General features: G+C 37.3%; 1 protein-coding gene across 3 annotated transcripts; it reads left to right on the top strand.

Moving 5' to 3' along the window:
• Positions 1–9,838: 9,838 nt before the first annotated feature.
• LOC131074121 (protein MAEA homolog) lies at positions 9,839–110,110 on the top strand. 3 transcript variants are annotated; one of them, XM_058010677.2, is made up of 9 exons: positions 9,839–10,042; positions 29,363–29,429; positions 29,529–29,851; positions 30,830–31,024; positions 55,005–55,127; positions 64,532–64,717; positions 109,084–109,217; positions 109,352–109,538; positions 109,809–110,110. In XM_058010677.2, the coding sequence occupies exons 3-9, from the start codon at positions 29,561–29,563 to the stop codon at positions 109,908–109,910; spliced, it is 1,218 nt and encodes a 405-aa protein (XP_057866660.2). In that variant the 5' UTR covers positions 9,839–10,042; positions 29,363–29,429; positions 29,529–29,560; the 3' UTR covers positions 109,911–110,110. The 3 variants fall into 3 exon arrangements, with proteins under 3 accessions (XP_057866660.2, XP_057866662.2, XP_057866659.2); XM_058010679.2 differs by having other exon boundaries at positions 29,374–29,429; XM_058010676.2 differs by lacking the exon at positions 29,363–29,429 and having other exon boundaries at positions 9,840–10,042; positions 29,447–29,851.
• Positions 110,111–144,179: the final 34,069 nt, after the last annotated feature.

A 144,179-nucleotide genomic window follows, 5' to 3' on the forward strand; every position in this document is an offset into this window, starting at 1 on the left:
GTAAGACCCTCTAATACTTACAAATTCAATGGAAAATGCTTTAACTGTAATAAATATGGTCATAGGGAAAATGAATGTAGATCTAGGAATTATCAGAACATCAATCCTCCCACTGCTCAATGCACCAAATGCAACAAAATTGGTCATAACTCTGAAAATTGCAAAATGAATGTAAGATGTTATGTTTGTGGAAGATTTGGTCATTTATCAAATAAATGTAGAACACAAACCGGCATAGGTTATGGGAAAGCTATTCAGAAAAATAATGTAACTTGTTATGCATGTAACAAGATTGGTCGTATTGCTAAATTCTGTAGAAGTAAAGGTACACCGGTAGATAACAAAAGTACTGGCTTGAAAGGTAAAGAAAAGGTTGAAGAGGTTAAGCAAGAATTTTCAAAGCAATGGATTAGAAAAGGTGATCTAAATATTGGGGTTACTCCTCCACCGGTAGAACCAACAAATGCTTCGCCGACAGGACAATATGATGCTCCACCGGCAGGACAGAGCAATGCTCCACCGACAGGATGTTCTTCATCAAATTGAAGAAAATTATCTTGAGGGTTTGGCAATTTAAATGACACATGTGCTATTATTCCCTCGGTTAGAGAAAAGAAGTTGAAAATCCTTCATTACCGGTAAATAAAGTTGAGTTAATACATTGCTGACAAGAAATTAATGTGGTAGGTAGCAGAAAAGACTTTATAAAATAAGGTTTTTGGCTCCATTTCATTTCACCATGAATTCAAACTTTCAGAGAGCGCGAAGATTTCCGAGCTAAGGCATTCCGAGCAAAGAGGCAAAGCACTTCAATAATCAATCCATCCAAAGGCAGAAAAAGGTATTTATCATCATGGCATCCTCCTCTGCACCTGAATTCATAGCAAACCCTACAGTAGTCGAGGTTATAAAACGACCTAGGCCCGTGTTTCAGCTAGTTCTCGAGGTAGCTAAGAAAGATGACAACATAGGTGCTTTTTCCCAAATTCCAAAGGGTGTTGTTTATGCAGAAGACCCTAGAATGTATGTTCATTGCAACATAGAGGAATTAGGTGATGAAGAAATCAAAAACATGTATAAATCTGTTATATGTGACAATGTCGAAAATGTGAAACCTGAACATAAAATTGTTGAAACCCTAGGATTCACTGAAATCCTCTGCATTCCTGAATTTCCCCAGGAAGTGGTTACGATAGTTCTTAGCAGGGTACATGGCTCATTCTTTTGGCTTGACTTAGTGCATAAAATTACAAAGGTAGCTGTGAAAGCAGTAACAGGGTTACCTTCCACCGGTACCAGACTCGACAAAACCAAGAAGGTCTCCAATGACCTAGTAATGAAATTAACTGGTGCAACATCTGACAAAAGATGATTGAGGGTTAATGATGTGACCGATACAAATGTGAGATTCATTAGCATGATTCTAGGTTACAAAGCAACTCATGCAAATAGGCTTAACTCTGTTTCCAGTTTATGCATAAAAAGTGCTTATGACATGGTTAAGGACAATGTAAAAATTGATATCTGTGAATGGTTAAAAGATGAGTTAATTGGCAATTTGGCAAAAATCAAGAAGGATAAGAAAGGAACCTTTAGATTTGGAAATTTGCTTGTATGCTTAATGTTACATATAAACAAACAAGCTCCCGGTATAGGCTATAAGGAGTTTGGATTCGACATACCGATAGGAAGACAATTGTTTGACTTATTCAACAACATGGGTGAAAACAGAGAAAAGAATATCAATGAGTATTTTCAAGCACTAAAGGTTAGAATGAATAAAAGAATCAGACTATCACAAGAAATTATCAACAAATACAAGGATGATACATGCTTTGTAATAAAAAAGGATGAGATCTGGATGGAAGCAGTCATCCCAAGAACAATCTGGGTTACAGAGATGGGGCATGAAACAGATGACCACATAGTGGAAACTTATGCCAAAACGCTTCTGGAAGCCCCCAATGAACCAAAGGAAGAAGTATTTGGTAGTGCTGAGACCATCGAAAGTCAAATTCAATCTAAAAAGAGAGTAAAGAAAGTTGAGGAATTTGTGAGGAAAGGAACCAGGCAAGCAAAAGCCGTAAAAGATGATGTATTAAAGAAAACCGGCATAATAGAAGAAGAGTTGGCAGCCCAATAGCCTGAAACTCATCTATCACCGGTAGATACCTCCTCAGAAGGAGATATGCCAACAACTTTCAAAAGAGTTGTTAGGAAAAGAGACCCCTCATCGGTATCCACTCCTTCACCTAGAAGGACAAGACAGAAGCAACAAGCTGTAAGGTCTCTAGTCAAGAAAGCCACACCTAAGAAAAAGCTGACCCCCAAAAAGAAGAAGAAGACAAACACTGACTTGGCCCCTTTTGACATATTATTGAGTGAGATCACAGAGGAAGGTAAATTGAAAAACATAGGGAAAATCTATGACACCCTATGAGATGATGAGAAATGACAAGTCGAGGAAAGTGTTATATTACACATGGACATGTATAAAAAGTTTTTGATGCAATTCCTAAATGAAATTCTTGATGAATTATATAAAAGACTTGAGGCCAGAAGGCAAGGAATAGTTGAGTTGGATAAGAAAATTAAAATAGAAAAATTACTTGCAGTATACCTGGTTAACTCACCTAAGGCAATTGATGATTTGATAGCTCAGGCCAACCGGACAGTTTTTTCCACTGCACACCGGCAAATATCTCTAATGGCAGGTAGAGTTACTGAAGTTTCAAATGAAACAAAAGATGGTTGGGATACATTCTTGGTTGAAAAAGAAAAACAAGAAGAATATAGGAATCCCAAGCTCATTTTGGTATATCAAAAGGACAAAGGGAAAGGTAAAGTTGGTGGACCACCAAGTATCAAGATTAGAGACAACTTACCCCCATCTCCTTTAAATACTCCACTGGTAAAAACAACAACTGCAGAAGATCAACCGACAGCTGAGAGCATGGACACAGAGGATAATAATCCTAATCCTGAAGTCCTATATACTGTGAATGTTGATACTCAAAAAATCAACATAGTGGTAGATAAGGATACCACAGATAAATCTGATAACAAAGAGCAACCGGTAATAGTAAACAAAGAGCAACTGGCAACAGATTCAGAGAAAAAGATGGAATCTGGAACACAAACAGAGCAACCAAAAGAGCTAAAGGCTCTAGAACAGATGCCACCGGTAAGAAATGATGCAGGAAAAACTGTGCTTAAAGAGATGGAGACATAAACAGACCTACCAGAGGTCAATACCAGCATGGTCACTTCCACCGTCACTCAGTTTATTGGGTCACCATCAAATGTAACAGAGGTATTACTCGAATCTATCAAGAAAATAACTAATCATAGCTCACAAGCCTATAAAGCGATAGATGATTCAATTCCAGTTTTGAAATCAATAGCTCCCAATTGTAATATAGCCAACAAAGATTCTTTAGGCCAATTGGATACACTTTGTAAATATATTTCTGAAAATTTTGAGCAAACAAAGGTAGAAACTGTAAAGGAAAGTATAGAAAAAGAGAAACATAAATTCTTTGAGGAAGGAATAAAGAAGTGTAATAGGGAATTTGACACACTTCTACCGGAACTATGCAATTTATTGAAAGAGTACAAAACTCTGTACAAAGACACCTGTAAGATAAAATTTTTGACCACGGATGTAGACAAAAAGATGAGCAAGGTACGGGAAGAGATCAATAAACTTGCTGATAATTTTGTTAACTCACCTGATACATTATCAGTTTTTGAGGAAAAGATAACAAATTTTGAGGAAGAACTGCTCAAATTAGAAAGAGAAAAAGAGAAAATAATAAACAAGGCAAAATTTTTGAGATCTAAACTAAGTCCAAGATTGGACTATTTAGCATCTCTGCACAAGGAAATCTCAGAGGCATTAACACAGGGTAGCAAAACACTGGCAGAGCACTTGCGACATCTCACCGGTACAGTATATAGAACTGAGTTAGCAATAAAGGAGAGCAAGAAGTTTATGGATGGCATAAACTTAATTTTTGGAGATATTCTTCAGATAATAACTACCCAACTACAAGGTTGAGGTTATGAATTGGTACAACTACAAAATCTACTAACCTTTGTCATTGATGCCAAAGGTGGAGTAGTAGATGAGAAAATTCAAAACACATGGATCACATGCTCAGGGGGAGCTCTCACATTTTTGGTAACATTTTTTGGTCTACACATTTTTGGATATCTTTTTGAAATTTCTCATGAGTGTTGCCATCAATGCCAAAGGGGGAGATTGTTGGCATATGGACACTCCAATGAGACATTGTGTGTGATTGAAGGTTTTGTCATTGATGGCAACCTTGCAATCCTATGACACCGACAAGACATTATACCGACAAAGCATTACTCAAACAAAACAGTGCTCCGACATCAACAAAATCAATCTACACCGGCACCAGCACAGAAGGTGTGCACCGACACAGAAGGAAATATGTATACCGGCACAAAGACCGACAAGATTTTTGATATGTAATATTTTGTTTATCATTGTAAGCCGACTTGGCAAATTGTAAAATGACTCTTGTGTATAAAAGAGATCATTGTAGGCATTTGTAGGATATGGATAGAAAGCAATAAATAAATTATAAGGCAGACCTAATGTGCGAATTGTAGGTTAAGGGTATATGTAAAGAACAGAGCAAGAACCGGTACTGAATCTGACATTGAAGATGCTATTGTAAAGCAGTACAGAATATTGGATTTGTGTAAATCCTCATTGTAAGCTAGTGTGACTTCTTATTGAGCAGTGAGCTCTAGGCAGTTGGCCTTCCTACATGTGCAGGCCCCTATTGTAAGTAATATTCTCTTATTGGCCAGTAAGTGAATATTGTGGGTCACAAATCCCACTGAGGTTTTTCCCACACCAGGTTTCCTCGTTAAACATCTTGTGTTATGGTGTTCTTTTCATGTGGATGCTTTTGATTCTGTTATTTGCATTAATTCTTGCATACCAGTATATTGTTACTTTATATTCTGCATATTTAGTTTTAAGAAAATTTCATTACCGGTCAGATACTGATTCACTGCCCCCCTCTCAGTATCTGTGGGAACCCTAACACTCCATTCCACGAGTCTCTCCAAAACCTTGCCTTTTTACCATTGCCAATTTTCCAAGTCAAATGCTCTGTAATAATTCTCCTACTTTCCCAAATAAAACGCCAAACAGGGGAACCTCCATCTGAATTTGCCAAAGTGAAAATTCTTTCCAGGTCTGGGGAATCAAGATACTTTCTGGATAATATTTTGCACCAAATTTTCTGAGGGCGCATGTACATTTTCCATGCCAACTTGGAGCCAAGTGCCAAATTATGCAGATTCATTTTCCTTAGACCAACCCCTCCATCATCTTTGATTAAGCAAGCTTTATCCCAATTAATCAAAGGGATTTTCTTCTTATCTTTACACCCTTCCCACAATTTTTTTTTAAGTAATCCATCTAGATCATTTGCTGTTTTGGAGGATAATCTGAAACATGACATATAGTAAATAGGTACAACCAACAATACCGACTTGATCATTTTGTTCTTTCCAGCCTGTGTAAGCCATTTGTTTTTCCACATTGCCACTTTGGAGTGACATTTATTGAAAACCTCCTCCCAAATCTTGTTTTGGGATCTCCCTGTAGATAGTTGCACTCTAAAATATCTGATGGGGAACTCACCAATCTGAAAACCAAAAATGTTTGCGATTTTCAATTGGGCTCTCTTGCTAATATTGATGAAGTAGACCACAGATTTAGTTTTGTTCATTCTTAATCTCATATTCCTCCATGACTTTGATTGTCTTTGCTTCCCTCTTCGTGGCTTCTCCAAAAAGAATAGTGTCATCAGCAAATTGGGAATAAGATATAGGATTTAGATCTTCATGAATTGAAATGCCTCTCCATCTACCTAAAGCTACCAGCTTTTTTATATTTCTACCAAGAGCTTCTGCCATCAGAACAAACAGGAAGGGTGACAAGGGGTCTCCTTGTCTTAACCCGTTAGTAGCACAGAAAAATCCGCACACCGAGCCATTAACAATGATCAAATAACATATGGAAGAAACACAGTGTTTAATACAATTTATCCAACCTCTCTCAAAACCAAATTTCTCTAGAATAGAAAACAAAAAGGGCCAAATTACCTCGTCATAAGCTTTGCTAACATCAAGCTTCACAATCATTCTGTGCTTCATGACTCTACTCATGGTATGGATGGTCTCTGCTGTAGTCATAATGCTATCTACATTCTCCCTCCCCAGGGTGAAGCCATGTTGTTCGGAAGAAATCAATTTATCTAGTATAATCTTCAATCTATTGACCATAGTCTTGGATATGATTTTGTACAAAGAATTGCACAACGAAATTGGTTTGTAATCGGGCGTAGACTCACAAGTCTTCTTTTTGGGAATTAATGCTATCATGGTATTGTTGATTTATTTGACAAACTTACCTTTCTTGCAAAATTCTTCAACAACCTTCCAGATGTCTTCTCCCATGAAACACTAGCACTTCTGAAAAAATTTCATGGTCACCCCGTCTGGGCCTGATGCCTTGTGGGGATGAAGCGCAAAAGTGGCGTCCTCGATTTCCTTGATCAAGAAAGGGCTCATCATATATTTGTTGTCCTCTAGAGTTACCTCTCTATCGATAACCTCCAATAGGTTTGAGAAACCACCATGTGTCTGACCATCCACCAATCCCAGAATCTGTTTAAAATATTCAACTGCAACTTCCTCAATCTCCTCTTTCTTTGAGGTTTGCATCCCATTCGAATTCTTGATGTAATCAATTTTGTTTTTACCACGTTTGGCCTTTACTGATGCATGAAAGAACTTGGTGTTTGCATCTCCCGCACTAATCCAGAGTTCCCTTGATTTTTCTCAGCAATAGATTTCCTCTCGAAGCAGAATTTCAACAAGATCATTTTTTAGCTATTTTTCTGTTAAGAAATCATCTTCCGACATGCCATTAAAAATAATTGAACTATTCAGGCTGTCAAGCTCCTCCTCTATTATTATTTTCTCATAAAATATGTTTTTGAAAGAGGCCACATTCCAAAGTTTTATTTTATCTTTGATAAACTTCATCCACTGAGAGAAACAAAAGCTGGGTGTGCTGACAAAAATATTTCTCTCCATCCACCACTTCTCCAGATTATTGTGAAAATTAGGATCCCTCCACCACATGCTTAAAAACTTGAAATTACTTTTGACCTTGGCTTGAGAGACGTTAGAAAAAATTTGAACCGGAAAATGACCAGAGAGGGAAAAAGGCAAGATGCTTGATTCCAAGATAAAAGAAGATTCAACCCAGAACGGTCCTACAAAGAATCTATCAAGCCTCTCTGAAATGCTTGCAAACTTTGCTCTTCTGTTGATCCAAGTAAAACATTCATTTTTCGGGACTAAATAAAAAAGATGATTGTTGGAAACAAAGTCCCTGAAATCTTGCATGATTCAATTGGACATTCTTAAGCCACCCTTTTTTTCATCAATATCAAGCAATGCATTGAAATCCCCCGCCACCATCACTTTCTCCCAATCTGTAGTTTTGATTCGCTCCGTAATTTCAGTCCATACTTTGAGTTTGTCCTCTATTTTGGTAGGCCCATACACATTAAACAATGGAAACTTGATGTCTTCTATTAAAAATTTGACCCAACATAAGATCTAGTTTTTCAGATTTCTGAATCAATTTAATTAAAACTTTATCAGGGTCCCATAAAGTTGCCAATCCACCCGCAAAACCATTGGATTCTTGAAAAAAACCATCCCAATTTTTACAAGAAAAAAAAATCTTGAAGCTTTGTCCATGTTTAGCTTGGTCTCCTGTAACAGAATAACTTCACTTGATATTCTAGCCAAAGCGCGTTTGACCAAGCGACTTTTGTCAGGGGTCGAAAGTCCCCTGACATTCCAAGTAGTTATTCTCATTTCGCACCAAGGGAGAATCCATCTCCCTTAGCTTTTTTCATGAAATCCAATACACTAATAATCCCTTTCTCATTGGCCTTGTCTTCTCTCTTCTGGCGATTGCTTTTCCTACCTTTGCCACCTTTAGCCTTACCCAGCAAAATGTTTGTTGGTTGACTAATGCTTCTGGGATCGATGTTGTCCAATTCGTCATCCAAATGAAACTCATCTTCTAATTCCAAGTCATAGTTGATTTCATTATCTGTAAAACCTTTGTGATTGATAGGATCCGGTCTGGAAGGAGACAATCTAACATCGTCCTCTTTTACATCTCCCGAGCGTGCTCCAGTGCACTTTGGGGATGGCATTTTAGATGCCAAAATTGGAATTTTATCAACTTCACTGTCTTTGTTTGCATTTGTAACCGTTAATTGCCTGTTCAACTTTGTACTTTGCGAGTTTGACAAAGACTCTGCAATTTGCACTTTGGTGGTTCTTTAAACCGCATCTCCCACAAGTCGAAAGGTATGCTTCAACTTCCACTTGCTGCATCCAAACATTGCTCCCTGACAAAAGTGATAGATTAGAAGGAATCTTTTTCACAACCACTATCTTAAGCCTTGCATACAAGTATGAATCATTTTCCATAATTTCACTATCAATATCAATCAACATGCCCAACGATCTTCCAATTTTTTAAGGCATGAATCATTCCAATATTCTAAAGGAAGATTGTACAGACGAATCCATACAGGATGATTGTATACCGCCAAGGGTAAGGGATTAAAATTGGGTTGCCAAGGCTGCAAATATAACAAACTCTCCTCCATAAACCAATTCTGTTGAATCAAAATTTTGTTTCCCACTTCTTCATTCGTAAAGATTACAATGAAAAAACCTTTAGGCATGAATTTGATAACAACATTGGAATCCCAATTGCTATACACTCATTCTTTAATTTTGTTGCTGTTGAATCTGAGACCAATGAATTTGCCGATAACTGCATGTTTTGTCCACAGATCCAACTCTTCTTCTACTTTGTTTGAGATGTCTATTTCCACATCTACCGCTTCCGCCTTTCGTGGTAGTTCTTTTTTACCTGTATTGCCCGGATTCGAAGGTTCTCTCCAGCAATCCTTGTTTGATTTTCCGCCATTCTGAAACTGACGTTGAAACCCTCAAACCCCGCTCCTCACCATCTCTCCTAAAATCCAATCCTTTATTTATTTATATTTTTTTATTTGTCATGGTAGCTACCTGGTAACATATATCAAATAAAAAAAAAGTTTAGATTTATTATCAAATTTTTATATTATCAAAATTGTCTGAGGATAACTAAAATAATGCTTTAAAAGATTTAAAGATTTAGATACAAATGCTAAATAATTTGAAAAAAAAAAAAAACATACTAAATGTTATTTTAATGTACCTAAAAATTTGCCTAAAAAAATTCATACAAAGTGGATCCAGAAAATATGGTAATAAGATGCAAATTATTTGAGCCAATTAGATTTGAAGAAAAACAATTTCTACAATTTGAAAACTTAAAAATCATGCATCTTAACTATTTAAAAATTGAAAAAACATCGAAAGTAAAAAAATCATAAATATAATTGATGGAAAAACAATTGAATAATAACAAGTTAATGAAAATTGAGTGCAATAATACAAACCTAACAAATACTAATAAATCACATTTCTTCCCTTTTTTTTTTTATTAAAATAAATTAGATAATTGTGTATTCCCTCCACAATAATGTGGGTTCCCTACGCCACAAAACCACTATTTCTATAATAATAACATAGTAATAATAATAATAATAAGAAGAAGATTAGATTAGAACAACATTTGAAGGTTAGATCAAAACGTTGGGAATCCGTTGAGCCAGAGTCATATGCCCCGCGGACTGTGGTTACGTTGCGTGTGAATAAAACAAAGTTAAGCCCATTTCACGTGACCGTGAAGCAAATTAAAGCCCCGTAAAATACTTCATCCGCATTCCTCATCTTTCTATCAATCGATTTAGTTCAGACGTAAATTCGTTGATGCCACAGCAGTACTGCAACATTTTTCTGGAGGTCTCAGAAGTCCAACACAGCGTCAAATTTAGAAGTGGTATTCTCCTCTTTCGCTAGAAACCCTTTATTTCCAGCTAAAGGTCACCAAATTTGGTTACAGAATATTTAAATTAGCTAGAATTTTTTCATTTTTGTAATGCTATCGTTTCCAAATTTCATAGCAAATTAGGTACATGAAAATGTAGCCGAGACAAATGGATATGAGGGTAATTATCTGAATCCACGGGAATCGAACTCTTGATCTTTGATAGGTAGAGTATATTGGAAAGGGGCTCAATTATAGAATATCTGTTTCTTTCAGAGCGTATCTCTTCCTTTTAGTCGATTCACTGGCCTTTAGAATCAGAAAGGAAATATTGCACAGAAAATACACCGGCCCAAGTCCTCGGATAAGATGTTTAAAGTCTTAATTTTAGACTAAACAAAGAAATTAGGTACACCAAGATAAGTTCTATTGTGGAACATGGTTTTCCTTTTTGATAGGATGAAAGGACTCTATATATTATAACTAATGGTCTTGATAAACAATCATCTCGACATTGTATATAGAATAGGCTGTTGGCATCGCTAGGATGGACTATAAGATCCTACAACATCTTTTCCTTATAAAGGCATTTCAATGCTTTTGTGGAACAAACAGGGATTCACATGGCCCGATCAGATTTGACACTGCGAACCGTAGTGCATGGATTTGAGCAAGCTTCTACTCCAGTTGCTTTTTTGATTTCTTTTGTATGAATGAGTAGACCAAATAAATTTGTTGGATATGCATGCGTGATAATAGATATTAGTGCACCTTAGGTCAGGCAAGCCATCTTGCCGCGTCGGCAGAGGTGAGACTGTTGACCTTCCACCTTTCTCAGAACTTGGGTGATGTGTATCCCCTGCTGGAGAACTCTAGCTGCTGAGCTCGAACTTGGGTGTCAAACAAGTGCAGGTGTCTGTTTGTGGTCTTAGACTCACCTGCTAAAATAGAAAATGTGCAAGAGCGTTTATTGGTGACAGTTTGAGGACATTTTCTACTGAATTAAAGAACATTCCACCCAAGATTTTTTATTTCATCACCTTTTCAGGTAGATTGTGCACACTTATGGTATTATTTTCATTAATTTCCTATGTTGTCATGTTCTGTGATCCTTTGATAGCATAAGACTGATAATTTTATAAATACACGTGTGGAAGGCTTTCAACTGTCTATATTAAATATTCCTTGGTTTAGCTGTCAAACCCTATGGTTGCTTACACCTCCAGTTTCTGCCAGTTTTTTATTACATCTCACAGCAAATGTATGTGTAAAAGAAACAATAGCTTCAGAATGTAATACTTTGAGAATAACACTGAATAATCTCTTTAAACAACTTACTGTTCAGCACACAAACCCTACTCAGATAAGCAACAAGTTCAGAAATCCTTGAATATATTAACAGATTTAATTCACAATGACATTCAAATTAAAATTCAGTTTTCTGGTCTGGCCATAGACAAATTTAAATGATATCTGCCTTACTGGAAAGTTTGGTGTGCCCGAGCAGATTTCAGGAGAATTTGATTAAGTTCTGTGAAAATACTTGAGGTTGTGGTGCCTAGGAACCTTGTCCTTCTTCTGCACTAGCGCTAATCCTAGGCACTTTACTGTTGTTTACCCAATAATCTCAATTTCTCAAAGTCTCAAGCTGAATTTACAGTATGATAGTCTTAATCTTAATCCAGATCACAAGCAATTCTTGCTGTTTGATTCAAGACTGGTGTTAACTCTTGAAACGCAACCACAGTCACATGATAATAATGGACTTGCATTTTAGGTCAGTGACCTCCATCTGGTCTGAGTGCAACCTGCTACCAGTGCATATTCTTTGATAGATGCTCAAGATGCCACAATACGATAAGGGTTGCTGTGTGTCTTTGACACCATCAACCACCCACATAACCTGCACCACCTGGAAGTATTATTTTGGCATTCAACACATAAGATACAAGGGACCTGCGCTGTGACATACAGATCAAATTCATTTCCAGGTCGAGGGCATAAATTAGATAAACCTGTTGTCGCTGTCACTCACAATGTTTCTTGGCAGCCTATGAAGTCTAAAACTTTCTGTAAAAAACTGATCAGCCACTTGTGGAGCCTTGTATACTGAAGATATAGCATGAAAATGAGCATATTTGGTGAGTCTATCAACAACCTCATATATGTAATCCTTACCTTGCACCCGTGGAAGCCCTGTAATGAAATCCATCGAGATACTCTCCCATTTTTTATTTGGAACGGGTAGGGGCTGCAACAAACCAGCTGAATATACATGGTCCTTTTTGTTTTGTTTTGTTGACAAACCAAACACTCCCTAACATTCCTTAAAACATCACTTTTGAGCCCCTTCCAAGAAAAATGCTCCCTTGCTTGTATGTCTTGTAGTACCTTGGATGGCCAACAAGTGGTGTATCATGACATGTCCTCAAAATTTTGTCTGTCGCCTTTGGTTCTAGTACAAGACACACCGGGTCCTTTTAAAGAATGAGCTTACCAACAACTTTGTATCTTTAATCTTGCAACTAGTTTTGCTGCCTATCATTCAAATCCTTTTGATTGAGGAAGAACTTCAAGCTGTTATGATCCGTTTTTACCACAAACATCCCACAAACAATTGGCTAGTGCATGCATGATGGCTAACATCTCTGTCATAAACTGAGAAACTTCTCTTTGCCTCCTTGAGCTTTCTACTCTCAAATACTATAGGGTGCCTATTTTGCATCGAAATTGTTCCAAACCCTCTCTTGGAGTATCACATTCTAAAACAAAAGGAAGTGAAAAATCTGGAATAGCCAAAACAAGACATGAACTCATAACCACCTTGAGCTTATCAAAAGCTCTTTAAGCTGAATTACTCCATGAGAAGGTTCCCTTTGTCAAATCTGTCAATGGGGCTACAAGCTGTGAAAACCCCTTGACAAACCTCGTATAGTAGCTGCAAAGTCCCACAAATCCCCTCAAATATGACAATGTCTTAGATGTAGGCCACTCCCTTATTGCTTTGATCTTCTTCTCACCCATGCTAATCCCTTGGGTTCTAATCTTATGTCCCAAAAAAAATCTTAGTCAAACCAAATGCACATTTGGATGCTTTGGCATAGAATGAATGCTGCTCTAGTATGCTAAGCACCTCATTTTTGTGTTTCAAGTGATCCTTCCATGTCTTGCTATAAATCAAGATGCCATTTAAGCATAGAAACGAGACTCGGACTTGACGTGGACTCAGCAAGGGTGAGTCGACTAAGGACTTGAGACTCAACAAAAAAACTCGACACAGATTTGATAAGACTTGACAAAGTGAAAAACCCAAGAAATTTAGAGATTTTTAGGGATTTAAAGCTTGTTTCATGCACCCTTTATCAAAAAAACCTTAAAGATACAATAACATCATCAAATAGAAGCTAATTTGATCACATACACAAATATACATTGATCATATAAGTATAAACGCAAATTGTAGCTGAAGGAAATAGCAAACTTAGATATATAAATATTGTCAAATGTATACAAAACTCATGGCATATGAAGTCCATGACATCAAATGTTCCACACAAATATCAAAACAATAACTACAAGTCTATATCTGATAGGAGCTTGCATCCCTTCTACGAAGGTGTCTAAGGTAGGTCCTGGATGATTCAACAACCATAGTCTCTGCCCGTGACTCCACGTCACCCTCACCAACATTAGTTGTGCCTATGTTTGCTTGTGCTCTAACCTCCTCCTTTGCCATAGCTACAACCTCAACCTCTCTATTTGCCTGGTCGACCCAATCAAGGTCCTCGTCACTAAAGACATGATCCATAGACTCAGTGATACATTCAGATTTTGGATTGACCTCCTGTAGCGTGATCGTGATGGAGTCATGGTCCAAAACCTGTTTTTGTCTAAGACGAAGGTTGTAATGAACAAAGACTAGATCATTCAACCTCTTTAGAGACAGTCTATTGCGCCTCTTGGAGTGTATGTGCTCAAGCATACTCCAATTGTGCTCACAACCGGAAGCACTGCATGGTTGGCTCAAAATGCGAATGGATATCAGTTGAAGATTTGGTGTTTTAAGACCAAATGTTTGCCACCATCTATTTGAGATGAGAAAAACAAAGTCTCATTTCCAACTTTAAGAACCTTCTCATCCGCCTTGAAATCAGGGCAGAAATGGAATGTCGGATTGAGGTAATAAGTGGCTGCATGGCTTGTGAAGCTGGAGTTGTCATCTCCTATCAATGATATCCCAAATGGCATGATACTTTGTAATGTCCCCACTTGGGATTTCCCTTAATTTAAACCTGAAACATCCATTCTAACCACAAATTAGAATAGTAATATATTAATAAATACAAATTTATCAGAATTAGATATATTTTACTATAAAATTCTGAGATTACTTCGAATGATGGAACTTATCTTGATCAGCTTTCCAGATTTTGACAATTGAGGATATGTTATGACTGATAGAGTTAATGATACCAGCAGTTCTGAAGGTGTCATTCATTGATATGAGTATGCAATTTGTGTCTATGACTGATTTTGTAATGGAAACTGTACTGTCGTGGTTTGTGTTGTAGTTCTTTGTCACTATGCTATGTATATACTGTCATCCTTGACACCAATCCATGTCTTCATGCGATCTGGTTTACTGACTCCGTGCATATAGAACCACCCAACTGGGCAATGATGGTGGTGTTCTTCCGGTTTTCTATCCATAAGTATATATAACCACTTTATGCCAAAATGTGAATGAACAACTCAGCTCATCCCCATGCATACCACTAAGAACAAAGATGTCACTGCTTGTAACATAATAACAGTTCTGATCATATCAATCCATGGTGATGTTATTGGATGCTTTGATTCCTTTCCTTTATATCTCTCAATGTGAGGGAGAGGTCACACCACTTCATCATGTATACCCTTTGGCAAGAGACACACCCTTTCGCCATTAGCACCCTTTGAAAGAGTGCAACTCTTCATTATTTCTGCCCTTTGAAAGGGACACAACCTCTCATAATCAGATCTGCATTTATTATTTAAATCAGATCTGCACCTCCCATTTTCAAATTATTCCCCCTTTCAAATGAGGTTCTCTTCTCCCTTTTATATCTCATTGTTGAGGGAGTCACAATTTTCTTTTCATCTCTTTTGACTTTTCATTAACTTAATGAATTTTTAATTAATCATATTTAATTATATTATTTTATATTTTAATTTAATTTTAATTATTTAAGTTTTTTTTATCATTTATTATTAAATTTTATCTCAAAGTGGGGACATTACATACTTACTCTCATCTCCTCCATAGATGGATCTGATAGCCTCCTTGGCCCTATCCATGCCCTCATATATGTAGCGCAATGTGGGCTTCTCCCCATCAACAACTCCTAGGAGAACTACCTATTGATGATATAGCATCGGTCTGTCTCCTCCAGGCTGACTCAGCTAATGCAAATGTTTATATGAGCATTTATTCACACCTGCCGATTCTATATTTAATATTATAACTAAATGAAACCACATCTTGCTTAGTGAATGTTCGGATTAATCATAACATAATCGATGATTAATAAGTGACTCTTGGCATTAGTCGGTTCTTAATGAAGACGTGTTAATAAAGAGTTGTCTTGCAAGTCCACCACCCTTAGTGATTGTGTTCAATGCATGTTGTGAAGTCGTGTCACTTGGAAGGGGTGCCGACTCTTGGGTGTAGATCACCTTCATTGAATATAAAGGAAGACCATATTGCTCCTTGTAATTGCAATGCATACACACTTCTGCAGATCGTATTCATTCACTGACATACTTCGGCATTCAGAGAATCTTCTCCAGCAGTTCGTGCTTATCCTACAGCAAACAATATACATAGTGTGCAGTCGACATACAAAGATCAATATTAATATGTGTGCGGAGGCAAATAGTATATCGAGAGAATATACCAGTAGATAGATAGCATACGGTGAACACATGTAATCTGCAGATCGGATATAGAATACATGATATCAGTCAAAACATATACTCAACATATTGAGTAATTGCATCGATTCATGTAACAACTACAACAGATCGTGTTCCTTCAGATTGGCAGATTGAATCACGTATAGCAAGTCGACATAGAGCAAGTTGACATACTTCTGCATATCGTGCAAACACAGACAGAAGATTGATAGTCTATCACAGGTGGAAAAGAGAGGCTGCCGTGGGAGTGACAAAGACTTGTATATGAATTACGTTCACTCTATACATTGCAATCTGCAGTTGATGTAATAAGCAAGAGAAATTAATATTGTGGTGATAACATTCAGCAGTCCTTATCATTGCACATACAGCAGTTGACATCCTTGCTCATTATTATTAAATTATAATTTAAAATTACCTATATATATAAATCTGATCCACTTTAACACTACCAAGGGCTCAATGAATAGCAAATATTGTGGAACATAACAGTTTACTTAAGTTTGAATGAAAATAAGCAAATAAAAGAAAAATATGAATACAAATTAAAACATAATGTAGAATTTATAAATTTTTTACCTTCACATACTTTGCACAAGGGGCCCAAAAGTTTGGCTCATGAAAAATGCAATCTGCCATATCAATCCTTGCAGTGGTTGTAGCATAGGATGGGTAAGTCCTCTCGTCACCAACAAACATTTGCTTCAAAGTTGCCTTACACCGAATCAAGGATTGTAATGTGATGAAATTGGTAGCAAATCTAGTGATTCCAGGACGAGCCAAATCCTTCTGCCCTATGTATTGCCTCATCAGGAAAATGACCCATGAATGATTGTACACAAATTTGTATATATATATATATATATGATTGTACACAAATTTGCATATATATATATATATATGATTGTACACAAATTTGCATATATATATATATTGCCTTATCTACACATGTCCTGATCCATGGAAGCTTGACAATATCCTCCAATATGAGGTCAAAGCAATGGGTGGCACATGGAGACCAAAATATAGATGGTTGCCTGTCCATCAAAAGTCTACCCGCAACAACATAATTTGCTGCATTATCGGTCACCACTTGAACTGCATTCTCCTCACCCACCTCATGTATAACCTCCTCTATAGCCTCACATAGGAATGTGGCATTTTTGGAATGTGTGAAAGCATCAATGGAATTTAGGAACATGGTGCCACCTGAAATTTGAAAATAAAGCAAAATCAATGATAAAAATATTATTCACTAAATCAAATTCAAATTATTCAATGCATTGAGGGAAGTAAAATGATCAATCACTTGCAGAAGAAGCAATAAAATTCAAGAGTGTCCTATTTCTCCTATCAGTGTAACCATCGATCATGATGGTGCAACCCTTCTTGCTCCATATCTCGCGCTTGTCCTCTAATGTCGCTTTTACACCAGCCACCGATTTTGTCAAAATTGGGACACTTAAGTCAGATTCAGAAGGGGGTTTGAACCCCGTCCCACAAATAGTGATGGCATCAACCATGTTCTACCAATAAGGAGACCTCTCACAAATAAATTAAATAAGATAAGTGTTGTGCTCGCACATCACGCCGTGTTCCAAGGGACCCCATGGTTGCAATCTTCCCGTAGGAAGGAGATAGAAGCCCGTGTTTGAAATTGCGTCTACAAAAGCTGACAAAACCCCAAAATTTGCATTTCGTATGAATAGGAGGCACGAACCACAACGAAGTTAGAGTTTGGTGAAATGAGAGGATGTTAGTTCTCAAAGCCCCTGCAATCACTGGTGAAATATTGAATTCCTCACTTAGAAAATCGCAAATTGCAAGGTGAAGAGGGTGTCTATCCAAGTCGATGCCCTTTGTCATTGTCTTCTCAAAATATTGAGAAAAATCTCGAGGGTGACATCACACGAGTTTCATATACCCCCACGACTTTCCTCAGACCCCTTCATATTGCTGATAAAAGTCTAAATGGCGCTCAAGTTTGGTGAATGAAAGCAAAATGAGAGAAATCTCCTCTCAAATCGCCTTGCTAAGCCGAAAATGCTCCAAAATATAAGTTGCACGATTTGTAGAAAATGCTTGAATTCTCAAGTTTTAGAGGGCAAAGAGGAATCTCGCATTTCCTCAAAAATGGCCTATTTTCTTCCAAAAGGTGAAGGGTGAAAAGGAAGCAAAACTCAATATTTTCGCGAGTTTTGTAAAAGAAGACATCACCTCAAGCAGAAATTCACACATTTTTACTGAGAAGGCTGATTTTCAATTAAAAGAGGTGTTAAAATCGTGATAGAAGGAAAGGGGGCACATTTCATAAAATAAAGGTAAAGTCGGACTTTTCTTTATGAAAATCGAATTCACTTGGCAAAGTTTTAAAGGGCAATAGGTTTGACATTTTTTTTGGTTTTGAGAGAAGTTTAAATCGCATGATCTTTCCTAAAAGATCGACCTTCCCCTTTGTTGAGACATGGACCAGCTAGGACTCAAACCTAGGACCTTCCATACGCTGTTGGAGTACTCTACCACTGAGCTACTGGCCCCTCTTAGACCAGTCCATCGTCGGTCCAGGTGTGGCTTATTTCCAACACCAACGCCCCTCCTTAAGCCACACCTCTCGTGTGCTTGGGGCTCCTAGCCTGGACCTAACTCTGATACCATGTTGAGACATGGACCAGCTAGGACTCGAACCTAGGACCTTCCATACATTGTTGGAGTGGTCTACCACTGAGCTACTTGCCCCTCTTAGACTAGTCCATCGTCGGTCCGGGTGGCTTATTTCCAACACCAACACCCTTGAAAAGCAAGTGATAAATGAAGTGAAGCACCAAAACGTAGAAGTTCAGCATCTCCGATAAATTTGCAAGGTTAGGTGATTGGAGTATTTTCTCGCATCTCTCTCTACAGGGCTGAATTTCTCCCTTTAAATGACTAAGTGGCAACGTTAAAAAGTATAGAGAAGAGGGCTTTTGATAAAGTTGCACATTTATAACAAAATGGCTGAATTTTGTGACAAGTGAAAAGGGCATCTAAAACTTTAAAGCAAAATTGCCCAAGACAATTAAAATGGCCAAAGTTTTAAAGGGCAAGACATTTTAACTCACAAAAAGAGCAAATCGCCCGAAATTTGAAGCATGGGTTTAGGCATTTTAAACCAAGTTAAAATCGCCCAAAATTATCAAATAGCCCGAATTGGCAAAAGGCGTTCAAAATACAAAAAGAAAAAATCGCACATATCAATCGAAAATCGCACTAAAACAAATCTTGGTGTATTTGTTTAAAAGTTGTATTTTAAAACCATAATTTTACAAAGGGGGGAGTTATATTGTTTTAAAAGCAAACGTCTTCCATTTTCACCAAAACAAAGCCCGATCATCGCCTAAAAATTTAATATTTGTTAAATTAATTTATTTAATTTTTTAAAGTGATTAATTCAGGATTGAACTCGCTTTTGCAGATCTATGACGTCGGGAAAGCTAAGGCGTCGACCTGAAGCTCAAATCGAAGACCTGATCGCAATCAAAGCCTAAAGAGAAAGGATGCAAAAGCTCAGGGTCAAAACGACAGTCCCAGGCGCTGCCGATGAAGAACACACCACAGAGTGTAAAATGAAGCACGAAGAAATGCATCATCACTTGAATCGCAAAGTTGAAGTCCCAGCAAGATCGAAGACAAAAAGAACACTCAAAATGTACAAGTCTATGCATTCTCAGAAATGCACAACTGGAATTAATTCCATAAAATCAGTTGCAAAACTGAATTGTTTAATGTAAAGGACTACCTGTGGACCCCGCCTAATGTATTTAAAATTAAGGGACACAGGTCAATTATGCTTTAGTTATTTCCAGCTACCAGATTGACCTGAATTGATGTCAAATAGTGGTTGGTAGTTGAGAAAGTGGTTGGGAGGATAACTGAGGATTAACTAGGCATGGGTTAAAGCTGCCAAGTTCTAGAAGGCAGATCAAGATTGTTGGATGCAATCAATCTTGGCCTCTGGTTCAATTTGTAAAATCTATAAAAGACAGGATGCCTCTCATTGTAAAGGGTTAGAGTTTTTGTAGAAGGTTAGATTTTAGTAGTTAGACTATTAGGAGTAGAATAGAATTGTAGAAATTGTTGTAATGATAGCTGAAGCAAATATATGAACATTGAATATGGTGTTTGTTGTCTTTGTTTTCTTTTGTTTGCATGGTTTCCCCTTAGTTGATTAGTTAGAGTTCAATGATTTCAATGGCAAAATGTGGAGGGTATTTGATGCATTTCAGGTTCATACCATTGGGGACCTGCTGATTGTAGGTCACCGTGCATGGTTAGTCTAAACCTTACCTGTGCTTAGTTCAATCATATGTATTCATCTTAGGTTGTGCCGGAATTGGGTGCCTAGATGAGTATCTCCGGTTTAAAAATTCTTGATCCGTTTGGAGCTTGCACCGTTCTTGTTGAGTTGTGAGGGTGTCTCTGGCGAAACAAGAATTGTTTTATGGAAATCTGTCTACCCGCAACACTAATCATTCCTATCATTGCACTTAAGGATCCCTAAACCCTTCCCTTTTGATTTTATTTCCTAGCTTGAGAATCAGAATCGTTGGATGTAGACCAACTTGTTGCAAACGTAAGGCCCTTTGTGTTACCAGCAAAACACATCAAACCGTTGAGTTATCCCGTAGTTATGACTTGACATTTGGAACCTTGAGGTTGTCCCCTTTGATCAACTAAAACAACATTAGGGATTCCTTACACAAGAGAGGATAGGGGATACTCAACAACATTCTATTCTACGTTGATCGGACGGAGTTGGTTATACGACTTTAGACACGTCAACAATAAGTATGTCCAATAAAAATTCATTAGACAAAGCAAACTATAAATTTTAAAACAATCAAATAAAAAAGAATTACATGGCTGCAAAGAATGGAATGGTGCAATAGTACCAAAATTGGCCAATGTCACGTCTAGCTGCATCATGTACTTTCTTGTTCCAACCCATGCTCTCAAGCAATGGTTGGGCACCTAGAGTAGTGCGTGGCCCAAAATATGAATCCATCCTAGATTCACGAATTCTAGGATCGATGCTAATACTCCCACTCCCACTACCATCGGCATAAGCACTAGCACTAGCACTAGCACTAGCACTAGGATGATATAGGCATAGTAGAAGCTTCTCCAACACAACCAATGCTAACCAACTTCCTTTGCCTCTGTTTCATTTCTTTTTGTGCTTCAAATGTTTCTAGTTGCACTTGGCACTCACAAATAGCCTCAACAGGTGCTTCGGTGCAAGGGTCAACATCATGGCCACATATGTTGGCAAGGTGGTATTTCAATCGATTTATGCCTCCATGAAAAAGTGTTTTACAATATTTACATTTGACCTCTCCTTTTTTTTGGCCTGGGAAAAATTTCAGTGTGTTTCCAAGCTAGATTTTTTCTACCCGCGGTTGTTCTAGGACTAGACATTGTGAAAAATTTGATTTCCAAAAGTTGAAGGCTGCTGCAATAAGGCATAATTACAAAAAAAATGAACATTTGTGCATTGTCATTTATAAACTAATACAAGAAAAACAATGTAATAGAAATGTTTTAAAAAAAACCAAATGTAATAGAAATGTTTTTAAAAAAAAACAATGTACATTGTAGGGTTTGCTTTTTCTTTGAAAGTAATTGAATAGAAATGCTTTTAAAAGGAAAACAATGTAATTTTGGCTTAGAAAACACAAAAAAACCAAAAAATTTCAATCTTACCTCTTAGAACAAAGTTGAAATGAAATGCAACCTCTTTCTAATCCTTTGGTGTAGTAGCCTTGAATCTTGGATTTCTAGAGGATTCAAGATAATTGCGAAATTTCCTCCTCTTCATTGCTCTATCGTGATGTTGTGAGTCCTCGATTGCATCATTGTGAAGTCCTCTCCATGCTATCCTCGAGGGTTGATTTCCTTGACATGATGTTGTCCTCTCCTTTGTTTCTTGTGAAGTTCTCTCTTCTAGCTGCATCTCTTGAGGTTGTGATGATGCTGATTCTTTATCTTATCATTGACATATTTGTCTTGTGTATGGCTTGGAATGTAATCCTTGTTGAATATTCGATCCTTTTGTTACTTAGAATGTTCATTCTTCCTAGCATGACTTGAACCTTGACCTTTCTTTGTGTTAGTTTTAGGATCAGAAGTGAAATAAGCAGAAGTACAGAAATGATAAACATTTGAACAAAACAAATACCCTGGGGAAACCCTCCTTCTTGAGGGAGAAAAAACCAGCCAATACTATCTCTTGTATTATTGAATAATACAGAAAATTTGCCTTTACAACTTGGCCAATTTCAAGGTCGATACAATGATGAAGTGAAGGCACCTCAGTAGGCGTGAATTTACAACAAAAATAACATCTCCTTAATAGGTATTGATCTGAAGCAATATGCCAATATGCTGAAGATATCGAACTTCTTCCTCAAGCACTAGTTTTTCTACAATGTGTTGGATCACCAATGAACGAAGATTGCATGAGTATATATATGCAAATCGAGGTGCCCTTTCAAGAATAGTCGGCCCCAAGAGAGACGTCTTTACAAACATGAAATAGGACGACTTCTCATCAAGTCGGCTATAATTTAATTGGAGGCGTCTCACACTTGAGTTGGCCTCATACACAAATCATTTAATTATTTGAATTTGATAGGAGAAAGAATCTCCCGCTGCTACAATAACATCGACACTCCCTCTTAGCTAGGGAGATATCTTTCGAGGTATCCATGTCATGGAGTCTCTCAACATGACACTCACAATGGCTACACGCATTCGAGGAAAAGAGTTTATCATAGAGTCTCTCAATGTGATAACATCATGGAGTCACTCAACATGACATCCACCATGGCTACTCCCATGTGTGGAAAGAAACACAAGTACAAGGATACATCACGGAGTCTCTCAACATGATGTCGTCATGGAGTCTCTCAACGTGATGTCGCCATGGAGTCTCTCAACATGACGTCTCATCTCAGTCTCAGAGATGAACAAGGGCTCACACCTCATATTTCTCCGTCTCAGAGAAATATACACTACAAGGGCTTTCACCTCATATTTCTCCGTCTCAAAGAAATATACACTACAATGGCTTTCACCTTATATTTCTCCGTCTCAAAGAAATATACACTACAAGGGCTTTCACCTCATATTTCTCCGTCTCAGAGAAATATACATTACAACGGATCTTCATGATGAAGTGACTCCCTCTAAAGTTCCGAGTACTTGCATCAACATCCCGATCACCTCGTCCAAGGTTGCCTTTGTTGGTTTGTCAGACTCCCTCTGAATGTTAATTCCTCCTCTTTGAAGAAACTGATCACAATGACAATCTGAATAGGTTCTTCCTCTTTGAGAGATGTCTCCAGTTATGTGCCACCAACTCAGCCCCATGGTAGCAAGTTGTGTCTCCATTCTTCAACTTGCGTGACTTCTGCACAGGATGCATCAAGCTCTTCGTCCCTTGAATGCAATCTCTCATCATCCTTATGCTCCTCGATCCGTCTTGCAAGCATCTTTAGAGAGATTACTAATAGTTCATAGAATCAACCTATCCCGAAGAGAAATACTAATGCTAGAAGCATACATGATTCACTATTCCAAATAACTACATAAAAGATTCATGAACATTATTCAAGGGTATGAAATACTTATCTCTTTATTGTCTAGTCTTTCTCTCAATCCACCAATTGTTCTTTCCTAATCTTTGCACCTAAAGCTTTAGATTGGCCAAGTTGTAAAGGCAAATTTTCTGTATAAAGTTGAGAAAGTTGTGGATTCCTCTTTGTCATGGATAAATTGTGACACCTTTGAGGCCGTGGATTTCAGAGGTCCAAGGATAAAATCATGAATTGCATCATACTTCTCCCATTTTCCTTTCATTCCTCAATCATTTCTCACCTTCATTCCTTAATCACTTCTCACCCTTCTTCCATGAACTTGCTTCACTTAGGCATTCATTTGCTCAAACATGGGATATTTCACTTATCTCCACAAGGTCGTGGATTTGAGCAATTCATGGATAAACCTTTCCTTATCACCAAAAGTCGTGTATTTACCCAATGAAGGACAAATTTGGAACATCGTTGGAAAATCATGGATTTTGTCATGACATGGAAAAATTGCAAGGATCAACAAAATTTTGTGGATTTTGAGAGGTGAAGGACAAATTGAATGCATTGCCACCCAAAATTCTTGGATTTGCTAAGGTCGTGGATTCTCGCTTCTCATGGACAAATCCCTCATCTCCCCTCAAAGTCGTGGATTTTGGGAAGTGATGGACAAATCTTGCATTTGATCATGAAGTCATGGATAAAATCGTTCACTCACACCTATCTTGATCATTAAAAGCACTTTATTTGCAAATTTTGAAGTCTTAAGGATGAATTTGATTTAGTGCAATTCTCATTCAACATAGCCCTCAAAACCTCCAATGTTAAAATATAGCTAGGTTGCATCCCTTGATTGGGCCAACCTAGCCTTTGAATTTCTAATTGGCCATTGGCCTTAGAAATTTGGTGTATAAGATGGACCCATTTGTAACTTGTAAATCATATGAGGCTGGTCCTATTTGGGCGTATAAGCAATGTGTAACGTGTTTTAGGGCAGGACCCATATTGGGCGGTTGAGCACAACATGTAACTTGTAATAAATAAATCATTATTTGTGTTTTTGGCGGCAAGTGTATTTAGCCGACCTAGCCTATAAGGCAATGTAACCATGTATAAATACAAGGCATAGTGATGCCTTGTCACAAACACTCAAGCAATCATCTCTTCATCAGCAAATATCTCTGCAATATCGGCGAACTTGCCTTAGGTATCAACGAACCTGCATTGGATATCAGCGAATACACATTAGAGACCAACGATCTCATCTTGGAGGCCTGCGATCTTCATCCGAGTCTTAGCTAACATCATCTCTGCTCTATCAAGTTTTGAGTGTATTTCATTTGCCGAATCTACCCTAGAATCTGCCCTACTAGTGATTGAAGGATATTTCAAGTTCAGATCAGAAGTTACAAGTCAGATAAGTCAGTTTTGCCTTTGCCCTAGGAGGGCGAATTGTATTTTATCAATTGCTGATATTAATAAATAAGATCTGAACATTGTTGCTGGGTTTTTCCTCCAAGAGCGAGGTTTTCCTAGGGTATATGTATGTGTATTTTGTCTACATCTATGTTTTATGTTAATCTGATCACTAAAATTAACATCCAAGTCGTGGATTTCCTCTGGGCGTGGATTTCATCTAGCGTGGATTCCATCAAGGTGTGGATTTGTTGACCTCATGGATGAATTGAATCTCTTCCCTCAATTCATGGATTGAGTTGATCACACTAGCCCCTTCTTATCTTTACCATGGAAAGCACTTTATTTGCAAATTTTGAAGTCTTAAGGACAAATTTGATTTAGTGCAATTCTCATTCAACATAGCCCTTAGAAACTCCAAGTTGTGGTTTTTCTTTGGGCATGGATTTCATCCTGGCATGGATAATAGGAGATTGTGGATTTCTTGACCTCATCTCAAGGTCGTGGATTCTAGCAAGTCGTGGATTTCTCCACTTAATGGATTTTTTAGTTTCATCCACACTTTGTCTCATCATGATGTCAATTTTGCCTTTGGTGAGGATTTTATCCTTGAATTTCCTTCCGAAAATCGAAGGAAAACTAGCCCATACTTCACCTGTATTTTTTCCTTCATTCATCTTTCATCTTCACCTCTCATCTTCTTGAAATCCCTCATCATCCACTTAGGCTTAATTGATACTCCCTTCATCATCCCACCTTTAAGATACAGATTTGCTTGAGGATTATTCAATCACCCCGAGCTTTCATCACGGAATTCATGCCTTGACTTAGCCATTTCTTGTCTGAAGGTTGCATTGTGAAGCCTTGCTCAATGAAGCTCTTGACTCCTATCTAACACTTAAGCACTAAGCCGAGAAAACTCAAAACTAGGCCAAAGGGAGACCTGATTTCTGCTAGATTGCCCGAGACGCCTAAGACTACTAGCAAAAGTGGGGTTCCCCATTTGCAATGGGGCGATGTGTGAAAAGGTCACAACACTAACCATCGGATTTGAACTTCAACTCCATAATTTGATAGATATGCATGTATTTGCAAGTGAGTGCAACCATTGCACTCCCAAGACCAAATTCGTCTCACCAGCCAATCACATAGAAGTCTTCTTGCATCTTATGCCCTCCTCGAGTTAACTTCATCTGCTAGACACTTCAATTGCATGGGATAGTAAACCCATCAACTACTGTAACATTAATGAAGAACACAGGTTTACTACTGAGAGGGGGGGGAGGGGGGGGTGAATCAGTTGTAAATAAAACTTAATTACTTATCCAATTAAATCTTTTCACAAACTTAGTCAAAGCTTATAAACTTAATTCTGAAAATGAAAGCACCAAACTGATATCTGAAAGATACACCACAAAGAAACCAATGCACAAAAGTTTACGTGGAAACCCAGGATGGGAAAAATCATGGTGAGAAATGCCGCTAGGATCTACTGTTCTAGTTTAACCTCACAGTTAAAACTTCAATTACAATCTTTTAGGGCACCAACCCAAGGAATCACCCAACCCCTTCTGAGAGCACCAACTCCCTACTCAAATATCGACATAACAAAGTGAGCACCAACTCAGCATTCCTAAAGCATCAACTCTAAGAATGTAATTACAAATAAATCAACGCTGTTTACAAATCTGAAATGTAGACAAGTAGAACATTACAATCTGCACAATGCCACCCTTCTGAGATTTTGAGTTGTCACAACAATAAAAACCTTCATCTGTCTCCTTATAATTCAAATCTGCACCTCTCTTTATAATATAAACTTTATCAGTTACTTTCAAATGCTCTGTCACAACAATAGCTACCTGAATATGTGCAACGTTAAATTCTGTGTGTATAAACTGTTTGAGAACTGAATACTGAACCAAGACCTGAAATATAACTGAAGACTGCCAACTACTGCTTTGTTATATCTATTGCAGATGAACACAGATTATGCTTATTAACAGCACTTTACAAGTTCTTTTCTTCACAACCTTTGCATAGATTTAAAAAAAGAACATGAGATACAGTTATACCTGATCTGAAAAGATTTACCACATCACTGCAGCTGTAATGACACTATTCTTTTTATACCAGCGTATCTTTGTCCTACTTTCACTACTCTGTATTTCCTGCCTTCTTACAAACTTCTGTATCTTACATCAATCACAGGTTAACCACTGAACAACTGTATTCTTCTCACTGAACTTATACACACCAGATTTTATATATAGAAACGATGACTAACTCTCTTTTCATATCGAAAACATTTTATACATGAGTGCTCAGAGATATTTTTTATGTTTATATATATCCATGTAACTCAGACTCTGTTTTATTATCTTATCGCCTCATTCAAAATCAAGAACTTCAATCAGCAAGATATTTTTAAAGTCTGAAGTGGTTGAAGAATGTGTTTGAGGAAGTTATATCTTCCTTATAGTTCTAAGTTTCTAACTACCTTCAACTTCCAAAGTAAGTTAGTTATAAACTTAAACTTTGTTTAAAAACATTGCCAAAAGTTTTCAGAACAAAAATAATGATTAGTTTCGTTACAATTAACAAACAGTTGACTCCCAACTGTTAACTTCTTAACCACTTCCCAAACTACCATTTAACTACAACTTGTCTTTTTTTTAAAAACAATTCATTTCAAGGATTCACATTGCTGTATGACAAAACACGTATCAATGAAGGCAATTTATTAGAAACGTTTTAATTCAAAACTCAAAGTATGCTGGTATCAAATATCTGTTTCAGATATGGTGTAGTCAACAATATAAACACAAGATGGTAATAATGTCGAATTTCATTACACTGTCGCGTATCCATTATATCTCGATTGTTAACAAAAACTATGTTGTTCTTTCTCTACTGAGCCTGCAACCATTTCCAGTCCAATATGTTCTTTCTCTACAAATAACAGAATCTGTAATATTACACAACTATTTCCAGTTCAAAGTAGGAAAACCAGGTGACATCAATGACAAATATGCCAACAATTAAACCCATCAAAATCTTTTGTCCTTAAGCCTAACTTAGCCATCAAATCCTCATCAATGAAGTTGTGGGTTGCCTCACTAGCAATCGAAACTGTCACCCTACGACCTTGTAAGACTCCCTTAACTCAAAGAGGGTAATATCTAGGTGCTCTAGAAAGTACTCCAAGTTTGCCACTTGAAGCATATTCTCCTACCTTCTCCTCATGTTCAATCTCATCTAAGACAATCTCGGCCGCCATTGGATTTTTTTTCGACAATGGAATGTATTGCATCATGTGCTACTATTATTCCATCCATGATGGACCTTCTTTGTACAAAACCACTTTGCTCCTCTGAGATGGTCTTTGGTAATATCAGTTTTATTCAGTTTTCCATGGCTTTGGAGATTATGTTTTATAGGGTGTTACATAGCGAAATAGGTAGGAAATCATCAAATGACTCAACACAACTTTTCTTGGAAACAAGAGTGATGAAGGTGTTATTGATGCTCCTCAACATTGTGCTTTTCTTCCTCGACAGCCTCCCAAATCTCCTTCCCCACAATATGCTAGCATTTTTGATTGAGGCTTTCTAGAAAACCATCCGTGCCAGAGGCTTTATTTAGCATCATTTGCCATTAAGGCAACATTGATTTTCTCTTGGGTGAAAGGCTCTTGAGTATCTTGTTTTGTTCCTCTCCCAGGACTTTCGGGATACAACATAACAAAGCTTTTTGAATGTTCAAATTGGATCCTTCCCAATTATTGGGAAGGTTTTGAAAGAAATTGACAGCTTCATTGCCAATTTTTAAGGGGTTAGAGGTACTTACTTGTATAAGGGGCTTGAAGAATACCATCAATAACGGATCAGTAAAAGATATCAAGATGATATCAATTGACAATTGAATTATTTCCGCCTGCAAAATTAGTGTGTTGAACTTATGCACTTTATAATGTTGATTCTAAATTTATAGACTAAACATTCCTCACAGTTCCACATATGAATATGTCTGAACAAAGGTGCCTATTTAAAATCTTATATTTTATGAGAATATTCATCTAGTAAGAATTGTTGCTATTCATTTGAAAGCATGGCATAGACTGTTCTCTATGGTTAATGACGTTCTCCTATTAGACTGTTTTTTAATGTTGGTCTTAGTGACTTTCTTATTGAGGTAAAGTTAATTAGTAAGTGTTATCGTATTCTATTACTGTCATTGTATGTGCAAGCTGGTTGCAAATTTGCAACTGTTCTTGCATCTTACAAATCACGTTGCATTCTTTTTCTATTTATATGTTTTACTGACTTATTCACAGTTATAACAAAGGCAAAAATATGAAGTTCCTTGCAACTGGATTCAGAAAACTTGGCGTAAATTCTTAGGTAATTTTTTCTTCCAGGAATATTTGGCTTTGGACATTAAAAGATATGGGAAACTTAATGCTGGATTAAAGACTTATCCAATTATTTCCGGCACGGTAGCATCTCTCAGAGGCCTACTTTGTCCTATCAAGATGGAACCTGATGTTTTAGCAAATGGCAATACAACACCAGCAGCTGCCCCTCAATCTTCAATACGTCAAAATGACCATCTTACCGAGTCATTGAAGCTCGAAGATCAACTTATGAGAGTACCATTTGAACATCTAAAGAAATCAATGAGGGCGAGCAGTAGAATGGTTGAGAAAGAGATGAATGCTGTGGTGACTGGGGTTGCAGAAGCTGTGGAAAGGGATATGTCAAAAGAAGAGGCTGTGCAACACCTAACTTCTCTTGTATCTCGACTTCAAGGTCTGAAAAGAAAGGTATGGAGTTTGCTCCATTTCTTGGTAAATTGTTCACATCTAGGCATATTCATTTTTTCCCTTTTCCTGATTTGCACCTTTGATTCTAGTTTGTCATTCCTTAGACTCTAATGTAGGATTATATATCAATTTTGATCCCAAACTGGTCTTTTCCCTCTGGGCAACAGTGGGACAACACATAAAGACCTAATTTTACTCAAAAAACAGATTTCTAGATAATCTCGAGGTTGTGAGTTGTACGTTGAAGTTCAAATGTCAAAATTGAAAATTTCAAACTTCAATCTCTTGCAAGATATAAAATCAATTACAAGCAAGCTGTATTTTGAGTTGTATGTTAATAAATGTAAGGATATAGCTTGTCTTAAGGCCATGACCTAGCTAGACTCCAGTTTGGCATATGAAACTCTCCTTTTGGAAGTCTACAGGTGGATTTTTCTGTGTTTACCTTATCTATTTTTTGAAATTTGTGCCCCAGTTTTTTATTTCATGACCAAGCTAGGGAGAAAATTGGACCTTGCCATATAATATTCTCCTTTATTCCTTTTTTGGTTCCACTTTACAACACCAAAAGAAATATTACAAGTGCACCTATCAGATTGTGAAAAAATGGAATTGCTACTGCAGTTTACTCACTTGATCAATTTTATTTTTTGATTCAGGATATTTTACAGTTGATTGAGTGCATGTAGCATGTAATAGGTTGCTATCATGGTTGTTAAAGATTTTTTATGTTTTTTCATCATATCAGCTATCAAGACTTTGGTGATGCTAAATGTTTTGATATGATTAGCTGCCTTTTCATTCATCCATTTGTTGAATGCACCTGTGATATAATGTAAAATTGGTCTATAAAACACTTACATAGTTTATTTTCATAACTTTGATCTATTTCTTATTTTTGTGTAACATCAGCCTCTTATTGGCTCTGAAACTAATATTGTTTGTCTTTTCTGTTTATTGTCATAATATGTTTTTCAGCTAGATGAGAGCAACAAGAGTGAGCAGTTGAAGGTTCAGAAATGCCGAGTAAGGTTAGACCATTTGAGTATGCTTCAGACAGAAAACCAACATGAATGGAATAGCACACGTGTGAAGAGAATTCTTGTTGACTACATGCTACGCTTATCCTATTATGACACTGCCATGAAGCTTGCCGAAAGCTGTAACATACAGGTGTCCACTGCTTTGCACTCAACTAGAAGTTTTTGATATTTTAGTGTTATGTTTCAAATGTGTTGAAGATTACAACAAACATATTACTGTAAGGTAATCTTTGTATCAGTCAAATTGAAGTGTACAATCTTGTTAAACAATCTAATAACTGAAAATAGGAATGAATGGAGAAGGAAAATTACAAGAATACAGGGAAGACCATGCAAAATATTTCTTCTTACTGTTTTCCATTATTTTTCTGCCTCATGGATTTCATTTCTCTGGTAAACAACTATGCTTTCTATTGTTTGTGTTGGATATTTTGTCATTGTTGTCATAGGATGATGATTCGAGGTTGTATAAATCTCACAGGATTACTCAATGTAATAGATTGAGCTGCCTGTTTGTCTGCTTGAGGTGCTTGAGCTGACTGCTTGGATGGTTGAGGTTCTTGGTTGGTTGGTTCAGCTACTTGGTTGGTTGCTTGCATGAGCTGGTTGGGTGTCTACTTGAGCTGTCTGTTTGTCTACTTCACCTGGTTGGTTGTTTGCATGAGCAAGCTGCTTGTTTGCTGTCTTGTGCCAAGTTAGCTTATTTGCCATGTCATCCTAGGAGGTTTGACTCTTCCAAATATGTCGAGTAGAAAGGGAGGCATGATTATTTTTTTATGGGGTGCAATTATCTTGGTTTTGGTGGCTAAACATGGTATGCCTTCATCCCGAAATTAATGGTTTGCATCAGAAATAAATGAAAGGCATTCTTGAGCTGTCTGTTTGTCTACTTGAGCTGTCTGTTTGTCTACTTCACCTGGTTGGTTGTTTGCATCAGCAAGCTGCTTGTTTGCTGTCTTGTGCCAAGTTAGCTTATTTGCCACGTCATCCTAGGAGGTTTGACTCTTCCAAATATGTCGAGTAAAAAGGGAGGCATGATTATTTTTTATGGGGTGCAATTGTCTTGGTTTTGGTGGCTAAACATGGTATGCCTTCATCCCGAAATTAATGGTTTGCATCAGAAATAAATGAAAGGCATTCTTCTTTGGAACAGATACTTTATCTTATTCACCCTCCTTGGTGCGACGGCTTGTAGAGCTGTTAAGGTCTTTGTGAGTGGGGCGGGGAATCTCTGACTGCATTGCGTTTGGAACATTCTTTTTCTATTTTTAAAACATTTGTTCCTATCGTGCCTTTGACGGGTCATCTCCTTGGTTGGATAAGAAAAGCTTTTGACAGAAAACTTTACGTGAGTAACTATTTTCAGTATCGTGTTGTCTGAAAAAAATCATTGTTGGGCTGTCCCTATCTATTTTGGAAAGAAAACGTTAGTGGATGTTTTGATTTTGAAATATACGTGTGCGTGTCAAAAAGGATATGGTTGAAGTGTTCAGATATTTGAAAAAAAAGTTCATCGTTAAAGTAACGACTACAATGTGAAGATTTTAATAGATACAGCAATGTGAAGTTATTATGTTTTATTATGTGTTTGTACATTTATGAAGTCTTCTGACTGAGCTGGAAAACGTTTTAAGATTGTGGGAGTATTTCCAAAAAGGAAGTGAAGTTTATCAAAGTAGGGGTATGGGGAAGATGGTGGAGCTTATCTGAGATGCGTGAGATGAAAGAATGTTACTGTTTTGGTTTGCTGTGAGCTTGTATTCTTTGATATATCTATTGCTGAAAATAGAGGTGCTGTGTAATTTTGGATTGGGATTATAGTTCTGAGAGGTATTTTGAGTTTAAGTGCTCCATGGAGAGTTGGTGCTCAAACTGTGGTTGGTGCCATAGCTGTTTGGAGTTGGTTCTCCATGGAGAGTTGGTGCTCTCTGGCAATTGGTGTTCTTTTTGTAATCAGGGTTGGTGCCCATTTATGTTAATAAAAGCTATTTGATGCCGTGGTTTTTTTATCCGAAAGGGATTTCCATGAGAAATCTTTGTGTTTGTGTCTTAATGGTTGTTCTCTTTATGCTTTATATGGTTTCATGCATTTATAGTTTTTAAAAAAATTTAAAATACTGATTTACCCCCCCGCCCTCTCAGTATTTCTTGTGTGCTTCTCAGTTTGTACATTACATTCTACTTCACAATATAATTGAGTTCAATATTGGCTTGTGATGCGGTGCATCTGATACCTAACATAGAAAATGAAAATTGCAAGCATACTTTGACTGGATAATGTTGGGATTGTTCAGAAGCTAAGTTAATTGTTTGGGTTTGGGCACAGCAAATATTTTTTGGAGTTGGGTTAATCTGTACAAAAAACATCTCAAAATCATAAATATATATTTTACCCATGCACAAAGATTTAATGTCTCCGGGTTGTGTATATATTAGATAAAGATTTAAATAGGCCAAGGATAAGATAATATTATGAATTTATCCCAGCAAAATTTTTTAACCTATTATAAATATATAGGTATATTTGTCAATTTATAACTGCCCAATGTGGTGGACACTTAAAGGTGTCAAAATGCAAAGAATTTGTTTTTTGATATTAATGTGAAGCCATATTATTGCTATTTACAAAGAAATGGATCAAGTTATATCAACACCACAAAAGCACCATTTTTTCACACATGCTCATCAGGAATTGTTGGATGGAGAAGTAATGGCATTCTGACCACATTCTACTCCTTTCTGTTGGAGATATCACATCATTAGAAGGTGTACATACTAGAATGTTAGTAGAAATGTTAAAAATTAAATAAAGGTTAGTAGGTTTGAAAGTAATAGTTAGTTTTGGTAAGCTACGTAGGTAGTTGTTGTAGAACACAATTCTACTACTGAGAGGGCAGCGAGGTGGGGGGGGGGGGGGGGTGGGGGGTGAATCAGTAGTAGAGCAATTTTTTATCCTTAACAAATTTAAAACTTTGATGAACTTTGTAAAATCTGAAACTGAAACTGAAACTTAAAACTGAGACAAGTGCAACCACACAATAAAGGAAACACACAAGAAATTACATGGAAAACCCAGATTGGGAAAAACTACAGTGAGAAATGCTGCTAGGATCCACTGTCCTAATCCAGCCTCACAAATGTATGATGTGTACAAAATATTTAGGGCTTCAACCCAAAGGAATCACCAAATTCCTTCTGAGAGCACCAACTCAGTATCCTTGAACATCATACAAAAGAAAGTTATATATCAACCACCTTATCCGTATTTTCTGATCTGAATAATTACAATTACCGTACTAAATGTAGATACACAGGTTTTCACAAACTGAATATTAGTTTCATGGAATACTCTTGAACGCCTTTGCACTTGATAATTTTAGTCTTCTGCAAAACAAAATGTGTATGATCTGAAAACTGTTTGTACTTTCTACAACCCTGTCTACAAAATAAGTCACTGCTGTTATTCACACTTCCTGACAATCTTTATTCTGCAAAACAAAATGTGTATGATCTGCAAGCCATCTGTACCTTAAACAACCCTGTCTACAAAAACTTGAATCTTGAATCCAAAGCCATCAATAAAAATGTCAATAAGTCACTGCTGTTATTCACACATCTTGACAATCTGTATCTACAAGCATGTATTATTCAGAATAATTCTTAAACAATTCAGACATGTCTTTTGAAACTATCTCACAAATGAAATATGACTGCAAGATACTTATCAAACATTCATGAATGGTATTACCCTTCTTTATACTGCTGTCATCTACAGAGAAGTTCTATCAAAGCCATTGTATTTGAATCTTTTCAACAAACATTGTCACCTGTTCCATCTATTCGATTCTTCAAAGGCTTGCAATCACAAAAACATCATCTCACCCATATTACTACAAACAATGCCCAGTCAGTTGATAGCTATAAATTAGTTTTGAATGCAGTTTGCAACTGTCTAAACAGTTATGGCAACTCATTGAACCAATTGCTTTTATATGCTTTTCATAAAACAAATGAACAATATTCTTCTTCCATTAATTCTAGAGTAGTTTTCAACGGTTGGTTGGTTGAAAGATACAACCAACTCTTTAACCACTAAAGTCTTCATCGTTGAATACCTTAGAAGCAGCAGTCATAAACTTATCAATTCCACCATAACCCAGATTTATGAAAATGGTTCGAACATCTCGAACAAAACATGGAGAATCAATCTGAAATAATCAGAATATCAGAAAACACAATATTCAGATCTGCATGTACAAAACCATGAGGTATACAAAAATCGATTGCAAACTAATGTCCTTCAAGTTCACACACTAGAAATCGCAGTCTGAAGCAGCCCGATGATATCTACAGAATAACAATCATTCTTATCAGTGATATGAAGAAGAACATCATTCGATGGTACTCATGGGGTATTGAGTGGTAAAACAAATCTCAACCCAAAAACTTTCATATCAGAAATCAATGCAAATTGTGTATGAAGCAATAGATACATTTGTTTGGTCTGCTACTGTTTTGACATCAATGACAAGTTTGCTAACAGTAGTTTGGGTGGTTGAAGGTAAGTGACTTATGGCTTATATAAGCCAATGTATTCCAAAGTATTCATCAATCTTGAATAATATATCTCAGTTATCATTCATGTGCAATCTTGGTATAATTTAATTGGTTTCTGTCCATTTAGTATTTCAATGTGGTATCAGAGCAGAGGCAAATGAATGGAGGATGAAATTTAGAAAAAAAAAATTCATTGAAGAAGCAGTATGAAATGAAGAAGATGAGAGAAAAGTGAAGAACATATGTAGCATGCGATCTTTGAATGGAATGAATCTGGAAAGCAACAAGCCTAATGATCAACTTGCTGGTCAATGTTGATGATTAAGTTAATTCCATGGAAGATTTTGATTTGATATGATTCAAATCAACCCATCAGAGAGGTGCTCTGCATAGACACAACATCCGCCTAGTTGGGTTTTTAGTCTATGCCTTAATATATTTGATCGTTTGATCTGGTGAGCAGCAATATTTTAAAATTTCAGGTGCGCCATGCAAAGCAATGCTGGACGATTGAATGTAAAGATTTTGGTTGATGTTTATTGTTTTTGGTGGATGGAATCTTGATTGACATTTGATGACACTTTTGAACTGGTCAACAGGTCTTCTCTTCATTTTAGTTTAACCAGCTTCCTGCAACTGTTAGTGACTCAGCATATATTCTTTTTATGGTCACAGATAAGTATAGGGAACCTTTTATTATTTAAAGCATGTTGGAAGTAATAAGAACTATTTTAAACGAGTGGCTTCTATTTTGTTTCATTCAAATTTGTTATAATAATTTAAGGTGATTCTGGTGAGAAGCCTGGCATGCATTGACGTCTTAGTAGTGATTTCAATATTGTGTTATAACAGTAAATGTCATTGATATACACTTATTATAAAGGCGTTGAAAATTGATTTTTCAGGAGTTTGTAACACAGTTGGAGAGAAGGGGGATTTGAGATGTTGATGTTACTTGGAGGTCACAAGTTTGAATTGCTCAAAACTATATTTTAGATGTCATGTCGTTCAGTACATCTCTGTGTTCAATGAAATTGCTCAAAACTATATTTCATTGTTCAGTACATCTCTGTGTTCAGTACATCAGAGTCATGTCATTCGGTACTTCTATGTTCAATGAAATTGGGAGAAATAAGAGCTTGTTTTGTTTAAGAAGAAATAGTTGTATGACTGGCAGTTTTATAGGTTTTGGAATCTTCCAGATCTGTTGGTAGTGTTATTTTTCAAATTTGGAGATCTTTTATCATATTTTTTGAATAAATTGTTTGTACTGGATGCATTTTGGGTTGAAATTGACACCCAATGTTTTGTGCTCTCAAAGATTGTAAAGAGAAGAAAGAAAAAGATGACTATTTCTAGATGTTTATTTATTTATGAAAGACAATATCAAATTAGGATTGCTTTGCTCTATTTTGGGCCCCATGTTCACAGAGTTAATACTGACCTTGGCATCTATATTTGTATTCATTTTTTTTAGAATGCTAAAATTTTATATTCTAGCAATTGCAGAATTCGGATTTCAGTTTGGTCGGTCTTGATCGATTTTTGAAGAGGAGAAGGGATCTGTTGTAAACTCAATATCGATTGGTGCCTAGATAGTTCAGGAGTGTGCGGATATTAGGAATTATACCCTTCTGAGAGTCATGAGACAACTTGATGGAGCACCGTGGATGTAGCTCAACATGGATTGTTCTCCAATAATTGGGAGATCAGTGATTTGGGAGTTCAGGGAGGTTGTAATTTGGAAAATTGGGAATTCAATTCAGGAACTACACCTTTACGAGGGTTATGAAGCCACTTGATGGAGTTCTACTTGGTTTAGGGTGTGTTTTTTCAGATAAAAGCTTCTAATGGATATATATTTGTGTGTTTTTTGATCAGCATGTTTTGTTGTGTGTAATGTAGACCTCACGAGAATGCAGTGCTTATATATAAGTATTTGCACAATACTAATTTCTTACCAAAGGACTGATAAAAGTTTTTAATATATTTTGCTGTTCACGTTATGGGTTAGATTGCCAGCAATATATGTGCCTGCCAATTTTCAACAGAAGACAATTTCCATTATGGAAGCAATAATAGCAAACATTATCTATATTACTCAATCCAGATCACATACTTTCATAGCAGATAAATAAGTCCAGCAACAGGGACCCTCAAAACAATTTGCATTTTGGAAGAAATAATAGCAAACATTATCTTTATTAATCAATCAGATTACATACTTTCTTCACAGACTAATAAGTCCAGCACCAGGGACCCTCAAACATCGCTCAGACTCTACACAAAAAATTGTGCAGCCCAGCTACAGGGCATTTGATTCTACTTTCATCAATTCTGCCTGGTATTCACAGACCCAGGCAGCCTGCAAAAGAAAATAAATTGCAGCTACATCTTTTTATCTCTCTCAGCCATCCTCTACTTTCATTTATTTATCTCTGAATCTGTCGAAGGAGGAAGATATTCTGCAAGTTTTCTCTATACTGTCCTTGCTAACTTTCTTCTCATACATGTTTGTTTTATAAAAAACACCCACTTACAATAGCCAGGCTGCTAGCCAACAATATAGCTGCCACCAGCCAAGGTAACTGCCATTGACTTTAAGGACATGATAAGAAATAGGTATTGGATAAATGATCTAGCAGCTGTAGTCGTGGTCTGATAGTTGTGGTCAGGTCAGTCAGCACTGTCAGCTATGATTAGGAATATGGTGATTAAATGTGACACCAGTCTTTATTTGGAAATATTCCTCTGACTCCAGTTCCGCTTCTAATGGTTTTCATTTATGAGTGTTCTGACTGAAATTTATTGGCTGTGACAGTGGGCACCCAAGTAGAAGGGTGCTGTAATGCCTGCTCCTGGTAGATAGTTACCCATATTACTTTGAATTGCTTAGACCGCAAATTCTTAATCGAAGCAGTAATCCTGTTGCTAGCTGCTTTATGTTAACCAGGAACGAATGTTGACATGATGTTGTACCAGTCACTTCTGCTTTGGAACTGTTTTGGAGGATTGGGAATGAAGAATTTTTTTAGGAATTGGAATGTGTGAGAATTTGCCAAGATCAAAGGCACAATGAAAAGTATAAAGAGAGACAAAAGAATGACAAGAACAAACTGTATTCTCATCAATATGCAAATGATCAACTGGATTAACCAATACAATGAATATGAGCCTGCTTATATAGGCAAGGCCATATGGATATGTGAGCACACAATCATGACATGTGGCTCAATGAGAAACAAGGGTAGGTAACAAATATTAGGGGTAGGTAGGAGAAATAATATAATATTCCACAAGAGGTGGATGACCCACCGAATGTGGAGTGTAACAGCAAGATAAGACCACAAAAGGTGAAATTTCTCTTACAAGCTATATCCCTATGTGCACACTTCCCTAAGTGTCTCATATCCAAATTACGAAGAGATGCATTATCCTAAGTTAACTTAAGTAAAGTGTAATAATATCCATGATGAATATTTATTTACACCAACACCCCCCCTTAAGTGCAACTTAGGGGAATGAAGACTCAAGTCAACAATGCAATATGGGTCTCGACTACTAGGCCATGATAGGTACCCATGTACAATATGCAAATGCAAGCAAAACTATGCAATACAATCTCTTACAAACGGAGAAAGGGAGAAAACCCAGTGGGAAAAAACTCCCCCCCCCAAAAAGAGATGAATTTAATAAAGACTCTCAAAGAAGAAGGACAAAACCTCGAAGAGGAAAAAGTCCCCCCCATAAGAGAGGAAGGAGAAGTCTGATGACCCCCTCTAATGAGACATCCCGCACCCCCAAGAGAGCTTGCAACTACTGGAACTTACTTTCGGTGAAAGGTTTGGTAAAGATGTCAGCAACCTGCTCCACCGTAGGACAATACTGCAAATCAATGACCTGGTCCTGAATCAGCTCTCAGATATAGTGCTTATGGATCTCGATGTGTTTGGTCCGCTGATGTTGGACTGGGTTCTTCGAGATTGCAATAGCACTCTGATTGTCGCAATGTAGAACTGTCGGCCGTGGAGTGGTGAACCCAAACTCTGTGAGAATCTGCTGAAGCCAAATGGTCTTAGTCACTACGTTAATAGCTCCTCGATACTCAGCCTTAGTCGAAGAGAGAGCAATAGCATGCTGCTTCTTGCTCTGCCAACAAATGGGGCTTGAACCAAGGTGAAAGTTGTAACCTGAAGTAGACTTACGATCATCAAGATCACCAGCCCAATTGGAGTCTGTGTAACCAACCAAGCGAAGTTCTGTGCCTGCTGCATAGTGAATCCCATAGTGATGTGTACCCTGGATGTAATGAAGGATGCATTTGGCGGCTTTCCAATGAAGCTCATGTGGTTCCCGCATGAAGCGGGAAACCATGCCAACCGTAAATGAAATATCAGGGCGTGTGTGAGTCAAGTAAATGAGACTACCCACAAGCTGATGATACAATGTGGCATCAATTGGTGGAGAAGAACATTGAGCCTCAAGCTTGACTCTTGAAAGAAAGGGATTCGGTGCAGGCTTACAATCAACCATATGAAAGCGTGCAAGAAGATCAAGAGCATACTTGGGTCGCGAAAGAGTGATCCCAGAAGATGACTGTGAAATCTCTATCCCGAGAAAGTAGTGCAAAAGACCCAAGTCAGTCATAGCAAATCTGTCATGCAAAGCAGATTTGACATTGCTAATGATGGATGCGATGCTCCCTATAATGATCAAATCATCAACATAGAGCACAAGTATCTAAGTGTGAGTCATCCTGTCGCAAAATGTAGACATTCGGATCGGAATGACACCTGGTGAACCTTGCTGAGAGAAGAAAAGAATCCATCTTGGCGTACCAAGCCCTGGGGGCCTGCTTAAGGCCATAGAGAGATTTCCTTAGTTTGCAAACCAAGGACGAATCCTGGATGAAACCCCGTGGTTGCTCCATATAAATCTCCTCCTCAAAATCCCCATGAAGAAAAACACTCTTCACATCCATCTGATGTACAACCCAACCATGAGCTGCGGCAATAGCAAGTGTCAAGCGAATGGAGTCCATCTTGGCTACGGGTGCAAAGGTCGGTCTTAGTATAGTCAACACCTGGAACTTGAGAGAAACCTTTCGCAACAAGCCGAGCCTTATACTTATCAACACTACCATCCGCTGCAAACTTGGTCCGATAGATCCACTTACATCAAACCATCTTTCTCCCCTTAGGGAGAGGGACTAACTCCCATGTGTTGTTCCTCATCAAGGAACTATACTCTTCCTCCATAGCTTGGTCCCACTCAGGAACCCCTGATGCTTCCCGGAATGTCTGCGGATCGGAAGCGGTAGCAATGAATGCATGTGGAAGGTCCTAATGCTGTGATCGAGTCCTTCGTGTATCTGAAGGATCCCTAACAAGAGAACCCGCTAACTCAAGTGTTTGTCCAACCCAACGAGGTGGAGGTGGAGGTGGAGAACGAGGCTCCTCAACTGCAAGTGGACCCAGCGGAGGTGTAACCCTGCGAGTCGGAGTTGAAGGAGTCTCATCATCTGAATCACTGGCATCACTATCCACAATGGAGGAAGGTGGAGGAGATAGAGAGGCTAAGCTAGGAGAGCTTTCCTCAAAATGAACACTCCTCTCAATAAACACCTCACGTGTCTCAGGATCCATCAACCAATATGCCTTAACACCCTCAGGATATCCAACAAATATGCAAGACCTACTCTGAGGTTCCAATGCCTTGCGTTTCTGCGGAGGTATGCAAGCCCATGCTGGACACCCAAAGACTCTAAAATGTCTCACAATCGGTTTCCTACCAGCCCAAGCCTGAAAAGGAGTAATACCTTGCAAAGCTTTGTGAGGAACCCGATTTTGGATGTGTGTGGCACAATTGATAGCCTCTTCCCAAAAGGCGGGATCAAGAGAACGTGCATGTATCATACAGCTAGCCATTTCTTTGAGAGTTCTATTCTTGCGCTCTGTAACTCCGTTCTGCTGTGGAGTGTAAGCAACAGAATGCTGAAGATCAATCCCCTCAAATGTACAAAAATCCTCAAGTCTTTTGTTCACATATTCCCTTCCATTATCTGTACGAAGAATCTTGACCACTTTCCTGGATTGTTTCTCCACATGAGCCTTGAAGTCTTGAAATCTGTCAAATACTTCACTCTTATGAATAAGAAAGTAGACCCAAGTGAAGCGGGAGTAGTCATCAATGAAGGTGAGAACATAGCGGGCCTTACTAAATGAAGGTGATGGAAATGGACCTGCTACATCGCTGTGAACAAGTTGAAGAACTTCCAAAGCTCTCCAAGCTTTCCCCTTATCAAACTTCTCCTCGGGATGCTTGCCCATGGAACATCCTGAACATACACCCTCTGAAAACTAATTCGAGGTAGACCTGTGACCATGTCTTTAGTGCTGAGCTGCTGAAGATAGCGGTAGTTGATGTGACCAAACCGCTCATGCCATATCTTACTTTCTGAATTTGAATGAGTAAGCAAGGCCCTAGAAGGAGAACTTGGCACAAAGTGGGAGAATGAATAAAGCCTTGAGTTGTCATTGACTTGTCCCACTGCTACCAAGACATCATTATCAAGTTCCTTTACCACAACTGAATCAGGTGTAAACTCTGCTACCAAGACATCATTATCAAGTTCCTTTACCACAACTGAATCAGGTGTAAACTCAACCTTTTTCCCATTCCCATAGTGAGTGATTTGGTAGATAGAAAGAAGATTGGTAGACAAGTTAGGAACATAGAGAACATTCTCAAATGTTCCATCATCCATGTCAACTGAACCTTTCCCTTCAACCTCAACTTGTGTATCATCGCCTATGTATGTAATGTCCCCTAATTAGGATCTGTGCATAAGCAATTAATAAACAAGTTATAATCTCATTTTTAAGTGAATTCAATCTAAATTAATAACAACTCTAAGGATCAATCCCTGTTCGTCAACTATTCCGTCCCTTTTCCCAGAAGATGTTCTTGCTTACCTAGGGAGCTCGACACCAGTTCTCTCTTAGGTCCCAGATTACTTGACTCAATCCTCTCGTCCTTAGGGCTCGCAACCCAGACTTAGGAGGAGTCTTCACCCTTAGGGCACCCCTTGACTGGATTTACTCTGCCTCTCCCTAGCAGCCCATCTCCCTTGGGGATTTGGAAGAATACGGATTCGGTTGTTGATTTTTGGATTGAATTTAGAGTTTGCTATAGTATTTTGATGTTTAACTTAACATGCACTTCGTGAGTAATTAGCTTTATTGTATCTTTAAATTAATTGTCTAACCATTGTACATTAACGTTGTGTGAGTATTCATTTATTTTATATTTGCTTGTATTACACATTAATTCCGATATTTGGTGTATTTTGAAAATATAGGAGATTAATTCTTTATAGTGATGAATTTATTCAGCTTCCTCAATCCTGGGTATATTGACCCATAGTCATTAATTCCTTAATTAAATTTATATTCATTTAGCCATTTTAGACAAACTTAATTTCATTCATAATAGATGCTTCTCGTGTTGGAATATATATATATATATATATGTATTATTATTATTTAGACTATATGAATTATAATTAAATTGTATGTGTATTACAATATATTGAAGATGCAATATATATTTTAGCCCATTTAAATAATCCAAAATCGCATAGTGAATTGTAATTCATTAAAGTTGCCTTTAAGTTTAATTCGCGTGAATGTATTAAGATGCATTTTCGCCTAATGCTTAACAAATGTAAATACCTTGCAGTATGTTCGAATTTGTATGATAATCGCAGAAGGGCGTGAAATACTTACCTTGGTTCTCGATGACCCTTTTACTGTCGCTGCATACCCTCAGATTTCCCGCAATTATCTTTTGTCACTTCCGCGTGATTCGCCCGTGCTTTCCTTCCTCTTCTTCATTCGCAGTCCAGGGTGTAAATATACATCTAAACGGTTGCGTGTAGGGTTACGATTGTAGGGATTCGGTGCCATGGAGGAGTCCCGTCGATTTGTTCAACTCCTTTCCTCTTGGGCGACGAAAACGAAGAAAACCCTAACCATTTCCGTGGATGCGATATTGTTACATTCTTTTTGAACTTAGAAATCGTGCTTTCGATATTGATATCGTATGCCTGATTCCGCGCGATAAGAGAAATAATATTTACGTTAACATTGGATATTAATAATAGTCATTTGTCACTATTTAAACTTTAATTAGAATTTGTATATTAAAATTTATTACATATTTGGTCGGGCTATCACAATGTAAATGTGAGGTACCTTTGATGGCTCCAATGAAGAAAACTGCTCCTTTGTAGAACCCATGTGATAAGAGGCACCTGAGTCAAGTATCCACTGCTGTGAAGAACTTGTTGTAGCCACAAACGCTTGCCCTTTTCCCTTAGACTGTGAGGAAGAGGAAGGAGATGAATCCTTCTTTGTGTAGGCGGATGGCAAGTTGATGTTATTTTTCTTAAGAAGATTTGTCAACTCATCAACTTGCTTGGTGTGGCATCAATGCTCATCATGACCATACTTTTTGCAATATGCACAAGTTGGTTTATCCTTTTTGGAAGAGGATGAAAAATCTCCTTGTGATGGAGAGGGTGATTGCCCTTTTTCCTGTTGTGGCTTTGACTTAGATTGCTTCTTCTTCTTGTTGGAATCTTTGCCTTGACCTCCTTGATTCGCTTGATTAGCCACCAAAGCCTTGGACTTTGAAGACTTGAGAAGCCCCATGTTCAACAACTTAGATTGTTCCAACATCAACATTTCTGTGAAAGCATCAAATGAAGGCATAGTGTAGGAACTCCCCACTGTCAAACGATGAGTTTGGAAGCTAGAAACAAATGCTGCATGTTCTGGTGCAAGCTTGTCCAACAAGTTGAATATCAACTAAGCATCCTTTTTGTCAATTCCACAATCCTTAAGCTTTGCTCTTAGCTCATTTGCTTTGGTGACATAATCTTGGATTGTATCAAAATTCTTGGGATCCAAGCTGGTGAGCTCATTGTCAATCTTGTAACCTCTGATTTCATCAACTTGACCATACAATTTCTGAAATATATCCCAAACCTCTTTGATTGTAGAGCACTTCTCAATGTGAAAAATGAGGGCATCTGATACATACGCAAAGTTCCAAGAGCCATGCAATTTTTAGTGAGCCATTCTAACTAAGCATTAGGATTAGTTTTAGGATCTGGTGGTGCTGCTATTTTTCCATCTATGTAATGCATGAGACCTTTTTCCATTTATTTGCTCCATTCTTTAATTTTCCAAGATGCATAATTATGTGGAGTTAAAGGTGGAAATTTATGAGGATTCATTGCAACAAAAATGAAAGAGCACAAGGAAAGAGAGGCACAATCACACAAGACACCCCCCCAAATTCACCCAATCAAAGAACCCCCCCCCCCAAAAAAATGATAATTTGACACTTTATACTTAGTGCGTGTACAATGGGCCACTTGAAAAAAATGGCAAAGTGGACTTCTGATTTCAACTTTACAACCGCCTCTATGAGGCCAAAGGAGTCTCAAATAGATAATGCAAGAGATCTAAACTAAGATCCAAGCAAATTACAAGTACCAAATAGGCCAAAAAAGACCAATATCTGAAAGTACAATATCCACTCAAAATCTTTGAAAACTGATCATAGATTATGAAAGTAGATGAAAAATTATGCATTTTAAAAACAAAACGACACCTGAAAAGGAGGTCGTATGAGCCCAAACGAAGCCTTTGAAGTTGCAAAATCAAGGACTAGACAGGTACAACTGAGAGAATCCAAAAATTCTCAAAAACCTGTGCACCAAAATCAGAAAATAACCACACCACTGCGAAGAGCATGAAAAATTAGCCCAAATAAAAAAAGATTGCACCCAAAAAGGAGCAAAATTGAGCAAGTTATGAGCCTCCAAATTTGACCCAAAAATCCAAACTGGTCAATGGAGAGGGGTCTAAAATTTTCAAAAAGATGCTGACGTTAGCAAAACACTATGTTAAATTTGATGATCGTATGACCATCGAAATGGCCGTCGCACCCTTGGACCAGGTTGACTGGGCGTTGCTGGCGTAGAAGATGGTACAAATGACTGGGCAAAAAAAAACCGTGTCGCTGATGTGGCAGTAGATGTGGCGAATGACGTGGCCGGCGGGAGGTTGGCTGTCAGGGCCGGCAGGAGGTGGGGCCGTCGGAGCCGGCAGGGCGAGGCGGGAGGAGCGGGGTTGGAGGGTCGGCAGGGTTGTGTTGACATGTATTTTGTACACAATCAAACACAGAATAAAATACCTAAGGGTACCTTATCCTCTCTTGAATAAAGCCTCTGATTGTTGAAGATATCGCGAAAAAGGATCAATCAGGATGACTCCAAGGTTCTTCGATGTAGGGTCTCTACGTGTGGATAAGCTCTTTGTGGTATGATGTGATTTGCTGGAATCACAAGGGGACTTACATTTGATGCCTGAACTTTTGATTTGCTTTGAATATTGCTGGAACACAGGATCTTACTAGCTTGGACTTGAAAAAAGGAAAAAAGACGAGGGCGAGGAGAAGATCTAATCCTAACACTAAGAATGTAAGAGCAATGAATGATCTTTGATGAAATTCTAACTAAGTCTTGTTTTGACATCCCAGGACCATCTCCACAAGGTTAGTGCGATCTTCAAAGGAAAGCTTTATGATGTTCAAATCATCACTGCAGGCATAGACACCATTAGGTTGATGCATATCAATGAAGAAGCGACAATTGAAGTTAAGCTTAAGCTGAATGATTCCAGTTGACTACACAAGGCAAGTCTGCAATCAACAAACTGCTAGTAGTATGGGTATACGAATTCCACCATCAATCAAGCACATTTCTTCCACTCATCTAATAACATGAAATCAAATATGAGAAGTATAGAGACCATGCAAATTGTCGAATCAACCCATAAATTTCACCATTTCTTCAATGAAGTTACAAGTCTTTTACAACAACATCTTGGCAACAATCTTTGCCTTCTCTCTCTACTCTACTCTACTCTAATTGCTATTCTATCAACTATATTCTAACTCTTCCAACTATCTTCTAACTCTCTAACTGCCTTTACAAATGAAATGCCAGGGCTTATATAGTGCCCTCAATACAATTCGATGGCTATGATCAATTTGAGATCAATGGCCAAGATTCAATAATGAAAACCCTAATTAGGGTTTGTTACAACCATTACATAACATTTAATGCTCGACCAATGGAATAATTGTATTGCTTGGACACATGTCCTCTCTAGAAAATTCCACCAATGAATAGTCGGGGTAGGTACATTGAAGTTTGTGCCACCTTCCATGAGTTAGGTACATTGAATCTGGAAATGCTGAGGTGGACCACACTGACTGGAGAAGTGATGACTAGGATGCCACCTCGTCTGACACTTGTAACTTGGTAAATATTCAACTTGATGTTGTTGAGAAGCTAGCTTTAATTAATTTATCTGGAACTATCTGCTTCTTCAATGAACCCTTGTTCTAACTTCTTGTGTCCTTTATGTGCAGGATGATTGATGTACCTCGCCTTGGAATACTGGATTGGAGAAGCCGCCCTTGATGACGTTAGTCCAAAGAAGGCCGTCCTTGTCGATGCTAGGCTGGAGGAGGTTGCCCTTGTCCTTGCTTGATCGTCCTTGATGAGAACCTGCCGACTTGTAGATCCTCCGGGCTTTGGAGTCGCCATCTTGATACCTACACAACATTTCAAAATTAGTAATATATCTTGAAATCTAAAAATTAAACTTTAAAAGAAAGATTCAAGATTTTAATTTAGGAAACTTCATGATAAATCTTGAGTTATCATTTCCTAATTTTAGGATTTTCAAAGCAAAATTTAAATCTTAAAAAATGGTGCCAAGGTGATTACGCCATAGCTCCACTTGGGAATTAATTCTAAAAAATGATGCAAAAATAGGAGAATTCGCTAGGCAAAATGTAGATTAAGACTCCCTTTAGCAAAATGCGCCCCCTTTAGCTTGGAAAAGAACTCCATCTTCCTCTTCAAAAATCTGGAAATTCGCCTTGAATCGTCTTCAAAAATCTGGAAATTATCCTCCAATCTAGCAAGAAATTTGCTTCTTCAATAGTCTTCAATATGAATTTTGCCCTCCTTAGTCTCCACACTTAGTAGAAATTTGCTCCACTCCAGCTAGATTTCGCACTTCTTCTTTGCCCTTCCAAATCGCATTTGAAATGATGAGTGAATGATTTGAATAATGAAAAACACACCCCAAATATATAGAGCGTTCACCATTTCATTTCCCATGGGCCGACTTGGTGAAATAGGCCTCAAAATAGATAAAATTAATAAAATTAAAGAGGCCGACTTTGCAAAAAATAATAGATAATACCCCAAGCGCCCTCTTTTTTGATTTTAAATTAATAATAATTAATTTCAAATGCCTTTATAATTAAAAATTTCGATTTTAAGGCTCAAAATTAATTATTAAATGCCATGCGCCATCATTAAATGTCAATTTAATTTCAAAATATTTCAAGGTTTTATTGAATTTGGCATTTAATGCAATTTTGAAGGATATTGGCGCCCAAGTATGGGAAAATAATAGATATCAACAAGATCGCTCTGGTCCCTTGGAGAGGGACAGGAGCGCCTATACCTTTTGGACTTCACACTTCTTGTTTTTTACGTCCAAGACCTCATTTTTGACGTCCAAGATGGCATTTTTACTTAGAATTTTGAGTTCAATTTATTCGATCTTTGAAATGAGTGCACTTTAAAGCATTTTCGCCCTGGTCCCTTGGTGAGGGACAGGAGCGATTTCATCTTTTGTCCTTGGTCTTTGTCCTTTAGATCGCCAAATCAAGTTTGGAGGTAAGCAATGACCTTCGTTCATCTCTTCTATGCATGTTCAACCCGCTTCTTCAAGGCAAAAACGTGCTTTCCCAAGATTTTCGCCCTGGTCCTTGAGTGAAGGACAGGAGCGCCATTTAGTTGTTTGTGCAAATTCTTGATCTCATCGTCCTTGAATTACCTTTAAGGCACAAAACATGCTTTCTCCATTTTATCTTAAGTCGTGAAAATGAGAAATGGTATTTCAATCGTTAGGCTATTAGGCATGTTGAACATTTCACTCTGGTCCCTTGGAGAGGGACAGGAGCGCCCTAGCCATTTTTCATCAACTTGATGGCCTTTGTTACTTCATTCCTCCGTGAAACCTTTTAAACATCATTTTGACCTTGCATCTTGACTTGGATTCGTCCGAATTTGGAGAGGAAGGTTAGCTAATGTGTTTTTCGCCTTGGTCCCTGGGAGAGGGACAGGAGCAATTTTGCATTTATAAGCTCACTTGTGTTTTGCTAGCTTCGAAAATTATCTTCAATGGATCGATTGCATCTTCCTTCACCCACCTCAAACGCGAAACTTGCCTTCCTTTTGCCAAAAACTTGTCTTGAGGGAAAATCGCTCTGGTCCCTTGGAGAGGGACAAGAGCGCCCTGGCCTTTATGAGCTCATTTATGCCTTGTTAACTTTCAAAACTATCTTCAATGGGTTGATTGCGTCCTCCTTCATGCCTTTGATGTCTCAATTTGTCCAAACAAGGTCAGGAATGACTCCACTAAGCTTTTTCGCTTTGGAACCTTGGTGAGGGACATGAGCGATTCGCCTTGGACCCTTGGAGAGGGACAGGAGCGCTTTTTGCTCTGGATCCTCAGTGAAGGTCAGGAGCGAAATTTGACTTTTCGAACTCTCTATCAGGACAATTTTCATGGAATATAACATTTAAGTATAAGTGACATTTCCTATACTTTAAGTTATATTCCATATATACTTTTAGGATGTTTGAGAGTGGTTTCAGACCTCCAGGAGTTATATTGCAAAATCTAGTTTTTTGAGGTTTTTCAGTTTCCAGACTTAGTCAAATTTCAGGATCAGGACATTCCAGACTTAGCCAAATTTTCAGGATCAGGACATTCCAGACTTAGCCAAATTTCAGGATCAGGACTTTACTCCAGCAGGACTTGCTATCCTATTGATCTCCCCGACAACACTCAAAATTGCAAAGGCTAACTAACAAAACCCTAAAAGACCTAAAAAAACAAACCCTAAAAAGCAAAAAGCAAGGGTCCCCATTTGCAATGGGGCGATGTGTGAAAACGTCACAACAGGTTGCTGCCAGAGGGCGGCAGGGTTGCTGCCAGAGGGGCCGGTGGGGCGAGCGTGAAGCGGAGGCCGGTGGAGTTGAGGAGCGGAGACCGGAGGTTGTGGCAGGCTCGCGGTGGACAGCGGGGATCGTGCTCTACACGGCGGCGACACAACCTACAACAAAGCCGTACCGCCCGAATTGGGCAAAAAATTCCTCCAACACCCAAAATTTGACTTTCACCAAAATAGGTTGAGTTTATACTCGATTTTTATGGAAACGGCCTCCCGGACGCAATGGTGAGGTCGAAAACGCTCTAGGATGCCTCCAAAACGCGCAGTACCTCAGATCCGAAAATAGAAGCCTTCCAAGATGTCTCCCAAAACCAATCAATGAAGCCCCAATAGCTCTGATACCATGTGAGAATTTGCCAAGATCAAGGGCACAATGAAAAGTATAAGGAGAGACAAAAGAATGACAAGAACAAACTGTATTCTCATCAATATGCAAACGATCAACTGGATTAACCAATACAATGAATATGAGCTTGCTTATATAGGCAAGGCCATATGGATATGTGAGCACACAATCATGACATGTGGCTCAATGAGAAACAAGGGTAGGTAAGAAATACTAGGGGTAGGTAGGAGAAATAATATAATATTCCACAAGAGGTGGATGACCCACCGAATGTGGAGTGTAACAGCAAGATAAGACCACAAAAGGTGGAATTTCTCCTACAAGCTATATCCTTATGTGCACACTTCCCTAAGTGCCTCATATCCAAACTACGAAGAGATGCATTATCCTAAGTTAACTTAAGTAAAGTGTAATAATATCCATGATGGATATTTATTTACACCAACAGAATGGGTCTATCAGCAGGCCAAGCTATCATGCCTAGTGGTAAAGCTGAAACTTCTAAAGGATGCCTTTTCATTTTCCAACTAGAACTTCAAATCTCTGGCAGTGGCGTGGTGCACTCAAGCTCGACATCAAGTTCAGTTGCTGCCCTAGGTTTGCCATTTTATGATGGAGTGAGTTGTGAAGAGGTTAAAAACCTAAGCTAATGGTTAGTGCACAAGTCATACATAAAACACAAGAAAAAGCATTCAAATGCACAAACAAGCCATTATACCTAGATTCTTGCTTCTTCCTTCAATTCAGCTTGATGAAGTGGATGTGCGCCCTATGCTCCACTTGACTTGATTTGTTCCTTTGATGGTGAATTGTGGATTGCTCTCCGCTACACAACAAGATTAGGATTGGATTTAAATGATGGATTGTGCGAGGCAACAGATGGGCATTATGATGGTATGATGGATTTATTCAAAACTCACATGGACAGCATAAGATTGCATGAAAGATGGATGATTTGCGAGGAGAGGAGACTCCAATTTATAGTTTGGAGGAGGCCAAAATGGAGGGCTAGGATTGAAAGAAAGTGGGAGAGGATTGAGAAGACAAGGTGTGAGATCCAAGAGATATGCTATAAAGACATTTCTTGTCTCCACACCCCACAAGTACATGAGGAAGAGTTCCCCAAGTACATTGGAAAGAGAAAAAGAATATAAAATTCCTTAGGGGAAGGGAGGAGGAATTAAAAATTCCAAAATAAAAGATTGTGTGGGAAGACTAAATGAGAAAAGGAATTAAAAAGTCCTTGGGAAGAGGGGCATGGCAGATTCAAAGAATTTGAATTTTTTTGAAAGGACCAAAGTGGGTAGCATTTAAGGTTGGAGGATGAGATGGGAAAGCCATTTATGACAGAGTTGACCCATTCATAATCAAGGTGATTAGGAATGTGCAAGTGATTAGAAGGACAAATTAGATGGTTTAATGAGGAATTAGAGTGCAACAGGGAAAGTTAGGAGGATGTGACATGAGGAGAGATAATGAGTAGAGGAATATAAAATTGGAGAAAATGATAAGCATAATTAGGCTATGGTTAATTAGGCTAGATGATAGGATTAGGAAGGGTGATTGTAGGAATCATGGAATTAGTTAATTAATTGAAATTAATTAACAAATCAGGATTTAGAAGAAACAATGGAGATTGAAGTGACTTTAGAGGAATATGGAATAGTGAATTTTTGAAAAATTTATTATGAAAGGCTATAGTGATAAAATTAATTAAATTTGATTTAATTAGTTTTAAGAAGAATAGGACCAACACAATTAAATTAATTACTTATGTGGAAAGACTTAAATTAATTAAATTTAATTAATTTTAGACGTCTCCGAGTTGTACTCCAAAGTATGTAGTACACAATAATTTAATGGGAAGTCTAGATGAAACAAGCCATGGTAGTGCTAGGTTTGAAGTAGCTAGATGATTTTGTGCACCTTCCAAGTGAGACAAAAATTGAAAATACACGAAATTAGAGAAAAAACAAAAAATTGAATGGCCATTGTCTCTGGGTGATGCAGAATCACATTTTGACCTAGATGCTTTGCATCAATGAAGGCTCCTTAAGTTCTTGCTATCCTCTAGGGCTTCTTTTACTGATGGCTCGCAGTCTGTATGTTTTCTCCCTTTGGCTCCTTTATTTATTGCTCAATCTTTTGTCACCTTTTTTTTTTCTCCCCTACATTTTCTACATTTTTTGATGGCTGCTGCTTATCCTTTCATATGTTTCATTTTGAAAGAAGTTTGTCCAAAGTGACAAATCTTTTGTATTCTGAAGCTTGTTAGGTTGCGTCTTTTTGAAAATTTCCTTTTTGTGATTCGCTATTATGTCGTAAGGTAATATATTTTAAACTAACATCATGATTCTCTGGCTGCTCTATAAAATTTAAATTGGAGACAAACGAAAGAAAGAAAGAAAGAAAGAAAGAAAGAAAAAAGTTCTATAAATGTGTCATGTCCCCTCTTTAGCTCTGTCTAGCAGAGACATGTGTGTTAGCCTATTATGGAGTCTTGTAGGTTGGCAATGGTGGATAGAGACTCGGTCAGGATATTCAGTGTTTGGATTTGGTGTTTCTGGCAGTAGTAGACCAGTTTGGAGCAGTTCCTTGGTTTTAGGAGGCAGTTCCTACATTTTAGGAGGCAGTTCCTACTTTTTAGGAGGTTGTGACAGCATCCAGGGTTGGGGTTCCATGAGACCATTCCTTGGTTTCAGTTTCAGGAGATTTGGGTGTGTTTCCTAGTTTCTAGGAGCATCCCTAGATTTTAGGGATGAGACTGCCAGTTGATCCATGATTTCTGACATCAGTCACAGACAGGTGACAGGTTCAGTTTCAAGCTTTTGGTGTGTTTCGAGCTTTCTGTAGCTATTTCGGTTATATTTTTAATATATTTAAATATTTCCTAAGTTAGCGTTTTAATATTTTAAATAAGGCTATGTCTATAGCCATTTCGGAGTAATAAGGGGTTTTTTGCTTCATTTGGATTCGTATGCCCATGTGTTATAGCTCGTTGGAAAGGTCTTGAACTTTTCTAAATGATTTTCACTTGCGAGGGTCCTTATTTTATATTGAAAAAGTGGTGTTTTCTCTATACTTGGGCGCCCAATATTGGGAAATATGACTTTATATTAAAGCACACTTTTCATGTATCTTTAGGGTTCGATTTGGAAGGAAAGAGATATAAGGAGAAGGAAACCTAATTTCTCATTATCTTTTACATATTGAAAACTTGTTTGGTGCGATATTGCTCTGGTAGAGCAATTCTTCAATCTGGGACGCAAACCCCATGATTGGTACTGGCTGGGACGTAGCCCTCAGCTATTGATTGGCAGTGGATTCTTTTGGCATTGGCATTATTGGTCAGAGTGTATGCACTATTCCTTGTGGAGATTCAAATTGCTTGGTGAGGGTTTCAGTAGGGCGGTTGAATTTCCTAGCTGGGGCATGATTGTTTCAGCTTGATGCCACCATTACAGCAGGTACACTATACGCTAGAAGTGGTGAAGACTTTCATTCAGCCATAGCTGGTGTTCTTGGTTTGTGTTCATCATCTACGCTTTAGTTGGCGCCATTATTGGATGTAAGCACATCCCCAGTGCGTAGGGAATAATCTGGATATTATAAATCAGAAATCTGCCTGATCAGCAAGGGGATCCATCAGGGATCTTTCAAAATTTCCCAAAATAACCAAAAATGGGGCTTAGACAGTATAATTAATCCTTTCTATATATTGGGTTTGGTATATTTTTGGGTTTATTAACCATTTCTTGAGTGTCTTTGGTCATGATACACTTACCCTGCCAGTAACTTGAACAAATCTGCACAAAATTTTAGGGGTAAAACTGCCAACCAGGTTAAACCTTCAATTTGTCGAAGTAGAAAATCCTATATTACAAGAAGAAAGAAGTTCTTTTCATGATTTACATTCTACCTTCAAAAGTCAAACTATCCCTCTATCTTTTGAAAAAGAGTTTAGATATCTTTGGAAACTATCCCTTATCTTTTGAAAAAGAGTTTAGAATGAAGTTTTTTGAGATATAATAAAAATTTGTCTGCTGGGAATGTTGAACATACACAAGTTTGGGAGTTAAGGCCTGCACTAGCTTAATTCTAGGTTAAGGTTCAGTTGTACCTTATGCAGTATATATCTGATGCAATAGAAGCCTTTTACCTTGGATTCAACTGATTCATACACCCTAATGATATGCATTGAATTTTTTGTTGCTAGGATTTGAGTTCAAAGCATTTTCTTATTTCAATCAGACATCAGCTGCTAGAACATATTTTACCATTTTTTTGTTATGATACAGTCACATCGAGCTTGCTAAATCCCTTTGCTGCCAACTAAAAGATTTTGAAAGTACATAGGTCACAGCATCATCATCAATCATTTTATTTAGAACGACTGCAACAACTAAAAGCTGCTATTCTCAATGCATTTTCTATTGTTAGGTTTGCAAAAGTGAGGATGTTGATAGATTATGATACACAAGTTTGGCAGTTAATGCCTGCACTAGCTTAATTTGAGGTTGAGGGTCAGTTGTAACCTATGCAGGATATATCTGATGCAGTAGAAACCTTTTACCTTGGATTCAACTTACTCATACACCCTAATGATATCCATTGAATTTTTTTGTAGCTAGGATTTGAGTTCCAAGCATTTTCTTATTCCAATCAAACATCATTCTTGTAAACATCAGCTGCTCCAATATCTTTTACCTTTTTTTTTGTTATGACACAGTTACATCTCGTTTGCTAAATCCCTTTGCTGCCAACTAAAAGATTTTGGAAGTACATAGGTCATAGCATCATCATCAATCATTTTATTTAGTTCTGCTGCAACAACTAAAAGCTGCTAATCTTGAGCAGTCATAGAGAACCATTGTTCGTCTCTTTCTTGATGCATTTTCTATTATTAGGTTTGCAAAAGTGAGGATATTGATAGATTATGATATGCACTAAGATCTATACACTTGTGTGGTTTTGCGTATTATATTATACTATATAGGGATTTTGACCATCTTGGATGTTGGTTTTGCAGGATCTTGTTGATATTGATGTTTTTATGGATGCAAAGAAGGTGGTTGAATCCTTGCAGAATGGGGACTGTGCTCCTGCTTTAGCTTGGTGTGCTGAGAACAAATATAAGTTGAAGAAGTCTAAGGTAAATCTTTTTCTGGTATATTCTACTGTATCTAAATATCTTTCCAACATTTGTCACAATCAGTGGATATGAATTTCGAGCATGGTGTCACAAGTTGTCTCTTACCAATCCACTAACCCTGTGCTTCTCTTCCTGAAAACTTAGAACTGTTTTGACTATGCATTGAACATTCTTCCCTTTACTATGATTTAAATTTGCAGATCCCCAAAATTTGTTCTTTCACAAACATAGGAGATGTTACCAATGAGGATTATCGTCCCCAGTAGCCAAGAGCATTTCTAGATTTTCTCCAGAATCTCAGATACACAATTTCCAAGAACACCATATCCAAGATGCTTTTTCCAGCATTAAATGCAGACATTTATGACTTCACTTTGGCTCCAATCCTAATGCATCACGAATGTGGGATAAATGTAGAATAGAATAAAATATTATTATCCCCTTATGTCTCCAAAAGAAGGGGTACATTTAATTTTTTTCTTTTTTAACATTAGCTTCAGCATTAAATAATCCCTCAAGTTAAATAATTAAATTCAACTTTAGAAACTTTTGATTTTTGCCTGAATAATTAATTCCCTCATAAAAATTGCAATCCAAGCAAATGAATAAATGCACCGAAATGAATTAGATCAAAATCACATCAAAAAAACTACCCAGCACTGTGCCCAAACTGAATAGTAAGTCCCTGAAAACCCTGTCAAATCAAACTCTGTTTGGCCCGAAACTTAAAACACCCAGGCCAAATTCCACATTGGTCCCTAAAATGTCCTGGTTAGCCCTCAGGACCCAAGAAAATGGGCTAATGACAAATCACCAGACAACTGCTAAAAAGGGGACATTACAAATGGTCAATGTTAAATTGTTTTGACTTTTCTAGATAGTTTGTGGCAGATAAATCTTAACTTGGAATGCTATACTCAATCTCTTCTTTTTATGAAGTAAACATGAGTGTGGTCTGAAAAACACACCAAAGGAAAAATACCAAATAGTGTTTTGTAGTGATTCTGTGGTGACTAAAATATACTTGAAATGCTGCAATCAACCTGTTCTGCTAGGGGTCTGGGTGCTACGGCAAAGGATTTTTTCTGGTGTGTAGTTACTCTATGGTGGTCAATATGGTAACTTGAAATGCTGTATCAGTCCTGATTTTAAGTTTTATTTGGTAAGTTGGGAATTTTTAGGCTGGCCTGAGCCAGTGGAGCACACAAATGGGACGAAGCTCTTCCTGCAAGCATCAATGCGAGTAACTTATTTATCGACATTTACAACTTTATTTAACCTTAGATGCCACTTTTTGGATTCAAACATGGATCTCCACAATGACAACACAATTATTTTACCGATGAGCTCAACCCCTTCGACATGATGATTTTTAATGAAATTACCTAGCACAAATGAATAACATAAGAGGAAATATGATAAGATATTTGATAACCATAAGCCAGCCACTTTGAGAGTGCAACCTCCAAAAGTCTTACAATAGGAGCAAAACATGCAATTTGACGCTAAACAATTACTCACTGCCTTCTATGTATAGACATCATTTCTTTATTTTATGGGGCTGACCTAGTTATTAATAAATATACTTAGGGACTAATAAATGACTCAAATGAGGATTATGTGAGCCAATGTTGGTGATAACGTATCTCAATGCAATCTATGGGTGAGGGGTGTAGCATGTTACAGTATCGTAGTCACCAAAATAGGTCAATGAGATCTTATTACACACCCAATTACAACTAAAAATTAATAGGGTATGCTAAAGAGAATCTTGAGATCTGAAAGTAAGAAAGAAGTCAAAATAATTTTAACATGGTAAGTGGAGTTAAAGTCAAAGCAGGTAAACCCAAACCACATGGTCTAATTGTGAGTGTAAATAATCATGCAAGGAAAAGCTCCTCAAGGAAATATGGAGTTGTTAAAAAACCAAAGGTGGAGACCAAGCCTGGAAACAAGTGATGCCACATATCTCAGCAAAAGATTTGATGAGAAAATCCAACATTTTATCATTCAACCAACATGAAGGGTAGTAGGGGCAGGAGACTAGAAGAGGTGTTGAGAAAAAATGCCCATGTGTACAAAAATTAGTTATCTTGAAGACATGCTTAGGGTTCTGCTAAGAAACAGTATCAATAACATCGAGTCTCATAAAAAATTATTTGATGGGGCTGACACTAGCATCTGACCAAAATCTCTGTTGCCTGTCCTGTCCAACTGATCTGATATGTGGAGTCAGACTGGACCTCTTTATTTCAGATCTTATAGCTGTTGAAATTACAATTCTTGCGATGTAGAGTTTGAGAGGGTTCAACCACCAAAGCATCCCTTTCTTACAGGAAAGAATAGTTGAAGGGATATCTGGGAGGGTAATCAAATTACTTCTTGTTTGGCAACTATTGTGGCAACGGGGTTGAAGAAAGCTCTTCTGATTCTTGGTCTAGTCAAGAGTTTATTCATGCTAATTAGAGAAATTTAAAACAGAAAACAATGGAAAATGTTTTCTCCAGTTTGGGTAGCTTATCATTTTCACTAGTCTATATTTATTATTGATTCATGCAGAGCCTTGAGTCATTTCACTACATGGGGAAAATCAAATGTCTAGAGGAATTGCAGTAGAGATACATATGGTAATCGAGGTGTAGTGCCTAGATACATACCTTTTGATAAATGTAGATATTTAAGATCTGTGTCTTTGTTTTTATTCAAAAAGGTTATTGATATCCTATATTTGTCAATGCCTAATATCTGGGCTCCTTAATGTACATGTATGTTGAATATTTAAAATAAAAATTAATACTAAATTGCAAACTGTATAAACTTGGGATCTTCACCTGTAAATTTAAAGAAAACGAGAGTTGGACACTGAAAGGCTAAAACTGTGTCCACATGTTGGGTGCATACAGAGGTGGATAAGTGTTGGCATACACAAGTTACTTTTTCCAGCAGATTCCAGCAAGATTTGTTTCTATTCTAACAAATCAGATTTGGATCGTTTTTCCAGGATAAAAGGTTAATATATTAAAAACAGGGATAAATTACCTCTAGGCTAGCCTAAAGAATGAAACCCTTAGGGCTGTTATTTTTGGAGTTCATAAAGAGCTTTTGCATTTTGGATAATACTCAGGAATAACAACGAAAAAGACAAATTTCCCTGATTACAGAAGTACTCGACTGAACCTAAGGCTGTGCAGACGAGCACAACAAAAATCACCATGGCTGCTTTTAGTACCATGATATATCTCTTTTGTTAGGCAGATCAGCCATAAAAAATAAATCAAATAAAAATGCTGGAGTATAAACAAGTATTATGTAAACACATAATTTTTAAAAATGATTGAATTGAATAACAATGAGCAAAGCGCTCAATAAAAAGATTTACAAAATGTACAAAACAACAAGTTTCTAAAAAGAAACTGCGAATAAGATCAGAAAGATCTTATTAGAAATATTTACATAATATTACATAATTGAGCATTAAATAAATAATAAAGTATTATTCTAATACCCTCCCTTAATGCTCAATCTATCAACTACACCAATAGACCCCTTGAATTTTACAAACTTATCTGGATTGAGGGGCTTGGTGAGAATATCTGCTGGCTGCTCCGCTGTAGGAACATACAGCAACTGAATGGATCCGTCTTCAACCAACTGTCGATTGTAATGACAATGAAGCTCTACATGTTTGGTTCTTTCATGGAAGACTGGATTCTTGACAAGTTTGAGAACTCCCTAATTGTCGGAGAACAAGGGAGTCAGACCTACTTGAGATATTTGCGTATCCGCAAGCATCTGACGAAGACAAACTCCCTCACAAGCTGCCCTAACTACTCCCCGATATTCTACTTCTGTCGAGGAGAGAGCCACTGCCAGGTGCTTCTTACTAGTCCAAGTGACCGTATTGGATCCCAAACTAAACACATATCCAAAGGTTGACTTCCTGTCATCAACCAAACGTGTCCAATCTGAATCTATGAATCCACTGAATCTAGGATCATGACTCCTAGTGTAAAGAAGTCCATAATCAGAGGGGCCTTTCACATAAGGCAACATGCACTTCACTGCTACCCAATGATCAGCCTTGGGAGCTGTCATGAAGCGTGAAATGTAGCTCACTACAAAACTAAGATCAGGTCTAGTAGCAGTAAGATAGATGTGACTGCCCACTAGTTGCCTGAATTGTGTTTCATCTACAGGAGGAGAATCAGACTTGGTTGACAACTTCAAGCCACTCTCCATAGGTGTGGAAGCAGGTTTGCAATCTTGCATTCAAAACCTGTCAAGCAAGTTCCTGGCATACTTAAACTGAGAAATAAAATTGCTACCATTAGTTTGCCAAACATCAACACCCAAACAATAATGGAGAAGCCCCAAATCTGTCATATCAAAATCCTTGCACAAATCCTATTTGATTTCTACGATCAAATGTGTTGAACTGCCAGTAATGATCAAGTCATCCACATAGACAACAAGAAAGAGAATATCATCACCAGAGGGTTTGATATACAAATTACTGTCAGAAGGGCAACACTAAAAACCATGAGCAACCAAATACTGATAAATCTTAATGTACCATGCTCGAGGAGCCTATTTAAGTCCATAGAGTGCTTTAACAAGTCTTCATACTTGATGTTCTTTGCCGGCAACCTTGAAACCATGAGGCTGCGTCATGTAGACTTCTTCTTGCAACTCACTGTTGAGGAAGGCACTCTTAACATCCATTTGATGGACTTTCCATCCAAACTGAGCTGCAATAGCGAGAAGAAGACGAATAGTACTCATCTTGGTAGTAGGAGCAAATGTCTCATAATCAATGCCCTCTCACTGTGTGAATCCTCAAGCAACTAATCTGGCCTTGTATTTATCTAAGGTATCGTCTGCACGACACTTGACCTTATAGACCCATTTGCAGCTAATGGGTTTCTTCCCTGGAGGAAGATCAGAGAGAACCCAGGTGTTGTTCTTCAGGAGGCTCTGGTATTTTGCGTCCATTGCCTGTTCCCACTCTGGAATCCCTTTTGTTTCGGTATAGGTCTGAGGCTCATAAATACTATGAATGTTGGCCATGAGAGCAAAGTTAACTGTATTTTGCTGCTTGCCCTTATTTCTGGAAGATCTACCCTCAATGAGCTCATTAGGGCGAAGATCACTGATTGTCTTAGCCCACCACTTAGGCCAGAGAGAATATGTGCCAACATTAGATGGAGGAGGAATAACTGGAACTGGAGATGGAAGAGGATCTGCAACAGGTGGAAGATTAGCATCATCCGGAGGAAATTTAGGTAGTGCATCATCAAATACAAAATCTGCATCATCCCTTCCATCAAGTGAACCAAATGGAAGATGGACATCTAAATCAGAAGCCTTCAAAGGCGGATCCTCAAAATTTTGTTCAGAGGAGGAAAGCTGAAAAGGTCCTCGATCTTCATCAAAGACAACATTGCAACTGAAGATGAGACAATTAGTGTCTACATCAATCAGTCGGTAGGCCTTATGGTTGTCACTGTATCATGTAAACATAAGCTTCTAACTCTTGGAATCCAACTTAGAGCGCTTGGCATTTGGAATCCAAACATATGCAAGAGAGCCAAAAACTTTTAGATGGCTAATCTTGGGTTTGCAACCAGTCCAGGCTTCCTTAGGAGTCTTCCCTTTAACAACATGAGTGGGAGACCTATTAAGGAGATAGACTGCAGTAAACATTGCTTCTGCCCAATACTTCTTAGGAACATTTTTGTGTTCCAGCATAGACCTAGCCATTTCTGTAATGGTGTGGTTATGACGTTCTACAACGCCATTTTGCTGAGGGGTGTATGGTGCGGTTAATTGACGTTTTATGCCATGTGTATCATAGAAAGTGGAGAAAGCAGTAGAACAAAACTCCCCCCCATTATTAGACCTAAGAGTAATAATAGAACAACCAAACTCTTGTTTTACCAAGGCTTTAAATTTCTGAAATATAGGAAACACATCTGATTTTTGTCTAAGAAAGTACACCCACATCTTACGACTGTAATCATCAACAAAAAGTAAGAAATACTTGCACCCTGTAACAGAAGTAGTATTCATTGGACCACATACATCAACGTGGATCAACTGCAATACCTTAGATGCTCGCCACGAGTCACCATCCTTGAACAGTGTCCTGTGCTGCTTCCCAGCCTGACAAGCTTCACAAACTCGCCGATTCTGAGTTTGAATTTCAGGTAGGCCATGTACTAAATCTTCCCGAACAAGCTGAGCAAGATAATGAATGTTTAGGTGACCATATCGTTGGTGCCATAGACGGGTGACAGAGGATGATTTTGTTGTGAAGGCATGCTCAAGAGAATCACCTGTATCCACAAGTCTGTAAAGACCATGATCCTTAATACCAACAACAACAGTAGTGTGTGTCCCACGATCAACAATCGAACACTTATGTGCACTGAAGATGACATCAAGCTGAGGAGAATGCCACATAATTTGACTTATAGAGAGAAGGTTCAGTTCCATGCCAGGAGCGTAGTACACATTGAGGAATATGAGATTCCTCCCACCAGACTGTATATGAACGTTGCCCTTGCCGACAACTATGTACTCCTCACCTCCTCCAAAAATAACTGAATCAGTATAGGGAGTGAATTCTGTAAACCAATCACACCTATGAGTGAAATGTCAAGAAGCACCAGAATCAATGTACCAAGCAAAAGATTTCACATGGTTTGTAGGTCTTTTAGCCATAAAGGCGTAAAAGGTAGACTCTTTCTGCTTTGTGTGCTCAACGACATTGGCTTTAGGTTGAGACCCTCCTTGCTTTCGCTGTTCAAAAGCTATCCGATTGTGACAATCTTTAATCAAATGGCCATATTTGTGACAGTAATTGCATTGAACCTTCTTTTTCTTTGAGCCTTCCTGTGATTGACTATAGCCCTTCTGCTGAGATGACTAGGAGGACTGAGATTTGCCTTTATCCTTGTGAAAGGATTTGGCTGCAAATGCATGCTCAGAGGAGGATGAAGTGGCACTGCTACCAAACTGTTGATTCCAGCGATCCTGTTGCAGAAGTTTGGTGCACAACTCTGGAAATTTCAGATCAACATTCGTAGGCGTAATGTTGAGTCCCTCTGAAGTGCTCGTAGGAATTTGGTAGGCTTTTGAGGGTTATGACTACCATATCCTCTTCCTCCATTTTTCGACCAATAGCGTCGAGCTGATCTCGAATGTCCGTAATCTTCGTGAGATGCTCCTGTAAGGACATGTGTTCATCCATCATGATGGAGAACAACTAGTTCTTTAAGAAGAACGCTCGGCTTTTGTCGGATGTCTCATGCAACTCCTTCAGATGCTTCCAAATTTCAGAGGCTGATTGATCAGAAAGAATTTGAGGTAGCTGGTCATCTATGACAGAGAGCTTGAGAAGCATGACAACGTACCTATTGCGGTCATCAAATTTGTCTTGATTAGCTTCAGCTGTAGAAGGACGAGATTCTTTTCCCAAGACAAGATCATCTAGGCAGCATTATTCGAAGATAGTTAACATGTGCTGCTTCCAGGTGTTATAATTTTTGCCATTGAATCGTTGACCGACTTCCAACATCAAGTTGGTCAATGACGTCATTATGCACATTTCCCAATGCACGGAAAACCAAAAAATCTGAAAGGCAAGAATCTGAAATAAAGGCAAAAGCATTTACAGACTTAGAAAAACGAAGTAAAACTGACACGGATTTCGAGACAAATTTTTTGGCTGACCCAAAAAGATCCGAAGACGACTCATAAATCCTTGCAAAAAACCCAAAAAGAATTTGAGATCAGACTTGAAATCCACTGACATGAAATTCAAGACACAGAAAACAATGCACCCAGAAAAAAAGGACAACAACCCAGTTCAGATGTCCAAAAACCCAAAAGGGATCTGTAATTGAAAAAATTTCCGACTTGAAACAAGGGTATAAACCCTAGCCGAAAAACAGAAACCCTAGGACGAGAAAAAATTTGCACTAAAAAAATGCAGATGGAGGTCGCCATGGGAAGTCCAAGGAAAAAAAAATGGGGCGCCGAAAGACACAGTCCCCTTGCTGCTGCTAATCAAAACGCGAGTTTGCAGATTGCAAAAAAAAGAGGATCGCATTACAGAGGGACACAAAATGCAGTCACTGCGGGTCTCAAAAGCTCCTGAAAATCACAAAATATTCCCGTTGCCGCGGTTTGCAGAGAAGCAAAATCACGACGCATCGGGAAATGGCACTTCTTCTGTCACGCGAGGAGGCAGGCGAAAGATCATCTCAGAAGAAATGGCGCCAAAAGTTTGAAGACGTAGTATCACACCAGAGAAGTCCAAACACAGATCGCGCATGGAAAAAGGGAGCCAGCGGGTCGAAGACAAACACGATTTTGAGGTTGCGTTGAATTGGAAGTAAAAAACCCGAGCCAAGAGGAAATGCAAAGAAAAAATTCATGTTCTGAAAAATTTCTTCCAAAAAAAAAAAATTTCGAAAAAAAACTGATGATTTTTTTTTAATATGTTCCCTGCTCTAATACCATATTATGTAAACACATAATTGGTAAAAAATGGTTGAATTGAATAACAATGAGCAAAGTGCTCAATAAAAAGATTTATAAAACATACAAAACAGCTAGTTTCTAAAAAGAAACTGCGAATAAGATTAGAAAGATCTTATTAGAAATATTTACATAATATTACATAATTAAGCATTAAATAAATAATAAAGTATTATTCTAATAACAAGATCAAGTAAGTTAGGCTTCAAAGATAGAGATTTGGATCGTTTATTCTTGGGGAAGAATTTGACATGTTAGGTCTTATGCTATCACTTACTTCTTTTTGTAAAATTATTTATCGAAGTCATTCATACTTTTGAAAGATGATTTGATCTTTGAACACTGGTGAAGATATGACATGCAAGGTCTTCTGATTACATTTAACTTTTTTCATAATTAATTTGTTGTGATCTTCAGTTTTTTATGCATGAATTTCCATTGTCAGCATTACAATACATTTTTTGAATAGGAGAGTTCTGTTTTATCCTTTTAGTTTTCATCTTTAAGAAATTGGAAAATAACACATCAATGAAATTTATTCATGGTTCTGCTCTACCATATTTATGTTGTATTATTATCATTTGGAGTATGCTTATGTTTATCTGTTTGGCTATAAAGAATAATTGGTCCAGCTTTTAGTTACTATCAGTTTACTATGTATTATGTTTATTTTAAGAAAACCAATCTTATGGCCATCAAGAAATCAAATATCTGATTGATATGATGATTCTAAATAATATCTTTGTCACATGTTTTAATTAGCAGATTTTTTGCTGTTTCAAATTACTTGTTTTGCACTGACTATGTGACTGTTTTCTTGATAATTTTAACGTTCTACAACTTAATTGTATTCTATACAGAGCAAGTTTGAGTTCCAGCTTAGAAAGCAAGAGTTTATTGAGCTTGTAAGGGTTGACCAAAGTATGGATGCAATTGCATATGCTCGAAAACACCTTGCACAGTGGGGCAAAACCTATCTAAAAGATCTTCAACAAGCAATGGCAACACTTGCTTTCAAAAGTAATACTGATTGTGCGACCTACAAGGTGTGACATTTCGCTTGTTCTTTTCAATAAACTTGTTTGTCAAGAAGGTTCTGTTATTATAGACGGATATAACATGTAATTAATTTTTTTTTTGTGTATCATGAATTTACTAAAAGCAAATGATATAGAATATAATCTCTATTTTTCTCTTTGCATTATTTGTTTCCTTGTTTGTTGGCTGCTATCTTGATGTTAAAAAAGTTTCGATAAATGATAGCAATAAAATCTAAATTTATGTGATTAAATTAGAGATTTATTTTGCTGCATCAATTCCCAAGCAATAAATTTGAGGAAGACTAAATAATAGACTATTTCATAGAACACACAAGACATGATGTTTAAGCTGTGAAACCATTTCAGGAAAACACCCAACACCAAAAGTGGGTCAACAATTGTATTAATTTGCAAAATACAAGATCACAATACAAACAGCTATCTCCTTATGGGCCATCCATAATCTGCAAACGTATGGTGCACTTCTGAACACATTGCTTTCAAATTTACAACTGACATATTCATCTTTGTCTCAATTCATTTCTTGGCCTAGTCAAAGTTGCTATAAACAACCAAATGACTACAATGCCATGATAATGTCGTCTCTACCACGTGTCGCTCCCATAGGATCCTTGTCATTAGTAGTAACTATGGCAAGACTACCATGTTCAGTGTGACATCAAAGTACCTTTCAAACATTTCTTTAGTGTAGAGATCATCCAACTATCTTCCATGGATGCCACAAATTTCTTTTAGTTAGTTACCTTTTAGTGGTTCTATTAATGGTCATTTCGTTTATCATTTAGCTTTTTAGTTCGTCATCTTAGTTATCAACTTATTTAGCTTTTTAGTTCATTTAGTTTGTTTAAGTTATTTTTAGTGTCTTAGAGTTGAACTGGCAGTTGCTATATTTAGCGTCAAGTTTATCTTCCAGTTAATGGTTTGTACACCGTCTTGTAAATCTCTATTTAGGGAGCCTTCGTCTCCTTTATTGAACACACTGAATAATTCAATATCATTTGATTATTGATTCAATAATTTTTCACATCCATAATCTGCAAATGTATGGTGCACTTCTTCTGAACACATTGCTTTCAAATTTTCAACTGACATATTCATTCTTCGTCTCAATTCATTTCTTGGCCTAGTTCAAGTTGTTATAAACAACCAAATGACTGCAATGCCATGATGATGTCATCTCTACCACATGTCACTCCCATAGGATCCTTGTCATTAGTAGTTGGAATCCACTATACTTCCATTGCATTGAATGGAACCCTGTGAAGCTTCCATAGTACCACCAAGACCATTCTCATGGCTTGCAGTAACTATGGAAAGATTACCATGTTCAGTGTGACATCAAAGTACCTTTCAAAAATTTCCTTAGTGTAGAGATCATCCAACTATCTTCAATGGATGCTACAAACAATGCAGCGATGGTGCACTGAAGAATGACTGGAGCACTTTGCACAAGACTGGACTCTGTGGTAACCATACTTCCACCAAACCTTATGTGGTTTCTACCATGGCTTCAATGGGGTCCAATACACCTCTAGGCCAAACTGCAAAAGCCTCACTCACTGACATTGCATGATATTGCACCATTCTCAGCATTACATATCTAACACTGGACAATACAATTACTAGATTGATCTAGATTAATCACCTCCCTAGTTACTACACAATTTTTTTTTGAACATTCCTAATAGCCTAATCATAAATATTTGTGCACTTGCAGCTCTACTAGCAGCAATATGTAGTAGGCAATTAATTCCATAACAGCTCAATAGGCAGCGAACAAGAAGGGATATTAGTGAAACAATTACAACCAGCTGTATAGCTCTAAATCTCAAGCCGAATCTCATCACGATAGGGCATAAATCTAATTAAAACAGTAGAATCTAGCAAGTCACAATTTCCCCCTTTTTAGACCATAAAAAACCATATATTTAGACCTTACCACAAATAAGCACCAGCAAGAGAGAAGGAAACTTGATAAAATGATGTCGAAAATCAGTCCAGGCACCTAGTAGACTGCTGGAGCATCCCAAGTGGGCCTCTTCTGCAACCCTGCACCAATTCTGCTTTTATTTCGCTCTAATTTGTCAAGTTGAGGCCTCCTCCTTCAGCCCAAACTGCCCAAAGGGCCTCACCTTTACTAGCATGTCTCCCTTCCATTCTCCCAAAATGAAAATCTGCCTAAAGTTCCTGATAACTTCGAATTAAATCCCCCTTCCCGATTTCTGTGGCATCATATAAAAAAATGCATAACTCCCCTAAGCTGGATGCCCTCCTTCCAGGAATATATGGGCAGATTGATTGCAGGGGTGTGGGTTTGCCCATGGGTGCCATGCTGTAGGTTGACCAAGTGTTGAATTTTGACTGCCTTCATTTCCTTTTTACCTGTAACAGTTTATACTATGCCTTTTTCCTTACTATTTATTAATTTGACTTGTTGGTAGGATACTTGTGTGTGTGTGTGTGTGTGTGTGTGTATGTTATGTATATGTATGTATGTATATTTTAACAGTCTATACTATGCCTCTTTCCCTTCCTATTTATTAATTTGGCTTATTGTTGGTAGGATACTATTGTGTGTGTGTGTGTATGTATGTATATGCATGCATGTATGTATGTATGTATATGTATGTTTGACGGTGCTTCCAGGGGAAATCCTAGACTGTCTGGAATTGGTTTCATTGAGAAGTGACACTTGTGATCTAATATGGGGAGGTTCTGTCAAGCTTCCTGACGGCACCAACAATGATGTCGAATATGTGGCCCTCCTTGGCAGCCTAAGGCTGTGCAAGGAGCGGAATCTCCCCAATATTGATATTGAGAGAGGCTCCCTAAATGTAATTTGGTCTATAAGTTTTGTAAACGCCCCTAGTTGGAAGTCTAGAATGTGGGTGAATGGCATTTGGGAGATCTTGGAAGGAATGGATGTCATGATAAAACACGTCTTTCATGAAGCAAATCAAGAGGTAGAGTTTCTTTCCAATCATGCCATCGATAAGGCAAATGATGCTGTAATTTCAAATGAAATCATGGCTTGGACTAGCCTAAGCTTTAGCGATGGCATCTTGCTCCCAGATACTGCTTTTGATATATGCAGAAGGCAGCTCTGAGAACAACTTGATCGGGATGTGCCAGAGCACAAGTGGTATGTGAGGAGCTGTCTAGGGGATCCATCTATATCACATAGCCTAACTCGATCGACATTATTGGAATGAAGTGACTTTCTGTATGGAAGTTGCCAACAACGCCTCCTGCTATAAAGTCGAGCATGCAGACGGGTAAAAATATCTATGTGCAGAGTATGGCGGGGTTGGGGCCTGAGGAGCTTGATATAGTGTTAATTCTAGAGTGCGAGTGTGACTGCAATTAGGCATTAGTGGAAGCACCGACTGAAGGAAATTTTCACTCTGGATGTAGACAAGGTAGAGGAAGATTTTAGGAGACGAACGCCTGGGCCATGGTCACGTACACAATGCTGAGCTCCTTGAGAGATTTGTAATCTACATCATATTTTGGGAACAAGTTTATGCAGTCCTAATATGAATTCAAGCAGAGATAATGCAATCTTGAAGAAGATAAAATTTAGGCCATATCAGAGAAGAAAGGAAGCAATTCGTGGGGACAAACAAGTTGTTCATATTCAAATCTGGGTGTTTTCCTCCCTAATTTTGTGCAGGTCCAGATCTGATATGTCGTTTGTAGGTCTGAAAGAGCATTTGCAGGTTTGAATTATCATGTGCAGAACCCCTTGGTGCTATTTCCAGATGTTGAAGAGTTTCATGAAGTGAATCCCGTGAACCATCTCACATTTCCTTAACCTAGTGTTTTTGTTCACAATTTTGATCGAAGTGTTTTCTTGTTCTTTCAGGTTTGGTATGTGTTGTGACGTTTTCACACATCGCCCCATTGCAAATGGGGACCCTTGCTTTTTTGCTTTTTAGGGTTTTTTTTTTTTGGTCTTTTAGGGTTTTGTTAGCTAGCCTTTGCATTTTGAGTGTCGCCCAGGTGATCACATGGATAAGCAAGTCCGGCTTGAGTGATGTCTTGATTCTGAAATTTGGCTAAGTCTGGAATGTCCTGAAATTTGGGCTAAGTTTGAAAGTCTTGATCCTGAAATTTGGCTAAGTCTGGAATGTCCTGATCCTGAATTTGACTAAGTCTGGAAACTGAAAAACCTCAAAAAACTAGATTTTGCAATATAACTCCTAGAGGTCTGAAACCACTCTCAAACATCCTGAAAGTATATATGGAATATAACTTAAAGTATCACTTATACTTAAATGTTATATTCCATTAAAATTGTCCTGATAGAGAGTTCGAAAAGACAAATTTCGCTCCTGACCTTCATTGAGGATCCAGAGCGAAAAACGCTCCTGTCCCTCTCCAAGGGTCCAAGGCGAATCGCTCATGTCCCTCACCAAGGGTCCAGAGCGAAAAAGCTTAGTGGAGTCATTCCTGACCTTGTCTGGACAAATTGAGACATCAAAGGCATGATGGAGGACAAAATGAACGTGATAGAGCATCCAGACTTGATTAAGGACGATGAAATGATGGAGTATTTGTCTAGAAAGGTAAATTCGCTCCTGTCCCTCACCAAGGGACCAGAGCGATTTTATTCATATACACATTTTTAGACCTTGTTTGGACTCGAACTTTTATTCATGGCGTGTAAAGAGATGATATTTTCCTCCGCGAAGGAAATTTGAAGTGAAAAGTAAAAAGATTTGGCCCTGAGAGCAAAAATCGCTCTTGTCCCTCACTGAAGGACCGGAGCTTGAATTCCAATTTCGCATTATCCTTGCAAGATTTAAGTGGTTTCGCGATTTGAGGAGGTCAAGGGAAGTATGTTTTGCCCGTTGAATATAACTTAAGTATGCCACAATGAAGAAAATCGGCCTAAGTAACAAGTTCGCCCCTATCCCTCTCCAAGGGACCAAGGTGACTGGCTAGGGCGCTCCTGTCCCTCTCCAAGGGACCAGAGCGATTTTCCCTCAAGACAAGATTCGGGCAAAAGGAAGGCAAGTTTTGCGTTTGAGGTGGGTGAAGGAAGACGCAATCGATTCGTTGAAGATAATTTTCGAAGCTAGCAAAGGATGAATTGGCTTGTAATTGCAAAAGTGCTCCCGTCCCTCACTGAAGGACCGGAGCTTGAATTTCAAATTTGCACTGTTCTTGCAGGATCAAGACAATTTTATGATTTGAAGAGACCAAGGAAAACATGATTTATCCATTGAATATAATTTGGAAGGCTAACAAAGGATGGATAAGCTTGGATTTGCAAAATAGCTCCTGTCCCTCACCAAGGGACCAGGGCGAAAATGCTTTAAAGTGCACTCATTTCAAAGATCGAATAAATTGAACTCGAAATTCTAAGTGAAAATCCCATTTTGGGCGTCCAGGATGAAGTGTTGAACGTGAAAAACAAGAAATTGTAAGGCTAAGATGAAAAGGCGCTCCTGTCCCTCTCCAAGGGACCAGAGTGATCTTGTTAATAGCCATTATTTTTCATGATTGGGCGCCAAATATCCTTCAAATTACATTAAATGCCAGATTCGATAAAACCTTGAAATATTTTTGGCATTTAATAAAAGCGCATGGTATTTAATAATTAATTTTGAGCCTAAAAAATCGAATTTTTTAATTATAAAGGCATTTAAAATTAATTATTATTATTTTAAAAAAATAAAATAAAATTGGAGCGCTTGGGGTATTATTTAATGTTTTTATCAAGTCGGCCTCTCCTTTTATTAATTTTTATTTATCTTTTGGCCTATTTTTCCAAGTCGGCCTATGTGAAATGAAAGGATGAGCGCCCATATAAGAGAGGTGTGTTGAGCGATTTTAATCCATCATTCATTCATTCACACAAGTGCGATTTGGAGAAGAACAACAAGGTGCGAAATCCAGAAGCTAAGGAAGGCGAAATTCATCTTGAAGGCTATTGGAGAGGCGTATTTCTTGCTAGTTTGGAGGATAATTTCCAGATTTTTGAAGACATTTGAAGGCGAATTTCCAGATCTTGAAGAGGCTAGTGGAAGATGGAGTTCTTTTCCAAGCTAAAGGGGGCGCATTTTGCTAAAGGGAGTCTTGATCTACATTTTGCCTAGCGAATTCTCCTATTTTTGCATCATTTTTTAGAATTAATTCCCAAGTGGAGGTATGGCGTAATCACCTTGGCACCATTTTTGAAGATTTAGATTTTGCTTTGAAAATCCTAAATTAGGAAATGATAACTCAAGATTTATCATGAGGTTTCCTAAATTAAAATCTTGAATCTTCCTTTTAAAGTTTAATTTTTAGATTTCAAGATATATTATTAATTGTGAAATGTTGTGTAGGTATCAAGATGGCGACTCCCAAGCTCGAAAGATCTACAAATCGAAAGACTCTTCTCAAGGAAAATCAAGCCAGATCAAGGACGGTCTCATCAAGGACGATCAAGCAAGGACAAGGACAAGGGCGACCTCCTCCAGCCTAGCATCGACAAGGATGGCCTTCTTTGGACTAACGTCATCAAGGGCGACCTCTTCCAATCCAGCATTCCAAGGCGAGGTACATCATCATCCTGCAAATCAAGGACACAAGAATTCAAAGCAAAGGGTTCGTTGAAGAAGTAGATAGTTCCAGATGAATTAATTAAAGCTAGCTTCTCAACAACATCAATTTGAATATCTACCAAGTTACAAGTGTCAGACGAGGTGGCATCCTAGTCATCACTTCTCCAGTCAGTGTGGTCCACCTCAGCATGTCCAGATTCAATGTACCTAACTCATGGAAGGTGGCACAAACTCCGATGTACCTACCCCAGCTATCCATTGGTGGAATTTTCTAGAGAGGACATGTGTCCAAGCAATACAATTTTATCATTGGTCAAGCATTAAATGTTATGTAATGGTTGTAACAAACCCTAATTAGGGTTTTCATTGTTGAATCTTGGCCATTGATCTCGAATTGATCTAAGCCATCGAATTGTATTGAGGGCACTATATAAGCCCTGACATTTCATTTTGTAAAGGCAATAAATTAGGAGTTAGAAAATAGTTGGAAGCATTAGATAGATAAGAGATAGATAAGTAATAAGATAGAATAGCAATTAGAGTAGAGTAGAGAGAGAAGGCAAAGATTGTTGCCAAGATGTTGTAAAAGACTTGTAACTTCATTGAAGAAATGGTGAAATTTATGGGTCGATTTGACAATTTGCATGGTCTTTATACTTCTCATGTTTGATTTTATGATTAGATGAGTGGAAGAAATGTGCTTGATTGATGGTGAAATTCGTATATCCATACTACTAGCAGTTTGTTGATTGCAGACTTGCCTTGCGTAGTCAACTGGAATCATTCAGCTTAAGCTTAACTTCAATTGTCGCTTCTTCATCGATATGCATCAACCTGATGGTGTCTATGCCTGCAGTGATGATTTGAACATCATAAAGCTTTCCTTCGAAGATCGCACTAACCTTGTGGAGATGTTCCTATGATGTCAAAACAAGACTTAGTTAGAATTTCATCAAAGATCATTCATTGCTCTTACATTCTTAGTGTTAGGATTAGATCCTTTCCTCGCCCTCATCTTTTTTCCTTTTTTCAAATCTAAGCTAGTGAAAATCCTGTGTTCCAGCAATATTCAAAGCAAATCAGAAGTTCAGGCATCAAATGTAAGTCCCCTTGTGATTCCAGCAAATCACATCATACCACAAAGAGCTTATCCACACGTAGAGACCCTACATACAAGAACCTTGAAGTCATCCTGATTGATCCTTTTTTGCGATATCTTCAGCAATCAGAGGCTTTACTCAAGAGAGGATAAGGTACCTTTAGGTATTTTATTCTGTGTTTGATACTGTACAAAATACACGTCAACAGTATGAAGATGGAAGGCTAGGAAAGATGAGCATTCAAGGAAACATGGAGGACCAGTCACATGGAGAAGTCAAGAAGATCAAATTCAAGATAAACAACTCACATTTCAAGACAACATCAAGCTGGAAGATAGCTATTCAAAGATGACTTCCTTTGCCATTCAAGAAGTCCAATTGCAGTTTGCCATTCAAGAAGTCCGATTGCACTTCCTTTGCCATTCAAATAGTTTGTTTGTACTTCCTTTGCCCTTGGAAAAGTTCGATTGCACTTCTAGTGGCACTTGAAAAGTCTGAAATTGTCCTTTGCCCTATAGGAATCACAAATCGCTTCCTTTGCAAGCGATAATCTTGATCCTTCCAAGCACCGATCTGGTCTAAGAGCATATTTCTTTTGATTCCTTAGTGACTGGTCTGTACACAAAAGCTGTTTGAAGGTTAATGGCTAGTGATGTTCTGATAATCTTGTAGTAGGGAAAAGAGTTTAGGCGAATGGAACAAGACTCTTGAATGTCTCTTTGCCTGGATGCAAGTGCAACCTTTCCTTTGACAATGAAAGATTGGCATGAGGATTGATCGAGTTAAAGAAGATTGGTAACAGCCAGCTGGAGATAGTGATTTTAACTCACTTCCATTGCCCTTGAAAAAGTCCAAAATGACTTCCATCGCCCTTCAAAAAGTCCGAACTCATTTCCATTGCGCTCCAAAAGGTCCGAACTCACTTCCATTGCCCTCCAAAAAGTCCGAACTCACTTCCATTGCCCTCCAGTAAGTCTGAAATTACTTCCTTCTGTGGTTGGAAAGTCCGAAATTTTCTTGATGATCAAAGGATTGCTAGCACTTAAGGTCTAGGTTTGAGTTTACAAAGAAAATGTTCAAAAATATTAGCAAGTCTGCCTTTTTTATGCGATAATAAATTTTATTCAAAAGGCAACCAAGTCGGCCTAAGGGGTGAAAAGACACACTCTATCCCTGAGTGCCTATAAATGTCAAGTTAAATTTGTCATTTGATCATAATATCGAAGTGAATTATTCCCTAAAGGAGTAGAGCAGTGATTTAAATCTCCACAAGTGTAGCGAATTTGATCAAGAATAAGACAGATTCATCCATTAACCTTCAGCATTAGCTAACCCTGTCTATGATCAGCATCAGCAAGGAAAGCTTTCTGGACAGCAAGTTCAACCTCAACATCAGCAATCAGGTCTTGGAGGACAATAGCACAATAAAATCAGGGGTGAAGTGTATGATTGCAAGGGAATACAAAGGAAGCATAAGGATGAAGGAGAAACAACAAAGACATAAGACATGTTCTACACACTCAAGGCAAGGAGTTTTCTACATTCCAAGGTGAGTCAACACCATCACAAATTCAAGGTAGACAAATTCAAGACATTGAAAAAGGAGGATGTAAGAAGTTTCAAAGGATAACAAAAGGAATTTAAGCTCAAAACAATGGATTTTACAACTATACCAAGTAATTCAAGTCAAAGACAAGGAATTTCAAGATCAAACATCATCAAGGAGAGAACAAGGTGAATTCCCTAACATGAGAATGAAATAAAAACCATCACAAGGGATTCCAAACATCATGAGGAATGTCCAAGGAAGGAATCAAGATGCCCAAGATCAATGCAAGATATCGTAAGGAATTCCCAAAACTTAGAAGTGAAATGCAAGTGTGATCAAAGAAAAAGTGATAATCAAAGTTAGAAAGTTGATCAAAGATGATACAAATTGGGAATATGATCTATCACCATCATAATACCAAGCTTGGAAATGTTGAATATCGAGAGATATTATTCAATACTCATTCATGATGATGAATCAAGTCTACAAGTGCAAGTTGAGGTGGCATCCTAGTCACCACTCTATCAATGAGAAGGTTCGACATCAGTATGTCTAGATGCAATTCACCTAACTCATCCATGGAGGCACAAACTTTGAGCTACCTACCCTCATATTTTATTGGTTCAAATTCGATATTGAACCTAAATGTAATTTTCTCATTGGCTAGGAGTTTGTTCTAACAAACCCTAATTAGGGTTTCCATTATGTAATCTCGGCCATTGATTGTGAATCAATCTGAGCCATTCATTGTAAAGAGCTATCTATAAAAGGCTTAAATCTTCTCATTTGTAAAGGTTAATAGTTAATAGCAGGTTGATAATGTTAGAAAAGTAGAAGAATAGATGGATTAGAAGTTAGCAGTTAGAATAGATTAGGAGAAGAAGAAATTGTTGTGAAGGCTTGTAAATGGATATACACTTTTCATTGAAGATATGGTGAAATGTGTTATTTCAACAAGTTGCATGATTTCGACTTCTCATTTGTTTACATGTTGATTAGATGAATGAAAGGAATTGTGAATGATCAATGATCAAATTCATATATCCATACCACTAGCAATTTGTTGATTGTAAGTTTGCCTTGTGTGGTCAACTGGAATTCTTAATGAACTTCACTTCAATTGCTGTTCACACCTTGATATGCATCACCTTGATGGTATCCTTGTTGTTGATAGTGATTTGAACATCACATGCCTACCTTACGAGATCACACTAGCTTTGTAGAGTTGTTTGTTGATGGCGAAGTGAAGCTTAGTTGAATCTCATCCAATCATTCATTGTCTCTTGCATTCTTAGGAGTAGTGTAGTCTTCTCAAATTCTATGCCTTTTGCCATTTTATTTCTACCAGCAACATCTAAACGTTCAACATTCAAGTATTCAATGTAAGTCCCCTTGGATTACCAACAATCAAATTAACCATTGAGCTTATCCACAAGTCAAGACCCGACAGTAGAAACCTTGGAGTTGTCTCATTTGATCGCGAAGCATAGCATTTGAGAAACTTTATTCAAGAGAGGATAAGATACTTTTGGTATTTTATTTTGTGTTTGATTGTGCCTAAAAAACACATCAACAACAAGATTGAGGGGAACAATTATAGGACACCTCACTAGGTACTCTGCTCTTGGGCGTAGGGTAGAGGATCTCTAGGGCACCCTATTAAGTCACCTTATTCTAGCTTCCTTATGGTTGAATTTCTCTAATAAATTAGAGATATCTTATGATTAAGTTAATGTTCCTAACCCTAGTAGGATTTTAGGGAAAAAACTAGTGCACTTATAAAAGGGGACATTACAATGATTGCTATGTGATCTTAAATTATGTTATCAAATTAGAGATTTATTTTGCTATATCAATTCATTTAGAAATAAAACTGAGGAAGACTAGAAAACAAGCTATATTCTTGAAACATGTGAGACACAACATTTAACTTGGGAAACCATTTTGGGAAAAAACCCAACATCAAAAGAGAACCAACAACTGGATTACCATTAATCTATAATTTGTTTTTAAATAGAACTGAGGAAGAATAGAAAATAAGCTGTATTCACAAATTACGCGAGGCACAACACATTTAACGTGGGAAAGCCTTTTGGGAAAAATCACAACACCAAAAGAAAGCCAACAGATGTATTACTATTAATTAATCTATAAAATTCCACATACAAACAGTTATCTCCCTGTGTTAGTGTCCTTAATTTGCAGACTATGGTGTACTTCCTCCCAACACATCCATTTCAATTTACATATTCATCTTCCATCTTGATTCATGTCCCATCTTAGAGTTATTTCATGGAATCCAAACTGACTCTGCATTCCAGCTATCTTACAGATTCAACTGTCGAACAACTGAATGAGAATACCGCCATACTGTCATCTCTGCCACATGTCAGTGCAGTCAGTTTTCCCAACCAACAAAAGATTGTTAATCTAGAGGCTCTTGCGATTGGTCCAAGTTATTAATAGTTGGAGCCCACCATACATTCACCACATTGAGTAGAGCATTGTGAAGCTCTTGTGGTACCGCCAAGACTGTTTTCATTGGTTGTGGTAACTGTGGTGACATTACCATGGTCTATGGTACACTAGAGTAATTCGAAAAGCTTGTGGTAGGATTAGGATCATTCATATTTTTTCCACAAACGCCACACACTCTAGCAGTGGCACACTGAAGAATGACTAGAGCACTCTACACAAGATCATTCTTTGTGGAACCATATTTTCACCACACTTTCAGGAGTTTCTACCATGGCTTTAGTAGGGTCTGACACACCTCTATGTCAAACTGCAACACCTAACTCACACCACATAGTATTATGTTGTTCTAAGAATTGCATTTGACATTGTATATCATGAAAATAAAAAATTAAAAACACAATGATTACCAAGATATTTGATATTAACAAAGGAGCAAAAATCTCCTCTAAGAAGAGATGCAAACAATTTATTAGTAAGTATAATATCAACAACTAATAAAGCAAAGGATAAAAATAAAACAAATGCAGAAGCATATGGATTTCAAAGAATTGATACATTAATAGAATGAGCAAGGCGCTCATAAATAATACAAGAATATTTACAAGAATAGCAAGTTTCTAATAAGAAACTGCTGAGAAGATCGTAGACGATCTAACTAAAATAGAATATACACTATTGAGCATTAATACTAAAATTAACATTATTTTAATATTCTATTACCCTCCCTTAATGCTCAATCTATTAACTACACCTATAGACCCCCTGAATTTTACAAATTTATCAGGACCAAGGGGCTTGGTGAAGATGTCTGCTGGCTGCTCTGAGGTAGGAACATACAGCAACTGGATGGATCCGTCTTCAACCAGCTGTTGAATATAGTGACAATTAGTTTCCACATGCTTGGTTCTTTCATGGAAGACTGGATTCTTGGCGAGTTTGAGCACTCCCTGATTATCACAGAACAAGGGAGTAGGACCTGCCTGGGAGACATGCATATCCGCAAGCATTCGTCGAAGCCAAACCGCCTCACAAGATGCCTTAATTGCTCCCCGATACTCTACTTCTGTCGAGGAGAGAGCCACTGCCTGCTGCTTCTTACTAGTCCATGTGACAGCACCAAATCCCAAACTAAACACATACCCTGCTGTAGACTTTCGATCATCAACCGAACCTGCCTAGTCAGAATCTGTGTAGCCACTGAGTATAGGATCAGAACTCCGAGTGTACAGAAGTCCATAATCAGGAGTGCCACTCACATAACGCAGCACACGCTTCGCTGCTATCCAATGATCAGCCTTGGGAGCTGTCATGAAGCGTGAAATGTAGCTCATTGCAAAACTGATGTCAGGTCTAGTGGCAGTAAGATAGATGAGGCTGCCCACTAGTTGCCTGAACAGAGATTCATCCACAACTGGTGAAGATGACTGAGCTGAAAGTTTGAGCCCGGGTTCCATAGGAGTAGAGGTAGGTTTGCAATCCTGCATTCTGAACCTGTCCACAAGACTTCTGGCATACTTGGACTGAGAGAGAAAGATACTGTTCTCAGTCTGCCAAACTTCAACTCCTAAGCAGTAATGTAGAAGTCCCAAATCTGTCATATCAAAGGCGCGGCACAAATCCTGTTTGATCCCAGTGATCAAATGTGCTGAACTGCTAGTAATGATTAAGTCATCCACATAGACAACCACAAACAAAATATCATTACTAGTATGCTTGATATACAGGTTTGCATCAGATGGACTCCGCTGAAAACCATGATCTATCAGGTACTTATCAATTTTCATGTACCAAGCCCGAGGAGCTTGTTTCAGACCGTAGAGTGCTTTGACTAGTCTATAGACCTTCTGTTCTTGACCAGCAACCTTGAATCCTGGGGGTTGCGTCATGTAGACTTCTTTCTGTAAGTCACCATTCAAAAAAGCACTCTTGACGTCCATCTGATGGACTTTCCAACTGAATTGGGCTGCCAAGGCAAGAACGAGCCGTATGTTACTCATTTTGGCCGTAGGAGCAAAAGTCTCCTCATAGTCAATGCCTTCTTTCTGTGAGAACCCACGAGCAAAAAGACGAGCCTTATACTTGTCTAGGGTTCCATCAGCTTTGTATTTTACTTTGTACACCCATTTGCAGCTAATGGGCTTCTTCCCTGAAGGAAGATCAAAAAGGGCCCAAGTGTGATTCTTCTGAAGACTCTGGAACTCAGCTTCCATAGCCTGTTCCCACTCAGGTATACCTTTAGCCTCTGAGTATGTCTGAGGCTCAAAAACACTGTGTATGTTAGCCATGAGAGCAAAATTGACTGTATGCTGTTGTTTGCTCTTATTACAGGAGGTTCTACCCTCAATGAGCTCAGTATCCCTGAGATCTCCAATGGTCTTGGCCCACCATTTAGGCCGGAGAGTAGACGTGCTAACATCTGGAGGAGCTGGAAGAGGCTCAGGATCAGGAACAAGAGCAGCAGGAGGAGGATTATTCTCCGGAGGGAACTCAGGTAGTGCATCATCGAAAATAGATTTTGCATCATCCCTCCCATCAGGCGAACCTAATGGAATAAGAACACTGTGAGGCTGATCCTCAGAACTCTGCTCAGAAGAAGGGGACTGAAAGAATCCTTTGTCTTCATCAAATACAACATCACGACTGAAGATAAGACGTTCAGTGTCTATATCTATCAGTCTGTAGGCCTTATGGTGATCACTGTATCCTGTCATCATGAGTTTCTGACTTTTGGAATCCAACTTGGAGTGCTTAGCATCTGGAATCCAAACATAGGCAACAGAGCCAAAAACCTTCAGGTGGCTGATCTTAGGCTTCCGACCATACCAAACCTCTTCTGGAGTCTTCCCCTTAATAGCCTGAGTAGGGGAACGGTTAAGAAGGTAGACAACAGTAAACACTGCTTCAGCCCAATACTTATTCGGAACACTCCGGTGTTGTAACATGGAGCGAGCCATCTCAATAACCGTACGATTGCGACGCTCGATAACACTGTTTTGCTGAGGAGTGTAGGGTGTAGTCAATTGGCGTTTGATGCCATGGGTATCACAGAAGTTGGAGAATGTAGAAGAACAAAATTCCCCCCCGTTATTTGTCCTAAGAGTAATGATGCTACATCCAGACTCTTTTTCAACAAAGGACTTAAACTTCTGAAAGATACTAAATACATCAGATTTGTGTTTAAGAAAGTACACCCACATCTTTCTACTAAAATCATCTACAATAAGCAAAAAATATTTGCAACTAGTAACAGAAGATGTATTCATAGGACCACAAATATCAGCATGAAGTAATTGAAGTACCTTAGATGCGCGCCAAGACTTTCTATGTGTGAATGAAGTCCGATGCTGTTTGCTAGCTTGACAGGCGCCACATACTCCAAGATGCTAAGTCTGAATATCAGGTAACCCTGAAACAAGTCCCTCCCGAGATAGCTGAGAGAGATACTGAATGTTGAGATGTCCATATCTCTAATGCCACAAAGTGTTGAGAGGAGAAACACGAGCTGCTAGAGCCACTTCAGGAGAATCACCAGTGTCAAGAAGCCTATATAGGCCATGATCCTCTAGACCAACAACAACAGTAAGACGAGTCTCCCGATCAATGATGGAACACTTGTGAGCACTGAACACCACATCTAGCTGAGGAGAATTCCTCATAATCTGGCTGACAGAGAGCAGATTAAGTTCCATTCCAGGAACATAGTACACATTCAGAAAAAGGAGAGTCCTGCCACCAGACTGTATCTGAACAGTGCCTCTGCCAACAACTGTATACTCCTCACCTCCGCCAAATACAACGGAATCACTGAAAGGTGAGAAGTCTGTAAACCAGTCACGCCGATGAGAAAAGTGACGTGATGCACCAGAGTCGATGTACCAAGCAGAAGACCTGGCATGATCTGAAGACCTCTTAGCCATAAAGGCATAAAAGGCAGACTCCTTCTGCTCGGAATGTTCAGCAACATGCGCCTTCTGGTGTGACCCTCCCTGCTTTTTTTGTTCAGAAGTGAGCCTCTGACGGCAATCTTTCTTCATATGGCCGTACTTGTGACAGTAATTGCACTGCACATGCTTCTTCTTAGCTCCATCCTGTGTCTGAGAAGAGCCTTTCTGCTGAGAAGACTGAGAGGACTGAAATTTGCCTTTATCCTTGTGAAAGGATTGGGCTGTGAAAGCATTTTCCGAGGAGGTTGATGTAGTACCACTACCAAACTGTTGTTTCCAACGATCCTGCTGTAGAAGTTTGGTGCACAATTCTGAAAACTTCAGATCAACATTAGTGGAAGTAATATTGAGGGTCTCAATGAAGTGTTCATACGATTTCGGAAGACTTTTCAGAGTGATTACTACCATGTCTTCTTCCTCCATAGTCCGACTAATAGCTTCGAGCTGATCTCGAATGTCCTTAATCCTCGTGAGGTGTTCCTGTAAGGACATACGTTTTTCCATCATAATGGAGAACAATTGATTCTTTAGAAAGAATGCTCGGCTCTTGTCAGATGTCTCATGCAATTCCTTCAGATGCTTCCAGATGTCGGAAGCTGTCTTGCTGGAAGGAATCTGCGGTAACTGATCATCAGTCACTGAGAGTTTGAGAAGCATAACTGCCTCCTGATTGCGTTCATTAAACTTATCTTGATCTGCACCAGGTGTACCAGGACTGAGCTCTTTTCCCAAAACAAGCTGGTCAAGACGCCTATATTCAAAAATGGTCAACATACGTTGTTTCCAGATGTTGTAATTGTTGCCATTAAAGCATTGACTGCCTTATAACATCAGGTTGGTTAGAGAAGCCATTTGCACGTTTCCCAAGACACGGAAAATGACAAGAAGAGACAGATACAACTGCAACAGGTATGGATTTAAAAAAAAATTCCCGGTTGACCCAGAAAAATCCAAAGACAACCTAGAAATTCGTGCGAAAAACCCAGAAGGAATCTGCTATCAGAATTTGGATCCGCGAGCTCGAAAATCGAGGCACCCAGAAAAAACGGACAACTACCCAGATTAGGGTTCGAAAAACCCACCAAGAATCTACAAGAATAATTTATTTTCGATGGAAACTGGAAGCTAAACACCTTAACCGAAAATTTTAGAGGGTTGTGGAAGCCATGGAAGCCATGAGATGCAGAGATGTCCACGCGGGTTTTATAACCCACAGCAGCGAGCATAAAACAGTGCGACGTCTGCAGGTCACGCACAGAGCCATGGACGCCGCCGGACAAAGATCGCGACGAGTCTGCAGGTCGCGTGACGTCGCGTTTGCAGGTCGCTTCGCGTCGCCGAGGATTGAGGTCGCGACGCCGAGGGTTGCAGGTCGCGGGTTGTAGGTTGCATGACGTCGCGGACACCGAAGCAGGGGTCACGCGGGAGTTACAGTGTGGACACAAACACACAGAAAAAAAACTTTTCGATAGCCCCCACACAAAAATGTGAATTATAGGTCCTCAGACACAAACGTGTATTACAGGTCCTCACACGAAAATGTGAATTACAGGAAAAAAATCCGCCCAAGATCAACACCGCTTTGATACCATAAAACAAATGCAGAAGCATATGGATTTCAAAGAATTGATACATTAACAGAATGAGCAAGGCGCTCATAAATAATACAAGAATATTTACAAGAATAGCAAGTTTCTAATAAGAAACTGCTGAGAAGATTGTAGACGATCTAACTAAAATAGAATATACACTATTGAGCATTAATACTAAAATTAACATTATTTTAATATTCTATTAAAAAACTTATTTAAAATAATAAATAAATGTTCTTAAAGTCTATCCTAACGACTTGATCATTATAAGCTAAATATTACAATATTACTTGAATAGCTCCCTTAATGGTCAATCTACTAACTATGCTAAGTTTATAACAAAATTTTACAAATTTGTACGAACTCAAGGACTTGATAAGAATGTTTACAGTCTGGTTGTCAATTGGACAATGCTACAACATCACCGATCCATCTTCTACAAGTTGCCGTATGAAATGACAATGAAGCTTCACATGTTTGGTACGCTTGTGGAAAATCCTTACTCTTAGCTATAGTGATCTAGGTAACACCCTTTTGCTTACCAATACCATCTTGTTGTCTGCAATCAGACCATTCTTCGTCTCGGTGAACAAGGAACTGTGATGTTTTTATTAGGATTCAGCTATGTAGTTTGAGTCAAGCTCAGTGACCTATAGAGTAGTGGTTCACAAGAACCCCCATCTCATGAGTATGAATGGTCCACTTAGCACTCATTGCATCTAGGTGATGCTCCTAGGGGTGAAGTATTGGGACTTCCTAGGAGGTAACCCATCCGAGTACTAAATTAGATCTTCTAGTTGACCACATTGGAATGCATTCTAGTAATTAGTTTGGATTGTGAACTCAGTTAAATTGAAATGTTTGGAGTTGGTGGTTCTCTTGGGGCATATGTGATACTAAATTTATCGTGCAGTCACTGTAAAATCTCTTCTTTCTTATTAAAATGTGTAAGATTCATTTAATGGTGTGAACCTTGATGAGGACAGTTTGATAGCAATGTCAGAGGGATGCTAGGCCTCCTTACTTGTTTCAACAGTTAATTATTGCCTTTTGGTTCCTTATTTCCTTGCACATTGCTGAGGAGGAGATTGATCCACTGCTTATAGTTGGCATGCTGTTTTTGCTTCAATAACTTTGGTAAGGCCTTTGAAAGAGTCATATTGGCTAAGGCAATGTGGATGGTAGTTTTGTTTGAGTGGTTGATCTTTTCAGGTGTATCTTTCCACTTTGGGCTTGGTTGTCATTATGGATGGAAGGTTCTCATCCTAGGTCTTATTGTTTATCACAGGGAAAGAGAGGCCTGTTAGCTTTCAAAGGAATGGGCTGAAAGATTGTACTTTTAGTGAGTGGGTATGAACCCAATAGGGATCTAATCCTTGGGAGTGACAGCAATAGACTTGGATTGTATGGATTCTTGGAAATTAGATCAAAAGCTGAATTGAGTTTTTTGGGGTGGCAGTATCAAAAATAAAATAAATTAATAATTAATATTAGTGTCCATGAATGACCAAACTAGATACTGAAATGTACGACAGGTACAATAGAAAAAATGAAAAGAGTGAGAAAAGCTTGAAAATGTATAGGCATGGGGTTAACCTAAAAAAATTAAACCCCAAAATAGTACAATTATAAATGAGTGAGAGGGAAGGCCCTACAAAGCAATAGAAACAGATGAAGACCACTAGAAGAGGGAAACAAATTCCTTTGGTGTCAGTAGTCAGAGACATTTTGGAGTAGTCAAAGGTGTTATCATTGATCACTATTGGAGTATCAATGCAGAACCTGAGAATAGTTGTCAGGGAAAGTCCAGGGCTAACAAGCTGGGCAATTCTAGGAAGCCACCCAAGATTCACTGTTAATATGAAAATTAACTGGTAATGTGAGCTTGCCCCTGAGATATGTGCCATGGAAGAGTGGTGTGGAGATAAGACTATAATATGGGAGTTAGAACATAGAAGTAATGGCAATGCTACTTCTTTTGACTAGATGATCTTGGAGGCATGCAATAGTTTTTGAGGTCTCAACATCGTTACCTTATTGCTTTGCATTAGTCTTGCTTCCTTATCCAGTGTGATAGTGGCATTACTGTCAATGCCTAAAGATTTCCCCTTTGTTAGGTCTGCATTTACCTTCTCCACTTCTCTTTCTTCAGATACCATATTTTCCTTCTATTATATGTCATCACTGCTCTGCTGGTAGTTCTGAGGCATCTCTGCTGGTAGTAATGAATGGCTTCATTTATAGACTTGGGTAATTGTAATGTCCCCTACTTGATTAACATAATTTACCTGTTTCGATATACTAAAATTGATTGAGAGACTAATCATGAGAACTAGTCATTGATATTCTTCAACTTATTAGTTATTAAGAAGTGCTTATTTATCTTCCTCATTAGATAATTAAATTCATTATTCATAGTTCTTAATATAGATATCAAACCCTGCTACTACTACAGTTTTAAGGGAGAAGGGTCTATGTATGTTACCAAAGAGTTTAGAGACCAACTACAATAGGTTCCCTTGAAGTTTACAGATCCAAGCCCTTACCTATCTTGGGTCTTTACCCTCAAGGCTTATGGGTCGCTGATCCCCACCCTATCTTGGGACTTAACCTATTGTTTGGATTTAGACTGCCCCTCTTTGGAAGATCTCATTCCCATCTTCTTAAATACGGACAATAATAACATGATTTAGACTATAAGTATAAATATTTCTTATGTATTATGAATATATATATATATATATATATGAAATTACCTACGACTGTCATACATATTGCAGTCCATATTAATATTACGATCAATTCCACATAAGAACATTATTGGGGCTTCATATATTAAGCATACTTATTCAACACATCCCATGCATACCACCAAGAACAAGGATGTTACTGCCTGTAGCTTAATAACAGTTCTGATCTGATCCATGGTGATGTTACTGGATGCTTTGATTCCTTTTTCTTTATATCTCTCAATGTGAGGGACAGGTCATACCTCTTCATCATCTATGCCCTTTGACAAGAGACACACCCTTTCACCATTAACACCCTTTGAAAGTGTGCAACTCTTCATTATTTCTGCCCTTTGAAAGGGACACAACCTTTCACAATCAGACCTGCACTTCTTATTTAAATCAGATCCGCACTTCTGATTTCCAAGTTATCCCCCTCCCAAATGAGGTTCTCTTCTCCCTTTTATATCTTGTTGTTGAGGGAGTCACAACTTTTCCTTCCATGTTTTTTAGCCATTCATTAACTTAATTAAATTTTATTTAATTATACTTAATTATATTCTTTATATTATAATTTAATTTTTAATATTTTAATTTTATTATTATTATTTATTATTAAATTCTATTTCAAAGTGGGGACATTACAGTAATAAATAAATACTCCTTTCGAGCTTCATAATTGCAGCAATTTTAGTACCCCAAGCTAAGAGATCTACCCTGAATGGCCTTTTGTAGAAACCTAGTGAATGTAAAGCAGGTGATGTAGCAATCCATTGCTAGATGAAGATCAAAGTCAACATTCTTTACAGATAATTTCTCTTGTAAGATTTCTAACTGAAGAAGCGTAATCATTTTAATCCCTTGATAGTTAGTCATCTATCCTACTTAGTGTTGATATATAGCTAGGTCGTATCCCTTGATTGGGGCGACCTAGCTTGGTAAATGTTTGATGGGACTTATTATGTGATTATATTATGTAGCTTGTGAATGTTAAAGGGCAAGCCCTATTTGGGCGCTCAACTTGTGTAACTTGTAATTGGGTCTGGCCCTGAATGCACATCGTAAATTGTGATTTATATTGGGCCCTAAATGGGTGATATAATGTAACTTGTTGATGTGATAGGGCTGACCCTATAATATGTAACTTGTAATTATTATGGGTCAGACCCTATTTTGGGCGCCAACTTTAGATGCCTTATAAATTTACTGTAAAGGCCGACCTAAGTCAAATAAGATGTAAAAGCTCATATATATTCAAGGCAATGCAAGCATCAACATAAGATATATACACTTAGCAAATTACCTCTGCAAGGTTAGCAAACTTTTATTGTATGTAATCTGCAATTTCCTTCATTGATCAGCAAATCTGGAACTGCACTCTAGGGTAGTGAATGCTTATCAGTCAACAATTTGTCTACTAGGCTGGGCAAAGATCTTCTGGGCTGCCGAATTTTCCTTAGGTCTGCTGGAGCGTGTCAAGGCTGCCCAAAGGCTATCTAAGTTTGACAGCGATTTGCACACACCCTGAGTTCCAGATTAAGATAAGTTTTGCTATAGTTGATTTATGCCCTAGAAGGGTAAACTTGGAGTCTTCTTAATCAAATCAGATCTGAGATTATTGTTGCTGGGTTTTTCCTCCAAGAGGGAGGTTTTCCCAAGGTATCATTTTGTTATGTGTGCATTTGTGTTTTCTTGTTCTTTACTGTCAATCTGATTGCTAAGTTTAACATAAAACTAACATGGTATCATAGCGGGTTCCTTCTATAAAGCCTAACAGCTTGAAGGTAGATCTGTATCCTTTTTGTAGACTAAGAAATCAGAGCAGTGTCCTGACTTCAAACGAAATTTACACTCCTGTGGCGAGGGTATTTATGAAGTACTTATGGATGAGAATGGATTCTGAGTGATGGCGAGGGCCGAAGGCCACGCAGGCATCATCAGATGATTCAGTGTGATCTAAGTGGATGGTTATGTTGAAAACTAACTTATAAGAGAAGTATTTTTTGAATTTTTCAAGCTGTTATCAATTCATTGGATAGTGAATCGTTTATGTTAGTCTTAAACTATTAGTAATCTCTCTTAAATGTTTTCAGGATAGACTGAGGATCATAAAGATGATGATTGTATTCAAGAGAGGAAGGTTTTGAGACATCCTGTGAGGAAGCATCATAGGCTGAAGACTAAGAGACATAGCTTAGTTGGTGATACTACGATCAGGTTCAGCTTCAGAGGGAGCTTGTTGTGTTCAGCTTCAGAGGGAGCTTGTTGTATTCAGCTTCAGAGGGAGCTTGTTTGTTGTTTCAGCTTCAAAGGAAGCCATATCCTTGGTTAAGGCAATCTTCCGAGAGAAGACTGAGGTGAAAGCCCTTGGTTAAGGCAATCTTCCAGGAGAAGATTGAGATGAAAGCCCTCGGTTAAGGCATTTGAGGTTAGAGCCCTCGTTCCACCCTCTACAAATAGGCATGGTGGACCCACCCTCTGCGGAGTGCAAGGTGGTAGTTTCTTTGAGGTGTAAGACTCTTCCAACCTCTGTGGGCAATGCAAGGTGGATCCATCCTTTGCGGGTGTGCATGATGGGTATCATGAAAGAGTTCATGATGTATATTGAATTTATCCTCTGCGGGCATGCATGGTGAATATCATGGAAGGAATCCATGATGTATCTTGGAACCATCCTCTGTGGGAATGCATGAAGGATATCATGGAAAGAGTCCATGACGCATGGTCACGGTGTAACTTGATTATTCAAGGGATCCTCCCTAGCTAAGAGGGAGTGTTGAAATATAGCTAGGTCGTATCCCTTGATTGGGGCGACCTAGCTTGGTAAATGTTTGATGGGCCTTCTTATGTGATTATATTATGTAGCTTGTGAATGTTAAAGGGCAAGCCCTATTTGGGCGCTCAACTTGTGTAACTTGTAATTGGGTCTGGCCCTAAATGCGCATCGTAACTTGTGATTCATGATGGGCCCTAAATGGGTGATATAATGTAACTTGTTGATGTGATAGGGCTGACCCTATAATATGTAACTTGTAATTATTATGGGTCAGACCCTATTTTGGGCGCCAACTTTAGATGCCTTATATATTTACTGTAAAGGCCGACCTAAGTCAAATAAGATGTAAAAGCTCATATATATTCAAGGCAATGCAAGCATCAACATAAGATATACACACTTAGCGAATTACCTCTGCAAGGTTAGCGAACTTCTATTGTATGTGATTTGCAATTTCCTTCATTGATCAGCATCTGTGATCAACAAGTCTGGAACTGCACTACAGTGAATGCTTATCAGTCAGCGATTTGTCTACTAGGTTGGGCGAAGATCTTCTGGGCTGCCGAATTTGCCTTAGGTCTGCTGGAGCGTGTCAAGGCTGCCCAAAGACCATCTAAGTTTGACAGCAATCTGCACATCACCTTGAGTTCTAGATCAAGATAAGTTTTGCTATAGTTGATTTATGCCCTAGAAGGGTACACTTGTAATCTGCTTAATCAAATCAGATTTGAGATTATTGTTGTTGGGTTTTTCCTCCAAGAGGGAGGTTTTCCCAAGGTATCACTGTGTTATGTGTGCATTTGTGTTTTCTTGTTCTTTACTATCAATCTGATTGCTAAGTTTGACATAAAACTAACACTTAGATCATATAGATGAGGAGCTCATCTCTTTTTCCATTGGTTGATGTCAAAGCCATGTTAATGTGTTGGCTATCTTAGTAGTTTAGGTGTTGGTCCATGTTGAGTGAACAGTGACATTCAAAATGAAAAAGTTCAACTGACGGGATCGTTGAATCTTTCCCTACATGAGACATCTAACATGCATGTGTTGAGTAGGCTGACTGTAGTGCTTTGAGGGATCAAGCCTATATAGTCTAGGGAACGATAGGACAAATGCATCCAAACCAAAAATAGCTTTAACGACATTATTAATTTATTGAAAAGATAATTGAATGTTCTATTAAACAAAGGAGAGGAATACTCCTTATATAGTATATTACAAGAGGATCTTACAATATTATAGCAATATTACTTATTACTTTAAGACCCTGCCTTAATGGTCATTATACTAACTACCCTATAGAAGACTTGACATAATCTTCAGGTCATTTAGCCACAAATGCATAGAAGGCTGACTCCTATTCGGAATGCTTTGCAACATGAGACCCTTCTTGATTGGACTTCTAATCATCCAACCACTTTTTGCAGAACTTCTTCATATGACCAAGAAACGGAAACCATCCCTTTAACATGATATTGGGTAACAAAGCCATCCCTTCCATTATTCGGAGACACAGAAACTGAGATCAGCTTACAACACCATGATTTTGTGGAAAAATCATCAAACCCTAGGTGTCGTAGATCCTCAAACTCCTTGCAAACTGTAGCTGGAATTGAAAGTACTTGTGATTTTGTGAAAAAATCAACGAAAACCTTGGTTTAGTGAAAAAAAGGGTAAAAAATCTTTTTTTTTTTGTGAAAGAAAGATAAAAAACCACAAACTCAGAAATTTGGAGAAAACTTATGATTTTTGTATGAAAAAAATCGCGCAAAAAACCAAAAACCATCATGATTGTTTTTGGAAAAAAAACATTAGAAACCCATCATGATTTTTTTTTGAAAAACAAAAAAAGAAAACCCATCATGATTTAAAAAAAAAAAGTTAGCCCATCATGATATTTTTTTGGAAAAAAATCAGAAAACCCGCCATGATTATTTAGATCATTCAAAAAACTATAAAAAAACCTTCACCATTGCATACAAACCCTATTTGCATAGATCGTGCTCCAGACGACCCGTTGCCTGAGCAAAACAGGAGACAAAACCACAAAAAAAATGCACCTAAACCAAATTGCAATTTTTGGAACATTAAAAACTAGAGACGGAAACCCATGACTTCATGACGTATCGTGCAAGAGTCAAAGTGCCCATGGTTTTTGATAAAAAATGTGCAAAAAAAAGAGTAGAACATTGACTGCAAGTAGGAAAAACCAGTGAACCCTTCCGTGCGGAGAAAGAACTTTACCTTGTTGCATGCAAAAAGAATAGAGAACCCCTCGTTGCGAGATGCAAAAACGTGGCCACAAAAGAAGAAATTGTGTCGCACAATTCTCAAAAACACTTGAAAACGGCCACAATTAAACAAAAAATCGTTGAAAACGAACCACAAACTTGTAGATTGCATACAACCCGTGGTTTCTGAAAAAAAATGCAACCTACGATTCTCAAACATGAACCATGCAAAAAATTCTCTGAGAAATTCACAAACGAAGGGTGCCGTGATTTTCAAAAAGATGTCTTGCAAATAAAGAAGCTAGGGAATTTTCAAAGAAGAAACCTATTGATGTGTTTTTTATGCACTTTGAACACAGAATAAAATACTAAGTTTTCTATCCTCTCTTGAACAAGGAAACCTTATATGCTAAATGATATGATCAAGTAAGGTAAACCCCAAGTTTTCTTTAGTTAGGTCTTGACATGCAAATGGATAGGCATGTATGTGATGTGATATACTTGTATCACAAAGGGACTTACATTTATGAATCATAGTTGGAACTTGCAAACTAACTTCGCTCAAACAAAGAAATATCAAAAGGTAAAGGGTTTAGGAAATCTATGATAATCCTAAGGACAATGATAATAATGGATGATGCTTAGATAAACTCCTTATGGAACTACTTTCTACTTGACCATAGTTAGCCCACAATGCCATAGAAAGAGTGCAATCTCCTAAGGCAGCGAAAGATTTTGACATTGTAAACATCCATACAAATACCCAATGCTAGTGCAACTTGTACAAATATCCACAATTGAACTTAGCCACAATAACAAGGTTCAAGCTAACCATGCAAAACAACTTGCAATCAACAAGATGTAAATAGTATGAACCAAAGGAATCATCAATTATCTTTACATGCATCCACTATGATCAATGAACTTCAATTAACTTTGGGAAGTAACAAGAAACCATGCATAATGTAGAAATACAACACACGAATCCACCATATCTTCAATGAAAATCATGTATTTATTTCAACAGTCTTTCCAACAATTTCGAGCTTCCCCCTCCTACTCTACTCTAACTTGAATCTTCTACCTCCCAATTTTTAATTATTAACCCTTACAAATGAAAAGGCAATGCCTTTTATAGACATCCCAATTGCAATTCAAGTGCTAGGATTAATTTGAAATCAATGGCCAAGATTTGAACAATAAAACCCTAATTAGGGTTTGTTACAAATAACAACTCATTGACCAATGAGATCATTACAACATTCTAGACACATGTCTTTCCTTTGAATTCAGAGCAATAAGAAACAAGGTTAGGTATATTGAATTTTGTGCGCCCTCCACGTGTAGTTGTTGATGAGTCAAGTTCATTGAACTTGGATGCTTTGACTTGGAATCACTAGATTGGTTGGTGATGAATGGGTGCCACCTCAACGTGAAATTTCTCCTTCATCACAAAGAAGCCTTGTATTTTGGGTAATATCTCTTGATACTCAATTTTTCTAGCCTTTGGAATGATTGTGCTGGTTCATATTCCCAAATTGTATCATCTTGATGATCAAGTTTCTAACTTTGCTCAACTCTTTTGAAACTATCACAATGTCTTTGATCACGTTTCACTTTTCCATCTTCACATTTGGGAATTCTTCTTCTTGTGATGCATTTCCACTTTGAACCTTTGAATCTTGAAACATTTCTACGCCTTGGAATGTATACATTGTCTTGAAATTTCCTTGATGTAGAGCTCCTTCTTTTGAATTGTTGAGTTCCTTGGTGTAGTTCTTGACTTGTGGAATATTTCCTTGATATGATTGATCTCCTTGTAGTTGTTGTAGTGGAGTCCTTCATGTCATAATACTTCTTCATGCCTTAGAATCATGAAATTCCCCTTGCATTGATTCTCTTTTTGTTGTAGTATATGTTGTCCATTTTTCACCATTGTCTCCTTGAAATTTCGGATACCCTTGACCTTGATCTTGGATTTCCAAAGGAAATCTAGGGTCGTTATGAAATCTTGCTCGAAAAGCAATGTTCTTCTCTTGATTTGGTGGAGTTCCTCTTTCAAGTTGTGAAGTTCATTCCTCATGATTTCCTCGTGGTGTGGAGCCTTCATGTTGTTGTTGCATCTTTCATATTTTCTTGCATCATTGCTTGGATCTTGAATGTATGGATCTTGAACTTCTCCATGGTGTTGTTGAATCTTCCTTTCATACTTGAATTCTTTCTCATTGCACTATTATCTTCTTTGTATCCACAACTTGGAAATCCCTCACTTTGATGCTGTCTTGTGAATCTTGTCTTTCTCCAGCAATCCTTGATTAGAAAGTGTTCCTTATCATATGCAATCAATCTGAAAAAGAAAGAAAATTCCTTAAATCATGATAGCAAGATGAATCCTAAGTTAGTAAAATGCAAAAAGTTGATAGGAAAATGAAAACTAGAATCTTGTATTCCTGAATTTATGTTGAAGAACTCAAAAGATATTTAAATGACAATCCTTTTTGAATAATTGCTTCACAAATTCAACTTCATAAACCCTCCTAAAACCCTTCCAAGTTGAACCTTGACATTAACTGATTTTTAGTCCAATGATCTGAAATGACTTGGGAATTCTGGAAATTGCATTTGAAAATTGTGATGCAAGTGTGAGTCTGCTGATAAAAATTCCACTAAATCCTGATTCAAAGTCTGGTACGAATGTCCTCCAATGGATGCTATAATTCGTACTCTCAAGTTGATCAGATCCTGTAACGTCCCCTACTAGTAGTTAACCTGATTAACAATAGTAATCTAACTCAATATGCTTATAATAACCAAACTATTCATTTAACTTAGGATACAACTTAGTTTTAAACCCCAACACCGTGTAATCTGAACCAAATTATTGTTACAATCTCTAATTAATTATTCTTTATTTAATTTACAATTGTAATGCTTCCTAATTTTAAGTATCTCGATATAGTCCCTACTGTACAAGATTCAGAAGATGAGGGTTAAGGAAGGAACTTGTGAAGTTGTTCTTTTAATTTCCTTGACTTCAGGAACTGCAATCAACACATATCAAACACAACCATATAGATATATATGTAGACTATTATTGCTGTCAGTTAGAACATGTAACTATATATAATAATATGAAACTGATTCTAGGGGTTCGGATAAGACACAGATAAATGTAATTCAGTCAACCTTACTAAGCCCAAAAGTGGAACATTGACCCTTTTGGCCTTGGTGGCAGCCAAGGTGGCCTACTCAGCAGGTTGCTGTAATTACAAACCTATCTGTATCTTATCTTCTGAGTTGCTGCTAACCTTCATGGTAGGATCAATATAAGGAAAATACAGAGGAATTCCCACTTAACCAAACTAAGCCCAAGAGTGGAACATTGACCCTCCTGGCCTTGATGGCAGCACTTAGGCATCCAGCAAGGTGGCCTACTTAGTTGGATGTTTGTAATTAATTTATATTACTATATTATTCAAATGGAGGATTGGATGTATACATTCCAGAACCATATTATATAAAGAACTAGTTATACGTACCAGTCCTTTACATGTCTTTGATACCTTGCTTATTTATTGAATACAGTAGCAATGTTTAGTCAGCCTGAATTTGTCCGTTCTTTTTGTCTTATTCCCTCTTGCCTTTCTCACTTCCACGGTAGAGCCTTTCTTAAATCGTGGAGTGAGGGCCACGTTGGTGTTATTTTTAGTACTTTCAGATTGAATAAAACTCAGAAAATTAGAATTAGGTTAATTAATTTATAGTTTTCCAGACTTTAAGCATAATGAAGGAAATGAAATGCTAAAGACAATGCACAGTTACCCTGGGAAAACCTCCTAGGAGGAAAAACCCAGCCAAAGGATCCTCAGATCTGATTTATGATTTAGAATTCAATTGAGCATTACACACTTATCTGGAGTTGCAGCCACTATGAGGAAGGAATAGTTAGTTTACAGTTCTCCTTATCTGATCACAATCCTTTAATGGAGTCTTCGATATTTTGATGATGATCTGCAGTCTCTAAAGGAGTTCGCTGCCCTCAATTTGAAGTCTGCTGCCAATTGATCAAGTTCGCACTCTCCTATTTTGGATCTGCTGCTACATGAGGTTCGTTGTTCGCTGTTTGGGATCTACTGTCAAGTTCGCACTCTCCTATTTTGGATCTGCTGCAACATATGAGGTTCGCTGTTTGCTGTTTGGGATCTACTGCAATCCTTATGAAGTTTTCTGCCACCAAATAGAAGATTTGATATTGCTAAATGCATAAGTATGAGATTCGCTTTTTCACCGAAGATTATTTCATCAACTTTAAGAACTTGATTGTGCTAATGAGAGGAAAATGTTGCATTTATAGGAGACATATGTTTCCCAAACATGTCGGCCTCCTTTATATTTTAATCCATATTACTTATTGATTTCCCTTTTAATTTACTTTGATAGGGTTGGCCCTATCAAGGAGGCGAGTTTAGTTTGAGTGTGGCGTGCAATCCTTAGTGCCGTGAGGTAATAGGTCGAGCTCTATATTAAGGGGGCGGATTCCAATGTTGCCCAAGGCAATTGGAATCCGCCAGCCCTAACTACAACCAACAGTTGGTTGGGAGAGATGTGACTACTCTAGGGGACACATCCTCCCAAGCCCAGCGCTCTATGTTTCTAAAGTCCATAATAAGATTCGTGATCTTATAATCACTTAGTTAACTTTAATAACATATTCATCTTATTTTAATAAACAATTGAAAATGAGTATTGACACAATTTATAATTGTATATATATAATTGTATATATTAAACAAACTGTAAATTACCATTAATCACATATTAATATTGATTCTTAATAATTCATTTAAATAATAATTTACAATGTTTGATTGACATAATCAGGTACTGATTACCGGTTAATGCTGGTACATGACAGATCCGCTCCAATGTGGAGGAAGAACTGCCTAAGATCTGACATAATTCATCGCAGATCTGCTCCTTAATTTGCATTAGAAGTCTGCTCCCTATAATTTGCTTTGAATGAATTGCAGATTGATGTTTAGAATGGGAGACCTTGATCTCTTTTATAGCCCTCTCAAGATTGAATTTTTAACTCCCTTATTAGGCCGACTTGACATCTTAACTCATCATACACCCCTTAGGTGTGATTTAGAGGTGGTCAAGAAATTATGTTTGAGCTGGGTAGAATTGCGAGGTGGACATGCAATTTGCAAGGTGAATAGGAAATTTGCAAGGGTTCTCGAACAATTTCAAGCGAAATCAACAAAATTTGCAAACAATTTAATATTTTAGGGCAATGATTTCAACATTTTCCTTGTAATTAAAATGCAATTTTGAACCCTAGACTTGTAATTTTCTTGTACAAATTGTAACAAATTTCTTGCAATTTACTTTTTCTCTTGTAATGGTTTTCTTAGCAATTTTAGGAGGGAATGCACATGATAGGGAATTGCAAGGCAATTTTTTTATTTTACAATTTTGCTCAACTTTCAATTTCGTACTTCACATTGTTGTTTCACCAAGTCAAAGAATTTAATGATCCACACCCTTGTAATTCACCTTTACATACGACATTATTTCACAATTTCAACCTTCAGCCAACCTTAAGACTTGACAAAACCAAGGTTACACTCATTTCTATGGGGGATCCCTATTTTCAATGGGGTGATGTGTAAAAACGTCACCAAAAAACCCTTGTTTTCTTTTCAGAATAATTGATCATAAAACCCTACAAGAATCCTTAAAAATATGCTTCGATCTTTATTGAACAAAACAAGGATTTCCATTTGTGTAAAAACTTCTAACAAAATTTTCACAAAATTTTTCTGGTAAAAAACCACGAATTTTATGAAAAAATCATCAAAAAAATCTTTGCCCGCCCTAATACCATGAAATGATAATTGAATGTTCTATTAAACAAAGGAGAGGAATATTCCTTATATAGAATATTACAAGAGGATCTTTCCATAACGGAAATGATTGAAAATAGAAACAAGAAAGGAAACATTCTAAACAGAAACTAAATGACTAAGATGACCATTATAGCAATATTACAATATTACTTTAATATTTATTATTAAAAAATGAATAGGTATCCATTGACAAACCAGAAATGTTTCACAAAGTATAGGAAACAAGAGCTAGGGGACAAAATTTCTATACATAGAGACTGCTAGTTTTCAATTTCAGTTTGACAGGTGCGTATGTACTATGGATCTAACATCTATATCCCAATGCCTACAACCTCTCTGGACTGCCACAAACAAGGTACGAAAAAAATAAAAGGGGTAAAAATTTATTCCAACAAGAAGAAATACAAAGCAGGGGCATCAAACAGCCCTATCAAGTTCAACTAAGTGATCTAACCGATGAGACAAACCCAAGGGTAATTGACCCTTATCTACAATATTCTAGTTTAGCATTTGATTAGAAGCCCATTTGGCTAGACAATCCACTACCCTGCTCCACTCTCGAGGGATATGTGTGAAAGTAACAGAATCCAAACAAGCACACTATTGTGACCTTTTCACACATTGCCCCATTGCTAACGGGGACCCCCTCTTTTCCGGCTTGCTGTGTTGTTAGGTTAGGGTTTTGGCTGCTTAGTGGGCAATTTTGTGCTTCCTGTGCCAGAGTCTCGGAGTTTTGATCATGCCTAGTGCCGTTTAGGGTTTTTGAGGTTATAGGGTCAAGTTGTAAACATTGATAATTTAATGATCCTAAATTTTGTCTAAGTGTGGACCTTTTTGACCGTTAATGTGTTTTTAAACACGCGCATCAGTGATTTTAAAGTGCCAAGGTATTCCCAGACCTTTTGGAGTTGTTTTCTCGCTCGTAAGGTTATTTTGCACTTTATCCCGATAATTTCCTAGCATTTCACTCATTTTTTGGGAAAATTTGCCTAAATCCAGTTTCGATTTTTATTTTTGCAAGTGTTGGGAGCATACTTTTGTGAATTCTATGCATGTTTGATGCCACCTTTGCCCCCCTACTTTCTGTCATTTGCTTCAGATTTGAGTTTGCTTCAGATTTAGACCTCCATTGTTGGCTGTACATTCAATTTTCAGACTTAACTTTTATTGCCCAGCCAGCTGCAACTTTAGCGATTTACATTTGGAGAACATTTGGAGGGATTTTGGAATCATTTTCAGACCATTAGAAGGCTGTCTTAAGGTCTGCAATTGTGTTAATGGCTGCTTGTCCTCAGAAAATTATCTTTTACCAGCCATAACTATGTTTCCAAAATTAATTATTTTCATCATCAAGACTGTTTTTTATCAAGTTTGTGCATATTTTTTGAAGGATTGCAACAGGGTTTTTGAGGTTATAGGATCAAGTTGTAAACATTGATATTTTAATGATCCTAAATTTTGTTTAATTGTGGACCTTTTTGACCGTTAACGTGTTTTTAAACACGTGCATCAGTGATTTTAAAGTGCCAAGGTATTCCCAAACCTTTTGGAGTTGTTTTCTCGCTCCTAAGGTTATTTTGCACTTTATCCCGATAATTTTCTAGCATTTCACTCGTTTTTTGGGAAAATTTGCTTAAGTCCAGTTTCGATTTTTATTTTTGCAAGTGTTGGGGGCATACTTTGGTGAATTCTATGCATGTTTGATGCCACCTTTGCTCCCTTACTTTCTGTCATTTGCTTCAGATCTGAGTTTGCTTCAGATTTAGACCTCCATTGTTGGCTGTACATTCAATTTTCAGTCTTAACTTTTATTGCCCAGCCAGCTGCAACTTTAGCGATTTACATTTGGAGAACATTTGGAGGCATTTTGGAATCATTTTCAGACCATTAGAAGTCTGTCTTAAGGTCTGCAACTGTGTTAATGGCTGCTTGTCCTCAGAAATTTATCTTTTACCAGCTATAACTATGTTTCCAAAATTAATTATTTTCATCATCAAGACTGTTTTTTTATCAAGTTTGTGCATATTTTTTGAAGGATTGCAACAGGGTTTTTGAGGTTATAGGATCAAGTTGTAAACATTGATATTTTAATGATCCTAAATTTTGTTTAATTGTGGACCTTTTTGACCGTTAATGTGTTTTTAAACACGCGCATCAGTGATTTTAAAATGCCAAGGTATTCCCAGACCTTTTGGAGTTGTTTTCTCGCTCGTAAGGTTATTTTGCACTTTATCCCGATAATTTCCTAGCATTTCACTCATTTTTTGGGAAAATTTGCCTAAGTCCAGTTTCGATTTTTATTTTTGCAAGTGTTGGGAGCATACTTTGGTGAATTCTATGCATGCTTGATGCCACCTTTGCCCCCCTACTTTCTGTCATTTGCTTCAGATCTGAGTTTGCTTCAGATTTAGACCTCCATTGTTGGCTGTACATTCAATTTTCAGACTTAACTTTTATTGCCCAGCCAGCTGCAACTTTAGCGATTTACATTTGGAGAACATTTGGAGGCATTTTGGAATCATTTTCAGACCATTAGAAGTCTGTCTTAAGGTCTGCAACTGTGTTAATGGCTGCTTGTCCTCAGAAATTTATCTTTTACCAGCCATAACTATGTTTCCAAAATTAATTATTTTCATCATCAAGACTGTTTTTTATCAAGTTTGTGCATATTTTTTGAAGGATTGCAACATGTTTTTTGAAGTTAATTTATTAGTTGCAGGTTGTCTTTAGATTTGTGACCTCCATTGTTGACTACGGAAGGTGTTTTCAGACATGTTGTTGTGACCTTTTCACACATTGCACTATTGCAAATGGGGACCCTCCCTTTTTCCTGCTTTCTAGGGTTTTTGTTAGTGTCTCGTGGCCTTCCACTTCAGTTTTGCCAAGCTTTGCTCAGTTTTGAATGGTTCGAGTCCTAGAGATTGAAAGCTAGTTTTTGCAAGCCAAGTGATACCAGAGTCCGAATACCGTCAAAGTGCCTAGAAAGGCCAAAGGACGAAGATCGCAATTGATTTGGACGAATTTGTAGAAAGTTTGCTTTTTTGCTTTTTCCTATTTTTTAGGAAGTTTCCTTTTTGGCATTTTTAGCCCGATCCCCGGTATGGCTATTTTTAGAAAGTTTTCCCTATTTTTTAGGGATGTTTGCTTTTTGCTTTTTCAGAATGGGGACCTAGGGTTTGCACTGGTGGTACTGGCCTGCTCCGATCGTGATAATTTTTTTTCAAGTTTTGACCCAAAAAGCTAAGTTCCTATATTTTAGGGGGTCATGGCGCATTCAAAGGGTAATCAGCTCGAAAAATCATCTAAGTCTGGAATGTCATCTTGATCCTCAAATGTCCTGAAATTTGGCTAAGTCTGGAATGTCATCCTGATCCTGAAATTTGACTGTGTCTGGAAAATTTGAGAATCCTCCAAAAACTAGATTTTGCATTATAAGTCCTAGAGATCTGAAAGCACTTTCAAACATCCTGACAATATATATGAAATATAACTTAAAGGATAAGCTTAAATGTTATATTTCATATATACTCCGCCCTCCTTGATACCTTCAAAAGTCTGCCTTGAAGAGAGAGCTCTAAACTCCGCCCTATGTTGAGAGATGCCTAAAGTCCGCCTTGAGGAGGTAGTCTAAAACTCCATCTTGGTAGTCATGCTTTCAAAAGTCCGCCCTCCTTGATGTCTCATGAAAGTTCGCCTTGAAGAGGAACACTCAAAACTCCGCCCTATGGAGGGATGCCCAAAGGCCGCCCATGGTGAAGTGAAGAAAGTCTGCCATGGAGAGAGCCTTCAAAAGTCCGCCCCCTTGGTGATAAACCAAAAGTCCGCCCTCCTTGATGCCTTCAAATTCCGCACTATGGTGGAGATGTCATAGAAGTCCGCCCTCCATGAAGTTGAAAAGTCTTCAAATTCTGCCCAAGGTGCTAGTCATGGTGATGTTTCAAAACTCCGCCCCATGATGGAGAGGTGCTAGTCATGGTGATGTTTCAAAACTCCACCCCATGATGGAGAGGTGCTAGTCATGGTGATGTTTCAAAACTCCGCCCCATGATGGAGAGGTGCTCAAAGTCCACCATGTTTGAAGAGGTCTTCCAAAGTCCGCCATCCTTGGTGGAAGCCTAAAACTCCGCCTTGGTTGAGGTCTCTCCAAACTCTACCCTATAGGATGATAGCTCAAAACTCCGCCCTATGGATGAAGTGAAAGGTGCTCAAGATCAAAAAATTCCGCCTTGTTGATGGTCATAAACTCCGCCCAAGCAAGTTGCCTAACTCCAAAGTTCTCCTCGAAAGATATGCAAAATGGTTCCTAAGTTGGAGAAGTTTGCCTTGTCAAAGTTGGAGGTGTTGGAGAAATGAAAAGTCCGCCCTCCAAGCTGCCTAAGAGAAGAAAGAAAGTCCGCCTTCCATGAGCTAAGAAAGTCCGCCCTACCTAGTAAATACTTCCAAGTGTGGTGTCAAAGAACCTAAAACATCTGCCCTATGTAAGAGACATCAATGATGGCAACATGAAGATTGGAAGTCAGTAAATGGAGAGGTTAATATGATGCAATATGAAGGAGAATTGATGACAGAAATTTAGCTAAGTATGAAGTGATACTTGATGCCAAGTAGAAGTCCGCCCTACACTTGGACATGCAAGATGTTTTCAAAGTGAGTGAAGTCCGCCCAAGGAGAGAGCCTTCAAAAGTCTGCCCTATGAATGGGATGAATGAAGTTTAAGGCAAGCAAACAAACATGATGATAGAAGTCATAAAACTCTGCCCAAGCATCATGTTAGAAGATGAAAACTCTGCCCAAGCATGAAGTTGAAGCCTTCAAAACTCCGCCCTACTCTTGAAAGTCAAACAAAGTCAACAGCAGGTTCAAAATTGAATTCAAATGCTAAGTGATGTCATCGAATCTTCCTAAAATTCAAACTTCTAACTAATTTAGAAAGTTGAAAAAAGAGATTTTCGAAGATCAATGAGCTGGGAAATCAAAATGGAAACTCGAGATTAAAATTGGAAAGAAGATATTTGCAGATTGAGGTGATCTTTGTACTGAGTTCTAAATTAGAAACCTTTTGGAAGATGCCAATCTATAAGCCTAGTATGAATTTATGGACTAAATTCAATTTAGAAACTTGCACAAGTAGAAGATTTTCAAACTCAAAGAGATGACAACACAACTCGAAATTGGATGAGAAAATTTCCCAAGATTTAAGCTGAATTTAGAAACATGAGTTGGATAGTATTTACGTGTTTCTAATTATGAAATCAACTTCATTACAAATGCATTCCTTGTTTCTTCATTCTTACACCAAGAAGTTCGAATTTCCTTAGCAAACTGAGGAAAACATTGAGAAGTATTTTTGCAGATTAAAGTTTATTTGGAGAAAAATCTTGATATTGTTTGTAGTTGGGTGAGCTTCTTGTCAAAGAATCCGCAGATTGTGGAGTATAACCAGCTAATAGGAGGCAGATCATTCGGATTTTCTGAGTTTTTCTAAAGATCTTTCTGTCTTCTTGTCTTTTTCTTCTCTCCCCATCGAAGGTGAAGTTGGTTAAGTGCAGATTTATTACATTCTCCGAGTTTTCAAAATCCGTCAGAGATGATTTTTGTGAACTTGTTCAAGTTTTTAGTGAGAAAAATTATTTTGTTGACTAAATGGAATGAGAGTTTTAAAGTTATAAAAGGTTGGAGAATTTACATATGAAATAAAATCTCAAAACACTTAGCCGTTCGCAGCCTCGATTTTCTTTAATCTAAGATAGGTTTCTAACTTATTTTCCTTTGGTTTTACAGGTCGCAGGAGGAAATAGAAGCGGGATCATCATAGAGATCGCAGCTGGAGTTTCAAGCCAAACGGAGGATTGAGGACAAGCTCACGAGCAAAGTTCATCCGAGCATGGAGATAGCCAAAATTTGGCTAAGTATGGGAAATGTTTCACAAAGAAAATTCCAATTTCCTCAATTATGATAAAGGCATGGAGAAATCCTTCTCCAAATTTCAGGGTATCGAGAAGGAGGACATGATCACAGCGAATGTCTGAACAACTTGATCCTCTCATTTCATATTTGCAAGGGTTTATCTAGAGCTTTCACCTTCCTCTTGTGCAACATAAATTGGAGCCACAAAGAAGCAGGCATAGAGTCAACAAGAAATTATTCTAAGAAATTCAACAATTTTCTTCATGGGCCTACCAATCATTCCTCCTGAACCAGGCAGAGAACCTCATCCAGTCTTCAGCCAGACTTGGATTTCAGCGACGAACAAGAACACGTTATCACAGAATTGTACAGCTTGGCGTGGGAAGTGAAAAGAAACACTCCTAATTGGCATCGCATGTGTTTTATCCTTGACGAGGAGCTAGAAATTGCCGCACGTATCAAAGTTGAGATAAGAAGAGAAGAGCCAGCGCCCGTACCTATTCCTACACCACCTCAGCAAGATTAGGGGTGACTCACGTTGCGGTAGCCCCTCGTCATCTTTTCAACCAATCAAATTGTTCCAAGTCAGCATGTCCAGATTCAATGAACCTAACTTATCCAGAAGCTTCTAGAAGGGCACACTTCACAATGCAACAACCTTCTATTTTCATTGATGGTTCATATTTAGCAAGAAGGACAAGTGTCCCAAATGTAATTTTTTCATTGGTCGAGGGTAGTTAGTTTTGGGAAACCCTAATTGGGGTTTGTAGCTTTCAATCTGGGCCCTTGATCACTGTTTGATCTTGGTTGTTCGTTTATTTTCTGAAAACTATATAAGGCTACCTCCTTTCATTTGGAGAGTGTGAGGTTTTTGACATATTGTTGCGTGAAGGTCATTTTTGAATAATATATTGCATGTGCGCTTTCTCTTAAAGCTTTGTAATCCCTATTGTTTGAATGATTAGCATGGTTTCAATTTCCTCAACACTTAGTTAAAGTTAATTTAGATTTTCTTTCATGTTGTTAAATTGAATGAAGGATTTGATAAGTGTTAATTGACGGTGTATCTCTGCTCATACTTTTGGTGAATGGATGATTTCCATTTCACTGTGCAAAGTTAGTCTGAGCCCATCCTCTGTGCATCCCAACATCTCGATCATAAGCACAATCCATTGAAGATTGCATCGGCTTTGTGTAGTTGTCCTCAGTGTGGCGAAGCAAAGTTTGGTTTCTCGAGAGCACCCAATTGATACCGTCTCCGGAGTTCGTAGGATTAGATCAGCTTTCCTAAACCCTATCCCCTTTTCCCTTTTTGAAAGTCTAAATCCCGAAAATCCAAAAAAAGAGAGCCTAAAATTGCCAAATTGATCTAAGTCCAGCAGTTCAATGGACATTTGTTAACGTAAGCCCCCCTTGAGATTTTTCAGCATACACTACCCAAGAAGCTATTTCACTAAAGTCACTTTTTCGCATGTATAGACCTTGGAATCAGTAGTGATTTTTTAGGAGAGGATAAAATACCCTCGGGTATCCTATTCTAATGTTTGGTAGATGATAAAACAGACACCAACACATACCTTGTGTGCAAACACAACCTTTCACACCTTTCCTTAGTCATCGTTGATCCAGTATACTCCTTTGCATTTTAGTTTGCATAATTTCTAAGCATAAGGAAGTATTATTGAATTTTATAGAGGGTTTCCATGCCCTAGCGTTGTCACACTTTGAATCTAATTGTCAAAATCTACCAAGAGTATGGATTATTTTCTTGACTTCATGCTCTAATTAGCTAAAATCTTTAGAAAGTCAGGAATTTTATCAAGAACATTATTTATTTTACTAAGTCTAACTTCAAGCTTTGTACAGGTACGATGTCGAAGTCCAGATTTAAGGAAAGGAAAGAACTACCGAAGATGTTGGAGACTGGGTTCTATCCAGAGCTCAAGATTTCATCCAGATGGAAGGAGATCACAGATACAAACATGCATTTCCTAGGCTTGGATTAGATGCGATAGTGGATGTTCGGAGTCGGAAATCAGGTTCCTTCCCCAGCATATGCGAACATTATGAAGAGTGGTATTTTTCATGCCGCTGGATTTCCACAGTCCATACAATGCAGTGAGCTTATCCTGGAGTGTGCACGGTGTTATGATTCGCTCATGCGAATGATCAAAACTCCTAAGGGCATTGTTATTGCCTACCTTGCTAAGGATGCTATTGCTGAGGTGTTCGGAATTCCATGTGGAATAGATTTGAAGGATGTGACCAAGGATGAATATACAAAAAGATACACAAAGAAGATGGGTGCCTGCAAGAATATGATAAACAAAGAGTGGATGATTGAGCCTAGGTCTCATCATTCCAAGGCTCCCAAGACACTCATGTGCATAGACTTCAAAGAGGAGTATAGTGACTTGATATTCCTACTCAACAGAGTGATGGGGATGCCGCAGGGAGCAATATTCGATGGATGGATGTTCTATTTCATCCAGGATTGTCTTAGAGGAACATTGGTAAATTGGTCTTAAGATTATAAGTGACAATCTGGACTTTTAGCTGAGGAATGTAGAGCAGTCCAAGTCATTCGCCATGACTTCTTTCCTGGTATACCTACTTGCACGGTTTGTTTCATACAGAGGATTGATATGCAAAGGTGAAGTCGGGAATGGGCAAGGACAATTCAAGAGTCATGAATGTTACCCCTAGCTGAGCATGTACATAATTGAAGACTATAAGAGAGTGAATGATGCATTCACTATGTACATCACACGGATGCTGCAAGGCGGAATCCACAGAAGATTGTCCAAGGAGGCAACAAAGTTAATAGAAAAATATGGATTGTGGTATATTCAGTTTCCCACTTTCATGTACCTTAGGATTCATGGGTTTCAATCTGAACCCTATAGACTTCCTAGGTATCCGACCGACAAATGATCTTGTTGGAAGTGGTGAGATAGCTTCTAGAGTTTGATGTCATTCAAAGAGAGAAGCATAGGACAGGCATGACATTCCCTATTTCAGTTGGGAAGACATCAAAGGTTTGCCAGTCTGCCTTAGCCGCCCTCACTGCGAGTGAGGAGCTTGCATTCTATCGATTTGCTACATATGAGAAAAGAGAAAGATTTGATCCAGATAAGAAAGTAGGAAGGATCAAGGGAGAGAAGTTCATTCACAAAGTTGACATAGAAGATTATCGAGCCAACCTGATGGACGAGCAAGCAGTGGAGAAGAATGTGGTCCAAAATGTCAGTGGATTTCATGAGGAAGTATGGACTTTTCCTCATTCCTGATCAAGTGTTAGATAACAAAGATCATAGGCATCCACAGTATGAGAATGAAATGAAGAAGGCAATCCTATTGCCTAATTGGTCAGAGTCAGAAGAGATTGACCTGAATGTATTGATGAGAGAGGTCTTGAGTTTCTCTCGTGCATGGGTAGATATACAGATGAATAAGTTAGTTGATATGGGTGTTCCCTTCACTTATGAAAGGATAAAGCCGGAAGAGTCTACTTCCGAGGATGATCAGAGGACTATCAGTGATGTCAGGATTCTTGCAAACTAAGAGAGTCAAGCTCCCAAGAGAAGGAAGAACATGCTAGGAGAAGTCAATGCTAGAGGGGAGAAGATTGAGGAGGTGAAGAAGAAACAAAAGACTATCATTCCTCCACCTATCATTCCTTCACCACCTCTCAGTGTCTCATCAATTAAAGTGATTGAAGTAATAGAGCAGAACAAGGAGGCTCAACAATGTTCCAACACAGTGATACTACCAAGGAATATTCAGGAGTTACATGCCATAGCGACATCTGCACCTCCAAATGAGAATGATGATCAACCGGGATCCCCTACTGTCCTTTTGGAAGTTAGTTTAGGAAATGAGGTATACGAATGGACCAGGAATAGTCCTGATGATGATGATGATGTTATCTCGACATTGAGAGGACTTGATCGAGAAATGTGTCTCGATGATGGTATGGAGATGGCTACTTTTCCTGAATGGCTGATGAGAAGTATGGAGAAAAGTAAACAAATGATAGAGTTATAGCCTATTGACGACATTGATGACTACCTAGCTAGGAGTGCTAAGGAGAAAGAGCCCAAGAAAGCAGAGATTTTGTCATACATAGCTAGAGATGTGGATTGCGCAGATTGTTGTTCCTATTGCAGGCGTGACAATGGACATTGCTACTCCTATGGATTTCCAGATCACTTCAGTTGCCCTTGGTCATACATCCAAAAAGCAAGAATTTCAAGAGGTTGGTGAAAACCTCAAGGCAATCGATGCAAGGTTAGATAGAGAGATTGCGGAGAAAGAAAAGTACAGAGAAGAGAATATCAGACTTAGAGAGTATATTGCAGGGATAAGGCGTGAAAATCCCACCCTTATTTCCCCTATTGCAGTTGACCATGGAATACATTCACACTATGAGGCAGCGAGAGATACACTCTCGGAGGTGGAAAAGTGGATTGAGAGTGCAAGAAAGCAGGTAGATGATTTTCTTACTCAGTTTGCCCATGCATATGATAGGACAACAGGGCTCGCATTTAGAATCTAGTATTTGGAGGGAGTTTGGGAAGAATTCCGACCTATTCAAGAGAAAACTATTCCATGCCTCCAGGCTTTGAAGAAGATTCCTAATTCCACCTTGGTCAGCGAGAACATTGTGCACAATGGAGATATACGATTTCCATGGTTGGTATTGTTCATTAGCTATGAAGAGAGCAATTTATGAGAATGCCCAGTCGAGTTGTATGGAGATGGAGGGATTGATTCAAGACATCCAGATGAAGATCCTTGCCTCGATTGAGAAATTATTGAGTGTTGATGTTAGTGATGCTAGTGGTTTACATAGCCGGATTAAGAGACAAGATGAAATTTATGTATTTTTGCCAGTTGGAAGAGTCAGATAGAGGACTTGGTCTCTTTGTTGATTCATGTTCATAGTTCGCAAAAGCTCATGCCAGATTGGGAGAACACTTTGGATGCTTGCTCGGATTCACTGGACGTGATTGATTTACAGCAGGATACCTTGCCTAGCATTTCCATGGAGGAGTTAGATTCAGTATTGGCTAGATTCTTGGAGTATGCTAGGAGAGAGAGAGAGAGATGCAGGGAGGAATCTTCTAGAAGATTCCCTATTTGATGACTAGGTATCTTTTTATTGGGCCATATGTAGGTGGCACCATTTTTTATGTAAACCCTTATTAGGGCAATTCTAGGGTTTTGTTGGCATGATCTTGGCCGTTGATCTTGGATCAATCTTGGCCATCCATTTTTGTAAGAGACTATATATGCCTCCTTGTCTCTCATTTGTAAGAGAGTTTTTGTAGAATTGTTGGTATATGCTGCAGCTATTTGAATCATAATCATTGTTCAATTGTTGGTGATTTTGCTCTTCAAGTGTTGTGTTTGCATTCATGGTTCTCAATTCCTCCAAGTTAGATTAGAATTTATTTTCATGTATGTTAGATTGAGTGAAAGATTTGCTGAATTTATTTGTGTGGAATCCTTAATCCATACCACTAGCCTCTTGTCGTTGGTAAGTGCGCCTTGTGTGGTCAACTGGAAATTCGAGTAAGCTTAACTTCAACTATTACGTGTCCCTTGACAAGCATCAACTTGGATGGTGTCAACGTTTGATGGTGAAAGCCTGAAAATCTTCAAGTATACCTTAGACGATTGCACTAAGCTTGTGTCAATACCTGTTTGTGAGACCTTGCCTAGTTTGATTCCACTAGATCCGTTCATCATCTCTGACATTCCTAGGCTTAGAATAGATTTCCTGAACCCTATTCCTTTTGCCCTTTTTTTAGTAAGAAGTAAATCCAGAGCCATATTGATAAATCTTAAGTTGTTAGCACACCTATTCTGCATCTTCATGATAATCCAAACATTTGCCTAAGTCCCCAAGTGAACACAACAATTCACATCGACCATTGAGTTACCCACTCGTCAAGACCTGACATGTAGAAACCTTGGAATCATTTTAGTTGATCTCATTCTTAGTATCTGAGGTGATTTTGTTCAAGAGGGTAAATTATCTTGGTAATTTATTCTGTAATGTTATGTGCCTAAAACACATCAACACACAGATTAAGAATCTGGTTAACAACCAAAACTAGCTACCAACTAACATCCGTAGAATGCTGCTAGTCTGATTAACAGATGAGCCTGCTCCATCCAAGAGCATAATCATGCTCCACAACATATAAAATAGCAAGAGCCTTCATCAAATTATTAGTATGATGACCTTTATAAACAGAAAAAATAAACTGAACAGTCCCCAAGCTATCTCTACCAACTCCCCCAATGCCAGCAGGACTAGGATTTCCCCGAGAAGACCCATCCATGTTGATTTTCAGAATGCCCTGCGGAGGACTCCACCTTCCCACCCTATTTATCCTCCGAAGAGGGTGTCTGCATCTATTTCTCATGAACTGACCTTGTGGCGGAGGAAGATGGAGACGGTTGTAGCAAATAACATCGCCAGGATCCACAGCCTCTGACAAGTCACAATTTGCTAAAACAGTTTCTCCCAAAGAGTGGAGAATTTTTCACCACAAGTGGTGGGGCCCCCAACAACACATCTTGAAAGATCCGATGATTCCTCTCCAACCAAACATGCCAAATAATAAAAGAAGGGCCAAGAGTCCAAGCAACTTGAAGAAAAGAGGTTTTGATAGGGGCCTTGCCCCATCGAATAAAAAACTCAGCCAAAGAAGAGACATGCCAACAAGCTTGGCTCCACATTTCCCACCAAAAGTGCCAAATATGTCTAGTGAAGGAACATTGAAAAAAGAGATGAGAGACACTCTCTTCGCTATTACGACATAACACACACATTGAGGGGCCCTGAAATATGGTTCTATATATGGTGAACTAAAGACTTGTTTATTTTTTTTGCAGGGATTGAAGAAGTGTGTACATTCTGAAGCATGGGAAACATGTGGCATTTATATCAAGCCTTGCATGAGACATGTAACTTGAAACTAGTAATAACATCTCACAGTTAATTGTTGTGCCAAGAGTACCAAAAATGGAGACCAGGCATCAGCATTTTTTGATGACACCCATATTGTTGCAACCCTTGAGTATCAGTGTCTTTCATTTATAGGAAAAACAATGATCTTGAATAGCAGAAGCCAAAAATAGAATCAAATACGCTATAGGAAAACCAATAGCAACAATGCTTGCAAAAGATGGGCTGCCACATGCAAACAGATGTCAAATCAGAGGAGTGAATGAGAAAGATGGTCCTCATCTGAAGGAAATCCCTAGAAGAGCAGTTGCTCCTCCCTCCATATTAATCCCAACTGCATCTAGTTGACATGCCTTAAATGATAAAATATTAAATGTATGGTATCCACTCTAAATAGTTAAAAATAATTTTGTTACTTATAAAAGAAGAATTTGTTTTTCTTGCCACAATACTTGCTTAAGAAACACATCTTTAAAAGGTGCATAAATTTATAATGTTGTGCACTATATTTCTTTGTTGTAATGCAAGTTCTAATTTATTAATTAATAATTATTATAAAAATATTGATGCTTATTGGCCTTCATTTTCACTGCACAGATATTGTTTGATGCAAAGCAATGGGATGATTTAGTTCAGCTATTCAAGCAGGAGTTCTGCAAACTGTATGGAATGACTCTTCAACCACTGCTGAATATTTACTTACAAGCTGGATTAACTGCCCTTAAGACTCCGTATCCTTTAATCCATCTTTTAAAATTGTCATTATTTAAACAATTTTGCAGGTAGAAATATGTTGCAAATATGGATAAGCTACTTTAAGAATTTTTTCCTAGATTGTTTGGATCGTTTCTTTAACTTGCTGAAGATTTTGCTATGAGGAGAACTGCACAAAAGAAGATCCATTGTCACAGGCAGACTTCCGCAATCTTGCATCATCTTTGCCTTTCTCAAAGCACATCCATTCTAAGCTTGTCTGTTACATTTCAAAAGAACTAATGGATGAACATAATCCACCACTAGTTTTACCAAATGGATATGTGTACAGCACTAAGGTATTCTTCTCAACCAATTATAGTATTTGAAGGAAGAAGTAATGAAACTATAATTCAACTTGAATTCTAAAACATGAAATAGTTGTCTATCTATATAACATTTGTTTGTCTGCAAAGCAGCAAGGATATGTATATTTGACTGTAAGCATTGTGTAAATTAAAAATGACTTGTTTTTTATTCCACAGCTTGACTTAAATGTATTCCAGTTTTCTTTTCGTAGTTCTATGAATAGATTATTTTCTTACACCTTGTTATTTGCAATCCAACAGGCTTTGGAAGAAATGGCCAAGAGAAACAATGGAAAAGTGACCTGTCCGAGGACTGGCTTAGTTTGTAATTTGACAGATCTTCAAAAAGCTTTCATTTCATAGATTTCTTATGAATGTATTCTTTGTATTTACGGTCCGAGGAATGCAATTCAATTAGGAATTTCATTTTGCTCCATTTTAGATTCAAAGACTGTTGATTGACTAATTGGTTCAAGCCATTAGATCTTCAATGAATCGTTCAAATTTATGACTGTAAATATCAATTCATTCAACGCATACCATAGAACTTATATGATTTTTTAGCTATGTTTTGGTGGGAAAGGAGGTTTAGCCAACCTATACACGGAAACCCAAAGTCAACAAAACATTAGAAGGCAAAAATATACAGAAGATAAAAGCGTTTTTACATGACACGTATAGTGTAAAGAGATTTAAAAAGGATAATACTATCTTAGATATATATAATTATTAGAGCCTTAAGTAAAATTAACTTGAATAAACATTAGTTTACTTCCTTGTCAGTGCAAGATAGTATTCCAGGTTTTTAAGGGATGGGCAAATAAAATATTTCATATTATACATGTAATGATGTAAAGTAGCATTTTTTCATAGATTGTTCCGGTAAATTCTAATATAAATTGACAGTTTAATTACATTATCATATTTTAATTGACCTATAACACCTGTGATGCTAGAGTATTACTAACTATAAACATAATTGTAAAACCTGCAGCTTGATTTGTACCTCAGCTGACTTAAAATATTATATATGTAATATAATCATAAAGAGGTGGGACGAATAGGTTTTTGAATCGTTGTTAATTGTTAATCATAATCACTTACTGAATTTTATCATCACATTGTAAGGTCTCTGCATTTGTAAGGATGGAGACAATCATAATCTAATAAAGATTTTACCTGTAACTTTGGATTACAATTTTATAAACTTATAACACATTAATCTGCTGGTTGTCATGCCCTGAAGTTTTCTGATATGAGTCTTATTTAAACCTATGAAGAATGTTTTGAGCATACCCTGATATTAAATATCTGTGTTATGGACAAATGTCTCAATGTTATGGATACTTGCAGTTTTGCAACCGTTGTGTTAATACAGAGCTTTGTTGCTAGGATCTCCTTAGGATTTGAATCTCGAGGCAAGTACATAATATGATTTTTTTTTTCAAAGCAACAGAATACAAAATAGAATGTATACATTTTGAAAAGTAGATAATACAACATTAGATCGTATGCAGGTCTTTGAGCCTTTGTGAATGTCACATTATAGGAGCCTTGCGAGTGATCTGGTGTGTAAGGGCTTTTGGAGCGTCATAGTCTTAAGAACTGACTGTTTTCAGCAGAGCAATTCTGAATATTTGATGACATTAAGGTTTTTCATGGAAAGTTTTGCTACATGGCTAGGATTCATATATAATACTTTAATTAATGCTTGGAATATTTTAATGTGCATTTAAATTTTACAAATCTAATTCGTGGTTTCCATCCTACAACTAGTACCCAACCAACCCTTTTAAAAAGAGCGCTCTTTTATTATGTTGATCATTTAATGCTACCTCTCTTTAGTCACGCTACATGCTTTAAATGTGTCCTTCTTGTTCCATTTGCTTGGTGCTGCTTTATATCCACTTATGCCCACTCTATCTTCTATTGGGTTGGAGATCAAACATCACTCTAGCTAGGGTGCTTGCCATCACCATCCCATCCCAACTAGATCTATCAACCTCTATGGTATCTTCAAGTACCCTGATATTCCCTTTGACCCTATTGAAAGTTCAATCCTTCTTTGTGCTCCCTCGTGAAACATTTATACTTGATTAAATTTATATTGAACTTTTGAAGAATAGGGGGTTGCCACTTACTGAAATTAAACATTGTAGAGGGCTCAAGAAATACCAATTTATCACCTCCTTTCAAGCTATAATAAATGTTATTCAGTTAAGCTTACCTTAGGATTAAATTGGTCTAGGCAATTATTTCAATACCCATGGTGATCTATATTTTTTCGCCAAACAATTAATAGAACTTGAAAATCATCAATCTTCAATTTTTGCATTGCATTAGAGCTATGAGTTTTTGAGTATTCAATAACTATGGGGAACATTCAAAATGAACATACAAAATAGAGGATGCCTATAGAAATAATTCAAATTAGATGATATACAACCTCAGAGTAGTAAATATCTACTATTTTATTTGGATTAAAAATTATAGATGAGTGGATTATAGCTATGACATTCATGCTCAAGTCCTCACTAAAACCCCTTTCTATTGGATGTAAAATCAATTCTCCACCTTGAACCTTGTCTCTACTTTCCCGCCCCCTTCAGAAGGATGTTGGAAGTTTTTCTTGTGCACTTGAGACTTTCATAAATGATTTAGAATGCCAAAATATAAGATTGTTGGCTTCATCATGATGATATTGTTACTAATCAATAGTCATTACTAATGTGGTAGTGGCGAAACCATGGACTAAGTGAGTTAGGTGGTCAAAATGAGTACATACATAATTTAAAATTTAAGAAACTTCAATTTTTTTTTTAATAACTTAGGTGAGCCTTGAGGATCAAACTTCCTTTCATAGAGAATATTTTGGACTTGTAAAATGTTTAATGAGACATCAAGGAAATAATTTTCTCCCTCTAACCTTAATAATGCAAACTCATTTATTTGAATTTTGGAGGGATAATTTTATATATTTATGTTGAGAGGCATCTACAATGACATCAAAATGTCCGTAAACAAAAATCCATTTTTGAAGCAATTTGACATGTAAATGCATGAGATATGTCATGTTTTTTATTAATAAAGCAGTGTTAACTAGGGCACTGACCCTTAACATAGCCAAAGACTATCAACATTACAAAAATCGTAGTCAAGGGTGTAGACCCTTAAAAACACAACCCAAAGGAATTAAAAGAAACAAAAGTAGGGGTACGAACCTCAGTGGAACCGAGGTCACCCAAGGAACCAAGGTCAAACCAACAACATCCCAAAACCTAGCTCAAAGATGGGGAAAATCATCTAAGCCAAGGCAAATTTGGGGAAGGGGGGAAGATTTTACCTTTCGCCTGCGACGAACCATGGCCCAGTCAATGCTTTCATTAAGACCATGAAAGGAAGGATTGGGCAGGGAGTGCCTTGTAGACTTACAATCAACATCGGTAGTAGGCTGCTGCAACAAAATGGTAGCAGGTTGTAGTAGAAAAACAATAGGTTGTTGCAGCAGAACAACAATAGGTTGTTGTAGCAGAACATTAGCAGGAGCTGATTCGACAAGAGTGGATGTATGATGTAGAACAGGAGCAGCAGTCATAGGGCGAGAGGAGGCCAAGTCAGTAGCACCAAGGGGTTCAATAAGAGCTTCAACAATAGTAAGAGACACAACCTCATCCTGGGAGGAGTAATCATCCGCCTGATAGGAGTCATCAGTATCAACAACATTGACCGTCAAATGATCAGCAGTAGCGTCCTTCCACCAAGTAGCAAAGCCTTTGTTTTGAGAGAGAGAACAATCGAAGCCAAGTGACCCATAGAGAAGCACCTTCGACAATGAAAAGGAAGGCCCTCATAGTCCAATGATTGAGTCCAAGGCCTGTCCCCAACCATAAGAACTACATCTCTAGGGAGACGCTTGGAAATGTCAATGTCAATTAAAATGCGGGCAAAGGTAGAATGACCCATAGAGGACGTGGCATCATCAACCTTCAAGAATTGGCCAATAGAGTTACCAATGACTTCATAACATGAGTGCTTCCAAAAATGAAGCGGAAGATTAGGTAGGCGAACCTAAACCGGACACACATTGAGTGGTTCGGTAAGGGGGTTAAAAGAAATTGTCTAGGGTTTGGTAGAGAGAGAGTGATCTCCCTAAGCCCACAACTTGTCCAACACTAAATCACGATCAAGGGAAGAAGCAAAAGAAGCAATGAAAAAGCCTTTAGCACAAGGGAAAAGTTCAATGTTACAAGCAACCAAAGGTTTCCAAGAAACACTCACCCAATGATGGAGATTTGGGAGAGAAGGCCACAAACCCGTAATTTTGCATAGCAACACTGTGCGTTGGTAGTTATCGATATTCTCAACAACTTCTAGACCACAAACCACCACAAGAGAGGTCTTGGCACAAGGAAAAGGGTGGATCCCTTGGCAAGATGAGCAACAGATCTAACCACGCGAGCAAAGCTACGCCCACCTACAGAAGGTCTAGAAACTTTAGGACCCACAACATTGGCAGCAACAACTCTACTAGACAGAGCAACTCCAGAACCTATGACAGCCTCCTCAGCAGAATGAGAGGGGACACACAAGCTATCCAAAGAACCTGAGGCCCTTGCATCCCCAACAGACAGAAGGGTAAAAGTGGCAATGGCAACACCAGATGCATCCCCTGGGAGAGTCGTTGCAACACCCCCAAGACGAAAAATTGCAACATTGTTGGCAAGCACAGAGGCAGCAACGCAGCCAGCAACAACGCTAGGAAGGGAGCAGTTGCAGACAGATGTGAAGGAGGCAATTTTCAAATTTGCTCATCAAGCGGGAGAAGCTAGAGAGGCATCGATCATGTTGACCATTTGTTGTTGACTCTGATACACAAACTGTTATAAGCGTCTCTGCAAATAATGAAAATATGTCATGTTTCATATTTTGTGAAGGTGTTATTTTATTACTCCAAATAAAACAGAACCCTTGCCACTTGTATCCAGCTAGATTCACAACTTTTTGCATGCATGACTTTAATGGATTTGTATTCTTGGTGTTTTAGTGTTTTAGAATAACATTTATTTTACAGATGATTCTCTTCTATTTTAAGATATCTCTCGGCATATTTTACATATATTTTTTAAATATAGGTATACTAGTTATGTTTAAGTGGATGAGAGTGGAATTATTTAATTTAATTACATAATGAGGTGGAAGTGGGTTATTTAATATAATTTAATATAATATTGAGGCAGAAATTGAATTGAATTTATTTATAAATTAGAAATTAAATGTAATTTATTTATAAAATGGAAATGAATTTAATGGATTTAATGTAAATAATTAATTATTTTAGATAAGATGAATTTTAGGTGTGTACATTTGTCCCTCTTTAAAATGGCAATACAATTAGAAGTATATTTTTTATATTGATAAAAATGTGTTCTAAAAGGATTTAGACTTTTGTACAATGAAACAACTCATAGGAGAAGGAGCTATTACCATGTGTTAGTGATAAAAGAAAACAACCCAATAAAGGAAAACAAATACATCATTGTAGCCAAGCTACTAAGTAAGCTAAGAAACAATAGGGATCTCAAGGATCCAACATAGGTATGTTAGGCCCAACCTTATTCAATCTCACATATTTTATTTTAGTATGATATTGGAAGAGATTTGGGAAGACCTTTCTTCTACCTTTGCACAACAGTTTAAGAAATATCATCATCTAAGTCTCAAGGGGGAGATTACTCTATAGAGGTTCTAACTATGTGCACGGTAGGAATAGAGGAAATTTAAGCCAATGTAGGTTTTGAAGTAGATTTGTAGCCAATGGCATACTAGGTCGAGTAATTGGAGTAGAAAGTGGTTAGGATTGAGTCAATGGAGCAATAAGGTAGGACTTGCTCGAGTCACATCATTTCAAAGAATCAACATTTTAAGAAGACTTGTTAACTTGAGAGGAACCATCGCCTAGATAGTCAGAGGCATAAATGGTCAAAAGGTCTTAGCTATCATTCTTCCAACATGACACAAAACCTCAAAGAAAATAAGAAAAAATACTCCAAACACATTAGGTTAGACAATAGAATGGATTAGGGAGATCCTCTTTGAAAGACCAAGTGGCTATGAAGGACACAAGGGATCTCAAAATGCTAACTTGGAGGTGGAATTTAAACATGTACATGCTAGTGGCCTTGGAGGAGCTCCAAATGTGTTGAGCAATTTGGTGTTTGCTTTAGCAAATGATAAAATGCACCATGATATAGAAAGATCATGGTGGCATGTCATGTGTGAAGGACAAACCCATGAATGTAAATAGTAAAATGCTCCAAAAAAATATATCGTCTAGACACATCATATTATTATGGATTGTAACCTTGGTGGAATATTTTGTGGGATGAAAAATTACATGCATGACAACATTATGCGGTTAAATACTATGCAGATAGATGATAAAGACATTCATTTCTCACCAAAGCAAAAACCAAGGTGTTGAGCATAATACCTAACTAGGAACAATATATGTCAACAAAAGGATGGATACATCATAATTAATTCCTTAAAGAGCCCTCTCCATAGTGTAGGGTAAAAGCCATGTGAGTTGATTAATTGCACTTGTTATGTTTGTTTGATGCAACTAAATATGTGTTTGCATGATTTTTTAATAAAATGGCAATTTTAGGTTCCTACTTATGTTTTTGAACTTTTGAGCTTCAAGGAATAATGTTCTAGAAGAATGCACACCATGATGTGCATGATGCCAACAATGCCCACTATAATCAAGGTGTTTTCTAAAGCATGAGCTAATAGGTCCACATCCTTGGTAGAATAAAAAGGAAATGAAGGTGTACAAAAATAACATGGTTATGATAAATGATGGGATTGAAACAATTTACAATGGATGGAATATGACCAAACTTGCGTCCAAGTATAGAGGGTATCTATAGATAATATATATTAGGTGCTACACATGACACTAGTAAGTAGGTTTTCATCATGGTACTTATTCAAGACACCATACAATAGTAGAGGGTGTTATTTGCCTTTTCTAGTTTTTTTTACTTGTCATGATGTGCAAGGAGTATTATGTTTTGTATAATTGTTTTATTCAGATCATGTGCATAGTACATGCTTCATAAATATCATCACTAACTTCTTTGATTACTAGGTTTGCTTCATATGAATTTGAACATCTTAACAAAGTGCCCTCATAACCATATCATAATAGAGCATGTTGCCAAGGAGTGTGAAACAAGATGTGATGAAGGATGTTGAATTTTGATTGGGATCTTGGATTTTAGATTTGGATATTGGATTTCTGAACTTTTAGCTTTTGGGTGATGGGCTTGGATTAGGGTTTTGGGTTTTTAGATTTTACATAAAGAACCAACAATCTCACATATACTATTGGATTTTAGATTGAGTAGCCACACTAATGATTTTAGGACTCTTGTTTGCTTTAATGTTGGCATCAATGACTGAATTCTTGATCTATTAATGCTTTACAGATATTTTCACCAATATACTTTTCTTTATCTTTTTTTCTTTATATTTTAATCATTAATGCCTCTAAGTAGTTTTCATTAAGGGATTTTGATTTTTTATTCTTTTGCTTCTTTCAATTTTTAATTTTTTGTATATGTTCACTTCACTTGGATTCATTGTTTCATTGGATCTTTTTCTTTATGTGGATGCTTTGCTTCACACTAGTTAATATCTTTTTGTTTAACATATGCTAATGCATCTAGATTGATTTTAAAGCCTTCTTAGAGTCTTATGATATCTTTGTCAATTTGAAACAAATCTAATACCATGTGATCTTGTTGGTCACAAGAATTATTTTAGGGTGTTGCAGATTAAGAGTGATGGTAAGGATAGTGGTATCATTGAGAAGGTTAGTTGTGGCAAGATCTTCATAAAGGTCATGAATGGTTTCTGTTTCAATATTTTCAATGTTGAAAGAAGCAATAATATTAGAAGAATGAATGGTATTGTCAAATTCCTCATCAAAAGGCCTATATCATAGGCCCAAGTTTCCACATTCTCATATATGAATCTAGGCTCAATGATACATTGTTCATGAAGTTTGAGGTATTTTCCTTTATGTTTCATGCTCTTGAATATTTTGTTGGCTACAAAGTACCCATTTTTGAAGCAAGTTACTAGCTTTTCATCATCAAAGAGTGAAGGATCATTTGTACCTTTGATCTTTTAATCTATAAAGAAACCATTTTGAATGAAAATAGTTGATCCATAATACATTAAATATTTTATTTATTTTAATTTATGTTAGGCTTCACATGAGATTGAGGAGAAAGAGGAAACTTGCTTATATGAAAGGCACCTCATATCTCGTATTCTCCAAAACCTTTGCCAATGATAATGATATGAGTTTTAAGATGTAGAGTGGTAGATGTGAATGCAAGGTTATTTGGATCTATGTAGGATGATTATATTTTTGGTTCAATTGTTGGTGATGCTTCAACAATGTGGCAATGATTAGCTTATGATAGTTCCCTTCCAACATTTTATAATATTAAAAAATCGATGTGAATTAGAACATGTAGATGCCTTGATTCTTGGCTTACTTTCATTTGGAAATCATATATATGCATTGGGAAGGTCAAAGGGTAGTCATTTATGCATTGAGCTTATAGTTTTGAGATTGTAGAAATCATTTGCAAACATTACTTGTGCCTTGGTATCAATTACACATAATTATATGTGGGGGGTGGGTGTGATGGTATGATGAAAGAATAAGTATCTGGTCAACTACTGAGAGGGGGGGTGAATCAATATATCGAAAAACTGATACAAACTTCACCAATCTCAAAATCAATCTCTCAAAGTAAACTTAGAACTATCAATGTAATACCACTGTTAAGATAAAAACTCATAAGATAAACCGGTTGACTGTTACAACAAATTAACAATAAACAACTTCAAACTCATAAACATCCAAATGCTTTTTCATATGTCAACAGACTTCATTTCTCAATTCTTTCGGTTATCATGACTTATCAAAGTAGTTAAGTAGTTAAGTAAATCAACCATAAGAAACATAACCACAAAAACATTCACCACTTGACACAAATATTTTTGACGTGGAAACCCAAATGGGAAAAACCACAGTGAGATGAGCCTCACAAGATAACTATCTGAACTCTTCTGAAGTTCGCTCTGTTAGGAGCCTAGCCTGCTAAAGCTTTACAAAAGTCCTGTTAAGAACTGATCCTGTTAGGAACCACCCAGTTAAGGGATTGACTACAATGCCTTGTTAGAAGCAATACCCTCTAAGGAGTAACCTCGGCAGAGGATTTGAAAATCCAAGCTAATGGATCACCTTGTTAGAGGATTTGAATAGCACTAAGCTTGTTAGAGCTTACCTGGTTAGGGGATTTCAATTGTGCTGTAATTGTTAGAAAACAACAAGAGTTTTCTGATCTGTTTGAATAACACTACACTTGCTTGATCAGATCCTTTTCATGCTCCTATATGCCTTTACTCAAACTACAGATACATCATCCGGTTCGGCAACCACACACTAAACTAATCTTTGCAAACACTGAAACTAAACAACTTCATCGACCTTATAAACAAATCAATTAGGTCGGTAACACAACAAAAATCTAATTCTCATAGAGTTTACAAACAAGTCGGTTCATGTATGACCATTGGATTACCTAGCAATCTCTGCACATCAATCAAGAAAACCTCAATCGCTCCTTGATCATCGCTTCATCGAACTTAGTAACTCATCACGCGCTTTGCATTATATGCAATATACTTGCTCATTCCCTAGACAAAAATTGTTACATCAACGCGCTAAAATCACTTGAAATTGTCTTCATACAATAATCATACGTGTCATAATCATTACTGCTCATCAACAGATCATAAACCAATATAACCAAATCACCAAACTTAATTGGTTAAGGTTTATCAAAAACAACAGGTAGGGTTTATCGGTTACCGGTTCAACTCTCCAATATAGCAATACTAGTTCACTCCACAAATTTTTCCTACCGATTACAAAACAATATTACAACAATATCATTACTGGTTAATTGACATCACTAACAACATAACATATCATTAATGCAATCTTCATGCAAATGCCAACAATCTCCCCCTTTGGCATTGATGGCAATACACATATCAATACCATTGATTGTTGTTGTGATTGTGAATAGGAATCATGGTTTACATTACCACGTATTCACCATGCTCTCCATGTCTTTAGCTTGTCACTGGTTCTTCTTCCCATAATCACATAATTCTTCTCCCCCTTTGACAATAATGCCAAATTGAAAGTAAAACATGTAATGTCAAATTTCACTATGCAACATCAACAACCTACAACTTGATGCTCCCCCTGTTGAATAACTCCACTTCTACACCAATCCTTCTGTAAAATTCTGCAAGTAGCTCTGGGACTGATGTAATCTACATCATGCTTAACTGACCTCATGAAGGGGTACAACCCCTAGCTGACTTCTGAGATACTCATAAGTAGTCTTAGGCAAACGTTTAGTAAAGATATCTGCAAGCTGCTCCTTGGTAGAAACATGCTCCAAGATCACATATTTAATATGCACTTTTTCCCTCAAGAAATGATACTTCAATTCAATATGCTTGGTTCGTGCATGCAAAACAAGGTTCTTGGAAATATTTATGGCACTTGTATTATCACATAAAATCTTTACAGGTTCTGAAATCTTCATCTTAAAACCTTCCAAAATGTGCCTCATCCAGATAGTCTGAGTACAATTCATGTAAGTTGCAACATACTTAGCTTCAGCAGTAGATTGTGAAGTACAACTCTACTTCTTACTACATGAAACAAGTCTTCCTCAAAAAAAAATGCTCCACCGGTTGTGCTTTTTCAGCCATCAACATTTCCTGCCCAATCTGCATCTGTGTACACCTTCAAGTCAAAATTTCCTCCATATGGATACCATAATCCATAATCAACAGTACCTTTCAAGTATCCAAAAATTCTCTCGGTTGCTAGCAGATGTGTTTCCTTAGGATTCTTCTGGAATCTAGCAACTATACCAACTGCATGAGCTATGTATGGTCTGTTGTGAACAACATAGTACAATTTTCCAATCATTGACTTGTATTCCTTCTCATCAACTGATATGGATTCATCTTCCTTAGACAACTTACAACCTATAACTATTGGTGTCCCAACTGGTTTACAGTCACTCATACTAATTGTCTTCAAGACCTCTTTCACATACTTAGACTGTGTGATGAAAATACCATTCTTCATTTGTTGTATTTGCAAGCCTATGAAAATTTTTATTTCTCCCACTAAAGACATTTCAAACTCATTTTTCATTTTGTCTGCAAAACTATTGCTCATGTCATCATTACCTCCAAATATGATATCATCAACAAATACTTTGCTGACTAGTATTTTATCTCCTCCAGATTTGAGATATATGTTACTATCATCATTGGTTCTTAGAAAGTCTATCTTCATCAGATGTGTATGAAGTCTTTCATACCATGCTCTTGGTGCCTGCTTTAATCCATATAAAGCCTTATGCAATCTGCATACCATGTCTTTCTCATCAGTCAAAGCATAACCATCTGGTTGTTCAATGTATACTTCTTCTTCTAGTATCTCATTCAAAAATGTTGACTTAACATCCATCTGGTGTACCTTGAATTTCTTATGTGTTGCAAATGCAAGTAAAGTTCTGACACCTTCCAGTCTTGCCACTGGTGCAAAAGTCTCACCATAATCTTCTCCTTCCTCTTGTGCATAACCTTTGCAAACCAACCTAGCTTTGTTGCAAACTACAACACCATCTTCATTCAACTTGTTCCTGAATACCCACTTAGTACCTATCACATTTTTATTTACCGGTCGGGGTACTAGGGTCCATGTGTTGTTCTTCTCAATTTGATTTAACTCCTCCTCCATAGCTTTAACCCAATGATCATCACCAAATGCTTCCTTGGCAGTTCTTGGTTCAATAGTGGAGATCATGCAGGAATTCTCTCTGACTCTTCTTCTAGTTATACTCCGGCATCCTTATCCCCAATAATCTGTTTAGGATTGTGATGCAGTCTCACATATCTTGGAATAACATGATCATTATCTTCAGGTTCAACTTCTTCATTATCATCATCTTCTTCTGAATTTATTTGTTCTAGTTGAACTAATACAACAGCATTTGCTTTGTCAGTTTCAAATTTCACAGTTTTTGGTTCCAAAAATAAAATGCAAGGATCTTCATCCTTTTTCTCCAAACTGGTTTCCTCTGAGACTTCAGGATATTCATCCACTCGAACATCAGCACTCTCAATAATTCTCTGTGTCCAATTGTTAAAACACTTGTAGGCCTTACTCTTGGTAGAATAGCCAAGAAATATACCTTCATCACTTTTATCCTGACCATATTGCTGGATATTCTCACCTTCAGCCATCTGTATGTCATCAAATTTTCCTCTTAGACTCTCTTCTTTAGCAATATTAACATGTTCATCACTGCTATAAATCTCTTCAATTTTTTCCATACCTCATATGCAGTCTCTAGACCATGAACGTCTACATACTCTGCATCAGACAAAGAACTGATAATAGCCTCCAATGCTTGATGATTTTCTTGTTGCTCTTTTTTCTGATCATCAGTCAACATCTCAGTAGGTGCAACATATTTAGTATCGACATATTCCCAATACTAACTTCCTAGACTTGATATAAATTTTCATTTTGTTGCTCCATATCCTATAGTTATCTCTATTAAACTTCAGACTTTCCTTCTTCATCATGATCTGTAAAATCTAATTATTAATTGATTATTAATTAATTAATTTCTTTAATTACTTTATTCACTTAAGTTAAACTTAGGTGGGGTTTTAACTTTTATTTAATTGGGTTAATATTAGCTTCACTTTAGTTTAGTTGTAAATGAGCTTGATTTAGCTCCTTGTGCTTTTTATTTAGTTCTCCTGATTTTAGGATTAGGGCATCTCTTACTCTTTATAAAAGCAAGTCATTCATTCACTGTAACTATCCAATTTCATTATAGGTTAATCTAATTATAAGATTATTTTTTGGATCACCTCTCTCTCAAAGTTTCCTAAGATCAATCATGACTTCTTCTATTTTGTGTGACAGGTGTTTTGCTTGTAGATGATTATTGGCTCCTATGATTGTATCATCAACTTCTATAGCTTCTACCTATGTCATGAGATTATAATACACTTAATATATTGTGTCAAATAGATAGTTAGAAGGTCATAGACACTATGTCAGATAGAGACCCGAGCTTAATATTAAGATGGCATTAGACCCAAGTAGTATCTTTCTCAAATAAAACCCACATGTCTAAATAAAAACCTATATGACATGATATTTAACTTTAATATAGTGTAAATGAACTATTTTATTTAATCGACAAAAGTAATTATCAATCATTCTCTACAATGGCAATCATAGACCATCAACCTTTCTAGGAACTGAATGCACTTTCATACTTGATCCAAAATGGATCCTACCTTGCTTCCAATATTAAAATCATAGAAGTAGTGAAGATTAATTGGATGAAAATTCTTGATTCTGCTTATTTCCGATTCTGAAATTATATACATAAGTAGGAAAAAGTAATTGAGCTGAAATACAATATATTCTAAGATGAGATGGTAATGGTTTGGAGAGTTGCTACAGAGCTCCATTAAGTTGTTTGATGACCTTTTGAAGGTTATAATTTTCAACTACAATCTCGTAAACACGATTGGTAACAATCCATATTGAGCTCAATACCAAATCCCTTGTCTCCAAAAATCAATCTTCACAATACATGTATTCTTCAAATTTGTCAACACCAACAATGAAAGCTAGAAGGAAAGCAAAAAAATAAAGCAAAAAATTCTTCTCATGCAAAGCATCACCTCAAAATGACAAGCTAGTTTGAGATGATGAGAATTCCTCCATCCTATAATGCCACCAGCCTTCAAAAGAATCATATTACACTTTATCCATTTGATATCCTAGATGAATCTTTGAAGGCTATATTTATCACAAATGTGAATCTCCAAACCACAAATCACGAAACATGCTAATCACACAATCTCCATATAATATCCAACCATTTACAGAAAAGGTTCCTCAATACCAGCAGATGTCAGTGATGGAGATCAAACAAATCATACCATTTACATATGCTTGTATTGGCTCCTTTCCTTGCATTTAAACTTCCATGCTGCCTTGCCCCATTGAGTAATATCTATGCTCTGACCCTCAAGCAATCACTACTCTCACTGTAAGGACTCACTTGACAAAAACACATGGTGAAGGCTTATCTAAATAAACCTAGCAGTTTGACAAACCAATTTGAATTCCAGTGGCTTCAATGAAGAACTAACAATGCCAGTTCAATCCACATGGTTTCAGTGCCAATTTCAATAGAATGAGCAACAATTATGGAGGTACCAAAATCGTTTTTGCAGGTCAGTTTTATCATAGTTTGATATTTTAAAAATATGAAGGCTCTCGTTGGGCTGGTAGTTTGCAGGCTTCGTGCCTTTGCTGGGCTGTAGTGCTAGCAGGTCTGAATTTCCATTAAAAAAAAAAAAAAAATAGAAATGTTATAAGGAACCAGTGCATCATGAAAACAATGAAGTATTGAAAGGTGAATGCATTAATCTAATTGTTAAACGGAATACCAAGTCTAATAAGCAAGTAAAAACAGGTTCTACTACTGTTGTAGGCTATATCCAAAGATTTTAAAATTAAATTTTGTGATTTACCAAAAAAAAGGAGCCACCTTGATCATCATAGAACTCAGCCTCTATAACAAGCATCTCCATCACAGATGACTGCTGCTAGCTTGAAAATCATTAGCATTTCCATCATTATTGCTTGCAAGCTATTACTGATCTTTAAAAGCACAATCTAGATGAAGATTACAACAATATGGCCACTAACTTCCTTGTTCATCGCATCCATCACAATTAAATTCATATTTCCTTCAGATCAAAATTACTAAAATTACTTAATTTGAAGCATGTATATGGAACATTTAAGCATGTCCATAATCGGATTGAAATCGGATTGAAATAAATTTCAATCCGACTTAATGTTTATTGGTATCCCAAAAGTGGCATTGCAAAACTTCAACTATTTATTGGAAGATCAATGTTCTCATCTTTCATGACATAACCATTCTTAGACCATTGCAACAATTATTTTCAACCATGTGAGATTTCTTCAAGTGCAGTTGGATTTGTAAGGCTTGGTTTGCTCTTGAGCTGGATCATAAGTTAAAACCATAGCACAAAACACTTGAACTATGATTTTATATCTTCACAATAAAGGGTGGTTTATAATTTTGTGAAAAATTAAGAATAGCCTACGGGGAAGCCTATTCATCTTTCTTAGGCCATCACTATCCATGGAGCTCATCAACAGTGATACTTCAGTAACTCTAAAAATGAAGAAAACACGCAAATTAACTGAATCGAAAAGGAAGACCCATAACATGCTGATTGTTGATATTATTGTTTTAGTATTGATTTTAATATGGAATGATCAATGTATATCATGACATTCATTTAATATTACTTTTAGTATTGGGTTAGTATTTTAATTTTTTAAGATTGTTTTGTTTATTATATGATATTATGTGACATTTTAAATTAATTCTTATTTTTAGATTACAAATAATCCCAAAACAAATCCAACCTAAAACAAAGTTTTACTAAACCATCAGTCAAAATCAAAACTAGTAACATAACCTCTTAAAAGAAACTTAAGGCTCCCTGTGAGCCCTTAATTTATTATATGCATCCACATCTTTAGTTCTATCCATCAAAGGACTCCCCTTAATCTTCATCATGCTAACTCTTTATCTCAACCTCTAAATTCACTTATTCAGCCTTAATGTCAAAGGCCCAAATGGATGGCTTGGAACTTGATCTTTTTAATACATGCCAAGTTGCCCATTTGTTTCTTTGAAATTGAGGTTGAATAAATGAATTTAAAATTGAAAGTTGAGAGAAAGGATTATCTTGACAAATCTAAGAACAAGTGTATAAGAGCCTCCATGCATTCACAATGCACCAATTCAATTCATGTATGAAAGCAAGAACAAGTGTATAAGAGCCTTCATGCATTCACAATGCAGCATTAGGGTAGTTTGGCACTTGCATTCAGATTAATTTATACCTGCATTCACAAAGTACCTCTATAGTTTGGTAGCTTGGCACTTTTTTCTAATCTTCAATTTTTCATTCAACTTTTTGGTTTGCCTCATTTAAGATTAATTTGGATCATTTCCTCCAGTATGTGATTTTTGGCCTAGTTACTGCTTAGTTCAGTCTCAGTTCCTTCACTCTTTAACTTGATATGCTGGACGTTTAATTGCTCCATGCAGATATGTAATACTTTCCCAGATTTAATCCACTAAGAGATTAATACTTTATAGACAAGCAGAATGCTGACTATGACATGCATCAATCTTTATAGATGATAGTATTCTATATTGCTTTCATAGCCTTAATCCCAAAACAAAGGATACAAAATTATTTGATGCCTTGAGACCAATTTTTTTTATGTAATCTCAAAATATGAGATTCTGGCAAACATAATGACAAATAGATTGAAAAACTATTACATATAATTAAAGAAGAACTAAGAGGCTTCGTGCCCAGAAGACAAATAAAATCTAAGCATTATATGTTATTAAAATACTCATTTGGATACAAATTAGTAGTAGCACAAATGCCCATAATTACAATGTCATTCATCAAAACAAGATTTTCAAGCTACAAGTAATCTTGAAGCACATCAAGAGGAGGAATGCATCCTTCAATTGATCATCCTTTTCAAGCTCTGTGCTGCAACCTACTACACATTCATTACCTCTACAATGAAATTTAGAAATGATATTATCTTCTTCGTCTTTGAGACATGGGCTCATATCCTTCTGAGAACATGTATATTTAAGATTAGCATATTCAATCAATAAGATTAAAAATGTATTTTTTAAGATTGTTCGCATCCACAACAATTAAAATCTCCATCTCATCCTTCCAAAGTTTACCAAGGTAGAAAAACCAATTCAATCATAGGAAAGCATGTGCCCCCATTAGCATTCACGTCAATATATTCCTCATATATTAGAAATCTCCACCTCATCTTTATGAGAACAATCAGACACAATGGGATATCTAAAGGCAATACAAAATACAAATAAAAAGAACTATATTGTAAATGAAGTTTAAAAAGATATTATTTTCATTGGGTTCTTATGAAGTCATTATTTCCATACAAAACTAACTTATAGGAATGAACTACTCAGTCAACTAACTAACCTAACTTGACTTATTAAATATAAACCTTATTTCCTAACAACCCCCTTTAAGGTTTACATTATGAAAAAGACAAAAACTACAAACAAAAGATTATTTAACGTAAACCTTATTCCTAACAACCTCGCTTTAAGGTTTACATTATGAAGTAAAATAAGAAAAAATGAAATCAGCATTGGCCTAAACTTCTTGGTCTAGGCAAATGTTTGGAATCTCCAACTCTTCATCAGTATCAGCCTATACTTCCTAGTCTTGGGAAATGTCTTGAATCTCCAACTCTTCATTAGCATCAACCTAAACTTCTTGGTCTAGGTAAATGAATCTCCAACTCCGTAGTAGGATCAACCCAAACTCCTCATGTTTATGTAAATATGTTGATCATCCAATACACAATTGTCCATAATTAGTTTGTGGATTCCAACTATCCACAAACCAACTGTGCATGCCCCCTCTTGCTCTTTAAAGGACTAGCCATAAAAAGATGCTTCTCATGCAATACATCATCCCTGAATGAGAAGCTAGTTTGGGATGATAGATACCCTCTAGCCTCCATTTCCTCCAAACTCCAATAGTAACCCTTAAATTCATAGAGAAGATATACATCTTCATAGTCATCTTGATTACGCATTGCAAAATTACAATTTTCTCCCCCACTTTCACTGGCAATTAAAGCACTATCTATTTTTATCTTTCCATCAATAAGATCTCTAGCATGTTGAATGCAATTCATTAGAATGTGTCCTTTTTTATTACAATAGAAACATTTGAAATTATTCTTCCTTGTTGAAACATTAGTCTTCCCTTTGGCAAACAAAGTAGTTTCCTCAATAATTGAGTGTTTTAGTGACCATTTTCTCTTCATTAGTTAAGAAAGATATCACATTTTCTAAGCTTGGGCTTAGATTCAATTTGTTTAAAGTAAACACAATATTCAGTTCTAAGAGATTTCCACAATCCATCATATAATCAAGAGAACATTTCTGAATTCGATTGTGTGAAAGATTTTTGCATCAACGTTTCAGATCACACTCCGTGATCCATCATCAAGATGAAGAGAGTCAAAAAAATGATGGATCACGGAGTGTGATCCGAAACGTTGATGCAAAAATCTTTCACACAATCAAATCCAGAAATGCTCTCTTGATTAAACACAATATTGTCAAAACTTGAAGGCATACTATTTAATAAAATGGATTTGACATCATCGTCATCAACTATACATTTTATTCCAACAAGTTGATTAAGAAGAGTCCAAAATGTATTAATATGTTGAACAATATTTTCACACTCTTTCATCTTCTTGAACCAAATAGTTTTTGCTTCATTCCCATTTTAGCACTTGAAGCCTGTGAACCAAATAAAGAATTAAGGCTTTGCCATATTTGGTTTGAGGTTTTTGTCAAATCAATATGATGTAAGTATGCATTAGATAACCCAAGACCAATCATTGTTGTAACTCTATGATCTTTTGTTGCCCATTTTAATGTTTCATCTACATCTTGTGGTTTTTTTTATAATTCCATTAACAATATCCCAAAGATCTTTTTCTATCAAAATCAATTGCACTTTAACTTGCCATGTATGAAATTCATGACCTTCAAACTTTGGAATACAATATAATTTTTCCATATTAAATAAAATCAATCTAATCACTTATCACTCCACTTTTATTCAACAAGAACTAATATTGAGTTTCCCGACAACAAAGACGGGCCACAAGCACATACCTTGATTTGATGAAATAAAAAATCAATTATAATTCTAAATTTCTTTCATCAAATAAAACCCTACGTTGTTCTTTCTCATCCTGAAAATTTCTCCACACACATTCTTGTCACAAACTGCAATTTTCTTTGTATAATGATTGTCTTTTGCTACACTTGGTATAAGATTGTATTATCCCCACACACAACAAATAAAGCCCTCATTTTACTTTCTCATTTTTCTTCCATTCTTTCACAAGCACAAAATATTTCTAATGCTTTGATATCAATGTAAAGCAGCAATACAAAATACAAATAAAAAGAATTACATTGTAAATGAAGTTTTAAAAGATATTATTATTTTCATTCGGTTCAATCATTACATCAAATATTTTGGCTTTATAAAACCATTATTTCCCGTACAAAACTAACTTACGAGAGTAAACTACCCATCCAACTAACTAACCTAACTAGATTTATTAAATGTAAATCTTATTTCCTAACAAACTTCATTAATGTATGGTGTCTATATTTAACTCTAAAATCAACAAATTCAACACAAAATTGCAACAATAAAATTATCACATAAAACTTGACACTTACCCTCTTTTTTCATTGGAACTCCCTACTAAATCATTGTGCATCCCTATCAATTTATAACATGTCAAACCTGTAAAGACGTGTTGTAAGTGGCTCCTCTTTTTTCTACATTATTTTGTGTTGCTACTAAAATTGTTGCATATTATTTTACTTTTCCATGCCATATATAACAACAAAAAAAACAAAGAAATCAACAAACTAGAACCATTACTTTGAGTCCTCTTATGCCTACTTTTCCACCTGGGGTACCAACAACAGTTCATAATGAGCCTCAGATAACAGATTTCCAAGGTCAATTCAAACATGATTGGGAGAGTAGAAGTATTGAGTTCCAATCTACTATCATTGAGGAACTACATTGTTGTCAGAATGAAACATAGACCCTAGACTAGTGATAGATTACAAAACTTTGATTTATAAAAGGAGGGGAAATTGACTCTTCCTTATTATGACGGTTCAGGGAAGACTACAACTAGAGCTTGGGTCTAAAAGGTAAATGTCTATTTTCAATTTAATCCTATGCTAGAGGAAGAGGCCATTTAATGTGCAACTATGCATCTTGATGGCATTGCACCTCAGTAGTGGCATCATGGGATGATCACCATGGGGCATGATAGGATTACTTCATATGCAGATTTTACTGAGAGGTTGATTGAAAGATTTGATAAGAAGGATTTGGAGCTACATTTCAAAGAGTGGGCACACCAAATAGCTAAAACAATGAGATTCAGTTGACACATAAATTGCATATTTTCAAAGGCTTGCAATGTTAGTCACTGATATTTCAAAGAGAAGACTCATGGTCCTTTTCATGGAAAGGTTGACAAATCCTTTGAGAGGTTGGTTAAAACTTTCAATCCACCTAGAACACATACCAAGCCATAATAAGGAAGAGTCAAGACCTGTTGTTTATGGTTCCTCTTCTTTGTACATTATTAAATTATATTTTTTATTGTTTTTTATTAAAAAACAGCGTTGACTAGGGCATCAACCCTTTAACATAGTCATAGACTATCAAATACAAAAGTCCGCAAGTAGTAAGAGAAGAACAATACATGGGAGTAAGCCTTAAATAAACAAAAAACCTGTCTAACTTTTACAACCCAGGCCCAACTCAAGGAGGGTTAAGGACACCCAATCCTTGATAATGAGGTGTTTGGGAGGGCGGGAAGGATTTCCCCTTCCACCTATGAAAAACTACAGTCCAGGCTGAACCAAGGGAAAACTTTGGTGAGGATATATGGTTAGTTTGAGCACAAATATGCATAGACATTCAAATAAACTTAACAAACACCATTATACCTTCACGAATCTTCACTTGTTCCTTGGATTGAGCGAGATGAGGTTGAAGTAGCAACCCTTCTCCAACCTGATTGGATTTTCTCCTTGATTAAGTGTGGTTGGCTCTCCAAATGTACAGAAGATGATTGAGAGGATGATAAATGGATGGATTGAGGATGGAATGGATATGCTAGATAAATTGCTAAGTGATGGATGAATAGAAACTTGGCTATAATTTAGGTGCCTAATTGATTTCTTGGACTCAAAAGGGCAACATGAACTTACAAAGCTTGGAGATGTCAAATGAAGGAGTGGAGTCCCCAATTTATAGAAGAAAGGGAGAAGAAATGGAGGGATAGGATTGATCCAAGATGGAGGGCCAAGATTGCATGTGAGCCCACACATGGATCAAGAGGGGTTGACAAGATAAATGTCGAGTCCAATAGATATGACATAAAGGCATTTCTTATCTCCACACTTCTCAAGGTTTATTGGGAAGGCTTCCCAATGCACCTAGGGAAAACAAAATGAATAAAATATTCCTTGGATGATGACAAGGAGGATTTGAAAATTCTTCAAAAAGGGCGCATGGGGATTCGAGGAGTAAAAAGGAATTTAAAAATTCCTTGGGTGAAGGGATACCTAGAGGAATGTGAGGTTTTTGAAAATCTCACATTCACCTAGGAAAAGAGCATTTAAGGAAGGTAGTTGGATGGGGAAATGCATAGAGAGATGTGAGAAGAGCATTTAAGGAAAGTGGTTGAGTGAGGGGACAAGGAGTTGACTTTGTGGCTAATCATGGGGATTAGCCACTAGCAACCCATTAGAAGAGAGATTAGAAGAGGTATTAGAGCAAGTGGGATTTGTAGGAGGATTTGACTAGGAGAGAGAATGAGTGGAGGCAATTAAAAATTAGGAAATAATGGTAAGTGGGATTTAGAGAGTTTCTAGAAGAATTAATTAGGCTAATTATGGATTAGAGAAATGTAATTTGTAGGAATCACAGGGGTTAATTAATTAATTGAGATTAAGAAGAATTAATTTTGATTACCTTAGAGGAAGGAAGGAAAATTGATTTATTAAATAAATCACATTGGACTATAGTGGCAATATTAATTAGATCAAATTTAATTAATAGTGGGAAGGATAAGAGTTAACATAATTAAATAAATTAATTACGTGAGAGGGTTCAATTAATTAAAATAATTAATTTAAGTGTCTACACAGGCAATATTGCCATTGGGACCATCAAGAGAATGATCAAGCAATAAGGACCCCGCTTGGAAACAATTAGTATAGCTAATAGAATGTTGTTGTAGAACAATAGGGGGTTGTTGCAAAACAACAACAGGCTGCTGCATAGGAGCAGCATCAAGAGAAAAACCAGTAGGTGTAGAGCAAAGATGCAAGTCAGAGTCGATAGGAATCCACAAGGGCAGGAAGAGCCAAAACAGTGGAATCAACCGCAACATTAGCAACAGTAAGAGGCACCTCAACCTCCTGAGAGGAGCCATCTTAATCAAGATCAACAACATGGATGGTCAAATGATCAACAGTAGCATCCTTCCACCAAGTAGCAGCACCTTTGTGGCATGAAATAGAGCAGTCTGAAGCAAGATGAGCCATAGAGGAGCATTTTTTATAGTGAAAGGGGAGGCCCTCAAAATCCAATGGTTGTGTCCAAGGTCGATCCCCAACCATGAGAACCACATCTCCCGAGAGAGGCAAGGAGATGTCAATATCGACTAAGATGCGGACAAAGGTAGTATGGTCCATTGAAGGCGTAGCATCATCGACCTTTAAGAAATGACCAATAGAGTTACCAACAGCCTCATAGAAAGAATGCTCTCAAAAATAAAGAGGGAGATTTGGAAGGCAAACCCAAACTAGATGCACATTGAGTAGTTCAAAGAGAGGATTAAAAGAAGCTGTCCAAGGCTTGACAGAGAGGAAGTGCACTCCCCAACCCCACAACTTGTCCAAAACCAAATCCCAATCATTCAAAGATATAAAGGAAGCAATAAAATTAACCTTTAGCACAAGGAAATAGCTCAATTTTATGAGCCACCAAAGGCATCCAAGAGTCACTCACCCATCAATGGAGGTCCAATAGTGAAGGCCAGAGCCCAAAGAAACTGCAAAGTAAAGCATAACGTTAGTAGGACCTAATATTGTCCACCACATCTTGTCCACAAACTACCACAGGGGAGGATTTGGCACAAGGAAGAGGATGAACCCCCTTGGAGGGTTTGGCAGCAGATCTGGCAACACAAGAAGAGCTACGCCTACTAGCAAAAGAAGGTTTGGACGGGACCTTAGCACCCACAACATCAGTAGCAACCATCTGAGAAGCATCACCTAGAGAGTCAGCACCAGTGACACCCCTCAGAAGGGAATCCACAAGTGGGGGAGGGAGAAAACCAACCACAACCCCCATTACCAAGGGCGTAAATTCCACTCAGGGAGCATCGCACAATGGAGTAGAATCCACATGGGAAGTAGAAGCACCACCGACAAAAGGACCGCCACTAGCACAAGAGACCAAAGTAGCGTTGATGGGCACAAAGGTACAAGGGTGGACTGAAACTGCATCAACCGAGGAAACTGTAGGGCCACCACCACACCCAGATGGGGCATCAACATTCAACGGTCGAGTTGTAGAGGCGCCACAACCAGATGGAGCAACAACATTCAACGGTTGAGTCGTAGAGACATGAGTGGGAGAAACCATTTTCAATTTCTCTGAGTATGTGATATGTTATAGACACTTGTATTTTTTGTTGTTGCTACTAAAATTGTTGCATATTATTTTACTTTTCCATGAAATATATAACAGCCAAAAAAACAAAGAAATTAACTAGTAAAGGTGTTGCACCTAGCTGCATAATGTTCTTTTTTCTTTAACTACAATTCCAGACTAATATTTTTTTTGTTTTGTCTTTTTATATTTTAGATTAGAATGCTTTGAAGCCATCTAAATTGCAAGAAGCAAGCCTTTAATTAGCAAAACATGATGGACAAAATACTTCAAGAGTAGAATTTACGTAGTATGAAATGACTCAAAATATTTGATTATATTTTCTACTTGTATTTGTGACAATATAGATGCTGGAAAGTGATAAAATAAAACAAAAAAATGATTCGGTCGTGTATAGATTCCAAATAAGAAGAATCATTGAAACCATTGATGAGCCATGTCAATTACATTTTGAATCTTTGATTTAATTTTACTATTAAATTTGATACATTCTATAAATGTCTAAACTTAAATTTTGATGTCATGTACAATTAAGCTTGTTTAAATTTGAGTAATATATATGATTTGTTTTCTAAAATTTAGATGTCTTGTAGCCATCTCGCAAAAAAGCACCCATGGATTGCCAACACTGAAATATGTGTTACCATTTAGTCCTATCCTTATCTCTAAAATGTTTTCAAACAAAGAACATTTGTAGAATTCAAGATTGCTAGGCAATGTATGAGTTTTAAGTGACACTAAAAATGTTCATATGCTTTTCTTTAGAATATTACAATCTAATGGAATTTAAATGTTATTGTTGGGGAAAGATAAATTATGATTTTTCGTGAAGGAAATTGATGATAAAAATCTAAGTTGTTGGTTTTGGTTCAGGTTCTAGAATCCTATTCGACAACTTTTTGAATAGAAGTTTGGGTTTATTAGTACAAAACTAATGTTAAAAGAGAGAGTGTATGTGTGTGTGTGTGGCCTAGAAGCATAAATTAAGATTAGAATGTCACGTAGCATCATATAAACAATAAAACCACCATAAACTTGTAATCATAGAATCATGATGATACCATCACAACATCATATACTTAAAGTTCAATATCAAAACAATTATCTTGAGCTCAAGTATCATTGTTTCAACATTTGGAACTTTAGTTCCAAAGTTTAATCATCAAATGGATTCTCTAAATCATCAACATCATCAACACCACCACCATCATCGTTATCATCATTGACATTGACATTAGATGAACCAATGCCAATGCCACTTGCACTTGCACTATTAGTGTTCTCGCTTTCGAAGTCCTTAATTCCAACAAGTTGAGAAGTGGAAGCATCCAAGTCAGTATGCTTTGGCTCTATATCCCACATCTTTGACTTCCCTTGCTTGTAGTCATGTTTCTTGTGTGAAAGGATATGCAAGTTGGAATGCACATATACTAAGTTCACTTTTTTTATTGCAATTTATTGTTCTTTACTGAGTGGATGAAAGAATATGTGCTCCAATTTCTTTTTGATGCAACCTATGAAGACAAAGTAAACTATAAATAAAACTTTTGATAAAATAAATATTCATTAATAGTTAAACTTACTTGTGATAAAATTGTGATTGTGAGGGGTTGCAAGTTTTGAAAGCATTAGCCATGGAAGTACCATCGACTATGAGCATCCTTTTAAACCTTTGATGAAGAGCTTCAATACTTAGACCATTTGCATTCACAAAACCTGTGAACTCGTTTGTAGTCAAATCTCGCACATAATCTTCAGGGAAGAGTCTAAGGAATGTTGCCTTATACCTTTTACACAATTCTAAATATCTCCATGGTGCAAGCCTTCTTGGTATATCAATTTTAGTAATTTGGAGTCAATGAATAGGCAAGAAGATGTAATGGAGTGGTCATCTTATTCCACCTTTTTTCAACAATTGTTTGCAATTGTTTGAAAAAAGTCTCCTCAAGGTCTTGCTCTTTTGCACTTATGATGCACTTCATCTTCAAGCATGAGTCTATGCCATCATAAACCTCTCCAATGCAAGGACTATCGATGTCAATGTAGTGAATCATGCCCATAATGGGCTTGATGAATCTAAGGAGATACTCCACACAATGCCACCATGAGTTATCTAATGTCATTTGCTTGGTTTTTGTTTCCCTTTCAGTGCTACTTTTCTTCCATATAGCCCAATTTTGATTGATCACCCTATTACAAAGTGCCACTTTAACTTTCACAAATCGTCTTAAGATGATTGTGTTAGATGTGAGTGGGTCTTTGCAGCCTATAAGAGAAATTAAAGTCGAAATGATTAAAAATTAAAGGCAAACTTTAAAGAAGAATATATATTAAACAATCAAATTATGAACATTGAAACTAAAAAAATTAGAAAATGTAAAATTAAATTACTATTTCAATTACCTTCAATAGCTCCAAACTTGAAAATGATCTAAAACTCCCTTGAGACGTGGTGGTTTGGGATGAACATCTAGATGTCCTTAGCCTCTGCATACACCCCTTTGACCCACTTAATTTTATTCTCAATCTTTTGTATTATAAGATTAAGTGAGTGGACCGCACAAAGTATCCAAAAGATACTATGATAGCATTCCTCAACCAACAAACTAGCAACTCTACAATTCTTTGTGTTGTCCGTTATGACTTGAACAACATTACAGGGTCCAATTGTCTTAATGGAAGAGATGAAAATATCAGCAATAAATTGCCCATATTTTACCTAGCCCTCACAATCCACAACTTTCAAAAACATTACCCCTTAAGGGGACACTGCTATGACATTGATTAAGGGACAATTTTTGGATTCTTTCCACCCATTTGAAACAATGGATACATGTGTTGTAGTCCATGAATTCCTTATGGGCTTCAATGCATCTTCAACCCCCTTGACCTCTCTTTCGAACAAGGTGCCACATACCTTCTCATAACTTGGGCCCTTAAACCCTCTTGGAGATTCATTAACACTTTTCAACATCTTTTTTCAATATGGGGAGCGAACAACATTGAAAACCAACCCATTTGCATATATGCATCTTGCTACATCTTGCTTAACAGTTTCTCAACTCTCATTTTGAAATGCACTTTCTAAAGGTCGCTTTGATCTTTTGCATATAATGGGCGCTTTACTTTTAGGCTCAGATGTGAAAAAAAAATGGGTGGTTTTCTACCATAATATTGGAATTAGATGGGGGTTGCACTCCCTTTGATTTTTTTCAAATGGCTTGCTTTTTTCTACATTCTTCTCTCTCTTCTACTTCTTCATACTTCCTAATATATTTTAACACAGTCTCTTGTGGTAGAGGCACACCATTTTTTGGAGGGAATTTTTTGATGTCTCTGCTTGGTATTTCACAAAAGTGGCCTACCACCCACAAACATGAACTATTACATTATACATAAAATCCTTTGCATTTCCAATGGAATCCCCCACCTCCTAGAAGTGGTTGTATAATATCAACATATTTTCATATAGGAGAATTTGGATTTGTTTTGTGTCTTTGTTGTTCATTTGTGCCTGTGGAGGAAGAGGTAGATGCCATTCTAGTTCCTATGGCAAGAATTTTATGTACACATTCAGAAAGAAAAACAAATAAATAAAGTTTCATGTTTGTGAAACAAAAATGGATTAAAAAATGAAAAAAAAAAAAAAACCTATTCCAACCAATGGAAACTTGCAAATGAGTGGGAATGAAGCTACAACACTTGATCAAACTTCAAAAATTGATCCTCAACTCCTATTTGTGCTAGAAACCAAACTTTGTTCAACTTGCACAATTGCTTGCAAAAGAAATGAGAAAAATAAACCTCCCTAAGTGTCTAAAACTCACTTTAAAGTTTCATTTTGCTTTTAGGGTGAAATGGACTTCAAATCAAAAAAAATATTGAAACAAAAGTTAAAAAATCGGCATCTAGATGTTTGGGTTGATTGGGGGTTCACCCCGGTTCATCCCGGGATCGCCCATGTTTGCCCTAGATGAACTGGTGTGCCTAGGCATGCACCCTGGCCAAACCCACAGGCGTACTAGACCAAGACTAGTACCTGGTTCAAATCAGAACAGGGGGCACCAAGGACCAAACCTTGCAACTTAGCTTCAAAGAAATACAATTTTGGTTGCAACTCCCTTCCTAAAATTTGATGTGGGAGAGAAGAGAATGTGTGAGGTTATTACAAAGATGCTTGAAATCATAGTTATTAGATCTGGTTGAATTTGGTTCACATCCTTCTAGATTAGGATATTTTGAACCTGTTGGACTTGTTTGATCTAGTCCAAAATTTCAATTCCTATAGAGATTTTATTTTTTTTATTTTTTGAAAATTTCAGATTTCTAAATTCTTTGGCCCTTTTGAACAATTATTATTTTTTCTGAATTATTTGGCCCTTGAACAAAATAATTCTTTTGAGCTTGGTAACTGTGTTTGGAATTGCTTACACTTTGAGCTATTATTGAGGAGGCTTGTCGTTGGTCTTCCATACACTTTTGTTGTTTAATAGATGACAAGAAGGTCGTCAACTTGTTTTGGGGCATTTTCTTTTCTAAAGTATGTAATTTTAGCACTCTTGACTCTCTCATTTATATAGCTTGGAGGCTTTATGAGACAATTTTTGGGCAATTCCATACTTCCTAGTCTTCTAGACCTTGTGAACAATAACGTTGGGGTCAAACAAGGGTTCCCTCACTCACAGATTCTCTTCAACATTTTCATTTATAAATTGAAGGAATTTCTTTGGTAACATACTCATGTGGATGACAATTGTATTTTACATTGTAATGTCCCCTTCTAGGATGAACCTGGTTTTTGCCCATAAATAACAATTCCAACAATACAACTTATTTACAAAGAGTATTCTATAAATAAATTACAGAACAACGGGTAAACTTAGATCAAATTTAATTAATTAAGCATTATGATCATAAACAATCCTTATTGAAAACAAAGTATCCTAAATACATTGGATCCATTTCAATAACCAACCATATTAGTGATTCAATGGGAAAGTATGATAGGACACCAGGAGGATGTCCTCCTTAATTAAGCCCAAGAGCGCGGAACAACCTTGGCCCACAAGCTAAACCAACTTGGGGTGGGCTACTTAACTGAAGGATGTCTAGGTACTGTTTCCTCACAACTAAGCCCTAGAGCGTGGAATAACCAACCAAGTCAATTTGACCCCTTGGCCCACAAGCTAACCAACTTGGGGTGGGCTACCTAATTGAGGGAACATGTAATGTTGCATCTCCCTACCACATTTCCTTACTAATAACATATATGATTGCTTGTAGGAAAACCAAATGAATAATTACTAATCTTATAATTCTCGTTAGGACGCTTGCAGACTATCTTCCTCAACCAAGCCCCAGGGGCCACAAGCAAACCAACTTGGGGTGGGGTACTTGATGAGAGAAGATCACTATTGCTACATCTTCCTAATAGATTTATAAATAAATAGTCATTACAATAATATTGCATTCCAATTACTTTCCTTAATATTTTAATTGTTGTACTTTTTATGAGTTCTATTCAAATCAAACTTTATCATGCAATTGTTGTTGAATGATTGATTGATTAAATGAATTCCTTTGATTGTATGATTTGAAGTATTGGTGAGGTATGATTAAACAATTGTTGATTAGATGATTGATGAGTGATAATATAATGAATATTTGTTTGATATATTGGTGAATGATGATTGAATGAATGTTGATTTGATAGAGTGGTTTGTTGATTGATTGTTTGCTTGATTTGGTAAGTGATGATTGCTTTTGTGGATTAATGAGCGATGATTGATAAGCGATACTTGAATTATTGGAATGATCTCTTTTATACTTAATTGGTAAAAGGGTCACTACCTTTCATAAGACTTAAGTCGCCACCTTCCATTGTTGTCTTTTGAGATTAATAGATTATATTCCAAATTGATCTCCCTTGGATGTCTTTCTCAAATGAAACCTTATCTCTTTTATATCTTCCAATGTGAGGGAGAAGTCACACCTCTCCATCATGTATACCCTTTGGCAAGAGTCACAACCTTTCACAATTAACATCCTTTGAAAGAGTCACAACCTTTCACAATTAGCACCCCTTTGAAATAGTATAACCCTTCATAATTCATGCCCTTTGAAAGAGTCACTTCCATATTCACTTCTCATTCCTTCCTTTTTCCATTAATCTTCCCTTGATTCCCATTCCATTCGTTCTTCCTTCCTCCCTCCATATCCCTTATCAAATGAACTCTTCTCCCTTTTATATCTCATATTTGAGGGAGTCACAAATCATATAATATTTTATTTTTGTTCTTTTATATTCTAATTTTATTATTATTATTTATTAATAAATCCTATGTTAACAAGGGGACATTACATACATGAGGTAGCTATTGACATACTGCTAATGATATTCTCCTTCCTCATTTTGCCAAAGCTTACTATGATAACTTGATGCCCTCGCTCATTTATGTGCACTTTGTTGGCTTGTCGTCAACTTTAGTAAAACTAAGGTCATGATTTTTTTTAATATCTCCAAATATTTCCCTTCCAAATTCTATTTTTTTGAAGGGGGCTACTTGGGAGGTCAAAATGACACAGTATTCAAGAGTCCAATTTTTCGGTCCATACTTTAGTATGAAGCCCACCTCTCATTTGCATCTTTATGTGCACTTTGTTGGCTTGTAGTCAAGTTTAGTAAAACTAAGGTCATGAATTTAAATATCTCCAAATATTCCCCTTTCAGATTCTAGTTTTTCTAAATGTGGCTACTTGGGAGGTCAAATTGACTTACAATATTTGTGAGAGTCCAATTTTTTTGGTTCACTATTTGTGAGAGTCCAATTTTTTTGGTTCACTATTTGTGAGAGTCCAATTTTTTGGTCCACTCCAAGATATCCCTTCATAGATATGCGCTTTTGATACAATGATCAAGCCTAATGTTTTATGTAGGTCGATCTTATGTTTGGGGACTTATCTTGGGATTTGTTAACTAGGCTCGTATTGAGAGGATCTATCTATACTTTGATGTTATAGTGCATGATATGTTGCAAGTGGGTTGCTCCTCAATGCATTACCTAGGTAGAGTTTTCTTCCGAGTTGCTATATCTTGAGACTATCTTCTAGATACCTTTCTAGATCCATCAGGAATTTTACTTTTAGTCATGAAAGATATCCATACTCAACTATTTTGTTCCTTTTCGTAGATTGTTTCATTGGGCTCTAATAGACACTAACATTGTTGGTACTTCAAGAGCAATTTGCTCCTTTCTATCGGCATTTCACTACCTCCTTTCTTGTATTCCTTCGATGCTCTTGCTTGACTCCTTCCTTCAAAGGAGATTATCACTAGAGTTAATGAAGTATCACTATCAATGAGCTTCATGGGTAGTGGTGGCCAATTGGATAATTATATGAGCCTAAGGGTTTACAAAGACAACATCCATTCTCTCCTTATTTTAAAAAATAAAAAATGAGCACCACAAAGATGAGATGGTAAATTGTAAAAGGTATTTCTACTTTTGGTCAAACATGACTTATCATCAATCCCTCACTAAATTTTTATGATTTATTTTATATGACCCAAAACTCTGAAAACTCTAGTTGTAATAAGATTTGAATATTTTCTTATGATGTCAAATCTGCATGGCTGTCTTCTCCACCAAACATGAATGGCTCTGATTTTCCAAAGAGGTCCGTTGTTTATAAAAAAAATAAAAATTTCTTGATGTATTTCCTTCTGACAATTATTCTAGTAAAATCAGCCTCCCATGCTTCCTAGTGAATATTGGCAAAAATTCACTATAACGTTAGGAGTGTGCTACCACCTTTGAATTTACCGAGTCTCCTAGGGTTCTTCAAATCCTGTTGCTCCTAGTTTGCAGCTACATTTTACTCCTACCGATTTTGCTCTTGATATTTCTCTGCAACAGCCTGTTGTTGTTCTGCAACAACACTCTGTCGACACCTCTGATTGTGTTCCAAAGGGGTCCTCCCCACTTGATCTCTCATTTGATGGTCCTAACGACAGTATTGCCTAGACTGTGGTTTGTCGCAAGCAGAAGGGGAAGTCTTCTTCCGTCCCCCAAACCCTTCCTTGTCAAGGTTTGGGTGTCTCTCCCCCTCCTTGAGTGGGATTCTAGTTGTTTGTTGGTTTGACAAGTTTTTCTTGTGGCCTGTCCGACTATGTTTTTCGGGAATTGCTCCCCTGTTTTGTTGTCTCCCTTATTGCTTTTGGGCTGTTGTATTAAGGGTCAACACCCTTGTTCTTGCTTCTTTCTTAATCAGAAAAAATGCAGGAATCCATATTAACATTGCTATGATAAAATTGTTCCCTCACCATATCATCTTAGACATGGCAAGGGCTGAATGAGAACAATTAGTATATTACAAGAAGATACTTTTCATTTAGGTTGTGTCATGAACATATCCATGTGGCTAGGTTTTATGGAAGCACATCAACCAAAAAAATAAACAAGCTATCCAAAGATACTAGACGCCATTGTTGGATATTGTTGGTCATTGTTGCTACTAGGATATGTTGTTGTCATTGATGTCAACATATTCTTGTGTCTTGCTCAGGGGATTGCAGATTGGGAAAATCTTATGATCTAGTTTGTAGTGTTGGTTTTGTTGATCATTGTTTTGCAAAATTCGGTATATCCTTCGGTATATTCCGATGTGATCAAATTTTGTGTTGAGCTTTTGGAATATTGCTTGGGATGGTTTTGTGTATCTTTATTTCAGATGAATCGTGATTTGGTGCTCCACAAGTTATCTTTCTTTGTGACAGTTACTGATTGGTTGTGTTTTTAAGCTTTTAGATGTTGACCGATGAAGATTTGATAAATGGTATTAGTGCTTCTAACGTGTTTGTTGGTGTCTCATAGTCGTGTCCTATTTGTTTTTGGTGATCTGCATTGATCGTTGTGCGAGTTATTGGTAGTTTCTTTGAACCGGTGATGATTTTCGTGTTATGCGGTTTTCCTGGTGTAGTGTGTTGCGGTTGATCTTGATGTGATTTCCGATGGAGTTGATCATTTGAGAATTTGTTTTAAATCCATGTTATGCTATGTAAATCATTAAATTGGTCCGGTGGTTGATCTTTGTATAGTGTGAAGTAATTTTGTAATTGAAGGTTGAAGGTTTAACCAACCTTGTTATCAAAGTTGATGAATTGTATATATAGGTGACGTATTCATGTTGTTTGGGTGTCGATGTAGTGTCTGCATTATGAGAAAGTGGTTTATGTGCAAACAAGTGATTTATCCTTTGGTGTTGTGATTGAGAAGAGATCGGTATTGCAGAGAAAACAACTATGCTTAACCGAAACTGTAATTAAGCATAGAGATGCTATTATTTCAATTCATTTCTTTCAGATTGTAATTTGAATCTTGTTGTAACTCAATGAGACTTCTTTGAAGGTTGTAGCCTTCCAAGCCATTATATTTGAGCAGTGAACTCTAGATAGCGTGCATGAATGCATGTGCATTCCCCATTGTAATATTTTCACATACTACTGCAAAGTATATCATCTTACTGTGGGTAGGTTCCCACCATGGTTTTTCCCTTAACCATATTTTCCATGTCAAAATCTTGGTGTTGTGTTGTGTTTTCAATTTGCTTATTTGTCTTATTACTGCAGTTTATCAGATGTGTGTTTTGTGATTAAGTTCTATATTCTAGTGAAGACTGATTCACCCCACCTCACCCCCCATCAGTCTTCCTTCTTGGATGTTGCTAACACCCACAACCTCTCAAGAACTTCCACAACAATCAATAAACCTTATCAAAGTGAAACAATTGACCAAGCACAAAGACACAAAGGAAAACCTTATCACACATAGAGGGATCAGCTCAAAATTGATAAACACATTCCACTAGCTGGCCTCCGAGGAAGTCACATTTTTAGGGCTACTTCCTATTGAGCTCGAGATGATTTTTTTGCAGCCTTTCAAGATGAAGTTTGTTTTCTATCATGGGGCAAGGAAAGTTTCAACTGCACTTTTTCCTAGTGTGAGACAACTTTACCGAGAACCAATGCCTTCATTTAACAGATAACAACATAATTGTTTTCTAATGAAATAAAACACACAAAGATTGATCCAACCGTGAACAGATTTCGCCATGGCAAGTGACCTCAATAATTTGCACAAAGTGGAAGAAAAAATTACGAAAACTTACCACAGCAGAATTTCATCGAACATGGTGTTTGCTATGTGAAACTTAGACTTCACACCTCCATTTTTGTAACAGAATTTCATTGAACATGGTATTTTCTATGTGAAACTTACTTCACACCTCCGTTTGTAACAGGAAAAGGAAAATCTATTGTAATATTGAGGAAAAGGCATAAGAGGATCCAAAATAATGTGTGTTCAGGCAATGGTATCGATTTTTTTTGAAGGGTCAGATTTTTTTTAGGCATGATAATTACTTAATTCCGGTGTGCAATAACCACAATAGCCTATCCGCTACTAACTGAATAAAATATAATTAATTAAAAAAATATTTAATTAAGAATTAGTAAGATGAAAACTAATGGTGAATTTATAGTCTGTCCACTTATATAACAACATTCTTGGCTGGGATGAATACTTTTTCTTGTCCTACATATTTTAAAAAGTTTTAATTCGCTCCTACCATTCTCCATTTTGCCATGTTACATTAATACGTCAAATTAGGTAGTGAATACGCATAAATCGGTAAGTATAACAATGGTGGGCTCAATTTGGCAAAAGCAACCTTTTAAGGAATGGAAAGATCATGTTAACACAATGGAAATGAACATTTTAGAGATTAAACTTTAAACAAACAGTATGCTAGAAGTATACCTAACCAAATAAGTGATTATATATATACATATATATAGCAGGCAAATGTACTTGAACGTTAAACAAAATGGGTATTCATAATTTGCATGAAAGTCATCTTCCTGTTGCTGCACTAGATTTCATTGACCACCCAAGGGATTTTTCCAGACCCTAAGTA

Source organism: Cryptomeria japonica, chromosome 4 (assembly GCF_030272615.1).
Source record: "Cryptomeria japonica chromosome 4, Sugi_1.0, whole genome shotgun sequence".
In the NCBI taxonomy this organism is placed as follows: domain Eukaryota; kingdom Viridiplantae; phylum Streptophyta; class Pinopsida; order Cupressales; family Cupressaceae; genus Cryptomeria; species Cryptomeria japonica.

Bases quoted from the DNA above. Each gene is read 5' to 3' on its own strand.
- LOC131074121 (XM_058010677.2), top strand. From the start codon at position 29,561: ATGGAACCTGATGTTTTAGCAAATGGCAATACAACACCAGCAGCTGCC. The intron at 31,025-55,004 runs GTGTCCACTGCT...TTGGTTTTGCAG, and splicing joins CCGAAAGCTGTAACATACAG to GATCTTGTTGATATTGATGT. The intron at 109,539-109,808 runs GTATTCTTCTCA...GCAATCCAACAG, and splicing joins GATATGTGTACAGCACTAAG to GCTTTGGAAGAAATGGCCAA.